The sequence below is a fragment of the Pinus tabuliformis genome, chromosome 3_2 (genome assembly GCF_031772625.1).
Source record: "Pinus tabuliformis cultivar Carrire ecotype Pingquan chromosome 3_2, CPIR1, whole genome shotgun sequence".
NCBI lineage: Eukaryota > Viridiplantae > Streptophyta > Pinopsida > Pinales > Pinaceae > Pinus > Pinus tabuliformis.
The window spans coordinates 1,027,084,695-1,027,228,873 of record NC_142302.1 but is presented as its reverse complement, the minus strand read 5'-3'; the positions used below and the strand labels follow the sequence as shown (position 1 = coordinate 1,027,228,873).

The 144,179-nt window shown below is 38.8% G+C and overlaps 1 pseudogene; it reads left to right on the top strand.

Annotated features, from left to right (window-relative positions):
• Positions 1-76,437: 76,437 nt before the first annotated feature.
• On the top strand, positions 76,438-77,376 carry LOC149184086 (ribosomal RNA small subunit methyltransferase pseudogene; annotated as a pseudogene).
• The last annotated feature ends 66,803 nt before the right edge of the window (positions 77,377-144,179 follow it).

The following is a 144,179-nucleotide window of genomic DNA, read 5'->3' as shown; positions in this document are numbered from 1 at the left end:
TCCCTCTGCCACTGACAAGTGCTTCCTCTCTGACCTCTGACCTGCTGCAACACTCCATGCATCTCGCACTGTTGGACACCTCTCTGTGCCATCCTGCACTGGTGCAACACTCCTGTGCCTCTCGCATTGCTGCATCTTGTTAGCTCTACAAAGTCTTGGGACTCCTACACCGTAGCTCTCTCTGCCGCTCCATCTCTATCCATCTCTACCCAATCAGCCAGTGCTGCTACTCCTCATCGGGGCTCCCGCAGGAAAGTCGAATCAAAGAGGTTGGGTACCTCAAGGATCCTACCCCTATTCCAGCCTTCTTGGGACGATCACTCCACATCGCCCCACCTCCCACCTGGAGGTATGGCTGCATGTGATCCCTTTGCCCACTTGGCTTGAAATTTCCCCCTACTGGAGGTCTCTGGATGAATGGATGTCTCCACTCGATCTCCTCTTAGCTTCTCTAGTTGTGGCTGCTCCACAACCTCTTGAAGTTGCTTCACCAACTGTGGTTCCTCCACAATTTCCTGAGACTTCTTCTGGAACTGCATGTTGAGAGGTAGAGTACTCTCCCTCTCAACCACCAAGTATCCAACAGTTTCCTTACTCCTGAAGGCTTTGCATGCATCTTGAAACTCAAGAGCATATAGGTTCCTGACTCGTGAACCGATCTGCTTCACCTGTCTCGTGGTGATGTGTCTAAGGAAAACCTTTCCCTTACTAAGACTACATCATAGACTCTGTCTTCCAGCAGCGCGATCGACACCAAGTTTTTCTTCAGTCCTGGTACATACTTGACATCTGTCAAGGTAATGCGAGCTCCATGCTCCCTCTGAAAAAAAACCGTGCCGACACCTGAGACACTATAATTTTCATCATTACCCATCTCTATGAGTATCTGGAGATCCTTCTCCTCCAAGGTACTGAACAAACTCTTATCGTTTTGGTCATGTGGAAAGAAGCTCCACTATCAAGAAACCAACCACATCCCACCATGGATGAAACCATGCATGCAATGAGAGTGAAATCCAACTCGAACTGTGAGGCAAGTGCCTCACCTTCTAATCCTTCCAAGGATCCATTCTTGGATTTCTTCAGTGGACAATTTGTAGCAAAATGGCCCACCTCATGAAAATGAAAGCATCGCACTTTCGATTTGTCAAACTTCTTCCCACCATGGGAAGAACTCGAATTGGAATGAGAATCCTTCTCCTTCCGTTTCTTTGCCTTGCTCGCTAAGGCGCAGTTTTCTTCATCCTCCATGGATGAAGAACCATCTTTGGTGCTTCTCCTTATCTCCTCCTGCATCGGATCTGACCAAAGTCATTCCCAATTTGGCAGTTTCTCTCTTCCATTAACTGAGTCTTGGTAGCTATGCCAGCTCTTAGGAAGACCGAGGATAGCAAGACTCACCATTTCATCATCGGCTGTCGTGACCCCTACACTTCCAAGTTCATCCCTATAGGTGGTGAGCTTGGTCAGATACATAGAGATCGTATCACCCTTTTCACACTTGATTTTTCGAAGCTTGTCTTTCAGCACCAACTTCCTCTGATCTCTGCTATTCTGATATATATCTTTCAATGTTTTCCACATCGAAAATGGTGTCTCCTTCCCATGGAGGTTCGAGACAATGTGGTCTCGAACTCCCTCCAGGAGGATTCTCCTTTCTCTAGCCACACATTTCTTCCATTCTGCCAATTCTTGGGCACTAGTTTCTACAAGCTTGGGGACTTCTTAATCAATGAAGTCCTTCAGCTCGTTGTCCTCTAATACCGCTTCCATGAGATCCTTCCAGGCTATATAATTTGAGCTGCCATCAAGGGCATACTCAAGTCTCAAACCGTTTGTTGGGTCCCTATAATACTAGTGATTACCCCATTACTATTGTAGTTATACCCCTTATTTATATTGTTGTGCCCCTATTACCCCCATATTTTTATTTCTGTGCCCCATAGAATCCCTCTATTGTTATTTTTGTGGCTTTATATTATTATTGTTAGGTCGGCTGGATTATATTGTGACTCCCTAGACTCCTATATATAGAAAGGAGGTTTTGTCATTTGTATCATCCAAGAATTGTTCATTTATGTAACGTAAAGGAGGTTTCCCCCTAGAAGAGGCTGAATTCTAAGGCGTTGATCTATCTTTTCTATCTTTTCTTGAGCTGGTTTCATAACATTTGGTATCAGAGCTTTGGATTCTAGGGTTTCACTGCTCCAAACAGGTCATCGTGGAATTTTCGCTATAACTTTTTTTTTGTGACGTTTCAGAAGTCGCAAAAAAAACCCATTTGAGAATAAATCTCGCTGAACCTTGGGTCTAAATTTCAGAGCTTTTCGCGTGATATTTGCGGAGATATGATCTGAGGAAGTTGGCCTTTTTGCAGACTCCTGAATTACATTCAAAACAGGTGACCTGGGGAAACTCGTCATAACTTTCTCTCTGGGGTTCGAATTGAAATTCCGTAAGAAGGTACAGAAAGAGGATGGACTGTAGTTTCTTGTGTGTGTGTTTTAGATTCAAAGGTTGAAACAGTGACTCGTGGCACGTCGTACAATTTCGCTCTACTGAACCAGTCTAAAAAAAAGTCACTGTGGGAGATTTCACATAACTCTTCCTTGGAGAATCCAATTTGGCTCAGACTTGTGGCATTGGAAAGAGGACGCAGAATGCTACTACAGGTAGCAATTTTAGAATTGGATGATCTGAAATTACAGAGATACATCAGATTCAATATCAGGCTTCTATAAAGTGAAAAAAGGTGTGTAGTTTTTTTTAAATTTTTGTGTAAGCTTGGTTTAACGGAATTCAAAGGGCATAGTAAAGCATTATTATCGGTAACTGATGCCCCGAGGAAAGAAAATGCAAACACCTAGTAAGGAACCTGAAAGCTCTAGCATGACTCATGAAGAAGAGGAAGAAATGCTACATGATATATCAAAATTACAAGAACAAGTGCAACAAATGTCAAGCTCACAAAAGCTAAAAGAAGCTAAGATAAGTGGCGTGGAATCTAAGATAAATGGCGTGGAATCTAAGATAAATGGCATGGAATCTAAGATAAAGGGAATGGAAGCTAAGATGGATGATTCGAAGACAGATTTGAAGAGAGACATGGCAGATTTGAAGATAGATATGAAGACAGACATGGAAGAATTGAAGAAGTTGCTACAAGAAAGGGTCACTAATGGTGAAAAGGTAGTAAAGGAAACTCATGATGAGAACAAAATAAATGTTAATCATGATTCCATAGATGCTAATGTTGGATCGAAGAATCACCATATTCCAAAAATCGATATGAGGAAGTTTGATGGCAAGGATCCCGCCACATGGATATTACAGATGGAGCAATTCTTCGATCTCAATAATGTGCAAAACGCACAAAAGGTACGTATGGAAACTGTTTATTTGGAACCAAATCAGTTTGTATGGTATCAATGGCTTTGCTCTCGTAAACAATTTATCACTTGGGCAATTTTTACGGAAGAATTGATAGCACATTATGAAGATACAAAAAGCAACACTTTTTTTAGCCAATTGATAAGTCTCAAACAAAAGGGTTCAGTAATGGAGCACATTGAGGAGTTCCAAAAATTGAACATAAGGGTAAAAGATATTCCAGAGGAGCATAGGATTGATGTGTTCATAGGGTCTTTAAAGGATAATATCCAACATGATGTTTGCCTTTGGGAACCTGATTCATTAGAGAAGGCATTCAGGTTAGCAAGAAAAATGGAAAGCAAAATTATGGCAACCAGGAAGCATACCACTCACAACTATAAAGACGGAAGTGTTGTTGCCCCTAGTCTTCCACAACCTATAAGGTTGACACCACAACAATTGGAAGAAAAAAGAGCAAAAGGGCTTTGTTACAGTTGTGATAGCAAATACACAAAAGGTCATAAGTGTGCTGAGAAGAAATTATTCTACATAGATTGTGAAGAGGAAGAAGAAAAGGAGCAAGAAAGGTCAAAAGAAGAAGATATACTTCAGGAACAAAGCCTAGATGAAGAACAAATAAATCCGACCATATCTTGTAATGCATTGGCGGGAATTACCACTCCTCAAACCATCAAGATAGAAGGACAAATCAAGAAGAAAAAGGTAATAGTGTTGATTGATTCAGGAAGCACCCACAATTTTATTCATTGTAGGGTAGCAAAAGAATTGAATTGCTTCCTATATCCAGCACCAGAGTGTCAAGTGATGATTGCAAATGGAGGAACAATAAATTGCTCTGGAAAGTGCCATAATATCAAGCTATCCATGGGAGAATATGTATTGACTAGCCCAATGCTTTCCATTCCAATGGGAGGTGCTGATGTTGTACTAGGAGTCCAATGGCTACAATCCTTGGGTACAATAGCTTTTAATTTTCAAGAACTTTTCATCAAATTTTCTACGGAAGGAAAGGAAGTTGAATTAAGGGGTATTGCAGGGAAACCAGGAAAGATAATCAGCTCTAATGGTATGACAAAGCTTCTAAAAAAGGAGCAAAGAGGTGTAATTGCACAATTATGTTCGCTAGATGTTTCCACATTGGAATCATCTATTTCTCCAGATCTCCAAAAAGTCCTGGACAATCATTCCAAGGTATTTGAGACTCCCAAAGGTCTCCCACCTATGCGTGATCATGATCATGCTATTCATCTGATTCCAGGAAGTGTTCCTCCAAACATCAGGCCGTACAGATATCCCTATGTCCAAAAAAGTGAAATTGAACGTATGGTTGCAGAAATGCTAGAGGCTGGTATAATTCAACCGAGTCAAAGTTCTTTCTCAGCTCCAGTAGTATTGGTGCACAAGAAGGATGGATCATGGCGCATGTGTCCGAATTATAGGGAGCTCAACAAGCTCACTATTAAAGATAAGTTCCCCATTCCTGTTATTGATGAATTACTGGATGAATTGCATGGATCAATTTACTTCACCAAGTTGGATCTTCGTTCGGGATATCATCAAATCAGAATGAAGATTGAAGACATTCCGAAAACGGCATTTAGAACTCATGAGGGTCATTATGAATTTTTGGTCATGCCTTTTGGCCTTACCAATGCACCTTCAACATTTCAAGGTTTGATGAATTCAATTTTCAAACCATTCCTTAGAAAATTTGTGTTAGTATTTTTTGATGATATACTAATCTACAGCAAGTCTTGGAAGGATCATGTTGAACATGTTGACAGGGTGCTACAACTATTGGAGGAGAAACAATTATATGCAAAAAGATCCAAATGTTTCTTTGGAGTCCAGGAGGTGGAATATTTGGGTCATATTGTATCTCATGAAGGAGTTAAGGTAGACCCTAGCAAAATTAAAGCCATTAAGGAATGGAAAATCCCCACATCCATAAAGCATCTGCGAGGATTTCTTGGGTTGACAGGGTATTATCGCAAGTTTGTTAAGAATTATGGGAGAATAGCAGCACCTCTAACAACATTATTGAAGAAAGATTCATTTTCATGGACTCCGGAAGCAACAAAGGCCTTTGAACATCTTAAAGAGGCAATGTGCCAAGCACCGGTCTTAGCTACACCGAACTTCACAAAAACCTTTATTGTGGAATGTGATGCTTCAGGAAATGGAATTGGTGCTGTTCTAATGCAAGATGAAAGACCCATTGCTTTTGAAAGTCGTCCAATCAAGGGAAAGTTTTTAAGCAAAGCTATTTATGAGAAGGAAATGTTGGCAATACTCCATGCACTTAAGAAATGGCGACCCTACCTAATGGGAAGACACTTCAAGGTAAAAACGGATCATGATAGCCTTAAATACTTTTTAGAACAAAGATTATCCTCTGAAGAGCAACAAAAGTGGGTCACAAAGATGTTGGGTTATGACTTTGAAATCATCTACAAAAAAGGGAAGCAAAATGTGGTGGCAGATGCACTCTCAAGAAAGGATGAGGATGTGGAAGCATTGTTGTGTGCCATTTCTATTATCCAACCAGATTGGATAAACGAAGCAAGGGAGGAATGGAAGAATGACGAAGAAGTGTGGGCACTTATTCGAAAGCTACAACAAGATTCCAGTACTTCTGATACATTTAGCTGGAAAAATGATTCGTTATGGTACAAAGATCGCTTATACCTCTGTAAGAATTCCCAGCTAAAACAAAAGATTCTTATGGAATTGCACACTTCTCCCTTAGGAGGGCACTCAGGATTTTTAAAAACTTACCACAGGGTTAAGAAGGAATTTTTTTGGGATGGCCTTAAATCAGATATTCAAAAGTTTGTGGCGGAATGTTTGGTTTGCCAGCAAAATAAAGTTGAAACAATTAAGACACCGGGTCTATTACAACCTTTATCCATTCCAAGCCAACGTTGGGAGGAGGTTTCAATGGATTTTATCACAGGTTTACCCAAGTCTGAGGGAAAGAGTGTCATCATGGTGGTAGTTGACAGACTTACCAAGTATGCACACTTTTGTGCATTATCACATCCATTTAAAGCCAGTACAGTTTCTACTGCATTTATGGAAACAATTCAAAAGCTACATGGAAACCCAAAGATTATTGTAAGTGACAGAGATCCCATTTTCACTGGAAATTTTTGGACAGAATTATTTTCTTGTCTTGGTACTCAGTTAGCTCATAGCTCATCTTATCATCCTCAATCTGATGGGCAAACTGAGATAGTAAACAAATGTTTGGAAGGATATCTTCGTTGCTTTGTATCTGATAAACAGACACAATGGGTCAAATGGTTGCCTCTGGCTGAATGGTGGTATAACACTTCCTTCCATACAGCAACAAAAATGACCCCATTTATGGCACTTTATGGGTATCAACCACCATCCATCACATCATATTTAAGAGAAAATTCTAAGGTTCAGGCAGTGGAACATCACATCGAACATCAACAACAAGTCCTCCAACTCTTAAAGGATAACCTCGTGTTGGCACAAAATAGAATGAAACAACAGGCAGATCAACATCGCAGTGAAAGAAGTTTTGATGTAGGTGATTGGGTATTCCTACGGCTACAACCATATAAGCAAATGTCCCTAAAGCAAGCTAAGAAGGATAATAAATTATCACCAAAGTATTATGGTCCGTACAAGGTGTTGCAAAAGATTGGTACTATGGCATACAAATTGGAGCTTCCTGCAGCTTCTCGATTGCACCCAGTTTTCCATGTTTCATGTTTAAAGAAGGTTATAGGTGACAAGCTCCCAATTCAAACAATATTTCCAGAACTTGACGAGGAAGGAAAAATTATATTGGAACCGGAAGCAGTCACAGAAACAAGAACTCGACAACTACGAAATCGATCAATTTCAGAGTATCTTATCAAGTGGAAGAACTTATCCGCTGAAGATTCCACATGGGAGGATGAGAATTTTATGCAGAAGTATCCAGAACTACTCAAGCGTTGAGGACAACACTTTTTTGAAGGAGAGGGGCATGTTGGGTCCCTATAATACTAGTGATTACCCCATTACTATTGTAGTTATACCCCTTATTTATATTGTTGTGCCCTTATTACCCCCATATTTTTATTTATGTGCCCCATAGAATCCCTCTATTGTTATTTTTGTGGCTTTATATTATTATTGTTAGGTCGGCTGGATTATATTGTGACTCCTTAGACTCCTATATATAGAAAGGAGGTTTTGTCATTTGTATCATCCAAGAATTGTTCATTTATGTAATGTAAAGGAGGTTGCCCCCTCGAAGAGGCTGAATTCTAAGGCATTGATCTATCTTTTCTATCTTTTCTTGAGCTGGTTTCATAACACCGTTGACCGCCATTGATGAAATCTGAGATGTGATAAGAACTCAATATCTATATCAGGAACACTAAACTTTGTACTTCTCCCTTCTTTGTATACAGTTCTTCGCTTGATTCACCTTTGCTCTGATACCATGTAGAAATTTCACCTATAGATCAATTGATATATGCAACGTACTAAAGCATAAAACTAGATCTACTTCTACCATAAACTTTGCAGAAGCTTAATCACATATGAGCAGTATCAAACAAGAACAGATATAACTGAGAATGAGAAGCAATCACAAATAACACAGAAATATAATATGGGGAAAGCCTCAGCCTAAAACCCCACCCTCTGTATTATCATACAAGTGGAAAATAGTCACAGAATTACACAAAACCTTAGCTCGGAAGCTATCCAGCTCTCCGTATAATCCCTTTGCTGCTCATAGATAGTCAAAGGACTCTCACAAACCTTCTCCTTTTCCCTCCAAGCCTCCTATTTCCTTGCACAATTTTTCTTGGGGTCCAGTGCTTCCACACATGTGAATTCCCACCTCACAGTGCTCACTTGGCCCAGCAGTAACTGCGCAATCCTGAAGGAGATAAATCCTTCTGTATAGACGAGTTTCCTTTATAGGAAAAATCCATCCAACTGATAGTACATTGTCCCTCCTCTGATCTCAACTGGGTCTTTCTCTGAACTAACATGCATGAGTTATTTATGAGAGAATATTCAATTATCTGAAGTGCAACAGTTACATGCATGCAAACATTAACTAACTGAACTCACAATTAATTCTACAAGCTCTAAGAATTAATCTAACTGGACTTAACTCAGTTAACTGAGCTAATTAATTACAACTCATCCTTACCCTTTAATTAATGGATAAATCCCTTAATCAAAGGAATAACTGTTGCATGTCCTCACATAGACTTCATGTTTATTTTTCCTTAAATAATTAACTCAAGATGAATTAATTAATTAATTTACAAACAACTGGTAAGATCAAATTCGAATTTTTACTTCACTATTTTAGTTCAGGGACTAACTAAAATAGGAATCCATCCCGAACTGCTAAAAATAGCAATGTTATTTTTAGCACTTCCATTTTTCATTCCTTGTTGCTCAGTCCAGCACTAGTACCTGAACTGCTATTTATAGCAGTCCTATTTTTAGCACTTCTATTTTTAGCATTTCTTGTTGTCATTTTCAACATTCCCTGAGGAAATTACAGAGTTTCCATCTTAGAGGGAGGTATACTTTTTTATTGAGTTAGTACGAGGGGAAGTTCCAGCATCGAAAGAAACTTACAGGATGAGAACACCTAAGTTGGTTGAGTTAAAATTTCAGCTGAAGGAAATGTTGGACAAGGGATACATTAGGCCAAGTGTATCACCTTGGGGAGCACTGGTCTTGTTTGTGAGGAAGAAAGATGGTACCCTCAGATTATGCATTGATTACAGGAAGTTGAACAAAGTGACTATCAAGAACATATATCCTTTGTTGAGGATTAATAACTTGTTTGATCACCTAAAGGGAGAAACAATGTTCTCGTAGATTGATTTGAGATTCGGATACCATCAGGTACGTATCAAAGAGGAGGAAATTTAAAAGAGTATGTTTAGGATCAGGTATGTGCATCATGGGTTTGTTGTTGTTCCATTTGGCTTAACTAATCCTCTAGCTATATTCATGTGTTTGATGAATAGTGTGTTGTGTCCATATTTGGATAACTTTGTTATTGTTCATTGATGATATAATGGTATATTCTAAAAAAGAGGAAGAGCACGTCGAGCACTTAGCAATAGTATTGAGGTTGTTGGGAGAGCATTAGTGGCATGCTAAGCTCAGTAAGTGCAGTTTCTTTCAGACTGAGGTACACTACTTGGGGCATGTGGTCTCTAAGGAGGGCATTGCAGTAGATCCTGAGAAGACAAGGGCCATCATGGAGTGGGTAGCTCCTAAGAATGTGGATGAGGTGAGATATTTCGTGGGTCTACCAGGATATTATAAGAGGTTCATCAGGAACTTCTCACAGATTTCTTATTCCATTACATCATTGCAAAGGAAAGGTAAGAAGTTCAAATTGACAAAGGAGTGTGAAGCTAGCTTTGAGCAGCTTAAGCAGTTGTTGACGCATGCACCATTACTATAGATTGCAAATCTGGACAAAGAGTTTGTGGTATGTGTTACACAACATTTTTTCACTGTCCCTGTACTCCCCGTTCCTTGATCCTGGAGGACCTCTACAATGAACCCTACATGATTTCCCTTCATGAAGAAATTCCCATTGTGTCCCTCTTCATGAGTAGAACAATTCCCTTTTGCACCATTTCCCCAAAATCTTCTGTTTCTCCCAATTTACAAGACTGGTGCTAATGACCTTTGTCCTCCTCGCACCGATATGTAGGGATTAACACTTTCCCTAGCACCGACTGGAGCGACTAAGCTTTGTTTCAGTCACGCCGATCCTCTTATGGAAAGTTTTTTAAATAAGGAGCCAAAGCTTCTAGCTCTAGAAGCTTCGTAACAGATGTCTGGTAAATGGTTTGGCTGGATGGGGTCGAGGATGTCAGTTTAGGCTCCTTTCCCATATAAGGATGGAACTACCTCAAGAGATAAGACCTTCTCCCATGAGAAGAGGAATCATATCCCATTCATTCATGCTATATAAACCTCCATTTTTCCCAAGAACAGGCTAGTGTTAGAGTGTTAATATTGGTGTGCTAGTGCTAATTAAGTTTGGAGTGAACAAAAAGCTATTCATAGTTGTAGCTCTCAAGTTGTGTGAGGGAGAAGTGTGAATTTGGTTTAGTGTGAAGCCTAAAGGGAAGAGCATTAAAACTATCATTGTTGAGGCCATCATGGAATGGTAACAAAAGTGTGTGGGAACCTCGTTTTGTCGGAGAAGAACAACAACGTCAAGACAGTGGCTGTAATCTCTTGTGGAGTCAATATATGCAACTATCGATTGATTTCCTACATAATGTGTCATCTTACATGTTTATGGCTTAATGTTTCTTGATTTGTTAAGTAGGTTGAATTACAATTTGTCTATTATCACGTTTGTTGTTTGTTGATGTTTACCTGTTTCAGGTGTTCGAAGAAGGAAATGAGAGATAGTTGGAGTGAGTAAGAAAGGTCATCATCAAACGGGATAAGCGTACTAAGAGGTAGGCCCCCTTAATTGGTTCTAACCTAAGGAAATATTACATAGAATGTATCGGTTGTGGCTAGAACCATTATTAGGCTAGAGGAATTGTTTGTGTCCGCACTCATAATTTTACTTCACCAAAAATCGGCGACTCCGCTGGGGAGCCAATCCTTCTATTTGTTTGCTTGGAATTTCATGGTGTTGTGTGAACTTTTCTAGTTCCAATTTTCCCTTTGGTTCATTTTGTTTTCCTATGCTTACTGGTTTGAGTTTGAAATTCATAGTAGCAAATCTGGTCTCAACTTTTTTTTTTTTTTTTTTTTCTCTTGGCTTCCTCTCTCAGCGTGCTTAATTTGCTGACAGTCACACCGATCAGTGCGATATGCTGAGAAACAGTTGCGTCGACCCCCTTCTGGCACCTGTTGTCAGTTACATAGTCACGTCGATGCCTGTAAGTGATGATTAGGGTTTGCCCCAAATCTTGGTCAGTGTATTTTGCTCTCATGATTTCGACCCTGTAAGCCTTCTAGATCGTCTTCTCCCTTAATAGAAAGCTACTTTTCGTTTGGTTTGTTTCCTTGTTGGTTTGTCATCTTTCTGCTTGATTTCTTGGGTCATTGGATTGTTAGTGGCACTAGGGCATCTAGATTGTCATCCATTCAGCTGATTGTGAACTCAGCGAGTCGATTTGTTGGTGCATTTACTCCTTTCATTTCGTTTATGGTCCTTCTATGACTTTGATCTCCATTACACAATTTTGAAAATTTTTCATTTGTTTGTCTAAACGTTTCTTTTCCGCCATGGATCACATTGCTTGTCTTGTGTTTGGTAAAGTTGTTGTTTCATTAGTTTGAAATAGATTCTCTTTTCGTGTTTTTCATTTGCTTGGAGAGCTAATTATATCGAAAACTTTTCCATTGAAGTGTTTTATGAGAAAAATTCATTTCATCATTTCATGAAAAGTATAAAATTCTAGTTTGCTGCATAAGTATGCTACCATAGCTAGCGTCATTGAAGACTAGGATTGCATTGGCATTTGAAAAGAGAAAGAACTCTCTTTGCTTTTGAAATGACTGCTAGAACTGTACTTGTCGGGAAATTAGGAATTGGAATGTATTTTTCATTAGTTTATTTTCTCAAAAAGTGAAGTAGTGAAAAATCATTTTTCTTTCAGTTGCTTGGTTGTTTGCATTTGATTGTGTGTTTTCTACCCTCTCTAGTGTAAACAATTCATCGAATTGAAAGGGTCTTGTCTCATTTAGTTGCATTTAGGGTTTTTCGAGTCACATCACTAAGGCCTGAAAATTGAGACATAACTCAAGATAAACTTTAAAATGAACTCAATTAACCTAAGGCACATTTGAAATCTAACGATCACATCTAGAAGGTATAGGCTAGAGATGTGTTCTGGTGTCTTTAAACCTAGCAACTGTCATTAGCTTCGGCACTAGACAACGCTAGTACGGATTTGTGCTCCTCGTACCGTCGAGTATATAACGGGAGACCCCTCTAGGCTGCAATCCTTTATCCATAGGAAGCTGAGTCGACCGCCTTGCAAATGTGATACACTGAACACAGCATTCGGGGAGATTTCCTGCTCGTACTTCTCGGTTTGCCGGGAGGTATTCTGTAGTTCATGGTTGCTTGGTAATCCTTTTTACCTAGATCATCTAGAGTAGTCATTTGATATTTTTGAATCATTAAACTTAAAAGATCATTCGAGCACTTGTCCTTTCAAGCTCGTTTCCAATCGAAAGCGATAGAGTCATCTTTGTTTCTTTCTCGACTCTTAAAACATGAAAGAGCACTAGTCTATTTATGTGTCTTAATAAATTTATTGCCCATGATATTATATCATCTTGTTAGTATTTTCTGGACTTAACCGTGAGTTTCCCATAAAGAACATTTTAAAGCCTTGAACTTTATCTCTCTCTTTTCCTGTTAACTAAGACAAGGTCATCATGGTTGAACCATCTGGGTCACCTATTACCTCTTCCTCTCCTCCGTCTAAAAGATTGCCTGGGGAGCCTTTTCCTGAATTACTAGAGTCACTCGAGGACCAAGGCGTTGAACTTAGAATTGTTCTGAGCATTCAACCTTTGTCATCTCGTCCTCCACCTACTTCAGATACTATGTCAACTACTCATTCTGGCTCGGAATCTCTGGACAATCCCGTTAAAACTCCCGAGAGTTCACTGACCACTGACGTTCAACTTGGACTGGTTATCTATCCTCCAAATCCTTTGTTTGACCCTGTTGTGATATCACCGTAGCATCTGTACAGTCCGTACGATCAACCGGGTGTTCCTTTGGAATTATCCCCTCATACATCTTCGGTCGTTCACCGTCATTTGTTCCTAGCTATGGAACTCGAAGGCGATGCTCCAATCACCTCTCCGGATGAGTCAGAAGCTTCTATTCCACACACTGTCGAGGAGGAAGAACATCCCTTTCCTCCTGAATTTTTGTCCTATACAGGGAGAATTCTCGTCAGTGTGCATCGGGAGTTGCCGCCTAATTATGTATCCTTGGCACAATTGGTTTCAGGTACACCTAGTGCCTCATCACTTTACCATAACCTTGTTTGGGTGTCTGGTGCCATGCCTACTACAAGTTCGTTCATTGCAAACTCAACCTCCCAACAAGTCGTTACCTCAATCCCGGTGCAACCCACCATTCCAAACTCTCTTGTATCATCTTTCCCAGTTACCCGTCTGGTTTAGCCGACAGTCACGAAGAATGTCTCTGTCAGTTCTTCAATCCCTCCGGTAAGTGGCCAAGCTGTGCCACCACCTGGGGGGCAGAATCTAAGTGTTTCTATGGTGTCAGGTGCCACCAATGTGAGTACCTCATAGGCTCACATGGTTGGTATGAACCAGCCCTCTTCTGGCGTTATTCAAAACCCTGCTAGCCCTGCTGGATCGAGGAATGTCAAATACCAACAGGTTCAAAATCTCATTAGTTCGTCTGGGTCAAGAAATTTCCAGTATCAGTAGCCCTACAAGGCTTAGGTTCAATGCCAAACTCCTTACGTTTCATATGGTTCTCAAGGAATGGTCAATCTGCTTACATCCTTCAGTCTGGGCAGTACGTTCAGCCTAGCTCATCCACTTTTCAAGGTGGCTATGGCCAGATTCAGTTCAGAAATTTTCTAGGCACTGTGGAAGTACCCTTGCAACATCAAGGACAACCTCTGCAACCACAAGAGAAACCTTTGTTGTAGCAAGTGCCATCAACGCAACAGCAAGGGCAAATGATACCACAGCAAGGTCAAATGCAACAACCGCAGGGGCAACCCTCGCAACAGTTGCAGCAAAGCATGCAGCAGTAGATGCAGTATGCTCCACAAGCCTCCTAGCCTATGTCTTCATAGGGCCAACCTCTGCAGCCCGAGTGACAACTTTTGCAGCCGCAAGGCCAACCCTTGTAGCATCAGAACCAACCCGGGCAACAACAACCCTTATATACATATTAGCAGGGTCAACCCTTGCAAGGACAAGGCCAAGGTCAAGTCCTGCAGCAGCAGGCCCAAAATCCTAATGTCCTAGGTCAATAGGTCCAGAATCCTTTTGGCCAAGGGAAGTAGGTACAAAATCCTAATGTCCTAGGTCAACAGGTCTAGAATTCTTTTGGCCAAGGGTAGCAGGTAAAAAATCCCTATGTCCAAGGGCAACAAGTGTACAATCCTTATGCCCAAGGGCAGCAGGTCCAAAATCCTCTTGTTCAGGGGCAACAGGTTCACAACCCGTATGTTCAGGGACAATAGGTACAATACCCATATGTCCAAGGTCAACAGGCTCAACAGCCTCTTAACCCGTATGTTTCTTATCAACAACCTATGACTGGACAGTTCCAAGCTATTCAAGGTCAAAATCCTTCCTATGGCCAAGGTAACCCACAATGGGGGCAGAACCAAATGCCATATGGCCAAAATCCCCCACTATGGGGCCAAAATCCTTACCAGAATAGATGAGTTTCATTTATAGGAAAAATCCATCCAACTGATAGTACACTGTCCCTCCTCTGATCTCAACTGGGTCTTTCTCTGAACTGACATGCATGAGTTATTTATGAGAGAATATTCAGCTATCTAAAGTGCAGCAGTTACATGCATGAAAACATTAACTAACTAAACTCACAATTAATTCTACAAGCTATAAGAATTAATCTAACTGGACTTAACTTAGTTAACTGAGCTAACTAATTACAACTCATAATTACAACTCATCCTTATCCTTTAACTAATGGATAAATCCCTTACTCAAAGGAATAACTGTTGCATGTCCTCACATAGACTTCATGTTTATTTTTCCTTAACTAATTAACTCAAGATGAATTAATTAATTAATTTACAAACAGCTGGTAAGATCAAATTCGAATTTTACTTCACTATTTTAGTTCAGGGACTAACTAAAATAGGAATCCATCCTGAACTGCTAAAAATAGCAATGCTATTTTTAGCACTTCCATTTTTCATTCCTTGTTTCTCAGTCCATCACTGGTACCTGAACTGCTATTTATAGTAGTGCTATTTTTAGCACTTCTATTTTTAGCATTTCTTTTTGCCATTTTCAACATTCCCTGAGGAAATTATAGAGTTTCCACCTCAGAGGGAGGTAGAGTTTTTGATTGAGTTAGTACGAGGGGAAGTTCTAGCATCGAAAGAACCTTACAGGATGAGAACACCTAAGTTGGTTGAGTTAAAATTTCAGCTAAAGGAAATGTTGGACAAGGGATACATTAGGCCAAGTGTATCACCTTGGGGCGCACTGGTGTTGTTTGTGAGGAAGAAAGATGGTACCCTCAGATTATGCATTGATTACAAGGAGTTGAACAAAGTGACTATCAAGAACATATATCCTTTGCTGAGGATTAATGACTTGTTCGATCACGTGAAGGGAGAAATGGTGTTCTCGTAAATTGATTTGAGATTTGGATACCATCAGGTACTTATCAAAGAGGAGGAAATTTACAAGAGAATGTTTAGGATCAAGTATGTGCATCATGGGTTTGTTTTTGTTCCATTTGGCTTAACTAATCCTCTAGCTATATTCATGTGTTTGATGAATAGTGTGTTATGTCCATATTTGGATAACTTTGTTATTGTTCATTGATCATATAATGGTATATTCTAAAAATGGGGAAGAGCATGTCGAGCACTTAGCAATAGTATTGAGGTAGTTGGGAGAGAATTAGTTGTATGCTAAGCTTAGTAAGTGCAGTTTCATTCCTGAGGTACACTACTTGGGGCATGTGGTCTCTAAGGAGGGCATTGCAGCAGATCTTGAGAAGACAAGGGCCATCATGGAGTGGGTAGCTCCTAAGAATGTGGATGAGGTGAGATATTTCATGGGTCTAGTAGGCTATTATAAGAGGTTCATCTGGAACTTCTCACATATTTCTTATCCCATTACATCATTGCAAAGGAAAGGTAAGAAGTTCAAATGGACAAAGAAGTTCGAAGCTAGCTTTTAGTAGCTTAGCAGTTGTTGACGCATGCACCATTACTATAGATTGCAGACCTGGACAAAGAGTTTGTGGTATGTGTTACACAACATTTTGTCACTGTCCCTATACTCCCCATTCCTTGATCCTGGAGGACCTTTACAGTGAACCCTACATGATTTCCTTTCATGAAGAAACTCCCATTGTGTCCCTCTTCATGAGCAGAACAATTCCCTTTTGCACCATTTCGCCAAAATCTTCTGTTTCTCCCAGTTTACAAGACCGACGCTAATGACCTTTGTCCTCCTCGTGCCGATATGCAGGGATTAAAACTGTCCCTAGCACTGACTGGAGTGACTAAGCTTTGTTTCAGTCACGCTGATCCTCTTATGGAAAGTTTTTTAAATAAGGAGCCAAAGCTTCTAGCTCTAGAACCTTCGTAATGGAAGTCTGGTAAATGGTTTGGCTGGATGGGGTCAAGGATGTCAGTTTGGGATCCTTTCCCATATAAGGATGGAACTACCTCAAGAGATAAGACCTTCTCCCATGAGAAGAGGAACCATATCCCATCCATTCATGCTATATAAACATCCATTTTTCCCAAGCACAGGCTAGTGTTCGAGTGCTAATATTGGTGTGCTAGTGCTAATTAAGTTTGGAGTAAACAACAAGCTATTCATAGTTGTAGCTCTCTAGTTGTGTGAGGGAGAAGTGTGAATTTGGTTTACTGTGAAGCCTAAAGGGAAGAGCCTTAAAACTATCATTGTTGAGGCCATCATGGAATGGTAACGAAAGTGTGTGGGAACCTGGTTTTGTCGGAGAAGAACAACAACGTCAAGAAAGTGGCTGTAATCTCTTGTGGACTCAACATATATGCAACTATCGATTGATTTCCTACATAATGTGTCATCTTACATGTTTATGGTTTAATGTTTCTTGACTTGTTAAGTAGGTTGAATTACAATTTGTCTATTATCACATTTGTTGTTTGTTGTTGTTTACTTGTTTCAGGTGTTCGAAGAAGGAAATGAGAGATAGCTGGAGCGAGCAAACAAGGTCATCATCAAACGGGATAAGCGTACTAAGAGGTAGGCCCTCTTTATTGGTTCTAACCTAAGGAAATATTCCATAGAATGTATCGGTTGTGGCTAGAACCATTATCAGACTAGAGGAATTGTTTGTGTCTGCACTCATAATTTTACTTCACCACAAATTGGCGACTCCGCTGGGGAGCCAATCCTTCTATTTGTTTGCTTGGAATTTCATGGTGTTGTGTGAACTTTTCTAGTTCCACTTTTTCCCTTTGGTTCATTTTGTTTTCCTTTGCTTACTGGTTTGAGTTTGAAATTCATAGTAGCAAATCTGGTCTCAACTTTAATTTTTTTTTGTTTTTTCTCTTGGCTTCCTCACTCAGTTTGTGACAGTTGTGCCAATCAACGCGATATGCTAAGAAACAGTCGCGCCAACCCCCTTCTGGCGCTTGTTGTCAGTTACATAGTCACGTCGATGCCCATAAGTGATGATTAGGGTTTGCCCAAAATCTTGGTCAGTGTGTTTTGCTCTCATGATTTCGACCCTGTAAGCCTTTTAGATCGTCTTCTCCCTCACTAGAAAGCTGATTTTCGTTTGGTTTGTTTCCTTGTTGGTTTGTCATCTTTCTGCTTGATTTATTGGGTCATTGGATGGTTAGTGGCACTAGGGCATCTAGATTGTCATCCATTCCGCTGATTGTGAACTCAGCGAGTCGAGTTGTTGGTGCATTTACTCCTTTCATTTCGTTTATGGTCCTTCTATGAATTTGACCTCCATTACACAAGTTTGAAAAGTTTTCATTTGTTTGTCTAAACGTTTCTCTTCCGGCATGGATCACATTGATTGTCTTGTGTTCTGTAAAGTTGTTGTTTCATGAGTTTGAAAGAGATTCTATTTTCGTGTTTTCCATTTGATTGAAGAGCTAATTGTATCGAAAACCTTTCCATTGAAGTGTTTTATGAGAAAAATTCATTTCATCATTTCATGAAAAGTATAAAATTCTAGTTTGCTGCATAAGTATGCTACCATAGTTAGCGTCATTGAAGACTAGGATTGCATTGGCATTTGAAAAGAAAAAGAACTCTCTTTGCTTTTGAAAGGACTGTTAGAAATGTACTTGTCAGGAAATTAGGAATTGGAATGTATTTTTCATTAGTTTATTTTCTCAAAAAGTGAAGTAGTGAAAAATCATTTTGCTTTCAGTTGCTTGGTTGTTTGCATTTGATTGTGTGTTTTCTACCCTCTCTAGTGTAGACAATTCATCGAATTGAAAGGGTCTTGTCTCATTTAGTTGCATTTAGGGTTTTTCGAGTCACATCACTAAGGCCTGAAAACTGAGACATAACTCAAGATAAACTTTAAAATGAACTCAATTAACCTAAGGCGCATTTGAAATCTAACGATCACATCTAGAAGGTCTAGGCTAGAGATGTGTTCTGGTGTCTTTAAACCTAGCAACTGTCATTAGCTTCGGCACTAGATAGCGCTAGTACGGTTTTGTGCTCCCCGTACCATCGAGAATATAACGAGAGACCCCTCTAGGCTGCAATCCTTTATCCATAAGAAGCTGAGTCAGCTGCCTTACAAACGTGATACACTGAACACATCATTCAGGGAGATTGCCTACTCATACTTCTCGATTTGCCGGGAGGTATTCTGTAGTTCACAGTTGCTTGGTAGTCCTTTATACCTAGATTATCTAGAGTAGTAATTTGATATTTTTGACTCATTAAACTTAAAAGATCATTCGAGCACTTGTCCTTTCAAGCTCATTTCCAATCGAAAGAGATAGAGTCATCTTTGTTTCTTTCTCGACTCTTAAAACATGAAAGAGAACCAGTCTATTTATGCGTCTTAATAAATTGATTGCCCATGATATTATAACATCATGTTAGTATTTTCTAGACTAAATCATGAGTTTCCCATAAAGAACATTTTAAAGCCTTGAAGTTTATCTCTCTCTTTTCATGTTAACTAAGACAAGGTCATCATGGTTGAACCATCTGGTTCACCTAGTACTTCTTCCTCTCCTCCATCTAAAAGATTTCCTGAGGGGCCTTTCCTGAATTACCAGAGTCACTCGAGGACCAAGGTGTTGAACTCAGAATTGTTCTGAGCATTCAACCTTTGTCATCTCATCCTCCACCTACTTCAGATACTGTGTCACCTGCTAATTTTGGCTCGGAATCTCCGGACAATCCCATTCAAACTCCTGAGAGTCGCCGACCACTGAAGTTCAACTTGGACTGGTTATATATCCTCCAAATCCTTTGTTCGACCCTATTGTGATATCACCGCAGCATCTGTATAGTCCGTACGATCAACCGAGTGTTCCTTTGGAATTATCCCCTCGTACCTCTTCGGTCGTTTGCCGTCATTTGTTCCTAGCTATGGAACTCGAAGGCGATGCTCCAGTCACCTATCTGGATGAGTCAGAAGTTTCTACTCCACACACTATCAAGGAGGAAGAACATCCTTTTCCTCCTGAATGTTTGCCCTATACAGGGAGCATTCCCTTCAATGTGCATCAGGAGTTGCCGCCTAATTATGTATCCTTGGCACAATTGGTTTCAGGTACACCTAGTGCCTCATCACTTTGCCATAACCCTATTTGGGTGTCTGGTGCCATGCCTACTACATGTTTGTTCATTTTGAACTCGACCTCCCAACAAGCCATTACCTTGGTCCTGGTGCAACCCACCGTTCCGAGCTCTCTTGTATCATCTATCCCAGTTACCCGTCTGGTTCAGCCGACGGTCTCGAAGAATGTCTCTGTCAGTTCTTCAATCCCTTCGGTAAGTGGCCAAGCCGTGCCACCACCTAGGGGGAAGAATTTGAGTGTTTCTATGGTGTCGGGCACCACCAATGTGAGTAGCTCATAGGTTCACATGGTTGGTATGAAACATCCCTCTTCTGGCATTATTCAAAACCCTGTTGGTCCTGTTGGATCGAGCAATGTCAAATACCAACAGGTTCAAAATCTCATTGGTCTGTCTGGGTCAATCAATTTCCAGTATCAGTATCCCTACGAGGCTCATGTTCAATGCCAAACTCCTTACGTTCCATATGGTTCTCAAGGAATGGTCAATCCGCCTTACGTCCTTCAGTCTGGGCAGAATGTTCAGCCTGGCTCATCCACTTTTCAAGGTGGCTATGGCCAGATTCTTTTCAGAAATTTTCTGGGCACTGTTGAAGTACCCTTGCAATAGTGAGGACAACCTCTACAACCACAAGGGAAACCTTTGTTTTAGCAAGTGGCATCAATGCAACAACAAGGGCAAATGATACCACAGCAAGGTCAAATGCAACAACCGCAGGGGCAACCCTCGTAACAGTTGTAGCAAACCATGCAGAAACAGATGCAGTATGCTCGACAAGCCTCCCAGCCTATGTCTTCTCAGGGCCAACCTCTGCAGCCCCAGTGACAAATTTTGTAGCTACAAGGCCAACCCTTGCAGTAGCAGAACCAACCCTAGCAGCAACAACCCTTATATACATATCAGCAGGGTCAACCCTTGCAAGGACAAGGCCAAGGTCAAGTCTTGCAACAACAGGCCCAAAATCCTAATGTCCTAGGTCAACAGGTCCAGAATCCTTTTGGCCAAGGGAAGTAGGTACAAAATCCTAATGTCTTAGGTCAACAGGTCCAGAATTCATTTGGCCAAGGGAAGCAGGTATAGAATCCCTATGTCCAAGGGCAACAAGTGTACAATCCTTATTCCCAAGGGTAGTAGGTCCAAAATCCTCTTGTTCAGGGGCAACAGGTCCACAACCCGTATGTTCAAGGACAATAGGTACAATACCCATATGTCTAAGGTCAACATGCTCAACAACCTCTTAACCTGTATGTTTCTTATCAAAAACCTATGACTGGATAGTTCCAAGCTATTCAAGGTCAAAATCCTCCCTATGGACAAGGTAACCCACAATGGGGGCAGAACCAAATGCCATATGGCCAAAATCCCCCACTATGAGGCCAAAATCCTTACCAGCAAGGATGGGCTCCTCCGGTTGGACTCGCTTACCGACCTCCAATACCTTTTAATAATCAATTGTCGTTCTTGGCCACGCTAGAGTTGCTAGATGTGTCTCACCTTACGAATTATCCAATCCTTCATTCACCATACTGGCCTCCGGTTCCGTCCAAGATCACGAGCGATTGTACTAAGCTCGATGGGAAAGCAAAAGAATATCCTCAATCCCATGTGATGACATATCACCTCTGGTGCTCTTCGAATTCTTACGTTGGCGATTCTATTCGTCTCCATCTTTTCCAACGAACCCTCATAGGCGGTGTAGCCAAGTGGTACATTGAGCTTCCTCGAAGTACTTACCATGACTTCAACTCTTTAGCTATGGCTTTCCTCATGCATTTCCAGTTGTCGGTTCGCTATGAAATTGGAACCTATTTACTCACATCACTTAAGAAAGATATTGCGACGCACATCTCCGATCGTATCCATGAATGGGGACACTGACATCGCCTGATCAAATTTGAGATTGCTGATTAGTTGCTCACCGAATGGTTCACTAAGTCATTCGTGGCTCCAATTGCTCACAATATAGCTATGGGCAGATGCGTTACTGAAGAACAAGCCATTTCTCATGCCCAATACTTAGATATAGTTTACTCTTCATCTAGCACTTTGTATGAGTTATTACCCAATGCTCCGCGACCATCATCCGATCCCACGACATCGAAGTCACAGGCTACACCTCCTATTGATGGAGTCATTGGTTTAGTGTCCCAGACCACTACTAAATCTTCTTCCAAACAGAAGTCGATCTCAAACACTGCTTCCAATAGTTCCTCCCATAATCCACCTAGCCCTGGTAAAACCTTACAGGTCCACATTGTTCAGTCTACCACAACAAACAAATCCTCGAAAGGTAAGAAGAAAGGAAAAGGCAAGGGTAAAGTCGATGCCCCAAAACAGGGTCTTCCTAAGTCGTTTGCTGGTGATTCTTCACAACAGAAGCGTAAGTATCCATGCCTCATTTGCAAGGAGGATTACTATCCCAAGGATTGTCCCCGATGATCCGAAGTTAGTCGTCTTCTCAGAGGGACCCCAACTGTCCTGAAAGAGCCATTTCTGTCTCAACAGACCCAAATGGTAAACGACCCTCAATCATCCACTTCCTCAGGATCGCAAGTGTTCATGATGAGTATGCCTATTAATGTGGCTACTAGATCAAAAGATTACCAAACTCCTACTTCAAAAATCAGGAAAGAGAAAGAGGCCACCCCTTCTCCTTCTGCCTCGAGTTCTAGCCCTCTTCATATCGAGCGCCCTAACCCTGATTCCGCTATACGGCCACCCTCTCGAGGTGTGCTAAGGAAATCCTCGTACAATCCCAACGCTCGAGCTGCTCAACACTATAATATTGTTGAGTATTTGGCTCAGGTGCCATCAGCTATGTCAGCTCTCGAGGTGCTCCAAAGCTGCCCATCACAGCGAAAATATTTGTTGTCGGCTATTGGGGGTATTGATCCTATCGATTCCAATTTGATATGTTTTGATCTAGAGAACCATGTTCCACGCCTGCCTCATCAGATTGCCTTTCTCATTCAGGTAATCATCAATGAGAAGACCATCCACAGGATTGTCATCGATGAAGGTGCTTCCACCTGCATCATGTCAATCGCATGCTAGAAGGCCATTGGTTCTCCTGCTTTGAACCAATCCTCGAACACTTTGGAAGCTTTCGATGGGCACGATTCGCAGCCCTTCGGTGTCTTACCTAACCTTGCCTTACTTTGGAGGACAAGACAATACAAGTCAAGGTAAAGATTGTTGATGCTAATCTCAATAATAATCTTCTACTTGGATGGAGCTAGACCCATGCCATGCATGCTGTAGCCTCCTCCCTCTTTCGCATGATTCATTTTTCCCATCAAGGGAAGATTGTCACTGTCCACCAGCTGTCCTTCTTTGCCTCTTCCTCCTCGGATGGCAATGTTCCATATGTCAAGCACACCGGTGCTCCCTATGAGAGTGTGGGGCCAGGTCTTTTTAAACATTCTACCTTGATGGGAATTTTTCCGCTCCCACCTCCTCATGTTGCCTTTTTCAACATGATCTCAGTCAAATCTGACCCTTGGGTCATACCTTCACCAGATCTTGTTGATACTTGGGGCGAGGCTATACCACTTAGTCCTGCCGAAATCAATTACGTGGAGATTGTTTTGGCCTCAAGTTCTGCATCCTCTGATTCTCTTGTTTCGAAGACCTCTCTCGATACGTATTCTCAATCCCCATGGCTTAGCGCTTTGGAATCTCCTGATCCCTTAGCTGAGACTTTTCTTGCTAACAAAAGTATCATGGAAGTAATGTTTCTTGAGGAAACACCATGGAACAATACTCATCATCGTTCCTCGTTCTTGCCTCGCCCGGAGGTCATGTCTATATGTCTTGAGAGGTTCTCTTCTCCACTGCCTATTGACGTGTCAGTTTATCCTGACATGGTCAAGATATTTCCATTGAGGGCACCTTTCTCCCTTCATGGATTCAGGTTTTCTCTCCCTCCCCAAGTTTTCACTGATTGCCCATTATTGCAATGGGGTTGTCATCTGACTCGTAACCCTCCCTCACCCAGGGGGCATGGGGGCAAAGCCTTATATGAGTTCTACTCTATTATTTTTCCAAGCTGATTCTTACTCGTCATGTCAACAGTAAAACTCTGGTGTTCATTTGTGTTGATTGATTACTCGAGTCCCAGCATGGACTCTCTCAAAAAGTACTATGCTTAGGTCATCTTGCATGGTTACTTGTGTACATTAGTGTGTCATTCATTTTTGTGCAATATGGTTTGGTGTGTTAGCTTTCAAACAAATTTCCTGTTTACTATGTTTTTCCCTGCTTTGCAGATGTCTGCGACTCCCCACATCAGTTTCGCTGATGGTGCTTTCCATAGTACCCAGAACCTATCATCCGTGGCGTGGGATATTTATTACCCTCACGGTGAGTTGATTTATCTTAGAGGTATCTGTTTAGGTCGCACAACTAACAACATTGTTGAATACAGTGTGGTCATCGAACTGTTGTCAGAAGCCATTGCTCTTGACATTCGAGAGTTGGCTGTCAACCTAGATTCACAGCTTGTTGTCCTTCAACTCAGCTGTCAATATTATGTAAAAAACCCCCAGATATTGATAATGTATCTCCGTATTCGTCTACTGGAAGGGCGTTTTGGTTACATTACATATCATAATATTCCTCGACACATGAATAAATTGACAGATACATTAGCTATTTATGTGTTGGATAAACATTTACGAAACATGTGAAAAGATAAAACAAATCATTTGTACCATAGTAAGCAAGAAAATACAACACACACACACACACACACACACACACACACACACACACACACACACACATATATATATATATATATATATATATATATATATATGGTGATAATGTTTGATACTTCAAAACCCCAAAAAATAATGTGTCTAAAATAACATCGGCGGCTCATAGGCCTCATATCTTCGTGGCACGCAGGGCTCAAAAATGTAAAATGTTGGACCTAGGAACTAATCAGCATGGTGATTGTGGTATCATGACACAGGTCATGCAACACGAGTCAGCAATTGGCAGATCCAATCCACTACTCCCACCATGTGTCTCTAGTACTGGCGAGGAATGTCTCCCAACCGAGCATACTTTGGGATACCACAAGTCAACCCCTCAAGGTTCCTTGCGATCTCCTCCTCGTTATCACTCCCCTCCTTATAAGGAGTGAAAACATCAAACTGGTAGGCGACGCACCTGGATATTGGGGACATCCTAGCAGGACGCTCTGGTCCAACATCTGCATTGACAAAACGAAATGTTATAAACACATATATATCAAAAAAGAATTAAAAAATCACAAAATTAAAAAATTGATTTTTTACCTCCGTCTTCAAATCCCTCTCCATTTGGCAGCAGCATGTCTGGATCTCCATGAAAGTCAGTGCCACTGTATGGCTAGTCCTCCACGATGATCAATTGTCCATGTAGCCATGAAAAGAAGGCGGTATTGTACGACATGTGCTGGCCTCGAGTGATCCTAGGTGTCAAATGACTCCAGCGAGCCATCCACGAGTCACATGGCATCGGAGGATCTACCTCAGTCAACTGGTACTGGAACAGAGACACATATTCCAAGAAAAAGGTCACTAGTATGGATCCGAAGAAAAATTGCTTCAGATTCCCCGCCTTATCTTTTTCCAGCTAGCGTTTTATGTTGATCTTCATAGCTTCTGTCCAATTGAATATCGTCGGTGTTGTGCAGTCGATGACATATAGGAATTTCGACTTGTTAGTCTCATGTAGTTCCTGGGACCCCGACACTCTATTGATAGTCAACAGTAGCACTCTCAGTGTCAGATCTTGGATAGTGGCAATCTCAATCTTGGATTGAGGGCTTCAGGGCAATGTTCGGCAAGCATCATGGATATGCTTGACCCAATCGGTCATGGCCCATATAAGTTGACTGGTTCCCCTCTATGGGACAGTCGTATGATGAAGTATATGTTTTAAGTTTCTAACTCTAGCTCCTGGTCACCAATGATGAATATTTCCCGATTTATGTCCCAGAGACTAATCAGGTACCGAAGCAGCTCAAGTTGGGCCCGCATCCCTAGTATGAGAAAGAACTTGAGGAGCCCATAGTTCCTCAAAGTGTTCAGGTAATTTGGATCATTTAGTGCCTGAGTGTCCACATCTTCGCGCTCACGTTCCTTCCAGTCTACCATTTTCGATGATTCTTTCCTGTAAAAACCATATTTGAGTCAATAATCATTTTTGGCCCATAAAATTCGGATTTCAACGGTGGTTTTGAGGGGAAATTGATTTTTTCCCTATTCACAGTGCCAGCGTGCCTATTTTAAAAATAGTTGCACCAGCGATGCAATAATCCATTTAATTACCCTCGGCCGTCGTGATTCTGCGGCCGAAAGTTGTGTTGACCAAGGGCGAAATTTTTTTGACAAAACCTCCCTCAAAAATCCAAAAAATGGTTAAAAATAGGAATAAATGGTATGCAAAATGAAGCTTAGGGCTTTGGCTCTTACCTATAACTGACGGCTCAGCAAATGACCTCCCGGATCTCCTGAAATCTTCTTCGGAACAATTAGGGCAAAAGTGGCTGAAAAGTATTTCATAGCAAAGTATAATAGTAAATGGTAAAAACTATTTACTTTTCCTCCCTTTTATTCATTTTTTCATGCAATATTAAGTTTTCTAAATGTTTTGACCTATTTTGTCTCAAGAATTGGATAATGCACTTCACCTTTTTGCACAGCGACAGGTGATGGATGTTCGAAGATGATGGCGAGTCACGTTTCAAGCTATTTTCCGACCCTTTAAAAACGAAAATATAGCCGAGCCCTTTTCGTTTTGAACTCGTTAACGGATGCGAAGCATCGTGCGCCTAGTATAAGTTTACCCTTTTTTTGGGTTGGGATGCACTATTTATGAAAAAGGTACTCCTTGACTGAAATGGTCAAGCGGTTCTCTCAAGTATCATTTTCTACCTTTTCGGGCTTGAGAGACACAAATGTACGAAAAGGGACCATGTGGAGTTTTATTTTCCACGTTTTTTTCAAACTCTCTAAACATGAAAAAGGTACTGAGTTACGCCTTTGTCGGACTCGTTAAAATATTAAACGACATCGTATTCATCACCATGATGAACATGAGCTTCTGCTTCCTAGGGCTGGTTAAAATTACTAGGTTGGATTCGTCTGAAGGATGAACTTACAGTGTAAGCATATGCTATCCCCTTCAAGCTTGTGATTCAAAATAATTGGGGTACCGGCCAGAAATGGTGGGGGAAAATTTGGAAATCTAATCAGTTGTGTCAGAAGCGCACTCTTGAACATGACACTTTCTGCTTCGTGTCGGGATGGGATATCCTCCTTTTTATCGTTGACCTCCCTAGGTTGGGCCATTCATTTTTGCCTTCCATTTGATCTCTGAAACATCATCATGACCATCGATCCTATGGATCCAAAAGCTGCCAAACTTCCAGTTGTGTCGCTGATATGTTCAGGAGTTTTCCTTCTGTAGTTACACTTACCTCTGATCTCTGTATCATCCAAAATCATTTTGCATCCCTTTGTCTTGCGTTGATGATGTGGGATACATTATGGCCCTCCTTTGACATAGTTGCTTCCTCTCTACTTCAACTCATTATCTGGGAAGTTGACCGAGAGACTCCCTTCCAGTACCTTAGAGCTTGCATGCCCTAATGGCAAGTTCTTCACACTTGACGACAAGTTCACATCATTGGCTTTCGATCAAGTGATTTCACGGGTGTTCAACTTCAGTTCCTCTATTCACATTCCGTGGATTGTGCTGATAGTACCTTGAGGACCATTATCATTATTGGTGGTTTCTCTCGCGCTTGTTAACAGTTTACATCATTGACTGGTAATCAAGCGACTTTCTAGCATGTTCGATGTCAACACATCTATTCACATGTTAGAATTTGATCAGATCGTGTTGGAGCGCAAGACCCTGGGCTCAGATCACAAAAGTCTAGGTTGCGAAGTGATGTGACATGGTTATGTTGATATACATGTCTCTTTTAGATGGATGGCTGCGACCATACCATGAGTTATCATATGTGATCCTTCTCATTATTGGATGGCTATGACCATACCTTGGTTTCATTATGATCCTCTTTAACGGATGGTTGCACCCATGCCTGGATCCATTTACATGATCATTCTCTGGATGGCTGCGTCCATACCATGATTCATGTATCATTTGATAGAGTTTTCAGTTATGTATATGTATTTGTACTTGCTTGCAGATTTTCTGACGACAGACTCCGGTTCCCCTTACTGATTCATAAAGCATTTGATCCCTCAGTCTAGTTTAGCCTTCACACTTTAGGGGGCATCTATTACACAACATTTTTTCACTGTCCCTATACTCCCCATTCCTTGATCCTAGAGGACCTCTACAGTGAACCCTACATGCTTTCCCTTCATGAAGAAACTCCCATTGTGTCCCTCTTCATGAGCAGAACAATTCCCTTTTGCACCATTTCCCCAAAATCTTCTTTTTTTCCTAGTTTACAAGACCGACGCTAATGACTTTTGTCCTCCTCGTGCCGATATGCAAGGATTAACATTGTCCCTAGTGTGGACCAGAGTGACTAAGCTTTGTTTCAGTGGTGTTGATCCTCTTATGCAAAGTTTTTTACATAAGGAGCCAAAGCTTCCAACTCTAGAAGCTTCGTAACAGAAGTCTGGTAAATGGTTTGGCCGAATGGTGTCAAGGATGTCAGTTTGGGCTCCTTTCCCCTATAAGGTTGGAACTACCTCAAGAGATAAGACCTTCTCCCATGAGAAGAGGAACCATCTCCCATCCATTCATTCTATATAAACCTCCATTTTTCCCAAGCACAGGCTAGTGTTAGAGTGTTAATATTGGTGTGCTAGTGCTAATTAAGTTTGGAGTAAACAACAAGTTATTCATTGTTGTAGCTCTCTAGCTGTGTGAGGGAGAAGTGTGAATTTGGTTTAGTGTGAATCATAAAGGGAAGAGCCTTAAACTATCATTATTGAGGCCATCATGGAATGCTAACGAAAGTGTGTGGGAACCTGGTTTTGTCGGAGGAGAACAACAACGTCAAGACAATGGTTGTAATCTCTTCTTGATTCAATATATATGCAATTATCGATTGATTTCCTACATAATGTGTCATCTTACATGTTTATGGCTTAATGTTTTTTGACTTGTTAAGTAGTTTGAATTACAATTTTTCTATTATCACGTTTGTTGTTTGCTATTGTTTACTTGTTTCAGGTGTTCGAAGAAGGAAACGAGAGATAGCTGGAGCGAGCAAGCAAGGTCATCATCAAACAGGATAAGCGTACTAAGAGGTGGTCCCTCTTAATTGGTTCTAACCTAAGGAAATATTCCATAGAATGTATCGGTTATGGCTAGACCCATTATCGGGCTAGAGGAATTTTTTGTGTACACACTCATAATTTTAGTTCACCACAGTATGCATAGATGCTTGCAAGAGAGGGCTTGGTGGAGTCCTTATGCAGGATGGAAAGGTGGTATGTTAGGAGTTTTGGAAACTAAATGAGCACGAGCAGAACTACCTGACACATGATCTTGAGTTAGCAACGATTATACATGCACTGAAGATGTGGAGGCACTATCTTCTTGGCAAGAAGTTTATGCTTACGAGTGATCACATTGGGTTGAGGTATTTGTTTGAACAACCAAATCTAAATGCTAGGCAGGCTAGATGGTTGGCCACGATCAACGAGTTTGATTTCAAGATTGGGCACATCACTTGGCAGCTATGAGATCCTATGGGACAAACTTAGAGGATAACATCATGTAGGCAGGACAACAAGATATCAGGTATATGAATATTGTGCATAGGTTGGAGCATGTGATAGTACAAGTACATGTACAGGTCATGGTACAGGTACATGTATAGGTGCGGATATAGGTACATGTAGTGGTATAGGTACAGGTGCAGGTGCACAGGTTATGAATTATTGTCTTACAATAGATGGATTGGTTTTCGAGACAGGATATATGTACCGTATAGTAGTGAGCTCAAGAAGGTCATATTGAGGGAGTTTCATGCGAAACCATATTCAGGTCACCTAGGTTATCATAAGACACTGACAACAGTGAAGAGATATTACTATTGGTCGAATTTGAAGAGGGATTTAGCAAAGTTTGTGGTTATATGTATTGGTTGTCAGCAAGTGAAGGCAGAGTGTAAACATCTAGGTGGGCTAATACAGCCGATTGTGATTCCAGAATGGAAATGGGAGGTTATTTCCATGGACTTCATCACATGGTTTCTAAAGACAGTGAAGCAACATTATTCCATCATGGGCATTGTGGACATGTTAACAAAGGTTGCACACTTCATTCCGGTGAAGTCTACATTCTCAGCTAGTGATGTGGCATAAGTGTTCATTAGAGATGTGGTTAGACTACATGGTGTTTTAAAGAAGATTGTGTTAGACAGGAATGTTAAGTTCACTTCCAAGGTTTGGAAGGAGTTACTTGCAGGCTTGGGCATAGAGTTAGCCTTCAGCACAAATTTTCACTCACAGACAAATGGACAGGCAAAGAGGGTCAACATGATATTGGAGGACATGTTGAGGATGTATGTGATGCATCAGCAACAGAAGTGGGAAGAGTATATCCCTTTGGTAGAGTTCACATACAACAATGGTTATTAGGAGTCATTTAGGATGAGTCCTTTTGAGGCATTGTATGGGCGGAGTTGTAACACTCCCATTAGTTGGATTGATTCAGTGAGCATAGTATTGATTGGACCAAATACGTTGGAAGACATGGAACAAGAGATGCAGGTGATTGAGGAGACTCTCAAGGCAGGAAAGGATAGGTAAAAGAGTTATGTAGACAAGAACAGGTTGCTTAAGGAGTTCCAGATTGGGGAATAGGTGTACTTGTACATCAAAACAAAGAAGAGCTCCTTGAAGATAGGATCATGTGCCAAGATGGCACCATGATTTTGCGAACCCTTCAGTATCATTGAGAGGATTGGGCTAGTAGCCTATTGACTTGAACTGCCTCTGACAATGAAATTCCACAATGTTTTCCATGTTTCTTTGCTTAAGACGTATGCTAAGGATGCTAATAATGTAATTAACTGGACTGTATTACAGGTGGAATCAAATGGAGAATTCTAGCCAGATCCTTAGTGTATATTACAGAATAAGGTGCTCATGCTCCGGAACTGAGCAATTGAGCAAGTTAAAGTGCAATGGCAGCACTTTGGGCCCGATTAAGATACATGGGAGATGGTGGATCAGATGTGGGCCATGTATCCTTCCTTGTTTTTTGGTTGAGGCAAAGCAACTTGACATGGTGGTTTGGTATTTGCTTATGGTGGTTTGGTATTTGATTATGGTGGTTTGGTATTTGCTTATGGTGGTTTGGTATATGCTTTATGGTGGTTCGATATATGCTTTATGATGGTTTGATATATGCTATATGATGTTTTGATATGTGCTTAGATATGATGACTAGTATATGTTTGATATATGTTTTGGTATATGATTTGGCATATGTTTTGGTATCTAGATTTATGGTGATGTTTCTATATGTACTTTGGAATTGAAGCAATAAAGGCAAAGAAGGCAAGAGGAAGAAAAGATCAAGTAGGGAAAGACAGGATCAAGCAGCTACAACAGGTTTCATTGCAGGAATCGACTTACATGTGTATTTTCCTTGCTAGATTTGGAATGCATGGGATTGCGTTCTGGGTGTGATAGTACTTTCAGCCTAGCCTTGCCATTTCCTGATAGATTTGATGAGATGGGTTCTCTCATTCGGTTTATGTGGGATGGCCAAATTGGATTTGAAGCTGATAGGGGTGGATCTCTGAATTGAAAAACACATGGTGTAGTGGTCCCTGTACTAGATCGAGGATGTACGAAGCCACTAACCTAGTAACCCTTGAACTGGACAGTGGGTTGCGATAAACCCAGATTGTGTGGCTTGGTGGGTCTAGGAATCCTTTCTGTGGATGGTGGGATATATGGTAAAGCCAAGAGGTGTATTTTCTCTCTGTTGGGCCTAGTAATTCTGGGATGGAATGCACAGTAAATCATGGAGAGTATGTCTCGGTGTAGGGACTAGTGATCGATGGATCGGACTGTGGATGCACGATAAAACCTGAGAGACTAGGAGGCACTCAAATTTCTCACGGTGTAGGTGGAGAACTCTGGTGGAATCCACATTGATTGGTGTTTTTGATGTGTTTTATGAGTCCCACATTCATTCTTGGACTATGGCATGGGGGTGATTGGCTAAGGAGACACTTGGCTGAAAAAATCTATGGTCAGGTGGAACATGGTAATCCCATCACTGGTTGGTTCATTGCATTGATTAATAAGAAATTCATTCCATTGATTTTCATGTGTAAATTTACTGGTGTATATATGGATTTTGATGGCTGATATGTTTATTGTATATTTTTGTCGCTATTATGCTAGTTACATGTACATTTTATGGCATCAACTATGTTTGTCTCTTCGCATATTTTTACTTGTATATGAATGGATAATGTGTCTATGGCCTAATAGATGAATATGCAACAAATGATTTGAGGAAACAATGACTCATAGTGATTTTCAAATAAGTATGGGATCCCTACACTTAATTATGTTGTTTACACATGTAGGTTACATGTTGGCAATATGTTCAATGAAATGCCTATCATGGATAGTAAGGTCTTGTTGAGTTTATTTCTTTTGCTTCATTGTTTCCTTGTACCTTTCTTGATTTCAAGCTTTCATTCCATTATGGGCAATGGCCTAGGCTTTAGGCCTGAAAAAGTGGCTTAAATCTCGGGGTCCCTAGCACAAAACTGGCAAGTTTGGTCCACATTCGCTGGAATGTAGGCCTATGAGAGCGAAATTATATCTCTAGTCGCTCCCTTTCGATAGCATGAGAGCGACTATGGCCTCAGAGGTGCAGGACAATAGTGGGATCCAGGGACAAGTTGTCTGAGTGGCTGACTTATCTCCTGAGGGTTATATTTATGGTGTTGGATGACTGTGTGGGATGTTTCGTCGATTCCACTTCCTTGAGGTCACATAGGAGGTCGAATCTGATCATAATAGCCCCTCCTCTCATGCTTACCCCTGTTGGCATGGTTACCTGGGTGGATGTGGGAGGAGGGTGTCACAATAAAATGCTATATGATTTAGCACATGTAAACATGTTATAGTGTTATATATCTAGGTAATATGAAAAATCATAAGCACTTGACAAACATGCCATAAAATTGGTAGAAATTGAAACTAGGTTTTCTACCCAAAAAATTCTAGAGCAACAATATTCCACTTGCCTTTTGGTAAGTCTTTTAGATGCAATATGGTGTGTAATGTGCAATTGTATAGTCTATGTGATTGACTACACATTTCTTAGTTGGAGATATGTTGTAAAGTATGGAATTGCAAAATCTATGATTGGTTACACTATTGTTTTAGTTGGAATTTTTGTTGTTTTAGGTTGGTTTTTAAGTTTTATCTTATATTGGTGTCACACAATCTATACTTTGTTTAAAATATTTATGGTTTCATAGGTTGTGTTATTATTCCTAGCTTTATTACATTTAAGGTCAAATTATTACATTTAAACAAATGTTGAAACCTTTCTTTTTTTTATTTCCAAATTTGAGTATTGGAAATTAGGATCTTTGTAAATTTATAAAACTTTCAATATTTTTCTATTTTTGACATACTCAACATAGATTTCTAACATAATTATTTTTGGGTTTGATACAATTTTTGAGATTAAAACTGATTATTTACATTGTATCTACAAATAATTTTTTGTGATGCATTGGAAAAGTTGGTTAGTTGCACCACAATAAAGTTGGACTTAGAGGTACTTATATCTAATATTCGACTTCGAGGGATTCTTCACCAATTATGGCAATGAATTCCTTAAGTCTATGTGTGTGTACTAGTAAAAGTGATTTTTGGCTCCACTTGGGGGTTAGTAGTTATATGATATATTTCCTACTCTTTTAAATTGACAAGTTCTTCCTGACTTCTTTGTGTAGATGCTTTCATTTCTTCTTAATCATTTTTTTGTAAGTAAAGGCATTTTCATTATAGTAGAAATACAAAAGTACAATCATGGGAGCTGTAGAGCTTTTCATATGTTAGGCCAAATCATGGCTTGTGGAGCAAGAAAACATCAGACACAACTAGAATTGGGGAGGTTTCTGCTCCTAGTAGAGAAACTAGAAAACCTACATGCATTTAAAGTTCATCAAAATAAGCAAAAACATAGAAAATAGACTATGCCACCTTAAGAGGATGGTTATCAAGAAAAAGAGCCATGGGAGCATGAGAGGTGGCTGCACCACCAAGATAAACCAATAACGAGTACATGAGGAATGAATAATAAGCAATGAGAAAACGCGATGTTAGGTCCTTATAATACTAGTGTATCCCCAATATTGTTATTGTTGTGCCCTTACATTATTATTTTTATGTAGGCCCTTATTATATTTTGACCCCTTAAACTCCTATATATACCAAGGATGTCTTGTCATTTGAATCATCCAAGAATTGTTCATTTATGTGATTTAAAAGTAGGTTTCCCCCTTAAAGAGGCTTATTTTCAAGTCATTGATATATATTTTATTCTTTTTTCATGATCTTGTTACATAACATTTGGTATTAGAGCTTTGGATCCTAGGGTTTTGCTACTTTAAATAGGTCATCTTCTTATTTTTGATGTAATTTTTTTTCTTCAAGGCTTCAGAAGCTAAAAAAATTGCCACACGGAGAAAAAATCTTGGTGAACTTCCTATAAAAATATTACATCTTTTTTTGCTATATATTCAGAGATATTGTCCAAGGAATTTAGGATTTCGGCATGCTCTAGAATTCAATCTCAAACATGTGACCTAGGGAAAATCATCACAACTTTCTCTTCATTGATCTAATTTGAATTTTGTAAAAAATGACTAAAATTACATCAAGTTTCATTTGTTGGGTATGATTTTAAGGTCTAAAGGTGGAAATAGTGACAATATATACTTAACCACTCCATAATTAGGCCATCATGGGAGATTTGGTTTAACTTTCCCGTAAAGAATATAATTTCGGTTTAACTTGTAGGCTTGGAAAGAAGACAAAGAAAGATACCCCAAGACAAAGTTTCAAACACTGGGAGATCAAAATTACAAAGATACAACAATTTCAATATCAAACTCCAAAAAGAAAGAAAAAAAGATGTGTACTTTTTAAGTTTACATAACTTTTGTTTGGAAAAGCAGTTTAAAGTGATCCAAAGGACATAGTGAAACATAAATATCATTATTTTGTTCCAATATTCCTTACAACAATATATATATATATATATATATATATATATATATATATATATATATATATATATATATATATATATATATATATATATATATATATATAGACACACACACACACACACACACACTCATTAAGTCAATAAAAATCTCTACTTTGACTCATGAAGAAGAGGAAGAAATGCAACATGACATATCAAAATTACTAGACCAAGTGAAACAAATTTCACTCTCATAAAGACCAACAAAAAATGAATTGGATGCTTTGAAAGGATACATTATGAATGTCAAGATTGAAGGGTTGTAGGAAGGTTTGAAATTTTTTTGATAAGAAAGGCTTCCTAATGGTGAAAAGGTACGCCATGAAACCCATGATGAGAACAAAAGGAATGTGAATTGTGATTTTAGATACTCTAACTCGAGGTTGAAGACCAACCATATTCCAAAGATTTATATGAAGAATTTTTATGGAAAGGATCCCGTAACATGGATACTACAGATGGATTAGTTCCTTGATCTACAAGACGTGAAACACACACAAAAGTTAAACATTGCATCTTTATATTTATAACCCAATCAATTTGTATGGTATTGATGGTTTTTTCCTTATAAATAACTTGTCACATGGACAATTTTTATGGAGGAATTGATAGCACATTATGAAGATACAAAGAGAAATACGTAAATTAGTCAAATGATAAATTTGAAACAAAAGGATTCAGTTGGGCAGCACATTGAGGAAATTGAAAGATTGAATATCAATGTAATTGATATTCCATAGGGCCATTTGATTGATGTCTTCATAGGGAATTTAAAGGATAACATCCAACATGAAGTTCTCCTTTGGGAACTTAATTCATTGGAGAATGCATTTAGGGTGGAAATTTTATTTTTATATTTTATAATAAAATCAACATAATTTTAATGAGTTAGAAAATTAAAGTTTTAGAAATTGAAATGAAATCTAATTATAAACATAATATTTTTAACTTTAAATATAATGTTCTTATCTTCAATCAACCTATCTTTTCAACACATAAAATTATTATTAATAAATTTATAAAATATATATTTTCAATATTTTTTTTAATTGTAAAAGTATAATTTAACAAAATTATATTAAAAACTATTAGCATGTTTATGAAATTTTAAAGTATTATGTCATTTTATATACTTATAAATAATTTGTGATAATTAAACAAAGTTTTCCGGTAGAAATCACATGAGAGAATTTTTTGGTCTACGCCTTTCGAACCAACAAGTGTGATTCATCATCAGGACCAGATGATGATGAGCCACACTTGTTGGTTCGAAACGGGTCGGCCAAAAAATTCTCTCATGTGATTTCTACTGAAAGACTTTGTTTAATTCATTATGGATCATAGAAGCTTGAATACAAAAATTTGTGATAATGTTAAGAATTTGGGGAATTTTGAGGTTAAAAGTAAATCAATTTTAAAATAATCAATAAGATTAAATATTATGATATCATCTTAATAATAAGGGAAACTAAGAAAAACCATATAGAGGGATTAGTTAAAAATCTCATTAAAAAAAAAGTAATTTTCTTTATTTTAACTATTATTTTATTATTTATTTTAAAAAACTAATTTTAGATGTCAAAATTATCTTTTATATATATATATATATATATAAACAAAAATTTGCTTTTAAATGTCTAAACATTAAATAATTATCCCAATTTATCACAATTTGAAAAAACAATCATCATAATTAAAAAAATGGAAAAAATGAAATTTCTAAAATCAATGTAATATTTAAATTTAATTTATTAAATGATTTAGTTATTATGTTAAATCATATATATATATATATATATATATATATATATATATATATATATAATAAAAAAATCTTTTAAATATCCAAGCATTAAATAATTATCATAATTTGAAAAAACAATCATCATAATTAAAAAATAGGAAAAAATGAAATTTATAAAATCCACTTAGTATTTAAATTTATTTTATTAAATGATTTAGTGATTATATATATATATATATATATATATATATATATATATAAGTAAGTTTATAGAAATATTTTCGGAAAAAATCACATCATAAAATCTTTGTCGACGCGTTTCGAACCAACAAGTGTGGTTCATCATCAGGACAAGTTGAAAATCAGATCAAGGCTTCATGTTAAATAGGGATGGCAGATCTTCCAACGGTTAGGTTTGACTAGAAAAAACGGCTATATTGGACTCAATTGGACCCAGGTCATAATTGAACAGAAATGGTTAGATTGGTCAAAAACATTAATATTTTTTAAATAGGAAATTTATTACTACTATAACATTATAATATTTTAATAATAATAATATTTAAGACTATTATAATATTAACATTAATGATATTCCTTAATAACATTATTATAATTCAAGTTGCCTTTGTTATAACTTACTAAATGGGTTAATATCACCCATTATAAGATTATTATTTAGGTTTATAATTTATAAGGATAAAAATATTACCCTATTAGATAATGATAATAATTTAATAATATTTGATATTATTATATCCACTAGTTTCTAAAACCAATAATTATTAAATGGCATTAAAAAAAATAAAAATAAAAATAAATATTAATGTTTTTGACTAATCTAACCGTTTCTGTTCAATTATGACCTGGGTCCAATTGAGTCCAATATAGTCGTTTTTTCCAGTCAAACCTAACCGTTGGAAGATCTGCCATCCCTATTTAACATGAAGCCTTGATTTGATTTTCAACTTGTCCTGATGATGAACCACACTCGTTGGTTCGAAATGCGTCGACAAAGATTTTATGATGTGATTTTTTCCAAAAATATTTCTATAAACTTAGATTATGGATCACAAAAGCTTAAATTCAATTATATATCTATATATATATATATATATATATATATATATATATATATATATATATATATATATATATATATATATATATATATAATCAAAAATTTTCTTTTAAATGTCCAAACATTAAATAATTATCATAATTTGAGAAAACAATCATCATAATTAAAAAAAAATTGGAAAAAAATGAAATTTCTAAAATCAATGTAATATTTAAATTTACTTTATTCAATGATTTAGTTATTATGTTAAATCATTATATATACATATATATAATAAAAAATTCTTTTAAATGTCCAAACATTAAATAATTATCATAATTTGAAAAAACAATCATCATAATTACAAAAACAAAATGAACAAAATGGAAAAAAATGAAATTTCTAAAATCAATATAATATTTAAATTTAGTTTATTAAATGATTTAGTTATTATGTTAATTCAAGTAAAAAAACTAGTTTTTGGGGGTTGGGATTAACCTTTTTGGATAAGTGAAAAATTTACTTATAATGGATGTTATAATATGATTGTGAATTAATTTCTTTAAAATTGATTTCCATTCCCACTCTCTCTTTATCAAGTTTGAACCTAAAACTTAGGGGATGACTAAACCTCACTCAAATTAATTCGTTTACACTTCATAGCTTATTTTTTATTAATGTTAGGTCACTCATTTTTTTAATTTAATTTAAATATGCTAGATCTTAGACTTTTGTGATCTATATTGATAATGAGATTGTCTTAATCACATCATTAAGATTTGGTAGACGTTTAGAACCATCTAATGTGATTCATAACTTTTGTAGTGAGGATGAAACACATTAGATGGCACATTATATGGTTTGAAATGTCAACCAAATCTTAATGGACAATCTCATTATTAACTTAAATATTTTTTTCTCAAAAATAACTATTGGCTAAGAATATGTATTTTTTCTTTTCCAAGATTATAAGTTTAAATTTAGTATAGGGTAGAGTATATACACCTCCATAAACTTAAGATTCAAATAATTACATAAAAAAAGATGTTCACTATAACTTTAAAATTAGAATAATAATACTAGTAATATATAGTCCCAAGGGTTAGCTCAATTGGTTGAGTTTTCTAATGGGAGGTCATGGGTCAATTCTCCTCAACCCTCTTGAGCTAGGCTCCCAATAGGATCATAAAATTATAATAATAAAATTAAATAAATAAATAAATCATGTAAAAAATATTTTATATATTAAAGTAATTTATTATTATAAATAGGAAAAAACCTTATAATTATTGTAAAGCAATTAAACTAGTTATTATATAATTAATTAAGATTTATATAAATAATCAAAATTTAAATATTGTTGTCCCAAGGGGCAGCAATTGGTGATCGAAGTAATGTGAAATTTGTCAAAACTGAGAGATCCAAGGTTCAAATCCCCTTGTTTGTAATCTGGTTTATGGAGACAACACTTGGTGATCGAAGTAATGTGAAATCTGTCAAAACTAAGAGATCCAAGGTTCAAATCCCCTTGTTTGTAATCTGGTTTATGGAGAGGACAAGTCATAGACCCCTATAGGTTTACTAGTAGTTATGTGTCAACTATGTGTCAAACGGGCTGTTGGGTTCCTCTGGAATAAAAAAAATAATAATATTATTATTATTTTTAAATTATAAAACTAAAATGCAAAATATAATATGTTTGTGTGTGTGAAGGTTAGGTACTTTATATTACTTTCAAAAAGATGTACATATCAAATCTTCATTAGCTACTGGTTTGTAGCTTGAGAAACCAGACCACCTTTTTATCCAACCTATCCATTTTGTCTATCATTTCAATGATACACACAAAAATTTCTCGATGAGTATTCACAATCTGTAAGGACTCTACCATAATAATTTTGATGTGCCAATACAAGATGATAGTTTGCATGTATGAATATTGATGAGCCCAAGTGAAATTTCCTATTTCAAGGATCTAATTCTTGTTATCCTGATTAATCTATCTAAAATATATTTACGAGTATGATGAAATTAATTTTCTACCTCAAAGATAGTTTTGCAAACTTCCTTAGGGATAAATTCCATATATCTGACCATGGAACGATGTGTTGTAGCATGCACATGAGGTTGACTAGATGAGGTCAAAGGAGAGTTAGGGTTGGCAGGAGAAGTGAATCTTCCTTTTATGCACCCTCTACGGTGAGTAGAAATCCCCCACTAAGCCATGGAGAGGAAAGAGCATGAGAGGAGGATATTAGAAGAAGAACCATAGAGAGAGAAACATGAGCCAACATCTAGGGGAAAGAACCCAATAGAGATAGGGGAGGTCCTAAGGAATATACCAACCCACCACGAAAAATAAGAAACTTAGGAGAAATATCTAGGATATTTGCATAGACTCAGAGAAAACCCCAATAAACAAGAGGGATTGAGAGCAGCATAATAGACAACTTTGAGGAGGTTGAATCGAGAAAAAGAATTGAAAGACAACCCGAATAAAACAAATAGACCCAAAGAAGGAAGTAAAACTTAAAGGATGATGAAAAAAAGTTGCATGCAAATGAGAAAAATAAGGGAATTCACAGTTGAAAAGCTAGAAAACATTGAAAAAACTAATAAACCAAACCTGAGACCCAATCAGGGAGTAGTCTAGGATCCAAAGACCGTGAGGCTAAAGCTTTCTATCTTCCAACTGAGAGCCACCACCAAGCCTGAAAGTAGAGGAATTGTTATTGAGAGTCTTTAATCACTATTTGACCACCTCTCCCATCCATCCAGAGCTCCAAATAAAGGTAATGACCAGAAAGGAACCAAAAAACCTGCAGAGAAGTTTCGCTAAACAAACAAAAAATTGTATGAAGACAATATATCAACCTAGCATACACATGCATTCGACGAGCTGGAAGCCAAACTATATCCCAGTTGTGCCATCCTATGTCATGCTAAGCTACCATTACCCCAGTAGTTTCCATTATTAATCTTGAAGCTAGTTTGAAGGTGGAAAATAAGACTAAGTGTCCTTCCTAGGGATCCCATGCAACAATCTCCATCATTTCTATAGCCTCACATGATTCAACCACATCCAACCTCAATTGTTTGTGTACCTTCATGCATGAAAACCACCAAATGGGCATTGTATTGTCACCATGAATTATTTTATCTAAACACATGTCAAGACATGGGCACCCTCCATGGGAGAAAATGCAAAATATCATATTTAAATAAATTGAACTAATTAAAATAATGTACATTAGTTTTTAATTTATATATAAAAAAAGAAAATTATTACAATATTTAAAACTATCATCTATTTATTATTAATAACATTAGTAAATATTTACTATGATTTAAAAACCTTACACATAAAAAAGACATCATAAAAAATATCACAAATAACAAAAATCCACCTTAATTAAAATAATTTTTATATCAATTATCTCTCTCTTTTTATATATTCCATACAAAGAATATATATGTTTTGAGGGATTGTTGAGACAATTAGGCTTGAGGCCATTACAAGAAATACCCATTATGAACTCAACATGTCACATTCGAGAATCTAATTATCCCTGGTCATAAAAATGTTGTTATCCTTGGTCATGGATTCAATTTGGTATGGTCATCACCCTTGATGGTTTAGAGGCTTGAGGTTTCCGTGACCCATATATTTGTCCATGATATTTTTATGTAATCAAGTCTATTTGAACACATGATAACTCCATTGTAAGTTTCCTTACTTTTCTTATCCCACTATCAATAATGATAACAACTCTAATTACACTTATTGTTGATCTTAATCTTTTTTACTATTCCCTTCATTAGGGCCATTGAACATTCTAATCCCACCATCTGCATTACAACCCTTTCTACCATCATTGCTAGTAAATAGGGAGTTGAAATAGAGAAATAATAATTTCTATCCTACCATCTACACTCATACTTTTATATTTGCACTACTTATTCCTCAATAATGATGGTAATAAGAATAGCAATAACAGTAGAGATGGTAGGATCAAAAGGTTCAATCACCCCACGGATGGGAGCACCAACAAAAAATTTAGATCAATAATCATTATAATCAGTGTTGCTGTCGTTATTGACAATGTGAAAGGTGGAGTTAGGCAAACTTGTCAGACTTTGGAAGAACAAAGAAAAACATAAATTCTTCATGTTTTTTGGAGATGAAGCTAATGTTATATGAAAATAGGTTGATCAAACCATTTGTTGAATAGATAGAACTATCATGCAATAATTTCCTCAAGTTATCATATTATAAGGACATATCAATATTGATAATAATTCAATGTGACCAACTCACAAGACTTGCATATTTACATGGAAAACAATATTTCCAACACCATACGATATTTAATGCACTCTAAGAGCTTCAGGGGATAACCCTAGTTGTTCTCTTAGATGTCAAATACCCTCTCGCCAATAAAGAATTTCATACATACATGGACACACGTAAGATTACTACGACGCAACAACCCTAGGAATTTTGTGCCGCCTCTGCCTTGATCTCCACTGCCACCACCAAACCGTAGAAATGTTGGCAGATTCAATACAAGATATACAACGTAAGCATTTAATTGGCATACCCATTTTAATTTGAATTTTGAGTTTGAATTTAAAAACCCACCCTCAAAATTTTAATTTCTATAACCGTGACCGCCTGGAGGGTGCAATGAAAGGTTGCCAGTCCTGCTCTCTGGAGGGTGCAATGAAGGCTGCAATAAAAGGCAATCTAGTGGTGGTGATGGTGATCATGGTGGACATGCACCTTCAAAATACACGCTCAACTTTTTCATTCGTACCAGAAAACATGCATGCATCATTTGTAACATCAACTTTGTGAAGTCCAGCCTTGACAACCAAGCCTTGTTGGAGTCACCCCCATCTTGTTCTTGAAAAAAATTAAGATTTCCAAATAGATTGGCACCTCAAAAAGACATGCTCAACCATTTAATTCCTACCAAAAAGTGTGTGTGCATCATTTGTTCATCAACTCTATGAGCCTAGCCTCAAAAACCAAGCCTTGTTAGACCCACACCAACACATTTTTCTTCAGAAAATATTGAGATTTCCAAATAGATTGGCACCTCCTTGGCCTCCGTGCTTCAATATCCTTCACCCCCCTCTTTTGTTCAAGCATGGAGAAACTTTGAAGGTCATAAAGCTCCTTCCCACTACTCCACATAAAATTCCTCTAGGTAGGACATAACCCATGGAGTTCCATCATAAAAAAGACAACTTAGGAAGGACTTTTGACTCTTGATCTTGGTTAAGATCATGCCAAGTATGCCATTATTTATGTTCATGGTTCTACAAAGAACTCCAATATAAAAGTTACTTTTTTGGTCAATCTTTTACCAACAACCATAGTTGAGAGGAGAAGAGACAAGAGTAATAAATGTGCCTTGCTATGAGAATTCAATCAACAATTGTAACCTTCCTGGTAAGCGAAAGATCAAGATTACTCCATGCTTGAGATTTTCTTTCAAACTTGACCATTATCCTCTTGGATTGACTAGTAATAGAGAGCTTCATATCAAAGGGAATGCCCAAATATTATATGATATCCCTAGGTTTTATAAATGTTGTTGTAGAAAAATAGGGTTTGAAAGTATGACATTCAGGCTTATTCTTCTTGAGGCTCACAAAAACAAATTTTCCACTAATATTCGATAGAACAAGCCATACCACATGTTAAGTATGAAGTTCCATTCAATCCTATCACAAGCCTTTTCAAAATTAATTTTTAGTAAAAGAGCAATTTGGCTAGTCACTTGAGCTAATTCAGTTATAAGATCATATGGAATTAATCTTCCTTTAAGCATTTCAATTTACTCCTTTCTAATTATCATGGAAACCAACAACCTAGGATTTTGTAGGAGACATCAAGGAGAGTAACAAAATGATTCTTTGTTATTTCAAGAGGAAAGTTTTCTTGAAGAAGGACATGAAGATGAAGGAACTAGAAGTGATTTTGAAATCACTGAAGATAAAAAGGATGATTTAGAGCATGGTTTTGTATCTTCATAGGATATATCTGAACCATCATATGAATCAACACTAGACTCAGTTAAATCTAGTAATATCAAGGAGATTGCCAACAATGTCATAGTATTGTCTGGATCTACAATGATTGGGGCAGATGAGAGGATGCTTTTGGAAATTCCAGCAATGATGGTCCAGCCATTGAGATTAGTGAAGGGAAGATTTCAGGTGAGTTTTTTTCCATTCAAGTTCTCTGTAAGGAACCTCTTGATAAATTGCTTCCATGTGCACCTTGTTGATTCTTTGTTCTGTCTACAATGCCTTCTGATTTGGAAGAGTATTTATGTTATTATTTATTTCTTTGGTTGTTCAACAAAAGTTTTGTATGTAGTATTTAGGATTGTTTTTTCTATATATGTGCTTGCTAATCTAACTAGTTTTATGTTTTTGTGCTTAGAATTTTGGTTAAAACTTTGCAATTTTTAGCTAGTCTTCCTAGATTGTAATTCTTGTAAAATGGATCTTAATTTCATTGAAGGTATGACTTGAGACAATAAATGTTAGATTTTGTTATGTAGCTCTCATCTAACTTAGTAGACATCATATTCCTACATATGGAAACAACTGGCATGCATTTTTCCCACACTAGATTCTTATGCAGTGCTTGAGACATTGTTTCTTTGTTTTGGAGTTGATTTTTTTAGAAAAATAAAGGTTTATATTTGAAAATATGCTACTATAAGAAGCTCCACACTTGATACATGGAGCATATGTTGTTAGTGGAGATATGATAGCAAGTGCATTGTAGAGATATCACTATACAAATGAACACATCTACACCAGGGATTATAACACATCCACACCAGGGATTATAAATCATCGGTTCTTATACAAATGTATTTTAGGAAGAGCTTGATGATATTGTCACTACTGTTAGGTGTGCCTGAATGCCCCTCTACATGATAATAGGAAACCAGGAAACCTCTTTTGGAGCATACGTTTTATATTCAGGGCCATAATGGGGGAGCATTCCTAGCTGTTGAAACATATCTAAAGATGGCATCGACTATACAAGGGAAAACTCTTTGTTTTTTATGTTATGTATATGGCATATGTAGATATTGAAAGGCAGAAAAAACACTTGTGCTGCATATTGGTGCCTTTGAGCAGGGTCATATACGAGAGTTGGGTGTGTTCAACCTTAACATAGTTTAATTGTAAGGTTTCCTAGAGCCTGAAAGTGAGATGCAAATAGTTTAAGTTGGGTTTTCTTTTGGCACTAAGTGTGATCCATTGAGGCCATTTTTATTCAATTGATTTTCATGACTTTAAAGGATTGAAATGAGAATCATTTTGAAGTAGATCAGGTTTGGGCTATATATGATGATGATGATGGAATGCTGCGCTTTTATGCTCGTATTAAGAATGCTATTTCACGAAGCAAGTTCAAGATGAAGATTGTTTGGCTTGAGGCCATCACCAATGAAGAGAAAATTGTCACTAACTGGCTAGATGATGGATTTTAGTAGGGTTGTGGGCATTTTAAGCATGGAAAATATGCCAACGACAACGTGCTAAAAGGGTGATGTTTGGGCCCTGTACAAAGAGTGGAATTCTGCTTGGAACGAAGACACTCCTCTAGAAGTTAAATGTAAGTATGAAATGGTAGAAATTGCAAATGACTTGTGGAAGAGATTGGAGTGAGTGTGGTTCCTGTTGTCATGATTGATGGTTTTAAGTCTATGTATCAGAAGAAGTAGGAGGTTAACTTGGTTCCTAGGAAGGAGCTTCTTAGATTTTCTCATTAGGTTCCAACAAAGAGACTAGACTTGTTCAATCATCTTATGTGAGCCCCTTGATGCTTTACATGCCATAAAAAGGCAAACAAATGTCTAAGGATTGTGCTTGTTATCATTCCATCATATGTTTACTGCTCTTATTTACCTAATATGATTATTATAAGTGTCTTTCCTGTTAGGCTAGGTTTGTAAATCCAAATCAAATTGTGTTTTGCATTAAGGGAGAATATGAATATATACAAGGAGAGGGAGACTATTGGGTTTCATCTCCCAAAGTCTCTTCGTCTTCTAACTTCATTTATTTTTTGCTATTTACAATATTTACATAAGTTTTCCTAATCCCAAACATTAGGTGTCAACATCCCCCCCCCTTATTTGAAGGGATGTTGGTGAGTCCAAGCATCATTCTGAATCTTTCAAACTTTTCCCTTTCGAGCGCTTTGGTGAAGATTTCTGAAATGTTCTCATTTGTGGAACAATATCATAGGTGGATTTTTTTGGCCTCAATATGATGTCGAACCAGATGGTATTTTGTATTGATGTGCTTCGTTCGATCATGGAACTCTGGGTTCTTGTCCAACTTTATTGCAGAGGTGTTGTCAATCAAAAGAGGAGTTGAATGTTCATTTTTAACAACTCGTATTCTAATGCATACCAATCCAACACATTTCAACACAAGGTTTGCATGCATAAAATCAACGTTGTTGCAGGAAAGCATACACCATTAAAATAACCAGTCACAATTTGTAGGAATTCTAGGCACAATTCAACGGTCCAAATGATCACACAAGGAATATACACCAGGGGCACAGGCTTGGAATAAGCACATAGCTATATAGAGCGTGGAGGGATAAAATATGGAAGGAAATAATGGTAGGGAATATGGCAGTGAATAGGAGTTACAGGAGTAGAGAGATGAATTGGGACCTATTTCTCTGATACCATGTTAGGCCAGGTTTGTAACTCTGAATCAAATTTTGTTTTGCATTAAAAGAGAATATGAGTATATACAAAGAGAGGGAGACTATTGGGTTTCATCTCCCAATGTATTTTCGTCTTCTATCTTCCTTTATTTTTGGCTATTTAGAATATTTACATAAGTTTTCCTAATCCCAAAGATTGGGTGTCAACATTTCCAATATGAAGTCTTTCTATTTATTTTCTTGTTGCATGAGCACACCCGTAATCCATAAGGGCTTCACTTTATTAATTATCACATTCATTCATTAAGGGGGTTTTAAAATTGTGAAAATTAGAGCCAATATATTATAGATATTGGGGTTGGGGATTTTGGGTAGAGGGTTATAGGTTTGGGAGGTATTAAAATGAGTATGTGGTAAAACTAGGGGATATCTACTAAAAGAGGCATGGAGTAGTATTGACTATTTATTAATAAAAACAAAAGGGTAATATAAATTGTGAACACACTGATGGTTGTTTATCTCACCACTGGAAAGGATGTTATGAGTTCAAACAACCATATGAGCCAGTTGCCATCCATGTTGGATCCATTATTTCTCATTGATCAGACTGAGGTCATATTTTTCATGCATAAACAATATGTCCTTGGTCATATTCCAAATTCTCAAAAATTCTATGTGATTTTCCTCATTAGGTCCAATTGACTTCATAAAATTTGGAAATGGGACACATGTAAAATCTAGAATTGCACATGTTACATTGTTCATTAGTTGGCATGCAACTTGGATAGATTAAGTAATTTGATAAGGAGGATAGATTAAGATTGTCACGACCCCAATTCGTTTTTCCTGATTGGAGTAACTTGCGGCACTGGTTAAACATTTACACTTATCTTTTTCCATTATGTTTTCTGGACTACACCTACATTCAACTTCATTAATTTCTTTACAACAGTTATGTGTGGAATTCATAAATTTAAATAGCTACAATAGTATGAAAGAGACAATAATTCAACACTTTAATACTTTATCAAATCATATATAAATTTCTGGTTTACAATGTTACATCATAGGGAGGCAAAATAGCCTCAACCCATTTTTACAGTTTTCTGCACGGGTCGGCTTGCCCATCGGGTCTACACGCCCAACCGCGTTACACGACTCGATCATAGTTGCCTGACCGTTCACCAGAACCGCTGCCTGTTCTACTGTCTCGACTGTCGGGTCGTAGCGCTCTACCACGCTTACCCGCTGCACCTAACCTCATCCTGAACTCTGCACGGTATGCTGTAATGTCGCGAGTCTATGGTAAGCCTATCCTACGGTCACCACCTGACTCGACCCGAACCCTGCTGCGTTAACTATCCAACCTTCCCTACGGGCTCATCCGTTTCTCCTCTGCTGAGTTCCCTTCTTGCGGTTATTTTTTGGTCCAAAATTCCATCTCTTGCCCAACGACTATGATGGATGGTTCAATGATGATCCCTCTCCACTTCAGTGTTCATAATATATATGGTTACCTTTATGTTGTAATTCGATGGTTCATGTCGCTTGGGGTGTCAGCCCAACAAGTCGACCTGCTCGCCAATCTTGACACACCCATAACATGTGTGTCGGCGCAACCTCCAGCTTGACCTCCACATTGAATAAACTCACCATAGTTTCCTTCTCCAACACTTAGTCGATTTTCCACTTTGCCTCTGTTGCTCGATTCGTACGTCCAAGTGTGCACTCCTCGTTGCACTTGCCAAATGCGTTCGCTAAGTTGCATTCACCTGTCGTGTTGACCCACCATGGGCACGCGCCCACCCGATCGCTTGCTATACGGCTCACGCAGGTATGTCTGCCCATTACGATCGCGGGTCGCACCCGCCCATCGCAAATGGGTGACTCGGTCATGCTTGACTTCCACTTTCAGTTAAGTGCACCCGTGTTGGGTGCTCGACTAACCCAAGGGCAGTGATGCTGACTCGGGGTCTTGACATCCTCCCCCACCATGAGTCATTTCCATCCTCAGCAATCCTACCAACCACATCAGCTCATCATCATACTCAGCAATCTCCTTCTTCCACCTCCACAACGAATCCTTCGTTTCCTAGCTACTCTCCTTTGGTGCATTCTTCCATCGAACAAAGAAATCCTGTCGTCCAGTACTCCCAACACTTGTCATCCTAAGATCCAAGATCTTATCCAAAATCAAGTGTGGCCTGTCCACAATCAAGGTTGGTCCTCTCGGTGGTGTTGTCCTCTCAAGATGATGTGCATCAAGTCTACATCTCTTGAGTTGACTCATATGGAACACAGGTTGTTTCGAATGCATGTGGTTTAGAAGTTCCAACTCATAAGCAACTTCCCCAACTCACTTCTTCACACAAAATGGCCCTTCATGCTTCCTCGTCAAAGATCTCGCAGTCCCCTTTGGTGGCTGAAATTGATCTTTAGTGATCCTCAGAAAAACCATATCCCCAATATCAAAGTGTGCATCTTGTCTATCCTTATCTACCCATTTCTTCATTCTCCTTGCAGCATCATGCAAGTGCACCTGTGCTAACTCCAAAGACTCCTCCCATGCTGTCAAGAATCTCTTCACATCTAGACTCCTCATAAGCCCTCTCGGTAGCACATTGTATGGAGAACTTTTCACCTATCCATTGACCAACTCAAATGGACTATACCCGGTTGCGGAACTCTTCTGCATGTTGTAGCTAAACTGAGCCACATCTAAGAGTTCAGGCCTATTCTTCTGATCAACTGTCACAAAATGTCTCAAGTAATCCTCCACCAGTGCATTAATCTGTTCAATCTGCCCATCTTTCTGTGGATGGTAACTCTAACTCTGCAACAACTCAGTCTTGACCAACTTGAACAAAGTGGTCCAAAATCTGCCTGTAAATCGTGGATCTCGGTCAGACACAATACTCAATGGCATCCCCCAATACTTCACAACATGTTTGAATAATAGCTCAACAGTCTTCTTGGCCCCACATGGTACCTTCGTCAGAATGAAGACGACATACTTAGAGAAATGATCAACAATGACCATAACTCCATTATACCCTTGCACTTGTGGTAATTGTGTGATGAAGTCCATCGAAACACTGATCCATGGTCTCTCTGGAATCGGTAAAGGCTGCAAAAATCCTCCCTGTCTTTGGTTATCTGATTTTTTCTGCTAACAAATGATGCACGTATGCACATACTCCTCTACATCCTCCCTCATCTTCTCCCAAAAGTACCCTCTCTCCAATAATGCCAAAGAATGACGCTACCCTAGGTGGCCAGCCCATGGAGAATCATGGCACTCCTTCAAGAGGTGCCTCCTAAGTCCATATGACTTCGGAATGTAAAGTTGGTTCCCATAGAACAAGAGTCCATCTCGTAGGAAAAACTTCTGAGTCTTCCCCTCCTTCACCTACTTCAGGATGCTCTTCACCTGAATATTCGTCTCCACACTAGCTCAAAGTCTACTCTGCATCTCATTGGTCATTTGTACTCAAATCCTACTGTGCTCAGTCTGGTCCTCTCCCTCCTCAAGTGCAGCTAACTGACCCTTCCTGCTAAGGGCATCTGCCAATGCATTGAGTCTCCACGGTTTATACTCAATAGTCATGTCGAAATTTGCTAAGAAGTCCTGCCAACGAGCCTGCTTCGCTGACAACTTTGGTTGGGATGAAAAATAACTCATTGTAACGTTGTATGTCTTGACAAAAAAAGGCTTCCCAATCAAGTAATGCCTCCATACCTACAAACAGTGGATGATCGTAGTCATCTCCTTCTCATGAACCGAATACCGTCGCTCTCTATCCTACAACTTCCGACTCTCATATGCCACTGGATGCCCATCCTACAAGAGAACTCATCCTATCGCAAAATATGAAGCATTAGTGTGCACCTCAAATGGTTTCTCAAAGTTAGGTAGCCTCAGTATTGGTGTTGTAACCATCCTCTTCTTCAAATCTTCAAATGTTGCTCGACACTTCTCTGTCCAATTCCATCGCTTATCCTTCTTCAAAAGGTTTGTCAGTGGTGCAGTCACCTTGGAGTACCCCTCTACAAACTTCCACTAGTAGTTGGTCATCCCCAAGAACACCCTCATATCATGGAAATTCTTCGGTTCAACCCAATCCTCAATCGCATTCACCCTGCTCAGCTCCATCCGTATGTGACCTTGACCCACAATGTGTCCAAGGAACGGAATCTCGGTCTGGGCAAACATACACTTCGACTTCTTCAAGTACAATTGATTCTTCTTTAGTGCCTCAAACACCAAAGCCAAGTGCTTCTTATGATCCTCCATGTTATCACTAAATATCACAATGTCGTCCAAGTATACTACCACGAACGAATCCAAATATGGACGCAAAACATCATTCATCAAAGTGAAAAACGTAGAAGGAGCATTGCACAACCTAGAAGGCATGACAAGGAACTCAAAACTCCCATACCTTGTCACAATCATGGTCTTCTTCTCATCCCCCTCTGCTATTGCACCTAATAATACCCATGCCTCAAGTCTAGCTTGGAAAACACTCAGGCTTTTGCAAGATTGTCGAAGCAATCCGCAACAAGTGGCAAAGGATATTTGTTCTTTATCGTCTGCTTGTTAAGAGCACGATAATCACAACACATCCACAACTCATTCATATCTTTCTTCCTCTGGAACAATACTGGAGCACCATATGGGGACCTTGAAGGTTGTATGAAACCTGCATCAGCCAAATCCTTCAACCGTCATTTCAACTCCTCCAACTCTGGTCTTGATAATCGATAAGGAGCTTTTGCCGGAGGTTGTTTCCCTACCTCTAGCTCAATGTTATGGTCCACTGCACGTCTTGGTGGAAGTACTTTTGGCAACTCATCAGGCATCAAATCTGCATATCTGTCCAATACATTGGAAATCTTGGCTGGAATAGGTGTCCCCACTCCATCATCATCCTCAACCTCCCTGATGACTGTCGCATATGTCTCAACATCTGAATCTCACATTTCCCTACTCATACTTAGTGCAGAAACATGTTGCACCTTCACTTTCCTCCTCTACTGGTGAGTAGGTAAAGTCCAAGTCTATGTGCCTCCAATCAACATGATCTCATCGCAAAAGGGGACAACAATTTCCTTATTGCCCTTAAAACAATGTAAACTTTGAAATGAGAACTATAAACTCAAAACGGGAACTCTGGTCAAAATACCCCAAAAAAACATCAAAAACAGTGCTCAAAACGAAAAGTGTGTATAATGGAACGATGTTTTTATTTTTTAGGCGTCAATTTTGAACATGTTTTAAAAATGGCAGTGACTACAAAATTTACTATGAAATTTTTGTGCAAAATATAGCTTCAAAATGAAAGTGATGACACTGGAACAATGATTTTTTTTTAGGGTCAATTTTCAAAATTTTTAAAAAATGCTAATAAAACCAAATTTTTATGTGTCAAACAAAGTTGTTTATGAGGGAAAAAACACACTAATGTTTTTGGTAGAATATCATTTTTCTTTCCTAAGTATAAATTTAACATGTTTTCAACCATAACATGCTAGATACAAAAAAAAATTGAAATTTTTTCAACTATAAAATTAAAAAACCATGACATTATGAACAAATTACATCACTAAATGCATTCAAAAGTCATTATTTGTATATTGAATAAAACATATATTATATCTCTCATTTAATATTGCATTGTAGATATTTTAAACAATAAAATTTATCATAATTAAGACATATAATCCAACAATATAAAAATTTCTCATAACTTCTCATTTAACACCATATGGAAAACATTAATTTTATTTGAAGATACGATGCATACATTAGTTATATAAACTGTCTTAAATAATTATTCAAAATCACTCATGTTTTCTGGCACACCATCAGAATTCACATCTTCAGATGAGTGACTGGATGCTGACGAAGATGTTCCATATTCTTCTCTTTCATCAACTAGTGCCCCATTTGAGTCCACATGGATGCCCAACATTTCAGGTTTCAAAATTCTTCTAGACCTACGACTGGTTTCAGGTGACTCCCATGTCAACACTGTTCCTTCTGGTAACAACCTTTTCAGAATCTCTATCGTCTTGAAGCGAAGAGTTCCTCTCTTTGTTAAATTTAAGTCATAAACAAGTATGTCTACATCCCCCAATTTTAATATGTCTGTGCAGTGGCGATTTACATTTGTACCCTTTATTTTTCTTTTTCCGCCATTTTTTTTGTCAACTACCATCTCTGGCTTATACACAACATTGAATGGGTGTGTATTTGTAGCATACCAATGTACTTCAACACTTGTAACATCCTCATTTTCTGTAAAGACCTTTATAACTTTAGCAACCCAAAATGGATAGCCATTGGGATCTCCATCTGCTAGCACTACAATCATGCAACCCTCCTTAATATCCTGTACTGAACCCCTATAAAGGACTTCCATGGCTTCACGTTGTGCACGAGATCTTCTGGAACCAATATACATCTCTCTTTCTGCTGCCTGTGAAGAATTAATAATACCTTGAGATTGTTGTTGTTCAACAATGTTTACTTCCTCATGTTCATTCGACACATTTTGTGGCCAAATAAATGGATTTTGCAAAGGTATATCTTCATTTGTTGTTGTCGAAATGATATCACTTTGATTATTGAAAAATGACTCCCACCAAACTGAATCAGCAATTTCAAAGTACTCATATGTATATCTAATACATTTTTTTATTTCTTCCAGGCAATCAGAATAATTTATAGCCCTGTTTTTTCTGCGTGCATTCTGAACTTCACCAACTGATTGTAATAACAATATTTTTGATGCAAATATTGGATGATCTGGAATGAACTTCAAAAATTGCAAACCTGATGACGATGCCCATTCTGTAGTAGTTGAATACTTCTTGCCCCATATTAGTGTTTTCCCATCAATTTTTTTGATATGAAATTGATGTTGGAAGCTAATGTCATTAAGTTGTTCAATGCATTTCCCCTCACCATATGATCCCAGAATAAACCTTCGCATGTCAACAGTTTCTTCCAAAACATCAAAAGCAGGTTCTGGCATGTATGATTTCTTAATACATTCAATTAGTGATGGCAAGCTCCCAACTTCCTTCCTCCTCAATGTGACTGAAAAACGACTGAACATCTGATCAATATGGTCATGAGTGTGCCCAACAAGAAGGAAACCAACCTTTACCTTTTGAAAAATTCTCAATTCAACAAGCATGTTTAGATATCCAGAAACAACCTGATTTTTGTTTTCACGGCAAGTGTTGTCCAATTGTAGATACAAAACTTCAGGAAGATTACCATACCAATGAGAAATCACATCATGAATTATGGTTATGGTCAGATTTGCATCATTATGAATATTTGGAGCTGTGAAGTACACCCTTGGCAACATTTTCCCATTGAATACCATACAACTGACCAAGTGAAATTGAACAAAGTTTTCCTCCTGTAAATTTTTGGGTGTGCGAACAAAATGTGGTAAAAGTGTTTTCTTCTGGTCCATACCATCAATTGTCAAACCCAAATATTTATTCAGATTATCATAACACTTCTTTCGATGCTTGTATAACTTCTTCCTTTCGTTTGTTTGTTGTTCGCGATGCTCTTGAAGTTGTTTGACAATTAAATCTACACAACATAAAAGAGATTCATTAAGAAATATGTTTTCATAGTTGATGACTATACAATTTTAAAAGTTAAAGTTATGAATGCTTACCTCTTTCTGAGCCTTCACATTTGTCCCTTTTTTATTTAAGATAAGCACATGTACTGCAAATCCCCATCCTTGTCTTCTTAGGAATACGGACATTGTTGAATTCTTTCTTCCATACCTTCACAAAATATTGATATGTAATAAACTGGCCATATCCCCCAGCACCTTCTGCATATTCTTTGTATAAGTTGTAGATTTCTCGTCTTGAAAAATTATCTGGAATATGTATCATACACTCTCCATGCTTTGAAAAGAAATCTTTCATCCATGACATTGCAGTATTTGATAATGGACCAAATTGTCTTTTATGACATACTTCTGAATAAAATGTGGGATCCTTTTCCAAATTTTCTTGAATTCTCGAGAGACGAAAATTCCCAATCGAATGAAACATTTTGAAACCTTTTCTACAGATAAAAAAAAGTCCCAATATGATAATCATAACTTGACAATGTAGATTGCATGCACCCAACTAAATATGAATTTTGCATGCTTTTATTCATTGACAAATATATCTTCCTGCTTTCTAATGAAAATTTGAAATCCATATGTTTCAAGCAATCTTTTTGGCAACATTCACTTGAAATGAGAGCACTGATAGAACTTCTTCTCGTCAGATATTCTGCTCTACCCCTTGTATAACTAGAACAACTTGCATTGATACGAAAAGGTCTGCTCCTACTCCTTGATACAATATTTCTTGGCAACATCTCCATCATTTGATCATCATTTGTATAAGGCTTTTCATCATCATTAAGAGGAATGTTATCCACACTATGATCAGCTCTGCTTTTCAAATATTGACTTGGAGGATATTCTTCATCTTCCGCTTCTTCAGTGCTACTGTCGTAGTCCTTAGAATTCGGACTGAATGGAAAATCTGACTCGATGTTTAATGGATATTCTTCCTCATATGCATTGCCAGTGCTACTCTCATAGTCCATAGAATTAGGACTACGTTGAAAATGTGACTATTTACTTATTGAAGATGCTACATCCCGTCCTTTGTCACTGCTACCTTTATACTCATTAGAATTAGGACTAAGTGCGTCATCCTGTCCTTCATCACTGCTGCTCTCATAGTCCTTAGAATTAGGACTAAGAGGACACAATGACACTGCATTCTTTTGAAATTCATCATCACGCTCTTCATAACTATTGCTATCATAGTCCACAGAATTAGGACTAAGTGGACACTATGGTACTCCAATATTTTTAAATTCATCATCCCACTCTTCATCACTGCTGCTCTCATAGTCCTTAGAATTAGGACTACCTGGACACCATGACACTCCATACTTTTGAAAATCAACATCATGCTTTTCATCACTACTGCTCTCATAGTCCTTAGAATTAGGACTAAGTGGACACTTTGACACTCCATACTTTTGAAAATCAACATCATGCTTTTCATCACTGCTGCTCTCATAGTCTTCAAAATTAGGACTAAGTGGACACCGTGACACTCCATTCTTTTGAAATTTGCCATCATGTGCTTCAAAACTACTGCTCTCATAGTCCTCAGAACTAGGACTAAGTGGACACTGTGACACTCCATCCTTTTGAACTTCACCATCATGCTCTTCAAAACTGTTGCTCTCATAGTCCTCAGAATTAGGACTAAGTGGACACCGTGACACTCCCTTCTTTTGAACTTCACCATCATGCTCTTCAAAACTGTTGCTCTCATAGTCCTCAGAATTAGGACTAAGTGGACACCGTGACACTCCATTCTTTTGAACTTCACCATCATGCTCTTCAAAACTGTTGCTCTCATAGTCCTCAGAATTAGGACTAAGTGGACACCGTGACCCTCCATTCTTTTGAACTTCACCATCATGCTCTTCAAAACTGCTGCTCTCATAGTCCTCAGAATTAGGACTAAGTGGACATCGTGGCACTCCATTCTTTTGAACTTCGCCATCATGATCTTCATCACTGTGGCTTTCATAGTCCTTAGAAGTAGGACTAAGTGGAATCTGTGCCTCTTTATTTATTTGAAATTCTCCATCCCCTCTTTCATCAGTGCTGCTCTCATAGTCCTTAGAATCAGGACTAAGTGGAAGAATTGACTTTCTATTCATAGTGGAAGAATTCCCGCTATATTCATCAATATGAATAGAGTTGTTACGCGATGAAGAAGTTGATGGTGTATAAATCGAAACTTCACTATCAGAACAATCCATCCCTTTCAAATAGAAGATGTTGAATGATACAAATGGAGAGTCTCCTAAAGATATTATATATCTTAAAGAATGAAATTTTCCCTCCAAAAAATTTCGCGAAAATATTTCCCTCCAAAAAGTTTCGCAAAAATATTTCCCTCCAAAAAGTCTGTTAAATTTATTTACCTTCATTATTTTGTTCTACAATTTATTGAAAAATGTAAACTAATTTTCTTTATGAAATCATAATTAAAATTGTACACTACAACTTCTAAATTAATTATTTTAATAGTTAAACCATATAATATTTGCTTTCCAATACTACAATATTCATTTTATAATATTTTAAAACAAATTATCCCACATTCAACCCGTTGTAAAACAAATCTATAATATTCACTTTATAATATTGTAAAACAAATTATTCCATATTAACCATACAGTAAAACATCTCTAACTTAACTTATATATTAAAATTTCATTATCACTATTACTCACATCACATCTAGGCTTTCTGAAAATCGTTGAAAGACTCGTGAATTTGTGGAGCAGCTACATCGCTATCAACAACATATTCAACGAAGAATTCTTGCAATTAAAAGGCAAGTTAAATTTTTTTCCTTGAAAACTTGTATATTAAATTAGTTTAATGAAAAATATTTTTTTTTTTAAATTAATAATTTTCCTGACCTAAAATAACAATTACATCCATCGCGAGCATGGTGGGCCCGGTCAACCTCATTTGTTTAATACCCGTGGGTGTGCCCCACCGCCCTCACCCACCCGCTCGCCCCACCAGGCGCCCTCACCCACCCGCCCCACCCCTCTGGGCGCCCTACCTACCCCCCCCTCACCCCCCCGCCTGGCCCGGGCGCCCTCACCCGCCCGCCCCACCCCTCCGGGCACCCTACCTACCCCCCCCCTCACCCGCCCGCCCAGCCCGGGCCCTCACCCGCCACCCCTCTGCCTGCCCTCGCCCTCGCCCGCCCGCCTCGCCTGCCCTCGCCCCGCCACCTGGGCCGCCCGTGCCCCCGCCCGGCAGGCACAGGACGATTCCCGGAATCGCCCTGCGCCTGCCGGGCGGGGGCGCGGGCGGCCCGGGTGGTGCTAGCATGAGCCCTGCATGAGGGGTTCGTGTAGGCGCCACCCAGGCCGCCCGCACCCCCACCCGGCAGGCGCAGGGCAATTCCCGGAATTGCCTTGTGCCTACTGGGCGGGGGCGCGGGCGGCCCGAGTGGCGCCTGCACGAGGGCAGAGGGAGGGTGGGTGGGCGCCCGGGCGGAGGGGGGTTCAGGTGAGGCGGGCGGGTGGGTGAGGGCGCTAGGCCGGGGGCTAGGTGAGGGCGCCCGGAGGGGCGGGGCAGGCGAGGGTGCCCGGAGGGGTGGCGGGTGAGGGCGCCCGGGGCCGAGCGAGCGGGCGGGTTGGGGGAGAGGTAGGGAGGGTGCCCAGAGGGGTGGGGCGAGCGGGTGAGTGCGTCGAGAGGGGTGAGGACACCGGGAGGGGTGAGGGCGCCGAGAGGCTTGGGGCGGATGGGTGAGGGGGGGGGTGGGGGGTTAGGGAGGGCGCCGGGAGGGGTGGGGCGGGCGGGGGAGGGCGCCGGGAGGGGTGCGGTGGGAGGGCGGGTGAAGGCACCCGGCGGGGCAGCGGGTGAGGGCGCTGTGGGGCGTGCGGGCGGGTGAGGGCACCGGGAGGGGTGCGGCGGGCAGGCGGGTGAGGGCGCCCGGCGGGGGCGTGGGTGAGGGTGCCAGGCGGGGTGGGGCAGGCGGGCGGGTGGGTGAGTGCGCCTGGGCCGGCCGGGCGGGTGGGTTGGGGGGGGGGAGTAGGGAGGGTTGGGGCGGGCGGGTGAGGGCACCCGGGCCGGGGAGGGTTGTGGGGGTTGGGCTGGGGCGGTGGGGCGAGTGAGGGCGCCCGGGCCACCGGGGGGGGTTTGGGATGCTTTGGGGGGTGGGTGGGTGAGGGCGCCTGTGCCGTGCGGGGAGGGTTGGGTGAGGGCGGCCGAGCAAATGTTTTATTCGTGATTTACTTTTTTTACAGTAGAATGTTAATGCATGTCCTTTTGGAATATGAGGGGCGGTGGGTGGGGCGATTGTTGATTAAAATTTATGATATATTTTCGTTGTTACTTTAAGTTAATATGTTTTTATTATTTATTGATTTATGTGTTTCTATTTTTCAGGAAAATGGCATCAAAGAGAATTTCAGTGAATCTTTCTGGACCAAAGACTCATAAAGGTGCATCTAAAAGAAACATTGGTGAACGAACTCCACCTGAGCTCGTGACTACAAATCTTTCAAGTGCCTCAAGTGATAAGAAGATGATTTCAGACTGAAAGAATTCGAAAGAAGTGAAATTTCTGTCAAGAATGTGGTATGTGAAAGAAAGAGAAAGCACAAATGTGAATATATATCTCTATATCGATATACCGAATGATAATGGAATTTTTGAGGTGATGGGAAGAGTCGTAGATATGTGTTCGGTACCGGACACTGAAGTTGTTTACGTACTTACAGAAGCTCCCAAGTCACATGAAAGGGTTAAATACCAACTATCATATTCATTGTATGACATGAGACAGGTATCTACAAAGTTGTGTAGTCAAATCGTAAATGAGATGACAGAAAACATCGTAAGTATTGTTATTTATATTTGTATTTTGCTTTTTTGAAAGTGTCTAGCTATAGTTTTTAACCTTGTTTTTTATTGACATATGATATTTTATTTGGCAGAATTTCGTTGAAAGTTGTTCAATTAGGTTGGGAGGCATTCATTTCGTTGAGAATGATATCATGAAAGTTGTCAGCAGCTTTTACTCAGTGTTAGAAGAATATATGGAAAATAGGCAAAATGAAGTAATTGATAATGCTACAAAACTACATCCAAAGAATCATAAAAAAAGGTCTCTGGTGGATAAATCTAGCAAGGGTAAACAGGTTACTTTTGAGAACGATGAAGTTGAAATTGAAAATGAAACATATGTTGTCATTACTGAAGATGACATTGGAACTGAGAAGACCCATTAAAATCCAAAAGTAACAATGCCCAAGAATAACTCTGTTGGGAATGTTATGACCAAGAAAATTAAAGTTGATTATTTTGAAGCAGTCATTACCAACAATCAAGAACCTAGTGAAACTTCAAAAGAAAGCAGAGAAATCATTACACCAGGAGCTGATTTAGAAGATGGCATTATCAAAACAAAACAAAATGTCATTCGAGAGAATTTGACAAAGAGAAACTTAATTGATGGTGGTCGCACATTTCAGCTTAATGTCAGACAAACCTATAAAGCAATTGAAGGACAATGTCAATATCAAGTTAGAAAGCCACATCATTTGCATGTTCACAACTTGAAGACATTGATGAGGTACAATCCATATGCTCATGTGGTTAGTTATGTGCTTCTTGTTGATCCACTTCAAGTTCCCAATAAAGAAGCATTTGATAATTCAAAATGTTTTGAATACAATTATTATGTGCTTGGGGGGAACCATTCTATAGAAGCTCAAAGAAAATTGATGGAGGAATATCCTAATAACCCACGTTTTGAAACAATGAAATGTATCATTTACGCTGGTTTATCTGATACATAAGCAAAGTTAGTGGCATGGGATCATAATTCAGATAATGAATATAGGATGTCTATGACTTTCATCCAAAGGGTTAGATTTATTCATAGTGAATTTGAAGAAAAATGTGGTGGGGATAGGACAAATGTTACTGCAAATTTCCGAAATGAATGTTGTATGGAAATAGGATATCAAATTGAAGAGAAAACCAATTCAAAAGGTGGAAAAGGCAGCAAACATAGTGATTTATTCAAAGGTGTTGATAACATTTTCCAATTGGAATTTAGAACTGGAGATGTTTGGAGGTTGATTGATGAGATTTTTAGCATGTGGGAAGACATTGCCATTAAAAACCAGAAGGTCAAAAAGTCTAAGCCATTGATATGTGGCAACAGTAAATTAGCTCCTGAAATGAAGCATCTTCCAGACGATATGACTATCACACCTTGGAGGGCGATGCAAGGAGTGAAAGATGAAAAAATTGTCAAAACAATATTATCTCGTGTGAGCTCAGGGGAATTAGCATTGGAGGAAATGTCTGAAGAATTTCAAAAGTAAGTTTGTTGAAATATTTTTATTTATTTCTAGATTATAATTATATTTTAAATAAAACATGTTGTTCTTGGTAGTATTTGTTATACATATCATTATATTAACTTTTTGTTACTTTATCTATGTAGTCACAAAGTTTACATGAAAATTCAAGAACAAATGGTTAGATTGTTGAATGAAGATAGTTGGGATGATGTTGTACGCAACTATCCAGATTCAAGTTCTACATCAACATTAAAATCTTTTTATCTTGCATTTAAAAAGGTATCTTGATTTATATATTCATTTTTATTCACCTGCATACTATTTTTAATTTATAACTTACACATATATTTGTTTATTTTATAAAAGATGAGGAAGGATGATAATGGAGTGCCAGATAGTTTCAAAACCTTTATTGAAAAAATAAAGATGGAAAGACTGAGGAAGCAACGTATTAAGGATATTCAACTTGATCCAACTCTTAATCATTTCATTTGGAATGGGCTAGACACTATTCAATATCAAGTAATACAAGGCGACTGTGAAGACATTGCTAAACTCATACCTAAAAGGGATTATGCCCTAGTCATTGCAGATATTCCCCACGGTTTCAATATTCCAAACATTGACTATGATAGTGACCCTTATACTTATCAAGCTTTTAGTAAAGTGGTTGCGGGATTTGTAGAAGTCACGTCATCACCATTATGGAGATTTGTGACATTTCATTCAGACACACAATTGGCAATGATATTGTCAAGCTTCAAAGGGAAAACAAATTCAAGGATGCAGCTTACATGGTAAGACGTTTAAAATGTATATTTGAATAATGTTGAAAAATTTATTTATGTACAAGTTAATTGAACTTTTACTATTTCATGTTACAGGGAAAAGTCAAATCTTCTTCACAATGAAGATCAAAAATTTATAAATGATTGTGAGTTCATTCATATTGATAGTTGGGCAAAAGATGATAGCCATATGTCTATGATTTTTAATCGGGTAGACAGAAAGAGTCATAGCCAAACACTGAGTTATGATGCTGTTGTGAGAAAACTAACATATGAAGACAAAGAAGCAAAATGAGAGATAGTTAACATTTATCAAAAACCAAAATTATTGATTAACTATCTTATAGACATCTGTTCAAATGAAGGAGATTGGGTTTTGGATTTATTTTCTGGCTTAGGTAAGTTTTATTATATGGAATTGAATTTCAATATGTTATTTTTTTAATTAATATGTCATTGTACTAATTTAGTTCATTATTTCTTTTGTGCTTGATAATTAGGTACAACACTAGCATGTTGTCTTCAAAAAGGAAGAAATTGCATTGCAATTGAAAAAGATCCAGTACAGTGCAATTTCATTCAGCAAAAAATTAATGCTCTTCAATTTCTTCCAGATGCAATGCAAGAAATTGGGTTGAAGAAAGGGGACTTTAGTGAATCACGTGTGGCAAAAAAGGCAAAGGAACCCCAACCACCATTACATGGAATGTTTGGAAACACATACATTGGGAGACTCGCAGACATCAAAGACCCATTAGAAGAGGAAAATGAGCAAAATGAAACAGAAAATATTGTGGAAGAAGACAATCATGAAACTATAGAGGACGAAGAGTTTGGATTACATGACATTGTTGATTAAATTTAAGTTATGCTTGTAAATCAAGCTTTGCAATGTTTTGACTTTGACATTTTATGAGAAGAATAAACACTCAATTAGGGTTGTTATACGTTCAATATTGGTAATATGTGATTTTTGCATTGATTTTTAAGTTAATCATTATTTTTTGAAAAAAAAAAGTGATTTTTATTATTTTTTTGACATGAAATTCATAGAAAAAGCTATTATTTAACCATTTTTAGTTAAAATTATCATATAAAAATTGTGATTTTGACATGTCAATTCTAGCAAAAAATTATCAAAACGTGTAGTTTTTTAGTTATATTTATGTTAAAAATGGTTATTTTTATGTCCATTGTTAAAAAATATTGTTTTTTAAAAACAATTATTTCATGTGGATTGAAAAATTAATTAAGGCTGTATAAATATGTAGAATATTGAAAAGTCTAAATATCGACCTTCTAATTTAAAAATGCAAAACAATAAAAACCTCACAAAAAAAAATTTAAAATTAAAATAAAAAAACAAGAAAATGTGAAGAAAACGACCACTTCAAAAATTATCAAATTTACAAAATAATTGTTTACATTTTATACATTAAAAAATTTAAAGCCAAAAAATAGGGCTTTTAAAAAAGGAGTGTGATGCAGAATGCTCACTTTTTTAAATTAGCATGAAAATCACTACCATTCTAAAACGTGATGCACATAAAAAAAATTAAAGTGCCAAAAACTATGCTCTAAAAAAAACATGTGTGTTCTGCATCACCCCTTTTCAAAATCAGGTCACGTTTTTGATATCTCTACGAAACGGGTAACAACATCAGTTCCTGTTTCAAAGTTTACATTGTTTTAAGAAAATATTGCCCTAATATCATGTCAAAGTCATTCATCTCCATTACCGTGAAGTCCAAACAACCCTACCAATCTCCAATTCAAATTGAAACTTCATCTACCAATCCCGACACTTTATCCTTCGAGTTCACTGCCTTGACCTCCACATTGGTTGGATTCGACAATCTGCAGTCCAACTTCCTTCACTAACCTTGTCGTCATAAAGTTATGTGTGGCACCCGTGTCCACTAAGGCTTGGATGGTTCTTCCATGAATCTCCAAGTCAAGAAACCCCAAACCATGCAACTAACTTTTATTTTTCTCCAATATTTCGGCCTGGATACATCTCTAGTCTCTGAATTTTTTTTTTGTACTGGCCCTGATACCATCTATCACGACCCCAATTCATTTTTCCCAATTGGAGTAACGTGCGGCACCGGCTAAAAATTGAAACTTATCTTTTTCCATTATGTTTTCCAGACTACGCCTACATTCAACTTCATTAATTTCTTTACAACAGTTATGTGTAGAATTCATAACTTTAAACAACTACAACAATATGCAAGAGACATTAATTCAACACTTTAATACTTTATCAAATCCTATTGAAATTTCTAGTTTACAATGTTATATCACGGGAGGCAAAATAGCCTTGACCCGTTTTTACATTTTTCTGCACGGGTTGGCCTACCCTTCAGGTCTACATGCCCAAGTGCGCTGCACGACCCGACCACAGTCGTCCGACCATTCACTCACATTGCTGCCCATTCTATTGTCCGGTTTCCGGGTCGCAGTGCTCTGCCACGCCTACCCACTGCACTTAACCTCCGCCCGAACTCTTCACTATGTACTGTAATGTTGTAGGTTTGCGGTCTGCACGCCCTGCAGTTACCACCCGACCCGACCTGAACCCTGCTGCATTAATTGTCCAGCTCGCTTGACGGGCTCATCTGTTTCACCTCTGCCAAGTTCCCTTCTTGTGCTTATTTTTCAGTCAGAACTTCCATCTCTTGACCAACGACTATGACAGATAGTTCGAAGATGATCCCTCTCCACTTGGGCATTCATAATATATATGGTTGCCTTTGTGTTGTAATTTGATGGGTCATGTCACTTGGGGCTTCGACCGACCAAGCCGACCCGCCTTTCAACCATGACACAGCCATAACATGTGCATTGGCCCAACCTCTAGCTCGACCTCCACATCATATAAACTAGCCACAATTGCCCTCTCCAACAATTAACTGATTTTCCACTTCTCCTCTATCGCTCGGTTTGTACGTCCAAGTGTGCACTCCTCGTTGCACTTTCCAAACACATTCGCTAAATCACCTTCGACCATTGTGTTGACTTGCCTCGAGCATGGGCCCTCCTCGTTGCTAGGGCGCGATCGCCCGTTAGGACCGCCTGTCGCACCCAGGTCGTGTCTGCCCATCGCACGATCGCTCGTTGCACATGAGTCACCCGGTCACGCTCGACTTCCACTTTTGGTTAAGTGCACCCATGTTGGGTGCCCGGCTCACCCAAGGGCAGTGATGCCAAATCAGTGTCCTAATAGAGATAGTAATGAAGCTAGAGAGAGAGAGACAGAGAGAGAGAGATGGGGGGAGAGAGAGGGAGAGGGAAGAAGGGAGAGAGAGAGGAAGGAAGAGATAGAGAGGAAGGGAGAGAGAGAAGGAGAGAGAGAGAAAAGAACAAAGGCATAGAGAGATAACGGTGGAGAGAGAGAGGGAGTGACAAGGGATATATGAAGAGAGAGTGAGGGAGAGAGGAGAGGATGGAAGAGAGAGAAGAGGAGAGGAGAGAGATATGGAGAGAAGGGGAAGAGAGAGAGAGGGAGACATAGAGATGGAAGGGAGAGAGAGAAGGAGAGAGGGAGGGAGATAGTGATAGAGTTGAAGGGAAGAGAGAGAGCGAGAGAGATGGGGGGAGAGACAGAGTGAGGTGGGAGAGAAATGGAGAGAGAGAGGACTCAAGAGAGAGAGGGAGAGAAGGGGAAGAGAAAGAGAGGGAGAGGGAGAGGGAGGGAGAGAGAGATGGATAGATATGGAGAGTGAGTGTGTATGTTTGGGGGGTGAGATAAAGAGAGTGAATAAGAAAGAGACACATAGATACAAATATAGATATTTATAGTATTATATAACCAGCCTAGATCCATCTTAACCCCGAATCTATCAAGCACTTAGAGAGATCAAATCTCTTGAGGTGCAAACTTTTCCTCAAATTTTACACTAAAAAATAGGTTTTCACCTCAAGAGATTTGATCCCTCTCGACGTTTGATAAATCTGGGATTAAAATGGATCTAAGCTGATATAAAACAAATTATACCAACAACTTTAAATAATTTCTTAAAAAATGTATTTAAACAAATATTATATTTATTTATTTAATTAACTATATATATATATATATATATATATATATATATATATTAAATTTCACAATTTATCTATAAGATCACTATCAAATTTACATTTTTCTTGAGTTAATTGGATATCATGTTTGACATTGAGATCCCTATCAATGATACGTTTTCTAATTTTAATTGGATGTCATGCTTTACATTCCAGCTGTATACATATTTGTCAAATAATTATATAAATAAGATACGTCATGTATGACGTCAAATTCGAGACCTACTCCTCTTTCAGCCAATGTTTTTCCTTTGTCATGTAAGACATGAACTTTCAAATCTACTGCCTCCTTTAACAAAATGTTATAACTTCGTGATGGGATTGGAAGAATACTTCTTCCTATTTTGCGTGGCAATCAAATCCACATTTTCGTTTGTCATTTTATCGCCGCTTCCGATTTTGGCTGTGATCAAATCCATAAGCATCCTAGGGGCTTCATGTCATGAGCTATTGTCATATCTATCCCTATCCTGATCATATCGAGATCAGTTGGAGGGATCAGGTCATTAACTAGAGATTAGACTTCTGGGGGATTCCCGTTTAGGTGTGCAACCTGTAAAAGAACTGGACATTTGGTCAAAAAATGCCCTAGTGCTAAATTATATGATCAAAGGAGGCACAACAAAAAATCCTTCCTTAGCGGCAGTCAATCATCTATCCCTATAGTCTAGTTAATTTGTAAGTAATAAAATATTATATTCATTTAATATTAATTTATAATTTTATTTTTAAATACGACTAAATTATAATTAAATTTTATACATAGTTTAAAAGTAAAATGTCAATAGATACCGGATAATTTATAAGCATTAGATAACTATTATTAATAACTTTGACGATAATGTCAATATTTGATTAATACTTGTTACATAAAAAAATGCAATTTATAAAAGACGCATTGGCCAGTTCCTTTGAAAAGAAATACGAGAGCTATTAGGACACGCGTACCATTTCTTTGTTTTGGAGCATTAACAATTTAAGACTATGAGGGAAAAAAAATGCAATTTAGAAAAGAAGTGTTGATTTAATTCTAGATGTATCATAGTTAGAAATTAAAATTTTGAGGGCGGGTTTTCAAATTCAAACCCAAAATTCAAATTCAAAAGAGTATGCCCATTAATTGCGTACATTGCATATCTTGTATCGTATTTGTATCGTACTTTGGCTTTGAGAATAATATGTCAGCATACTAAAGCAAGTCAAAGAAGGAACTGAGCAAATTGTACAATTTGCCTCAGGTACATGGAACCTAGCAGAGAAAAACTACTCCACTATCGAAAAAGAGGTAAAAGCTGCCTGGAACTGTATAGACAAGTTTGATATGGAAAATATTTTTCAATCTGCATCTTCTAGAGAATTTAACTCTGTAGAATTAGAAATAGTTGAAAGTCAGCCTTCAGCTCGATGGGCTTTACCATCTATAAATCCATCCACTGTATATTCAGATCTGTTTGTCTTTCATCTTAAAGCAGTCACTAGAGTAATTGTAAAAGAATGTGTGTCTCAAATTCAAGAAAATGCCGAGTCTATTCAGACTATTTCTCTCTTAGACCCGAAGAAGCTTCAGGAAGAAGCTAGAAGACATGGCACCCAATATATGCACCTTGGTTGTATAAGAATCGACATAAGTGCCCTCACCCACAGAGGGTTAAATACATATGTGTTGACCACTATTAGGGATCTCACACATAACAAATATACATATTCATTAATCGGAGGCATTGTTGCTCCCTTGTCAAACGACCCTGTTTGGTTTGACTGTCATCCAAATTTTTTTGTCTATGTGTTCGATGAATGTATAAAGGATATCCTACAATTGCAAATCAAAACAACTGGTTTTGATATGAAGAGAAAAATAACAAATATTGCAATTCATACTAGAGGGTGTTTTAGACACACAAACACACTGTATTAAGCATTACTACATACTCCGAGCCAAGAATCCAAATCAAGCACTCTTGTAATTACTGATGCTCATAACTAAAAAATAGAACATCAGACAAGTAGATGGGAAGACCTGATTTTTCTTGAAAATTGGGTCATAGATCTCCCTCAGACGCCAAATATCTAAAATATTACGACTGCACAAATCCAAGAAGGTTCTTCTTCAACTACTCTGTCTTTTCCTCAAAGATCAATTATTGACCATCAAAAAATACAAAAATCTTTCCATTCCATTCAACCAAAGTCAAGTCTTGACCTTTTTCAACCTTCTACTTCTACAAATGTATATAATTCATATCCAAATTGTTTACATGCCACTTTATTTGAACTAGCACAAATTTTGCATTTCTCTGATCTCGAAGTTAAATGTCCTGGATGTTGTTCAGTAGTCTGCTTAAAAACACTTGTAGATTTAGTCCTCCATAAAAATCATAATCCAGCCATAGGAGAAGCTCCACCAACCACTATTGCTAATTCATGCCCAAATCCCAAATGTTCTGACATTCCTTTTCCTCGTGACACCATCATGATGATCCATGAACTTCCTTCTCTGGAAAACGAAGACCCAAGGCTTACTGAAATGTTCAGTAAAATGCATCCTCCAGGAATGCCTAGATATGGATTGGGATATATTGAACGACTTGACAATCTAATTCTGCAATCCAGATTTGAAAACCATATCCCTGAAGACTGCAAAAAACCTTCTATTCTAGAAATGTATAAGTTCTTCTCATTAATGGATGGATGTCCAAAATATAAAATTGACCCCGAATGGATGAAAAGAATGTTAAATTGGGATTTATACACTCATCCTGAATCAAAAGCATTTGATATGAGCACACCAGGTGCTGAGAAAAGAAATCTATCTTTACAATGGAAGCAGTATATGGAAGATACATATTCTTGGATTTCCTTTTATAGTTGGAAAGAAATGGAACAAGGGCAAGAAGTTCACATGGCAGATGCAATGGTATCTTTTGCACAAAAACATTCGCGGACCAGCCATGATGGCACCAAGATAGACACTACCACCACTTTTCCACCTTTCAAAGGAATATTGTTAGTTGAGTCTAGTAATGCAGCAAAAGTTATTCCTTTGGTCCCCACAGATGAATCCGCACTGGGCATTGATGAAAGAATACAAAAAGCCAGCGAGCAGATAAATTGGACAAATACTGCTCTTAAAGGGTTAGAAATGAATATGATCAAATCCCAGGACCATAAGGACTGTTTTGATTCCTTACATGTTGCTGTAAAGGATGTAAATAATAATCTGAACAATGTAAATTATTCTGTTTCTGCTTTGAAAGGATTCATTAGAGAATCTTCTGTTCGAATAGAAAGCATAGAAAAGAAAGTAGATTTTGAATTCAAAACTACTAACAGTCTTATGGGAGAATTGGCTGAGAAATTTGAAAACCTTTCCATAGCACCCAAAGATAAGTGCATTCCTTCTTCTATGATTTTTAGCCACCCTGTAAATATCCAACATGCTGTCAAGCAAGTAGAAAAATTTCCCTATTTATTCCCAAAGGAAAAGCCAGAACTGCATGAACAATCTCCCAGCAGTTCACCAAAAGTCTCCTACTCATTGTTTTCAGAAGCTTTCACTAAAAACGAATATCCTGAGTCTTCTGAAAAGCATTTACTTCCCATCTATGAGCCCCTCTCAAGCCAATTTTCCAGATATCCAACCCCTGACCTAGTTGGTAAGGGTAAACTTCCAGAAACTCACACCTTTCAAACTGGCTCTTACAAAGAATGGAACATTGACAATCTCAGCACTGGTCAAATCAGGAAAATGATTGATCAAATGTTTACTGAATATAAACTTATGTGTATGCAGGGAAAAACAGAAGTTGAAGCCTGTAAAACAATCATACAATGTTTTACCGGTACATTGCAAAGATGGTGGGATGTTGAATCATCTCCTGCACTTATTACAGAAATGGAAGCAAAAGTAGTTAAGGACGAAGAAGGTGATGTCATCTACAATGAAGATGGTACTCCACAAAGCAATATGATAGGAGCCCTCACCTCCTTTATTCTTGAGCATTGGTGTGGAGCTACAATTGAGATTGCTAACAAGCATGAGATGGTACTGATGAACCTCAAGTGTAAAAAAATTGCCAATATGAAGACTTTCATTGTGACTGGACACAACAAATTTATGAAGTAAAAGAAAGCCAAAATGTATTATGGAAACAGGTCTATCTTGCTGCTCTACCTTCTAAATTCGTTGAGTATTGTAGAAAGTCTGTGATAGGTTAACCCGATAATGCAATATAAATCAAAGTAGAATACTATAACCTACTTCTACTATCAATTTGTGGAAGCTTAAAGATCGAGCTGAACAATATAACCAGAAGAAGAAGAATCAATGGCATAATACACATGAAAATACTTTGGGGAATGTCTCAGAGAAAACCCCACACTATTGTATTATCATACATGGTGAAAATACATAGGAATTATACAAAGCCTTAGCTCTCACAGCTAGCCAGCTCTCAGTACAATCCTCACAAATGCTCACAGGCAATCTTGGTTTCTCTCCAGCCTTCCTCTCTGCCGTCCAAGCTCCTATTTCTTTGTGTTGTTCCTTGTGGATGATTAGCCTATTACCAAGTGGAAAAACAAGCCTTCAAAACTGCGCAATCCTCAAGGATGAATCCTTGACTGCATGCATGAGTTTTCTCCATGAGAAAACACATGAAACTAATAGTACACTGTCCTTGAACATTAATCTCAATTGGGTCTTTCTTAGAATAGACATGCATGAGTTTTTGATGAGGGAATCTTCAGTTAACTAGAGTAGCACTAGTTGAGTGCATTAATGCATCAACTGACTGTTAACTCACTATTGGTTCCTCAAACAGTTTGGAACTAATTTAACTGGACTTAACTCAGTAAACTGAATTAACTAAATACAACTCAAATATAACTCAATATTATCTCCTTAAGTTAAGGGATAACTCTTGCATGACTTCAGAAAGACTTCTAACTCGAATTTCTCCAACTAATTAATTTAAAATAAATTAATTAATTATTTCGAAGTAGCTGTTAAGACTAAATTCGCTTTAATTCACAATTTAATTCAAGGACAAACTAAATTGGAATATTATTGTTGCAATATTTCAACACTCCCTCTCAACAACAAAGGGATTATCTGCTACCCCGATTCTGTCTCTATGGAACTCGAATTTACACTTTGACAATGCCTTTGTCAAAATGTTAGTATCTTGCTCCTCTGTCGAAATATACTGCAACAACATGATCCTCATCGCTACACAGTCTCTGAGATGATGATACCGGATGTCGATGTGCTTGGACATATCATGAAATACTGGATTCTCAGAGAGTTTGATACAACTCTGATTATCACAATAGGTCACAGTTGGATCCATCCTCTAATAAAACAAACCAACTAAGATTTTCCGCATCCAGATGGCCTCACATGTTGCCTAACTTGCAGCCATGTATTTTTCCTCTGCCGAGTTGAGTGCAACCGACCTCTGTTTCCTGCTGTACCAAGAAAATACCACTGACCCAAGGTTGAAAATCCCTCCTGATGTGCTCTTCTGATCTGATGGACTCCCTGCCCAATCTGCATTAGTGAAGCCCTGTAGCTTCACTCCCTCTATCCGTCTATACCATAATCCATACTGAGATGTGCCTATGAGGTATCTCAATACATGCTTTTCCGCCTTCCAAAACATCTTGGTAGGCTGAACCATCACTTGACTCAGCTGGTTCACTGCATAGCACAAATCTGGTCGTGTGTTCATTAAGTACATCAGTGAACCCACAAGCTGCCTGTACACAGTAGCCTCTACCACTTCTCTTGAAGTAGCAACCTCCTTCCTCCAGTTACCTGCTAGAGGAGTCTGCATGGGTTTGCACTTCTCCATGTGGAATCTCCTGAGTATCTTGTTGGCATACTTACCCTGAGACACAAACAACTCCCCATCCTTTTGCAACACTTCCATGCCAAGGAAGTAATGCATGAGACCCATGTCTTTCATCTTGAATTCTCTTGCAAGGTCCTCCTTGCAAGACACGATCAACTGATCATCACCAATCAATATGAGATCATCAACATAAAGTACGATGATAAAAAGCTTACCTTTCACCAAAATGTGTTACAGGTTCGCATCTGCTTCACTCTTTGTGAAGCCCAACCCGGTGAAGTAGTTGTCTATCCTGGTGTACCAAGCACGAGGTGCTTGCTTCAGCCCGTACAATGTTCTCTTGAGTCGGCACACATGCGACTCACGATCGAAGGTCTCAAAACCTTTCGGTTGCTCTATGTACACCTCTTCCTCAATCTGGCCATTGAGGAATGCAGTCTTCACATCCATCTGATGGATCTTCCAACCCATCTATGTTGATAGTGCCAACATAGATCTGATAGATGAGTACCTTGCGACAGGAGCAAAAGTCTCATCATAGTCAATCCCCTCGACCTGTGAAAAGCCATGGGAAACAAATCTTGCCTTATGCTTCTCCACACTACCATTAGCAGCTTGCTTTACCTTGTAAAGCCAATGGGAACTCACAACTTGTTCTCTGGTCTTGGAACCACATCCCAAACACTGTTACGAACTATGGAGTCATACTCCTCCACCATAGCATCAACCCAAATCGGTTGTTGCACTGCTTCCTCAAAGGAAGATGGCTCGGTCTCAACACATTCCCCAGTAAGGGCCATGTATCTAGTTTACCTCTCAAGTGACCTCCTTTGTCTGCACTGAGAAGATGGTGCTTCCACATTCTCTCTTGCATCCTCCAACAATCTGTTAGCTTCTCTTGTGCGCTTCCGTCCATCTTTGGAAGACTCTGCTTGAGTGGATGTCTCCACTCTTGGAACCTCTGCATGTGGCTGCTCCACATTAGCCTGAGGCTCCTCCTCCTTAGGAACTAACAGTTCCTTCAGAGCCTGTAGTTGAAGCTCCCTCTCAAGGGAAACTCGCATGGAATTCTGCTCATTAAACTTGAGATCTCTGCGAACCACTTTCCTTCGACTGGTAGGCAAGTACACCCGATAGTTGTGAGGTGTATCAGTGTACCCCACAAATATCCCCAAATCTACTGTCCGCTCAAGCTTCTTCCGTGCATTCTTTGTCACATGACAATATACCGATGAGCCAAAGATCCTGAAGTGACCCACATCTGGTCTCTTACCAGAGAAAGCTTCCTTTGGTGTCTTCATCCCAAGTATGCGATGCTAGCTTCTATTTTGAAAATAGACCACTTTGTTGCATGCCTCAGCCCACAAGTGAAGTGGTAGGTCTTGGTCATGCAACATTGCCCATGCTACCCCTACAATAGTCCTATTCTTCCTCTCGGCCACCCCATTTTGCTATGGGTTATGAGGTGCCGTCAACTCTCGTTTAATTCCTTCCACTGCACAGAAGTCCTTAAACTCTTTAGAGGGATATTCTCCACCGTTGTCGCTTCTCAAGGCCTTGATCTTCTTCCCTGACTCTTTCTCGACCAATGCTTTGAACTCACAAAACCTTGTGAAAGTTTGGTCCTTCTTCTGCATGAAATAAATCCAGCATTTACGAGAATAGTCATCAATGAAAATCACATAATACCTTTGCTTCACTGTGGATGCCGTCGAGAATGGTCCACATAAATCAGTATGAACTCGCTCTAAGATAGCCTCTGCTCGACTGTCTCGATCATGAAAGGAAGACTTGGTGTACTTTCCCAAGGTACAACCTTTGCATGTGTTAACTTGCTCAAATTTACCTTTGGGAAGTCCTGTAGATATCTATTGCATTATCTTCAAAGCCCCATGATGCAAATGGCCCAACCGCCTATGCCACAACTCGCCAATGTCTTGGCTTTGCACCAATTCTGATTTCGTACTCAATACTGCACAATCATCTACCTCTAGTTTATAGAGATTCTTCACCCAGATCCCTATCCTCTTGGTTTGACCCATGCCTATGTGTCTTAGGAATGCCTTTCTTTTACTGAATACAACATCGTAGCCTTTGTCCTCCAACATCATGACCGATACCAAGTTCTTCTTCAATCCAGGCACATACATCACATCTGTCAAGGTTAGAGGAGCTTCATGCTCCCTCTGAAAAGCAACCATGCCCACTCCTAAAACACTATACCTTCCGTCATCACCCATCTCTATGCGCATCTTGAGGTCTTTCTCCTCCAAGGCACTGAATAAATTTTTATCACCTGTCATGTGGAATGAGGCTCCACTGTCAAGATACTAGACACAACCCATCATTGATGACACCATGCATGCATGAGGGTAAAGTCCATTTCGAACTAAGAGGCTAATGCCTCACCTTCCGATCCTTCTGAAGATCCCTTTTTGGACTTCTTTGATGGGCAATTAGTCGCATAATGTCCCATCTTGTGACAATTAAAGCATCTTGCTTTAGACATGTCACCCTTCTTCCCTCCATGAGAAGGATTCGATTTGAAATGGGAAACCTTCCCCTTCCCTTTCCTTTCCTTACCTGCTAAGCCTAGCTTTTCTTCATTATCATTCTTGGATGAAGAACCATCTCATGTGCTCCTCCTGATCTCCTCTGCATAAGATTTTACCACAGTCATTCCCAATTCGACAGTTTCTCCCTTCCATTCACATAGTCCTGGTAGCTATTCCAACTCTTTGGAAGGCCAAGGAGAGCGAGGCTCACCATATCATCATCGGTAGTAGTTATTCCCACACCGCCAAGCTCATCTCTGCAGGTGGTGAGCTTGTTCAGATATGTGGAAATAGTATCACCCTTCTCCATCTTAATTCTTCAAAGCTTATCCTTGAGCGCCAATTTTCTCTGGTCGCTACTGTTCTGGTAGAGGTCCTTTAATGTCTTCCACATTGAAAATGGAGTATCCTTCCCATGGAGACTCGAGACAATATGGTCTCAAACTCCCTCAAGGATGATCCATCTTTCCTTTGCCACACACTTCTTCCACTCAGCCAACTCTTGTGCATTAGTTGAAGCTAGCTTTGGGATTTCTTGATCAATGAATTCCTTCAACCCATTGTCTTCTAATACAACCTCCATTCTATCTTTCCATGCTGCGTAATTCGAGCTAGCTTCCAAGGCATACTCGAGTATCAAGACATAGAACGCCACTGGCCAACCTTGAATTATGATATGAATTCGATTTTCACCTGCAACCTCGAACTTCAAACTTCGAATTCTCTTCTCAGTATACTGTTCACAGCTCTGATACCATGTAGAAAATCTATGATAGGTTAACCCAATAATGCAATATAAATCAAAGCAGAATACTATAACCTACTTCTACTATCAATTTGCGGAAGCTTAAAGATCAAGCTGAACAATATAACTAGAAGAAGAAGAATCAATGGCACAATACACATGAAAATACTTTGGGGAAAGTCTCAGATAAAACCCCACACTATTGTATTATCATATATGGTGGAAATATATAGGAATTATACAAATCCCTAGCTCTCACAGCTAGCCAGCTCTCAGTACAATCCTCACAGATTCTCACATGCAATCTTGGCTTCTCTCCAACCTTCCTCTCTGCCCTCCAAGCTCCTATTTCCTTGTGTTGTTCCTTGTGGATGATTAGCCTATTACCAAGTGGAAAAACAAGCCTTCAAAACTGCGCAATCCTCAAGGATGAATCCTTGGCTACATGCATGAGTTTTCTCCATGAGAAAACACATGCAACTAATAGTACACTGTCCTTGAACATTAATCTCAACTGGGTCTTTCTCAGAATAGACATGCATGAGTTTCTGATGAGGGAATCTTTAGTTAACTGGAGTAGCACTAGTTGAGTGCATTAATGCATCAACTGACTGTTAACTCACTATTAGTTCCTCAAACAGTGTGGAACTAATTTAACTAGACTTAACTCAGTAAACTGAGTTAACTAATTACAACTCAAATATAACTCAATCTTATCTCCTTAATTTAAGGGATAACTCTTGCATGACTTCAGAAAGACTTCTAACTCGAATTTCTCCAACTAATTAATTTAAAATAAATTAATTAATTATTTCCAAGTAGCTCTTAAGACTAAATTCGATTTTAATTCACAATTTAATTCAAGGACAAATTAAATTGGAATATTCTTGTTGCCATATTTCAACAAGTATATCCAGAGGCAAGAAGTCTTCCATAATTCTTTTGAAGCATACACTTGGGGTGAAATTTATTGCAATGTCACCAAAGTACTGGTAGGACTTTGCACCAGCATGAGGGTGAACAAATCAATGCAAAAGATGTCAAGACTGCTAGACAACAAATCAATTTGCAGTAAGTATGGGATTGCAATTGATGATCTAATTGTTCAAAGAAGAAAGGGTAAGAAAAACAGCAAAAAGGCCCAGATGCAGCCTGTTATCACTGAAAATGCGGTTGCCAAAATTTTTTAGCCTAGCTTAAAGACAGGGTGTTTTCGCAGCGCCTGAATTCTTTTTTAGCAGTTTCGCAGCGCTACATGTTTAGGTGTTTTCGTAGCATGCTACGAAATTGGGGATTTGTTCGAGTTTTCAGTAGAGGTTAAAATCCTAGCAGGGCTGTTGATCCAAAATGGCCAATGGAAGGATTCATTGAGTTCAACCAAGTTATGTGTAAGGAATGGAAATGAGCTGCCCTTCTGTATCACTCATGTTCCAAGTTGGCGGTAATGCAACATGTCATAATATGGGTGCTTGCAAAGAGACGGTTGACAGTTGTATAAGCGAAAGTTGCGGTGGTTATGAGGTGGACATAATGCACTTTCAATAGGAACCGCAATTCCAGGTCGTTTGTCTAGCACCAACATAAGTGATAATACAAATGGCGCTGGAGGAAATAGGTTTGCCCATTTGGTTAATCTATATGCATCCACATAGTCGGTGTCTTGATGGATTGGATCCTCTTTGTGGCAGAGTCTAAAGATATTTTTGATCAGAAGGCAAGTGATAGAGATTGGATTGATGTGCAACTTCGGTGGGGAGATTATGATTCTCATGACCTTGAACGGGAGCGTATAGGAAAGGGCCTGCAACTTTATTCTTCGGAACCAACAGAACCGTATTTGTCATCTCAAAATTGTGTACAATAATAATGGGTATTTGTTACAGTCAATATGTTCAGTTGATGCAGAGTGTGATAAGGTATTGATTGTATTTCTATTCCGAACCGTGGGTATCAGAGAAAACGCAGAACTAGGTATCAGAGGTAGCCAAGAAGGTAATAGCAGTCGAGTTGGATCCTCGTATGGTGCTGGAATTGCAGCGCAGGGTACAAGGCACAAGCAGTGCCATTCGGCTGCAGGTCATTCAAGGAGATGTTCTCAAATGTGAACTGCCTTATTTCGATGTGTGTGTGTAGCAAATATTCCTTATCAGATATCTTCTCCGCTTACATTTAAATTGTTATCACACAGACCAATTTTAGATGTGCCGTTATCATGTTCCAAAGAGAGTTTGCTATGAGACTTGTTGCAAATCCAGGAGATAATTTGTATTGCCGGCTTTCAGTGAATACTCAATTGCTAGCTCATGTTTCACATCTCTTGAAAGTTGGCAAGAACAATTTCAGGCCTCCTCCAAAAGTTGACTCCTCGGTTGTACGTATTGAACCCTGTAATCCTCTTCCTCCAATTAGTTTCAAGGAATGGGATGGCATGGTTCGCCTCTGTTTTAATTGTAAAAATAAGACTTTAGGGGCGATCTTTAGGCAAAAGGCTATCTTATCACTACTGAAAAAGAACTTCAAGACATTTCAAGCATTGCAAGAAGCATGTCAGAAGACAAATGAGTCTGAGAACAATTCCAGAAGATATGGATATTCTCGATGAAAAATTGCTTGAGAATATTGATGATACAACTGTCAAAGGTTTGAATGGATACAGAGTTACCGCACTGATCCTTCAGCTAGTACCCAAGATTGAGAACTTCCGTTCCACCCTGAGATGTATCAAGTTTTGGGCAAAGAGGAGAGGAATATATTCACATACTTTCGGGTTTCTTGGAGGAATACACTGGGCTGTGCTTGTTGCACGGGTTTGCCAAATGTTTCCAAATGCCACCGTCAGTATGCTGGTTTCAAGATTCTTTTGGATATATGCACATTGGCAGTGGCCAACTCCAGTGACATTGGTGGAGACCCAGCCTGATTATTCTGATGGATCAGATAGACATCACCATATGCCAATTATCATACCAGTGTACCCCTATAGTCGCTGCAGTTACAATGTTACAAAAAGCACCGTACAAAAACTCAAGTCAGAATTTTCACGTGGCTGGGATGCAATAATGAAAATGGAGTTAAATTGGAGCACTTTGCCAAACAGTGGTTACTGGAATGTACTCTTTGAACGGTTTCCTTTCTGCTCTAGTTATGATTTTTTCATTCAAATCCATGTTACAGCTTCAGATGAAGATGATTTTCAGAGTTGGAGAGGGTGGTTTGAATCACGTTTCTGTCATCTTCTCTTGAAGTTTGAAAAGCTTCCAGCATACTGTGATCCAAATCCATACCCATATTTTGACAAGAATCTAAAGGAAGCCACCAACAGGGTAGTTTTTCCATAATGACCAATAGCAACAGCTGCAACCAGTGGGTTTGTCTATGATGGCAGTATCTTTCAAATGGTGAACCGTGAAGCCTAGCAAACAGCAGCTATTCAATTTTGTGAGGATTTTAGAGGAAGATAGTGTTTTTTAAATCACACAGCAGTTTCGTAGCGCGCTACGAAACTGCTGTAGGTGGTGTTTTTAACATAAACAGGCAGTTTGGTATACAAGCGGGAATTTTAAAAAGAGAGACACCTGTCCATCAATACAGCGTACAACTCATCCAGGATGTGGAAATCCGCTCTATTTTGGTTAATGAAAGGTTAAAAGCATACTCCTTTGGATTCGAATATGTTGAGGCAAACCAAAGACCGACAATCAGGAACAGTTTCCTATATTTCAGGGTGTGGGAGAACATGTTATATTAAAGGCCAACAAGCAACTACAGACACCTGTCACAGCCAAACTTAAAGAAGCCATTTGTCAGAGGATGAACCTGTTCTCTCATTTTCCTCGCAGGAGCACGAGTTTGATTGTAATAAATGCTATTTCCAGCATGATGTAGAAGTAGAGTTTTAATTGTTTTAGGATTCCAGCGCTGTCAATGAATAGTCAGCGGTAATTATTAGTTAGTTAAAGGTTAGTAGGTGTCATCATAGGTAGAATCGAGCTCCCCTCATGCTGGAGGAGGAAGCTCCAGGTAGTTAGAAGCATATTCCTATATATGGCTAGATCATCTATGTATTCAGGGTTGGATACTTTGATAAAGACAAGTCTGTTTTTGGTTTATGTTAAGCAGATTTCAGTAATACAAATCACTATGTTTTCTTCTCAGGATTCATGATATGTCTTATTGTTCAAGTGTGTGATGATGGTCTTTTCTTTTAAATGTTTTCTTACAGTTTGTAACAGCATAATCACTCAGAATTCATGTTCCATGCTCTGACTTCCTGTATGCTTTGCAAGTTGTGCTTATGTGAAGTATGTTTGAACAAGTTGATGTAAAGTGCCCTGACTTCTATGAAAGGATAGTTTTTTGGTTGCTGAGATGTGTGAGACTCCATAAGCCCAATGGGAATTGAGTTGATGTTTATCCAACCAGCTTATTTTCATGTGTTTGTTAAAGAGTTAGCCATCTTTCCTTGTTAGTGATCAACATTCATAATCTATGAGAGAGCCCTCTCAGACTAAGGAGGCTAAGCCTTAGTCCAAAGCTAGGTTTGAAATAGTTACACATTATCTTACTGATAGGCAGCCATCAGTACATGATTTTGTGATAACATTTTGGTGCGTCTGCCGGGAGCCTGAAGATTACTCATTCCCGAAATTATGAAGCTGAACTTCTGAAGGTAGCAGGAGCTCAGAAGGTTTTTTGAGGCTGCAAATCTACCTTGGCGACTCCATTATTGAAGAATTCTAAATTCATACATTCATGGTGATTCCACTGGAGTTATGAAGGACCCAGAAGCTACCATTCTTAGTTCAAGGTATGCATGCATAGATTTTTCAAGAATTCATGGTTTCCCCAATCATTTTCCCAAGGATGCATATTTTCTAAGGAATGGTCCCAAATTTAATGGAGAAGATTTGAGTTTAACTCTGAAGCATATCTCAGATTTCTGTCATTTTGTTGGGCTTCTTAGAGTTAAACATGAAGATGTTTGCATTATGTTATTTTATGATTCACTTCAAGGGAAATGCAAACAATGGATTGAAAGCTTTCCTGCCAAATCCATTAAGTCATTTCAAGACCTTTGGCTCATGTTTTTGGAGGAATGGATAGATAGGTCAGAGTTGGTGACAGACTCTCCTTCAGTTGAGGGTTTCAAACAATGGAATGATGATCATATTAATGAAGAAATAGGTGAGAATTTTTCTTTGTCCTTGTCCTCGTATCTAAAGTCCTTTGACTGCAAGGCAGAGGATAAGATGAGCTTTTTGGATGAATTTGCTGCGGACATTGAGAAAGAAATTGAAGGTTTAGAAGGTCAAATTCAGGCATATAGTTTCCATAATCATGATCATTATTTTCAGAAGCTTTCTATGACAAAACACAAGGAAAGAGTGCTGGTTCCTTTCTCTTTTACGCTTGAGGAAATGCACACTGCTGTTGAAGATCAGTTTGCACAGCCAGAAGGTTACAAGAAGAATCAAGCTGTTCATGTGTTCTGGGATCCTATAGCTGATTACATGGAAGAGTTTTACTCTCCAGTGCTTCAGTTTACTTATAAAGATCAGAGACAATTTCAGTGGCAGCGGTCATCACACTGTCAGATTGGCTCTGAACTCCAATGCGGTCAAAGAAATAAAATATCAGATAAAACAGAGGATTGGCTACATTGGAAATTTCATATTGATTGAGCAGAAAGAAATTGAAATTGTTAGGGTAGGTAGGTATAGGTAAATGCAAATAAGCTCAAGGTCAACTGAGCATTTTTCATTAGAAGTAGCTTTCCTTCTCCTACAGTCATGCTTGTCAAGCAAATTTCTGTTTGTCAAATAAATTCTATAAGGCACTGGAACTGCAGGTTCTTAGTGCACCACAAGGGCACACTATCCCAAGTGGAGCCACTGTTATCACTGAAAATGCTGTTGCCAAAATTTTTTAGCCTAGCTTAAAGACAGGGTGTTTTCGCAGCGCCTGAATTCTTTTTTAGCAGTTTCGCAGCGCTACATGTTTAGGTGTTTTCGTAGCATGCTACGAAATTGGGGATTTGTTCGAGTTTTCAGTAGAGGTTAAAATCCTAGCAGGGCTGTTGATCCAAAATGGCCAATGGAAGGATTCATTGAGTTCAACCAAGTTATGTGTAAGGAATGGAAATGAGCTGCCCTTCTGTATCACTCATGTTCCAAGTTGGCGGTAATGCAACATGTCATAATATGGGTGCTTGCAAAGAGACGGTTGACAGTTGTATAAGCGAAAGTTGCGGTGGTTATGAGGTGGACATAATGCACTTTCAATAGGAACCGCAATTCCAGGTCGTTTGTCTGGCACCAACATAAGTGATAATACAAATGGCGCTGGAGGAAATAGGTTTGCCCATTTGGTTAATCTATATGCATCCACATAGTCGGTGTCTTGATGGATTGGATCCTCTTTGTGGCAGAGTCTAAAGATATTTTTGATCAGAAGTCAAGTGATAGAGATTAAATTGATGTGCAACTTCGGTGGGGAGATTATGATTCTCATGACCTTGAATGGGAGCGTATAGGAAAGGGCCTGCAACTTTATTCTTCGGAACCAACAGAACCGTATTTGTCATCTCAAAATTGTGTACAATAATAATGGGTATTTGTTACAGTCAATATGTTCAGTTGATGCAGAGTGTGATAAGGTATTGATTGTATTTCTATTCCGAACCGTAGGTATCAGAGAAAACGCAGAACTAGGTATCAGAGGTAGCCAAGAAGGTAATAGCAGTCGAGTTGGATCCTCGTATGGTGCTGGAATTGCAGCGCAGGGTACAAGGCACAAGCAGTGCCATTCGGCTGCAAGTCATTCAAGGAGATGTTCTCAAATGTGAACTGCCTTATTTCGATGTGTGTGTGTAGCAAATATTTCTTATCAGATATCTTCTCCGCTTACATTTAAATTGTTATCACACAGACCAATTTTAGATGTACCGTTATCATGTTCCAAAGAGAGTTTGCTATGAGACTTGTTGCAAATCCAGGAGATAATTTGTATTGCCGGCTTTCAGTGAATACTCAATTGCTAGCTCGTGTTTCACATCTCTTGAAAGTTGGCAAGAACAATTTCAGGCCTCCTCCAAAAGTTGACTCCTCGGTTGTACGTATTGAACCCTGTAATCCTCTTCCTCCAATTAGTTTCAAGGAATGGGATGGCATGGTTCACCTCTGTTTTAATTGTAAAAATAAGACTTTAGGGGCGATCTTTAGGCAAAAGGCTATCTTATCACTACTGAAAAAGAACTTCAAGACATTTCAAGCATTGCAAGAAGCATGTCAGAAGACAAATGAGTCTGAGAACAATTCCAGAAGATATGGATATTCTCGATGAAAAATTGCTTGAGAATATTGATGATACAACTGTCAAAGGTTTGAATGGATACAGAGTTACCGCACGGATCCTTCAGCTAGTACCCAAGATTGAGAACTTCCGTTCCACCCTGAGATGTATCAATTTTTGGGCAAAGAGGAGAGGAATATATTCACATACTTTCGGGTTTCTTGGAGGAATACACTGGGCTGTGCTTGTTGCACGGGTTTGCCAAATGTTTCCAAATGCCACCGTCAGTATGCTGGTTTCAAGATTCTTTTGGATATATGCACATTGGCAGTGGCCAACTCCAGTGACATTGGTGGAGACCCAGCCTGATTATTCTGATGGATCAGATAGACATCACCATATGCCAATTATCATACCAGTGTACCCCTATAGTCGCTGCAGTTACAATGTTACAAAAAGCACCCTACAAAAACTCAAGTCAGAATTTTCACGTGGCTGGGATGCAATAATGAAAATGGAGTTAAATTGGAGCACTTTGCCAAACAGTGGTGACTGGAATGTACTCTTTGAACGGTTTCCTTTCTGCTCTAGTTATGATTTTTTCATTCAAATCCATGTTACAGCTTCAGATGAAGATGATTTTCAGAGTTGGAGAGGGTGGTTTGAATCACGTTTCTGTCATCTTCTCTTGAAGTTTGAAAAGCTTCCAGCATACTGTGATCCAAATCCATACCCATATTTTGACAAGAATCTAAAGGAAGCCACCAACAGGGTAGTTTTTCCATAATGACCAATAGCAACAGCTGCAACCAGTGGGTTTGTCTACGATGGCAGTATCTTTCAAATGGTGAACCGTGAAGCCTAGCAAACAACAGCTATTCAATTTTGTGAGGATTTTAGAGGAAGACAGTGTTTTTTAAATCACACAGCAGTTTCGTAGCGCGCTACGAAACTGCTGTAGGTGGTGTTTTTAACATAAACAGGCAGTTTGGTATACAAGCGGGAATTTTAAAAAGAGAGACACCTGTCCATCAATACAGCCTACAGCTCATCCAGGATGTGGCAATCCGCTCTATTTTGGTTAATGAAAGGTTAAAAGCATACTCCTTTGGATTCGAATATGTTGAGGCAAACCAAAGACCGACAATCAGGAACAGTTTCCTATATTTCAGGGTGTGGGAGAACATGTTATATTAAAGGCCAACAAGCAACTACAGACACCTGTCACAGCCAAACTTAAAGAAGCCATTTGTCAGAGGATGAACCTGTTCTCTCATTTTCCTCGCAGGAGCACGAGTTTGATTGTAATAAATGCTATTTCCAGCATGATGTAGAAGTAGAGTTTTAATTGTTTTATGATTCCAGTGCTGTCAATGAATAGTCAGCTATAATTATTAGTTAGTTAAAGGTTAGTAGGTGTCATCATAGGTAGAATCGAGCTCCCCTCATGCTGGAGGAGGAAGCTCCAGGTAGTTAGAAGCATATTCCTATATATGGCTAGATCATCTATGTATTCAGGGTTGGATACTTTGATAAAGACAAGTCTGTTTTTGGTTTATGTTAAGCAGATTTCAGTAATACAAATCACTGTGTTTTCTTCTCAGGATTCATGATATGTCTTATTGTTCAAGTGTGTGATGATGGTCTTTTCTTTTAAATGTTTTCTTACAGTTTTGTAACAGAATAATCACTCAAAATTCATGTTCCATGCTCTGACTTCCTGTATGCTTTGCAAGCTGTGCTTATGTGAAGTATGTTTGAACAAGTTGATGTAAAGTGCCCTGACTTCTATGAAAGGATAGTTTTTTGGTTGCTGAGATGTGTGAGACTCCATAAGCCCAATGGGAATTGATTTGATGTTTATCCAGCCAGCTTATTTTCATGTGTTTGTTAAAGAGTTAGCCATCTTTCCTTGTTAGTGATCAACATTCATAATCTGTGAGAGAGCCCTCTCAGACTAAGGAGGCTAAGCCTTAGTCCAAAGCTAGGTTTGAAATAGTTACACATTATCTTACTGATAGGCAGCCATCAGTACATGATTTTGTGATAACACAGCCTACAAAAAATTTAAAGGTCTGTGCTTATAGAACAAACCATCACAAGAAATGATCTTATAGATATGTCCCTAAAACTCATTATTATGAGCCAAAAGATATCCATCTTAAAAAACAAATACAGGATGGAATATTATGTTGGTTATGTGGCCAAAAGAGACATACAACAAATAAGTGTCCCAAAGGTAAAGAGTCTAAGATGAATAGAGTGTCTACAGATGCAGATTAGGGAGATAGCTCTTAGACTCAAAACACACAAAGCTAGAAATTTCTCTAAGACTTAGAGGGTATTCGGCATCAAACTAAAGCAGGGGCTTCCTCCTCAGAGTTCTCGAAGCTTGCTGATTCAAAATCTCCTTTCTTCTGTTGTGATACATGAACCCGTACACGAACCTCTATGTCATCACGTATTAATGCTCTTCAACGACCTCCTTGCCTCAATGAGCGGACGTCCCTAGACACTCAACGAACCTCCGACGAACCTCTCCTCTCACAGAATATGAAGATTTTTACTCAGAAACAACTCAATACTCATAAAGAAAATGTATTACTCAGAGTTATGACATAGATGGGTATATCAAATTCAGTGTTAGGGTCCCACCCTAACCCCCTTATTTATGTAGTAGGATTGAGTCATAGTTATAGTTAAGTAAAGAGTCAATAAAGTCAATATTAATAATTGTAAGTCGTTAACCTGCATTTAATGACGGGACCATAGTTAGTTGCAAATGGGCCATGGTATTAATAAGAACCATGGTATTGCTCCATGGTATTGCATGTATGAGTCATTATATATAAAGGATAGAGACTCCCTACGAGGAGCATCGTGTCTTATTTTGTAATTGAGCTCTGCTCTATTGGAGGTTGCCCCCTCGAAGAGGCAAGTGAACATTACTTTTTGAATGATAAAATACTCGCTGTTATTTCTCATTATTCTATGTTCTGGGTATATTTCTGCGCATATTTGGTATTCTTGTATCGTCTTGTAGGTTAAGAGCATAACAAGTGGTATCAGAGCGCTTTCTAGGGCCGATGGGATCTCCATTTTTTAGCAAATGTTTTTTGGCTAGAGACATGTTCCGGCGTCTTTAAACCATGGGATCTGTCGTTGAGCACATAAACTTGCGGATTTGGGGAGGCATGCATGTAGGAAATACAAGAGGTGGTCACGCTTGTTGGACTCCCTTGTAACCCTTGTGGGTATCCCTTCGAGTAGTAGGGCATTAGACAGAACCGCGCACAGACTGTCTTCCAAGTACCCTTTGGTATATCAGAAGCCCCCTAGCTCCCTTGAAACCTCGCCATAGATAAAATGTCGGCCATCTTGCTGCTATAGTACACTGAGAACAAAACTCAGAGAGATTACTCACCCGTACGATAGGGTAGTTGGGTTGTACGTCTAAGGGTACGGTTGATCCTCCTTGGTTAGTGCCCTGAAAAATTGGGTCGAGTACTACTGTCAGACCCTTATGTATATTGCGATCTATAGCACCTGACACTCCTCGAGACCATAGTTCCCTTTTCTATCTCTAGATCACATATAATCTCTGCCAGATCAGATCTCGTAAGTGGGGTTTGCAGCAGCAGCAGAAATCAGTCCCGCAGCTCAGATTTAACAGAACAACCATTCAGATCTATTAGATCCATCAGATCCGTAGCAGCGATCTGTTCCGCCACTCAGATTTATCCGATCAGCCATTCAGATATCTCCGATCCACCAGAGCCGCCATGCAGATCTGATTAGTTGTGTGGGTTCCTATACCGGGTCGTGATTTTCACAGGACTTTTGGCAACATTGACATTTTGGGGATTCGGCTATTGTAGTATTCCTAAGCAAGGAGTAAAACTCTGTTAGGAGTTTTAAGAAAAAAAAAAAAGTCTGAGACCCCCCGGGGCACTTATTGGTGATCTAGCCCATAAGAATCAGGACGACGAGCTGAGCAAGGTGGTACCATTCAATTGTTAGTGCAAAAAAATTTTTGGGCGGTCCCAAATTTCAAGTACATCGGATCGGTGCATGGTAGAAACTAGAGCTCAAGCTATGGCCAATGAGAAGATCGACAAACTTGAACAATCCTTGAAAGACCTCCAAGATCAGCTGACGACACTAACTAACACACTCTCAAAGGGCAAGGCAGAAGCCCGCGAGGAGGCGTATATTGGCAATGAACACAGTGAGGGTGAGTCTAGCCACTCTCTTCACCTCTGGGGCACCCACCAACAATCCTGTCTGTGACCACCCAAGTTGGATATGCATAAATTTGATGGTTCTCACTCGGCAGCATGGGTAGCACAAATGGAGCAGTATTTCAATCTGAATTACATCTTAGATAATGAGACTCAACTTATGGTGGGGAGCATGTACTTGGACAATGAAAGATGGCAATGGTGGCAATGGCATCAACGTTGCAATGGAAGGTTCTTGACTTGGGACACCTTCAAAAAATCTCTTATAGAGCGCTTTGATCATGACTCTGCTTTTTTGGGTCGTCTCACTAAGCTCCGACAGACTGGCATAGTGGATGAATATATTACAGCCTTTGAAGCCTTAGCTTTCCGCACTATGGGTCTCCAAGATGCATTCTACACGGAATGTTTTATCATTGGTCTTAAAGAGGCCATACAAGCTCACGTCCAACTACACCACCCTCCCACATGGTCAGAGGCTTGCAGGGTAGCTCGTAAAGTTGAACGTGCATTAGCGGCCTAGTCCAATCGCCCAAATTTCACCGCCAAGGGTCGCCCCCCATAGGCTCACAGCACTACTCAAACACTTAAGGTTCAAAAGGTGTCACCTGCAGAAATGGCAGAAAGAAGAAAGCAGGGATTATGTTACTACTGTGATGAAAAATACTCCCCAGGTCATAAATGCAAGGAGCCCAAATTCTTTCAAATTTATGCTACTGATTACAGTTCATCGGAGGAAGCCCCACCACTTGAGGAACCTGAGGAGGAAGAAGAGGACAAACAGAAGTACAATGTCCCTGATGAACCAGTTATTTCGATGCATGCTTTGGTAGGGATTTCTTCACCTCAAACTCTCAAAATCAGAGGTTTTATTAAGCACCGTCCAGTAGTAGTCTTGATTGATAGTGGAAGTACACATAATTTTATCCATCAAAGAGTCGCGGAAGTAGTGCATTGTTTTGTACGAGCAGTTTCTAACTTCCAAGTCCAAATTGCAGATGGCGGAACAATGAAATGTGAAGGTCGCTGTGAAAATGTCAAACTTAAAATGGGTGATTATCAGTTGAAGACCCACATGTTTTCCATACACATGGGAGGGTGCGACATTGTCCTCGGTGTTGAATGGCTTCGCACACTTGGGCCAATCACAATGGATTTCCAGAAGTTATATATGAGCTTTAAGTAGAACAACTCCACACATACCCTCCGCGGACTCCAGGCGTGAGCTCCCTCTATCATCAGCTCACATAGGATGGAAAATTGTTAAAAAAGGGCCATCATTGAGTTATAGCTCAATTTAATGCCATCCAGGCCGTCGAATCCAATTCTCATCCGATTCATCCTGAGATGCAACAAATTTTAAATAACCATCTGCCAGTCTTTGACAAGCCTCATGAGCTTCCACACTCAAGAGGGGAACATGATCATAGCATCACTTTGGTCCCAGGGGCTCAACCACCAAATATGTGCCCATATAGATATCCATTTGCCCAAAAGAATGAAATAGACAAAATAATCAAGGAACTTTTGGAATCAGGAGTCATTCGTCCTAGCATTAGTCCTTATTCATCACCGGTGGTCATGGTGCTCAAGAAAGATGGGGAATGGCGTATGTGTCTAGACTTCAGGGCCCTCAATAAGTTGACAGTCAAAGATAAATTTCCCATATCGGTTGTTGATGATTTGCTGGATGAACTAAATGGGGCTCAATTCTTCACTAAGCTAGATCTTCGCTCAAGCTACCACCAAATTCGCATGAAAGAAGTCGACATTGCAAAGACTGCTTTCAGAACTCATGAAGGCCATTATGAGTTCCTGGTCATGCCATTCGGTCTTTGTAATGCCCCATCTAATTTTCAGAGCCTTATGAACCACCTCCTCAAACCATATCTCAGAAAATTTGTCCTTGTTTTTTTCGATGACATCCTCATCTACAGTTGCCCTTGGGCTGCACATCTTCAGCGTGTAGATCTGCTCTTGCAACTGCTCCGCAAGCATAAATTATTTGTTAAGATGTCCAAGTGTTCTTTTGGCATGGAAGAAGTTGAGTATTTGGGCCACATTGTGGGGTGTGAAAGTGTCAGGGTGGACCCCAAAAAGATCCAGGCAATGCAAGATTGGCCTCAACCTAAGACCTTGAAGATCCTGAGAGGATTTTTGGGTCTCACGGGCTACTATTGCAAATTTTTCTGCAATTATGGTTGCATTGCGAAACCCCTCACTCAAATCCTCAAGAAAAATCCATTCTTCTGGAATGATGAAATGCAACAGGCCTTTACAGCTCTAAAAAATGCCATGTGTTCCACTCCAGTCTTAGCACTACTCGACTTCACCAAATCTTTTGTCATTGAATGTGATGCTTCGGGTACGGATATTGGGGCGGTCTTAATGCAGGAAGGTCGACCCTTGGCCTTCACAAGCCAACAACTAAGTGGAAAGAATCTGGGACAATCTACCTATGAGAAGGAAATGATGGCCATCTTACATGCAGTAGATACCTGGCGACCTTACTTATTGGGGCGACGTTTCCAAATCTGCACAGACCATCACAATCTTAAATATTTTTTGGAGCAACACCTATCCTCACCACAACAAAATAAATGGCTTGCCAAAATGCTGGGATATGATTATGAGATGATTTACAAGAAAGGGCGCAAAAATATTGTAGCAGATGCATTATCTCACCAATTTGAGGAGGAAAGTACCCTGCTCGTAATTTCCCTTCCCATTCCAGAATGGATTGAAGAGGTTCGCAGGGAATGGTTTTCACATCCCTGGCTCTCCCAACTCATTACTTAATTGCAGGCGGATCCAAATTCCACCAAGGGCTACTCGTGGCAGGATGAGATTCTTTGCTACAAGGACAAAGTCGTAATATCACCGACATCCACCCTCAAAAGCCACATTTTGGCGGATTTGCACTTATCCCCCACTGCAGGACATTCACGCTTTCAGAAGACGTATGCTCGCACTAGAAGATCATTTTTTTGGACAGGCATGAAAAAGGACATTCTTACTTTTGTAGCAGAATGCAATGTCTGTCAGCGCCACAAAGGGGAGACAGTCAAAGCACCAGGCACATTACAACCATTGCCCATCCCGACATCAATATGGATGGAGGTTTCTATGGATTTCATTACAGGTCTTCCAAAGTTAGGAAACAAGTCAGTCATCATGGTGGTTGTTGACTGACTTTCTAAGTATGCTCATTTTTGCGCCCTACCCCACCCTTTTACACTGACTTTGGTCGCTCAATCTTTCGTGGATCAGATCTTCAAATTGCATGGCATGCCCACTTCAGGCTACAAGGTACCCAACTAAAACTCAGTACTTCCTATCATCCACAAATGTATGGTCAAACTGAAGCAGTCAACAAATGTCTGGAAACCTACCTTAGGTGTTTCACTTTAGAAAAGCAACATCTTTGGGTACAATGGTTACCTCTAGCTGAATGGTGGTATAACACCAACTATCATGCCACCACCAAAGTGACTCCCTATGAAGAATTTTATGGTCAACTCCCTCCTTCCCCTACTTCTTATATCAAGGGGTGCTCAAAGGTACAAGCAGTGGATCAACTCCTACAGAACCGCACAACCATGCTCTCCCATCTTGAGAGAATCTGCATCAAGCTCAAAACCGCATGAAGCAACAGGTAGATCAACATCGCATAGAACGCCAATTTCAAGAAGGGGATCAGGTATTTTTGAGGCTGCAACCATATAAGCAAACATCACTCAAAGACAAGGGTTGTCAGAAACTATCTCCAAAATTCTACGGATCGTATCGAGTACTTCAGCGCATTGGAGAAGTGGCCTACAAGCTAGCTTTGCCAACCACTGCAAAAATCCATCCAGTTTTCCATGTCTCATGCCTAAAGAAAGTGATTTGGAACTATTGCAGAATTCAAACTATTCTACCTGAATTGGATGAAGAAGGGTCAATCTTGCTCCAACCTGAACAGGTCCTTGACACACAAGAACGGCACCTGCGTGGCCGCGTGATCAAGGAAGTCCTCGTCAAGTGCAAAGACACCTCTCCGGAAGATGCAACCTGGGAACAAGCCACTATTCTTCAGCAGTTTCCACAGCTTTAGCCTTGAGGACAAGGCTATTCTTGAGGCGGAGGGCATGTTAGGGTCCCACCCTAACCCCCTTATTTATGTAGTAGGATCGAGTCATAGTTATAGTTAAGTAAAGAGTCAATAAAGCCCATATTAATAATTGTAAGTGGTTAACCTGCATTTAATGACGGGACCACAGTTAGTTGCAAATGGGCCATGGTATTAGATAGATGGTATTAATAAGAGCCATGGTATTGCTCCATGGTATTGTATGTATGAGTCATATATAAAGGATAGAGACTCCCTGCGAGGAGCATCGTGTCTTATTTTGTAATTGACTTCTGCTCTATTGGAGGTTGCCCCCTCAAAGAGGCAAGTGAACATTACTTTCTGAATGATAAAATACTCGCTATTATTTCTGACTGTTCTATGTTCTGGGTATATTTCTGCGCATATTTGGTATTCTTGTATCATCTTGCAGGTTAGGAGCATAACATGCAGAAATATTTATTTCTATTGATTTTAGAAGATGGTTACAATTTTGAAAATCTTCAATTTTTTCAATCCAGAGATTGACTGTGGGGGCATTTACCAATTATATCATCTGTTAAGTAGAAATTTTTGTAGATGAGATTTATGGGCTTCCTGGCTCAACACAGACTTTGTCTTTGAAGAAGATATAAAAATTTAAAGACTCTACCTATAGAGTTCAGCCACTTCAGGTTCTCACCAAGGTTTTTAGGCCTTGATGCACAGGCTTCCAAACTCGACTCTAAAGAGATCTTGCTCTGTGATGAAAGAAGATCGAATAGAGTGTTTGTAGATGCAGAGCAGGGAGATAGCTCTCAGACTCAAAACACACAAAGCTAGAAATTTCTCTAAGACTTAGACTCAACTCTCTCTAAACTCAGATGCCCAAATGAGCCTTACTCCTCTCCTTATATAGGATGAGAAGGGGACAACTTTCCGACAACCCGTGTTTTGTACAATGATTCCGAGATGTGGATCAAATCACACCAAAAGTCGGAGAAGTGCTCTGAGTCTTAGAATAGTACAGGACAACTATACAAAGTGGATATTTAAGGGAATCCCACAAAACTATAATTTCTTTATACAGATATGGGAGATTTTTGTCGGGAATCTCAAGAAAAAACCCAGTCTCTGTCATAGTCAAGAGACAAGACTTTATTGTACATTATGGATGCTTTATATCATGAGCCCATGTGAACCCGTGAATATTTAATCATGTCCCGCGTTTGTACCATGGAATCTTCCAAGTGCTGGATGATCATATACTCCTCAGGTGTCCCAAGACTTTGAGTAAATTCTTCTAACAATCATTGGTTTGCCCAAGACAATCTGATGCTTGATTTTGGTTAACACAATCCACTGGAAGTGTCCACTCATAAAGGTCTTCAATATCCAGTCATCTGAGTATGAATTTAGGCCTGTTATGGTTTTACAAGGATAATGGAAACAATCATGAGAATTTTGAGCACATGTCATGCAATCTCTTTGAGTATAATTTTCAAAATATCTGGGATCCATAGTAGTCTTGTTGACTCCGAACCACATCCACCAAGTTTTCAGCCATTCTGGTCGCCATAAAAGTTGATTTACAAATGTTGGCCCAAATTTTAAAATGGTGTAGTGGATTTCTGTTTTCTCATCTTGGCATAAAAGCTCCCACCATAGATTAATGTAGCCTTTGAAATTGTAGATGGTGTCTGGAAATAATATTTCTGGATCTTTCTGTGGCCACATGTATTTTGAGAAATGGTTTGGGTCTCGTGTCCTGTTTATAGTGTAATTTTTATGATAGACCTTTGTCCTATCACTTCCTTTGGTCCAAATTACACTTATATCTTTGAAGCTTTCATATAAAGCTTCTTCTGCAAGATTAGCTACTAATATTGATCTTTTGTAGATCATGTCATGAATCCACTTGCTGGATTTTGGATAGATCTTCCTTTCGGGCACTAGATGCTGTAAGTCTGTGTGGGGCTACAGGTTGGCATCCATGACCTTGGTGTTTCTGAGTTGCCATGTTGGCTTCCATTGTTCTGTGTATACTGGCCAAGGAGTGTCATCTGAAATATTTCGGAGTTCTTCTTGCTGAGTGTTTGGATTCCATTCAGTTACTATAACCATCAAATGGTCATTCTGTTCCAGATATTCTCTGCTTAGGAAGTCAGGCAAGCAATTTTGTTCTCCTTTGATATGCTCAACTTCAAAATCAAAGTTAGCAAATAGTGTCTGCCATCTGGAAAACTTGGCTTCTCCGGGATTTTTTATTTCTTTAGTTAGAACCTTTTTCAAGGTTGAAGCATCAGTTCTAAGCAAAAAAAAATTATGTACAAGGTGTATATCAAACTTGTCTATACAGTTCCAGGCAACTTTTACCTCTTTTTCGATAGTGGAGTAGTTTTGCTCTGCTGGGTTCCATGTACCTGAGGCAAATTGTACAATTTTCTTGGTCCCTTCTTTGACTTGCTTTAGTATTCCTCCCCATCCAAGGTTGCTAGCATCACTCTCAACAATTTTGGGGAGATCTTCATCTGCTAGATAGAGGATTGGCAATGTATGGACTTTGCTTTTGATTTTCTGGACAACTTTAGTGTGATCATCTGTCCATGGTGAAGGCTCTTTTTTCAATCTTTGGTTAAGAATCTTGTGGTCCGCTGCACACCCTTTATAAAAATTACTAACATAATTCAAGCAACTGAGGAACCTTTGTAGTTGTGTTTTGTCTGTGATTACATTTGGAAACTTATTAGCAAATTCTAGAGCATGCTTCTGCAAAGTTATCTGGCCATCTTCTATCGTATGTCCCAGAAATTTGATTTTGGTCTAGAACAATTCCATCTTTTTTTTGCTTAAAACTAAACCACTTCTTTTTACAACTTGAGAAAAAGTGTGGATATGTCTGAAATGTTCATCTATGGTGTTGGAGAAAATTAACACGTCATCTATATACACGATTAGCCATTCAAAGTAGGGCTTAAAAATTTGATCCATACACTTCTGGAACTTAGATGGAGCATGCTTTAGTCCAAAAGGAATTACATTCCATTCATAGTGCCCTGCTGGAATGCTGAAAGCAGTTTTGAATATGTCTTCTTCTTTGATAGCAACTTGCCAAAAACCAGACTTCATGTCGAATTTTGAGAATACTTTGGCTCCTGCAATTTTTGCAATTAAGCTTCCTTTATGTGGAATAGGATAGGTATCATCTGCTAAAACAGAGTTTAGAGGTTTATAATTTATAACAAGTCTGGGCACTCCCCTGATCTGTTCTGAATGCTTATTTACATAAAATCCATAGCAGTTCCACAGACTGCTGGATTCTCTGATGAGTCCTTTTTGCAGAAGACCAGAGATTTTTTTTTGGTAGAGATTTCTATAGTCTCTGTTCATGGGAATTTCCCTACTCTTACAAGGTTTTCCTTCATATTTATCTTTGAAAGGCAATTCTACTGTGTGTTGTTTTCTGTGCCAAAAAGCCTTTGGGCTTTCTAAACAGTTTGTAGGTACTTTCTTAGTTCCGCCATTTTTTTGTATGAGTGTGTGTATTAAAGGCCAAGAGGGTATCTAGCATGTGGTAGAACGACAAGGGCTGTCCAGTGATACTCTTAAAGGTGCATTAAATATCGTATAGACTTGGAAATAAGGCTCACGAGTCGCCACATATAAGGGGACAGTAAATATTGGTTGCCCAAATTGGAGTCATCACCCAGGCATGGTCCTGACTTTATTTCAATGATTTAGAAAATGACGTGCAAAAGAGTGGAGCGAATCAGAGGGGACAAAAGTGATTGATGTCATCACCCACGTGTGGTCGTGAATTTATTTTAGTGGCAGAGAAAATTACGTGCAAAAGAGTGGAGCCAATCAGAGGCGAAGAAAGTGGTAGAAATTGAGGTCATCACCCACACGTAGTCCGGAGTCCAGACTTTATTTCAGTGATAGAGAAATTGACGCGCAAAAGAGTGGAGCCAATCAGATGGGAAGAAAGTGATGGAAATTGAAATCATCACCCACGCGTGGGGCAACCAATATTTCCTATGCTATTTGGTATTTAATGCTTCCAAGGTAGTACCATACAATACATATTCCAAGCCAACCAAGAAATCCAACTTCCCCTTTTCCGGTTCTGGTCACTTCGTCTGTTGGATGTATGCATGCATGGGTCCATTTCGTACTCCTAGATGGCAGATAATGATGAAAGGGCATGATTAATGCGATGGGAGAGTTTGGTTTAGTTTCAAATTCAAAATTTGAATGTTATTCATAACCATCTCCCGCTTCCCATTTGGTGAACCTATGGACGATGTTTCAAAAGTAACGATCATGGGTATTACAGGTCACTGCTTTTCAGGGAGGTGGATTTTGCATCGGAGCCAATTTTCGGAGTTGTCTATAATGCGATCTTTTGGAGATTCTGGTGACGGAATCCGATGGAAGAAATTGAGGTTAAATCTTGATTTGTTGCAGTTAAAATGGTTTTTTAACTACATATTTGGATTCAGGACCCTGGAAAACCCCTGGGATGCTTTGATTGTGCAGAAACTAGCTATCAAACTTGCGATTCCAATAAATTGCTACCGGATTTTGACCGGAAAAACCCACCGAAAAAGCTTCCAAAAAGTCGCATTATAGACAACTGCCCAATTTTCATCACATCATTGCGAACGGGAATTCCTTTTCACATTTCATGAGCAGTTGGGCAGAGTGTAGCAGAGAAATTTCCATTTCCAAGAGTCCACACCACATGAGAACAGTCTTTCAGCGGGAAAATGGAGATCGCACAATACCCAGCCTTTATTTGAGGGCTGAAGAAGTTGTCATTGATTTCATTAGAGAGGCGCAAATTTTCAGGTTTGTCCCAGATAATTCGCAGCCCTTAAAATATTCAGAAATCAATGCAAGCGCTGGTGATCACTTAGTGGAAAACATTGACATCAGTATTGTCCAGAATTCTGTCGAAGATTAAACAAATATGGAAATATCAACATTTCATTTCAACGAAAAATTAATTTGTAGCAGTTTTCGCGCAGTTTTGGAGATGCATAATGAAATCTCGACAAGTTCCAGAGAATGAGCTCGTTTATTTTAGAGTGCCTATTAACTTCAGAGGGTGGGTAAAACCGCCATTGCCTCCAACGTATTTTGGGAACTGCGTATGCAGCGGTATTGTCGGGACTACGACGAAGCAGTTATTGGCATAGGATATCATCTTTGTTGCGAATCTCATCCAAGAGCTCATCTCTTCCTGTGCCGCAGAGGTGCACATCAATAATTTTGTAGACTTCGTCGAATCTCGTCTTAGCAGTGGAAACATAGACCCAATTCTTGGAAATTTATGTAATGATTACATTGTAATGACATTCATGTCTCCGAAATTTCGTGTTTACGAGATATACCATGGATGGGGAAGGCCACGTGTACAGGCTACTTCCTTGAAAGAAATTGGAAGGATGAAGTTGTTCCCCGGAAGAGAAGGAGGAAAGAGTATTGATGTGTCCACAAAACTCCCTCGCCATCAGATGGAAACTCTGAAACAGATACTCATGGTCATCCCCGCGATTGATTTATGATGCTTTGTTCTTTATTACTGTGCACCTCTTCTTTTTCGCTGCACATATGCCATGTTTGTGACTAGTTGATTTGTCATGTGAATAAACAAGAATTTAGGTTGAAGGGAATTGCATCCTGAAATCGGAATTCGACACGTCTTTGCAATGGAATCTAAGGATTCTGGATTGAAATAATATTTATACATATTAACTTGCTTTTAGTTAACGTATCTTTCCTTTTAGCTTTACAAATTTGTTCTATGCTTCGTTCTTTATTTAGATTTTCCAAGAAGTTGATATCATAATTATAAGATATAATTCAATCTCACATACAAGACAATTTGGTGGGAGTTATTTTTTCTTTAGTTTGGTTAAAGTTGGAATTGGGTTATTATCATCAAATTGAGCTTTGGAACAATTTTTGAGGTTGAAATGACCATGGATAAGTGAAACACTAAAGGAATTTGTTCTAGCATGTATATCTAGATTACACACGCATAACGTTTTAAGAGCAAGGTCATACTTGATGACTATATGAGGGTGCAAAGGGTCGATAAATATTGTTGTGTAAAAAATAAAATTTCATAAAAAAAAAAAAATTAATTTATATTATTATTGAATTTATTATATCATGAAGGTCTCTATGAATTTAATTGAGGTTTTATGTCAAGAATTTTTTCTTATATTTAAAGTAGACTTCATATAAATATGTTTGGACATATATATATGAACATACAAAACAATCAAGGAAAACATAAAAGGACCTAAATAAGATACTTAATCAATAAAGCTCCAAGGGATAGCCCAGTTTTTCGAGTTCCCATTGCTAAGTACCTTGCTTATCATGAGGTCACGGGGTGAAATCTCCTCGACGCCCTTGGGGTTAGGCCTTTCTAGTTTGGCCGATGGGTAGATCCTTTCGAGTTGATCTACCTGGATTTTCCCGTGGATGTAGTGGTCACTTAGTGTCCGTGAACCAACCTTAAAGAAAACATACTTAATCAATATTATAGTTCCATAATAGCTACATATGATTTATCTAGATAAAACAAGTTGATGCAACCATTGGACCAATGATGGAAGATGGAAGTGAATGACTCATATAAGGGAAACCCGAGATTATTATATTTTGTAGTTACATATGTCAAATAATTATATATTGATAAAATATTCACTAAATAATTATACATTTTAGTATCGTGACCCATGCTATTGGGATATTAGGAGATAGGGTCTCCCGTGTCATGAGATCTATCAAGTGATGTAGCTGCTAGTAATTTTTCCTCACGCCCTTCAACTCTCTATCATCTATTTCTCCTTAGCACGCTTCATGACATCTAAAATGTTTTTCATCAACCCACTGGAACTAATTCCTAACATTTGAAATTACCTTCATCTCTATTATAGGACATATCAGAATGTTAGCTCACTGGAATATCACAGATCCATGCACCTCAAAAATTTCTCTGGTACATTTCTATCCTAGTATAGATAGAATGTCAATTGATAGATACTCTTTTATATTAGTTAACATTACCAAATATTGAATTTTGGCATATTAAAAATTTAGAGGTTAAACACATTCATGAAACACATTACAAATTTTCTAATATGAGTTGTCTCAGTAGGCAGACAATTTCAAATCCTGATAGAAAGAAAATATTCCCTTTAACTAAATTTTGTTCCAAGGGATACCAGGATATCGAGTGTCGAGAGATCAGGGTATGAATTATCAGGGATTTCTTAATGCACTACTCTTAACAGAGTCTCATCCCGATCTAATATGTGGAACCTTGCTAATGGAACCTTGAAATATGGGGATTTCAAGAGATTGAGATATCAGGTGATGGGGTGTTCAAGTATCGATTGATCGGGGCTTCAAAGTTTCAAGAGACTAGGAAAAACAACTTTGAATTAAAATAACTGATGTGTTTCTATCCTAAATCTAGCAAAAACGTTATGCAATACACCTACTACTTGTCAATTAACATTTTGGGAGTTGGGTATTGAGTTATTAGATTTTAAAATTTAAACACTAAACACAATTCAAATGACCCAACCCTATATTTGATCTTATGTGTAGAACCTTGCAACATTGGAAACCTTTGTCTAATCAATGACCTATGCTAAATTTCTCCTTCTACTTAGTTTCTTAAATTGACCTCAATATTACACAATAATGCATAAATTACTTACAATTCGATCTACAGAGAAATAAATACACATGTGACCATGAGTTGGGACATAGTCCAATCTTGTAATATCAAAGCATGTGAAGAACAAAAGATCTCACTCAAAATTATACTATGTATTAACTCAAATAATAACACATCAATCAAAGTGGGGCATACATTACTCAAAGGCATAAATACACTACACCATTACATATGTACATAGAATTTCTCTGTAATATTTGTCTACCATTAATATTTACTCCTCGTCCTTTTTGAAATTAAATTCACTAGTTTACCTTGACCACTCTCTTGGCCTAATTCAACATAGTTTAGGCCTTTGTTTGTCCTAGCCACACTATTAAATTAGCAACCAGGGCCAAAATCCATGTGGGTCAGCTTATTTATGACAACTGATATTTTTATTGGATCCCTCTCGTAGAGAGGTGTAGGATTGATCCAAAGATCATTCGATTCCGATAAGTATTTATGGAGATATGAATTTAGATTATGGAATTATCATCTAGCCAACCAGCATCTTGAGTAGGCTCAGAAGCCCAATAGACGTGTCTAATCATCACCTACATGTTAGTATAAATAGAACAGGATTTGAAGTCATTTGGAACTCACCTCAAGTGATCTCCTCTCCACGTCTTGGGTTTTTGGAGAAGGAGATACACTAATAGATAAGGCAGTCATGATGATGCCGTAATGGATAACGCAGTGATGATACCCTAATAGATAACGCAGTCGTGATGATGCCTTAATGGATAACGCAGTGATGATACCCTAATAGATAATGCAGTCATGAAACAAAAGGTAGCCGCAGTAACATGGTGAAGCCATAGTTGAAAGAAACGCTGTTCAAATGAAGAATCTTACCACGTTGTCCCTACACGCTGAGCAAACAATCCATACGATGTGATGAAGGCATATCCACGCAACAGATGGTGACTATATCCACGTAGGCACATGAGGATATCCACGCTGCAGATAAGAATGATCCACGGAGGTAATATGGAATGCTGCCATATATCACGCAGTCACTATATCTTAGTGCGTTGGTCATATAACGCATGGAAAATGCTCATATGCTGTCCAGAGACTCCTTCCACACAGCAATAGATACATATACGCAGGAAATATATATAACTCAGGCATATATGTATTCAATGCAGTTACGCAGGCAATATATATAACTCAGGCATATATATATTCAACACAGTCACTCAGACATATATGTATTCAATGCAGTCACTCAGGCAATATATATAACTCAGGCATATATGTGTTCGATGCAGTCACTCAGGAAATATATATAACTCAGGCATATATATATTCAACGCAGTCACTCAGGCAATATATATATATATATATATATATATATATATATATATATATATATATATATATATATATATATATATATATATATATATATATATATATATATATATATATATATACTCAGTCAATATATATACACGCACAGCTTCATTCAGGCAATATATATATACGCAGTAATGAAAACGGATTACTGTAGATGACAACATGATTGTGTAGTTTGAGACTGCATGGAGGATTTCAGAACTATAGCCTAGCTGCTTTGCTAGGCTGCAAGCCATAGCAAGTAGCTAAGGCTGATGACAGTGTTATAGTGTTGTAGCATGATGATGCACAGGCAGCATGATGACGATGATTCATACTAGCAGGGGCAGCATATGCACAGGCAGCATGATGACGATGATTCATACTAGCAGGGGCAGCATAATGACGATGATGCACAGGCAGCATGATGACGATGATGCATGAACAACATGATGTATGGGCAGCATAGTATGATGTAGCATGATGGTGCTACACGGTAAGGTGCAACAAATGGACAAGGTGCAGCACTATGATAGGTGAAGAAGTCACCTTAGAGAATCAGTTGAAGCAATATGTCTTCAACTGATCTCTGTAGATATCATAAGTCAAAGTATTGAATTCTATTGTAAATGTACTCTCTCTCTCTTTCTCTGCTGAACTTTAAAGAACATAAAAGAAGAATTGATCAAGGTTTTCCCCACACATTGTGGGGTTTGTCCCTGGCTAGTGCCACATCTTGTGTCCTCTTGCCGTGGCATGTCTTCTGCGATTTATATTTATGTTCTATCTGCAATTTATCTTAATACTGATGTGATTGCTAACTGTGAAAATTTAAATAAATTGCTCTAGCATAGAACATACCATAACTTAACATGGTATCAGAGCTGAGGTGAAGACAATTCCCAAGCAAGAGTGAAAGAGCAATCACCAAAGACAGTTGGGACAAGACAGAAGGATCAATGGGTTCCTCATAATTCACCTAGAGTGAAGTCGAAGCAGAGAATGTTATCAGAATGACGCAGCGGCCCTTATATGAAGGAGTGTCCAAATGGTAGAGATGTAGGTCATCAAGGACACGGCCGACCCTTCAAGGAAGCAAGGAACCCCAGGAATGGAAGTCGAAGGTTTTAAGGTGGCATTCGTCGATGGAAAGGTACATGTTTGAAAATAGAATTTTCAAAGATGCTTTTGAGTTCAGGGTTGTATTAAGTTACAGGAAGTCCACTGGAGATCATGTCCATTGACACATAGCACCGAAGGTCTGTGAGTCAGATGGTGACAGGGAAGCCTGAATTCAAAAGGAGCATGAAAGTACATGTCTGAGATGTACCAAAAGAAAAATCTTAAAAGGGGACCATTCCCCTCATGTAGTTAGTCCACAGGTTTGAAACAACCCGTGGAGCTTGAGATTCATAAATGGGAATCTCATGTATATAGGTGGAAGAAAGCCCTCTATGGCTTGAAGAAAAACACCCTGGGCGTAGTATGAGAGGACTGATAGCTGTTTGATGAAGCTGAGATTCACTAAGGAGTGAAACCGATCCAAACCATTATCCGAAGGTTGTGGATGATAGACCTCTCATACCGGCACCTTATGCAGACGAACTATTTCTAACAGTTGCAAACCCTCTCATTTGTAGAAGTAAGAGGGAGTTGGGTTCCAGACATATGTTTTGCAGTTAGCATGGGGAGCTCATATTTGGTTGAACCTCACTGGATTGGTGCCAAGAATCTTCTGAGATGTCTTAAGGGCACAATCTCTCATGGATTGAGATACACTGCCAGAAATATGAAACTACATGATTACTCGAATGCTGATTGGGCAGGCAGTGTGGAGGATCAATGGAGCACTTCTTAGTGTTGTTCCTCTTTGGATTCTGCTTCTATGTAGGAAGCAAAAGTCGGCTGTAATAAGCACCGCTGAGACCAGATACATATCTACGAGTATGATCTCGTATGAAGCTGCCTGGTTGGGGAAGCTCTTCGGTGAGCTATTTGTACACATGATGAATACCACTGAGATTCTCTGTAACAACCAGAGGTGGGATTCGATTGTTCAGGAATCCCATATTTGACGATTGCTCCAACAGATAGACATCAGATACTACCTTATCTAGTATATTGTAAGTCGATGAGAAAGGAAGCTCCATCGCACTGAGATGATGTACAGGTCGCTAAAGCCCCGGGGGAAAGATCAAATCTGTGATTTTCCCGAACGACTTGGAGTCGTCAAGAGACCCTTGTACAAGGGTCCTACAGATTGCATACATTGAGCTCTGGGAGCTCTGGGGGCTTCCGGTTCTTACTGGAGCAATGCACGACCACAGGGTGACTCACCCTCCCCTGGTGGTGCGCATTGGGACAAGATGATTTGCTCTCTTGTGGGACAAGATGATTCGCTCTCTTGTGGAACAGGATGATTCGCTCTCCTGTGTAGCAGGATGATTAGTTCTCCTGTGAGGCCTGGATTGATGTGTTCTCCATGGCAATTGTAGCTGGATTGATGTGTTCTCCTATGAGGCCTGGATTGATGTGTTCTCCATGGTGATCATAGCAGGATTGATGTGTTCTCCTGTGAGGACGGGATTGATTAAGTTCTCCTGTCGGGGTATCCTACCCATGCAGTCTGGGACTCATGGGAAGTACCTCTCATCTGATCAATGAGCAGGGAAATGAAGTTAGGGACCATAGTAGTATTGATGGATGCATCTCTGTATCTACCATACTCCCTACGCTATGATGACCTCCATTGATATGGGATCAATGATATTGGTCTGGGACCAGTGGTAGGAGTGGTACCCATTATGACACTGACTTTGGGTCGGTTGAGACTGGTCTGGGACTAGTGGTACACACTCTGAGACTGACTTCGAGTCAATGGAGAATGGTATGAGACATTCTCGATCAATTCTTCTTCTTCATAGTTCAGCAAAGCCAGAGCCAGTAGAGCTGAACAAAGCAGAGCAGATACAGTAGAGCTGAGTAGAGCAGAGCAGAGCCAGTAGAGCTGAACAGAGCTAGCAAAGTAGAGCAGAGCCAGCAGAGCTGAGCAGAGTAGAGCAGAGACAGCAGAGCTGAGCAGAGCAGAGTAGAGCCAGCAGAGCTGAACAGAGCCAGCAGAGCTGAGCAGAGTTGAGCAGAGTAGAGCAGATCCAACAGAGCTGAGCAGAGCAGAGCTGAGCTGAGCAGAGCTGAGCCAACAGAGCTGAACAGAGCCAGCAGAGCTGGGCAGAGTAGTGCAGGGCACTGATGGTAGAGATAGTACAGTCAGACTTATGGATCAACAGATGGAGTTCTTCCTAGTTGAGAGGGAGTGTTAAATTGGAAACTAGGGCCAAACTCCATGTGGGTTAGCTTATTTATGACAGTTGATATTTTTATTGGATCCCTCTAGTCGAGAGGTGTAGGATTGATCCAAACATCATCCGATTCCGATAAGTATTTATGGAGATATGAATTTATTTAGATTATGGAATTATCATCTAGTTGACCAACATCTTGAGTAGGCTCAGAAGCCCAATAGACGTGTCTAATCATCACCTACATGTTAGTATAATAGAAGAGGATTTGAAGTCATTTAAAACTCACCTCAAGTGATCTCCTCTCCACGTCTTGGGTTTTTGGAGAAGGAGATACACTAATAGATAACGCAGTTGTGATGATGCCCTAATGGATAATGCAGTGATGATACCCTAATTGATAACGCAGTCGTGATGATGCCCTAATGGATAACGCAGTGATGATACCCTAATAGATAATGCAGTCATGAAACAAAAGGTAGCCACAGTAACATGGTGAAGCCACAGTTGAAAGAAACACTGTTCAAATGAAGAATCTTACCACGTTGTCCCTACACACTGAGTAGACAATCCATACGATGTGATGAAGGCATATCCATGAAGCAAATGGTGACCATATCCATACAGGCACATGAGGATGATCCACGTAGTTAATATGGAATGCTACCATATATCACGAAGTCACTATATCTTAGTGCGCTGGTCATATAACGCATGGAAAACACTCATACGCTATCCAGAGACTCCTTCCACGCAGCAATAGATACATATACGCAGGCAATATATATAACTCAGGCATATATATATTCAATGCAGTCACTCAGGAAATATATATAACTCAGGCATATATGTATTCAACGCAGTTACGCAGGAAATATATATAACTCAAGCATATATATATTCAACGCAGTCACTCAGGCAATATATATAACTCAGGTATATATGTATTCAACGCAGTCACTCAGGCAATATATATAACTCAGGCATATAAATATTCAACGCAGTCACTCAGGCAATATATATATACACGCAGTCAATATATATACACGCACAGCTTCATTCAGGAAATATATATATATATACGCAGTAATGAAAACAGATTACTATAGATGACAACATGATTGTGTAGTTTGAGACTGCATGGAGGATTTTGGAACTATAGCCTAGCTGCTTTGCCAGGCTGCAAGCCATAGCAAGCAGCTAAGGCTGATGACAGTTTTATAGTGTTGCAACATGATGATGCACATGCAGCATGATGATGATGATTCATACTAGCAGGGGCAGCATATGCACAGGCAGCATGATGGTGCTACACGGTAAGGTGCAGCGAATGGATAAGGTGCAGCACTATGATAGGTGAAGAAGTCACCTTATAGAATCAGTTGAAGCAATAGGTCTTCAACTAATATTTGTAGATATCATAAGTCAAAGTATTGACTTCTATTGTAAATTTCCTCTCTCTCTCTCTTTCTCTACTGAACTTTGAAGAGAATAAAAGAAGAATTGATCAAGGGTTTCCCCACACATTGTGGGGTTTGTCCCTGGCTAGCGCCACATCTTGTGTCCTCTTGTCTTGGCATGTCTTCTGCGATTTATATTTATTTTCTATCTGCAATTTATCTTAATACTGATGTGATTGCTAACTGTGAAAATTTAAATAAATTTCTCTAGCATAGAACATACCATAACTTAACACACACACTTCAATCCATTCTGATGTCTTACACAAATAATTAGAATATGAAGCTTCCATATTATAACAAATCTAACAAATCGATAAGCTCTACAACTAATTATTGTAATAACTCTTAACTCTAACCTCTTATGGATCAAATTTATCTTCTAAATGTTATTTATACTCATACAAGGATCGCATCTTCTTACAAAGACTTCACCTCATCATGATGAAAGGGCATGATTAATGTTATGGGAGGGTTTGGTTTAGTTTCAAATTCAAAATTTTAATGTTATTCATCACCATCTTCCGCTTCCCATTTGGTCAAAATATCTTTGTTCGCCATAAGGAATGCCTGAAGAACCATGCGGCTTGCATCAGGGACAACACAAATGATGGTTGCAACAAATTCATGGCCAGCAGTGACTAAAGCACTCTGGAATCCCTCAGGTGTACTCCCAATGCCTGCCACTGTAATTTCCACAAGGGAGACAACAGAAACGGAGGAGCTGACCCTCGGTGCTTCCTACTATTATGGCTGCTACGTAGCAACTACAATGGCTCCTCCAAGAGGCCTGGCGGTGGGATTCACCTCTCGGTGCCTGCTCTCCATGTGCCCCTGGTGTTGCCCTCCATTCCATTCCGTATCCTGCGCTCCCATCCGTGGATGATCATGGCGATCTTTGACGTTGGCGGTCAGAACCACGACCACATGATGAGCGGTGTCGGTGTTCATGCCATGTACATGGCTGGCCACTCAAACCTAGATGCAGCAAAATGCTGAGGCGCAACAAGATATACTGCAGCTATTCTACTCATGGCGGGAGTAACTTCTATGATGGCAGTTGTGAATCATATGTGTGGATACACAGTCCCACTCATTCTGCAATACATCAGCATACTGTAGCACTGCGTACTGTTGTCTATGCCAGAACACAGTCCTAGCAAAACCATGTCTGCACTTCTTTGTAATTACAGGCAAAGCATTGCAGCCCAAAATGCCTACCCGCTTAGAGATAATGCTCATCAAACAATCGATCTAACAACAAAATTCCAGATCATAGAAAACAGAGCAGAATCGCTGGACTGAGAACTTCATTTTTCCAAATTTGTGATCCCAAGGAACGATTCATGATTACAATTTAGATGATTGAAATAATTTTGTAACATACTATTAGAACTCGTGTATTTTAGAATAATATAATATGTTACTGTACAAATATTCATAGGAATATAAGTCCATTTTTGTTGAGCAACTTATTTTTGTTGATATTGTTATCACTCAGGTTGTCCCTAAAGCTCCTTAAAGGGATACGGCCGAGGTAACCACAAACCAATCTTTGGGCTGCAGGTCCTAGCCTACCTGCAGTCATAGAGGGCTCTCTCTTTATGATTTAGCTTTTTTGAAGATGATCTTAGGCTAGCTATTGAGTTCAAAGGATTTTGTTTATGTTTGGTGGGAAGGAGGATGCTTTCAAGCAGAGAGGCAAAGCATAGTGTGGTAAGTTTCAAACCATTGGGTGTGGAGTCATGGAGTAAGACTGCTGGTGCATTTTCTTGGTGACAAGAGGAATGAGGAGCAAGGTAGCTGCTCATGAAACAACATTTAAGCTTAAAGGTATGGAATAAGAGCTAAGGAAAAGAGAGGCAATTAAGAGTCTCTTAATCAGATTAGCAAAAAGAAGATGAATAAACCTTATCTAGGAGCAACTAAGAATTCTTAGATAACATTCATTCATATGTGAAATAGAGCAAACATGAGCCATAAAAGGAAATCATATTTATGCCTAAATCAAGAGGAAAACATTTAGAAGCCACAGAAATTGAGCACATAGTGCATTTAAGCAAATTGTAAACTAATCTTTTGTTCTGCGACCTGAGCATATATGAAATGAAAATGACAGAGATAAGGAACACTTATTGATTCATATCACAGCACATGAATTCCACATTCACTTCTTCAGAACCAGTAACAACACATCAGACATTCCATTATCCAAGCTTTGAGCAGTCTTCGATTATAGAAAATAACAGGTATACAATGCGAGTCTCTCTTGGAGTACATTAACCAACCGACCCTTAAAACAGTGCAGAGGGTGGTATATATAGGAAAATATCCCAAAATATTTATTACAGCAGATCTTAAACAGATCTGAGGGAAATGAGTGCTTTCTAATCTAAGTTATCCTGAAATAAATGCATAATGATCTATCTAAGTGCTGCGCTGGGCAGCTGCCTCAAAATGAGTTGAAATCTGTCCTTATGGCTCTGTGCTGTTCATTTAGCCATAACTGTGCTTTGGGCTCTGATCCACTGATCTTATGTGGCTTTAAATGCTTTAATCACTGATCTGAGAGCCTTAAATGGCTTAGAGCTGTTTTGTTGACTTTTCTTGGGAGCTCCTTAATGTTTTCCTGCTTCAGGCCGCTGATATATCTTCACTGATACACTTTGCCGCTTCCTGATACTCTTTGCCAAGAATCTGGGCTTTATCTTTCCTCTGATACTCTTTTCCGCTTCAATCGGGCCACTTTTCTCTGCCCTGATATACTTGAAACTGTCAAATCGCCTCTTTCTGTCCTTTCAAGGCAAAAATAACTGTTGCTGATGTCCTCCGTGGCCTTTGGAATGCTATCGGCGCATGGCCGATCAAAATAATGCTAGACCTGAAGAAAACCACCAAACAGAGGAGGATTTAATGCTGCTGACTGTGCCGAGGCCGAGACTGGCTTTCTGGAGCAAAACAGGGCTTTGGAGCGATCCAAAATGGCTTGGGAATGCATGATTTCCCTTTATACCTGGGCGGGCACGGGCGCCGCACACAAACATTAAAATGGCCCTTTGTTATAATCAGGCACAATGCCTTAAGTCACGAAATTATTTGAAAAACGGCCCTTTTGCAATAACACAAAAATGTGTTTTAAAAACATGAATTTTATCAAGATTGGGCGCTGGCGGAACACTATAGCGGGGATAAAATCTGGGCTGTTGGATCCGGCGCGGGCCGATCCAACGGCTGGCGCTAAATCGCATCGGGGCGGACCACTGATCCCAAACATAATACCCCCGATAAGGCAGCGGACCCGAAATGCCTTTGTGCCCACTTTTTATTTATATCGGGTCCGAACCATCGGAACCCAACATATCGGCGGATTTCCATTGAAAACGGGTCCAACGGACCCGAAATGCTTCCAAAACTGCGCTTTATAATATATCGGCTCCGCCATATCGGAGCCCTCCCTTTCGCTGTGACGGGCCCCTTTCGGACCCGAAATGGCTTTGAACTGTGCTTTATATTATATCGGGTCCGCCATATCGGAGCCGAATACAATGGGTGATCGCCGATATAACACGGGCCGTTGATCTCTGGGTCCAAAATGGATGGATGAGATTTAATCGGCATTTTGCTATCGGTGGGGACACGGGGTTTGCCACATAAAACGCCGAAACCCTATCGGACCCGAAATGTTTGTTGGTGATTTCTTTATTGGAGATCGGGTCCGGGGCTTTCGGCAATGCATCAATATATGGGTGATTCGCCCGACCTCCGACAGCGATATCGCGTCGGAGGAAGGGCATATGCCATCGGAACAAGCCACTTTCGCTTATAATATGCCACTGCCCCCTCCCGATAGCGATATCGCATCGGAGGGGAAACAAAAGATAATTTATCACATCGGAGCATGCATTTTAATAAAATGCAAAGGTATATGACTTCGGAGGGGTGATTAATGTGCTTTGAAAGGATTTCTAGGGCATCGGAAGGAGTCCGATGGCCCGAAGAAGGAGGATTTTCCAAATTTTTGAAGGTTTAACATGGTTTTTGCATGGTTTGGGCACTCTTATGCCTTGGAAGGAGTCCAAAAGCGTTTAGGAGGAAACTGATATGGCACTGAGAGGGGTTTTGTGGCCCAAAGGTGTTTTATGCCTTAGAAAGGTAAAACAAGGCCAAAGGGGTGATTTTTTACACATGTGAAGGATAATTATGCAAAGGAATGAGTCCTTATGCACTTGGGAGATAGTTAGGAGGGATGAAGGGTTCTATGCATCGGAAAGGGTCCAAAAATGCATGAGAAGATGGTTTGAGGGGAGAAATGAGGATTCTTGCTGAGTTTCAGGTAAACTTAGCAATTTCCAAGGATGTATATGGTTATTTTTCAACCAGGGGGAGGGATAAGTATATAGGGGAGTTATATACATAGTTTTAGTAGGGGAAGGGGAACATAGATAGGGAGCTACATAGTAAAGTTAATAGTTAACATGAAAAATGATCAGAGAGTGCTAAGTATGATGTCTTAGGCTATCAATGGGGGAGAATGACTCATGGAAGAAGTGTGTAAATTCCTTGAGTGAAGCAGATCTTCACCAAGGTAAATGATATGGAGAATGATGAAACTAAGAGATACCAAGCAGATCTTGACCTCTTTTAGGGAAGTTAGTGAGTGATTTGGGGAAAAAGGAAGAAAGGGAAGTTAGACATGCCTCGCTTGAAGTCCTCCTACTGAAAAACTGCCTTCAACTTGTGATATGATGGATTGACAATATGAAATGGATCACAAGCCATGATTCTGCAACCACAAAGCTACCTACCCGACCTACTCACCTAGCATTTTCTCTTCTTTTTGGTTTGGGTGCACTTGAACTAGCATACCCAACTTTTCATTCTTTTCTTCTTGTTGTGCTCCTATCTACTTCTACACTTATTTCAGCCAGGGGCTCAGATTAAGCTGTTGAGCACCCTTGTTTCTCTACCTAACTACAAATCTGCCAAGATTAAGCTGTTTGGACAGATGTTCATTCTCTATATTCTACAACATGAAATTGAAACCCAGGGAAGCCAAGATTAAGCTATTTGGCCTTCCCATACTTGAAAACTGATCAAAAATGGATTACTCATCAAAACTGGAACAAAGCAGTGTCATTAAAACTAGCACACCTTCATGGATACTTCTCTGGCCATTTGTAGCAAATATGGAGCATTGCAGCATGCATAGTATGACATATTTGGCATGTAAAAATGTCGATCATGAAAGATGATTAACCTGCTGCAGCAGGAGGCTAACAGTGGCTCCACTTGGGGATGGCTTTTCCATGTGACAAGCCAAGAACAGCAGGTCAAAATGCCTTGATCCTCTGTAGTTGTTGTTTAATTGAAAATTTCTTCTTTGCTAACTGCTAAATGACTGGAACTTTAACTTCTGAATGCAGCACTCCTCCTTAACTGAAACACTGTGAAAAATAAAGCATCGCCTGCTTTCTTCCGCGTGCTTGATATTGCATACACCTTTGCTTGAGAACTGCCTTGTGAAATAAACACAAAAAGGGAAACGAAACTGGAGCTCTTCTTTTAATTTTATCTTTGAACAGGCTATAGATGTAGCGCTAAAAACAAACGTTCCTTTGGGTCTTTTCCTCGGGAGTGCGCTCTTTTCCCAAAATCAATGCAAAGAGAGGGCTTTGAAATGGGGAATTTGCATGGGCTACGCCTTCAAGCTTTGCTGCGCTGCTCTGCTGTGGTCAATGCTTATGGTAGATTTTTAAAACGGAGGACCTGCGCTGCTTTGCCTCCATAACTTCGCTTCTTGGTTCCAAGCAATCGGATTGCTTACACAAACATAAAAAGAAAACGCTTATATGTACACGCATTAATATACAAATATATACATCAGAACCCTGTATCCCTTAGATCACTGGAACGAGGTAATGCTTCAGCATGCGGCCATTCACAGGGCCCTCTTCAACTGTGCAGGCATCTAGAGTTTTGAGAAAATATGTATTATTGCCTTGAATAGCACTGATGACGAATGGGCCTTTCCATAGAAAGTCAAACTTGGCATGCTTTCCCTTGTCTTCTCGTCTTGAGTCCCACCTTAACACTTTATCGCCAATAAAGAAATCCTCAGCCTTAGTCCTCTTGTCAAATGCCTTTTTTAGCCTTTCTTGTAGCATTTGAGCTCTGTCATACACCTGCTCTCTAGTTTAGTGCAGATGAATGGTCTGATTGATCCTTCGTTGAATATCATTTGGTTCAGCTTGAACCTCTTGCAACAGCTTGATAACAGGAATGCCTAAAGAAGATGGAAATCTGGCCTCCATGCCATATACTAGCTCATAAGGGCTCATCCCAATGGATCTCTTTGTTGAAAGTCTGTCTGCCCATAGGGCATTGGTGAGCTTTTTATGCCAGTTCTTCTTGTTTTCTTCTAAGGTCTTCTTGATAATACTGATCAGGCTCTTGTTAGATGACTAGGCTAAGCCATTACCTTGAGAGTAATAGGCTGTGGAATGGCCTAAAGTGATATGGAATTTATGGCAAAAATTGATCATCTTTTTGGATTTGAAAGCGACGGCATTATCAGTAATGATCTTCTCAGGGCAGCCAAATCTGGAAAGGATATTGGTTTCAAGGAATTGGATAATAGTGGAGTCATTGGCCTGCCTGCATGGGATGGCCTCAACCCACTTGGTAAAGTAATCTGTGGCTGTTAGAATCCACTTGTGCTGGCCTGAGGAAGAGGGATGGATTTCTCCAATGAAGTCAAGACCCCATTGTTGAAAAGGCTTCTCGGTTGAGATGGGTTTCAGAGGCAAGGGGAGCAACTTTCTCTTGCCTTCAAAAATTTGGCAATTGTGGCATGAGGTGGCAAACTTCTTTACATCTGCAAACAAAGTGGGCCAATAGAAACCAGCCCTTAAAATTTTATCAGCAGTGGACTTCCAATATAGATGTCCTCCACAGTCCCCTGCATGGAATTCTTTCATGACATTGTTAGTTTCATTCACAATCAAGCAATTAAGCAATATACCTTCATGATTTTTCCAAAATAAAGCACCATCTAGGACACAAAACTTCAAAGCCTTCATTCTTAAGAATCTCTTCTTGGTCCTGGACAATCCTGGGGGAGCACACAGGTTTAACAATACAAAGCAAATATCAGCATACCATGGGGATTGCAAAAAGGTTTCACTGATCTGTGGAGTCACCAGCTCCTGTTCATTGTCCAGTTGGTTGATGTCTAAGGCTTGAAAGTTTTTTTCGGACATCAGTTTGGCTAAACCTTGTCCCTTTATCAACTTGGTTGGTTTTATCTCTATGTCATACTCAAGAATGCTAGCAATCCACTTGCCTCTTTTGCCTTCTAACCCCTCTTGGGTTAATATGTCTTTTACAATAGCATTTGGCACATAAGCAATCACATGTGAATATAAAATATAAATTCGGAATTCCTTGATTACTTTAACAAGGGCATAGGCTTGCTTCTCCATGATTGGGTATTTCAGGGGTGCATCTCTTAAGGCTCGGCTGAAAAAAGCAATTGGCTTTTCAGCTCCTTGTTCATCCTTTTGCAAAAGGACAGCAGCTATAGTATTATCAGATGCGAATGAAAATATGATAAAGTCCTTATCAAATTTAGGACTTGTGAGGACTGGGGCTTGAGTTAAGGCTGATTTGATGCCCTCAAATGCTTGCTTGGCCTCTAGAGACCACTTTACCTTGGCGTCTTTCTTGAGCATGTTGTTTAGCATTCTTATTAGCTCAGCCAAGTTTGGGATAAATCTCCTTAGGAAATTGATTTTCCCAAGGAATGCTTGTAATTCTTTTATATTTCTAGGATATGGGATTTGCAATATGGCTTGGATCCTTTCCGGATCAATCCTAATACCATCCTTTGAGATGATATGTCCAAGTAATTTGCCTTCTTCAAGGCCAAAGAGAGACTTCTTGGGATTCAAGGAAATGCCATATTTCCTACATGTCATGAAAATTTGCCTAAGGTGCTTGAGGTGCTCTTCATCAGATTTGGAAAATGGGGTGAGATCATCGAGATAGACAACTAGGAAATCATGTATTTCTTTAGCAAATGCAATATCCATTGCTCGTTGAAATGTAGCACCAGCGTTTTTAAGTCCGAATGGCATTTTTACATACTTAAATGTTCCCCACGGTGTGGTAAAGGCTGTCTTGTCTTGGTCATCCGGGTGAACAAGTATTTGGTTAAAACCTGAGAAGCCATCTAGTAAAGAGATTCTAGATGACCCCACCATCGTTTGCAAAATGTGGTCCATTTTGGGCAAAGGATAGTGGTCCTTTAGGGAGACTTGATTTAGATTTCTGAGATCTACACAAAGTTTGATCTCATTTGTTTTCTTTCTTGTGGGAACTAAGTTTGACACCCATTCGGAAAACCTAATGGGTGCAATGATTCCTGCCTCAAACATCCTCTTTACCTCCTTCTCAACCAAGGAAAGGAGCATGGGGTTAATTCTTCTAAGTTTTTGTTTGAAAGGCTTCTGATTTGGTTTCAAGGGAATGATGTGTTGGATTACTGAGGTGTCATAGGACTTCAAGTCCTCATAACTCCAAGCAAAGACATCTTGGAATTCTTTGAACAAATCCACATACTTTGGTTTTTTATCAGGAGGCAGGGACTTACACAGTTTGATCATTTTGGGCTTCTCTGCTGTCCCAATGTTGTATTCTTCTATGGCAGTGTTTACAGGCTGCATTTTTGGCTTTTTGGGGACATCATTGGCATCAAACATGTCTTCTAATGGAGTGAGGCCAGCAGGCAGAAAGTTATCTTTTAGATCAATGATCTCGGCCTCTGTTTTGGCTATTTCCTCCAAATGCATTTGTTTCAATTCCTCTATGTTTTCTTCATCAAAGATGGTTGGCTGTAGCATTTTTCTAGCTGTTACAGTTTGCTGGATTTGGTTCATCGCTTGCAGTTGTGGGTCCTCCATGGTATCCTCATCAATGTTTAGGCCTGCAAATTCATGTTGTAAGGTAAGAAAATTGTTTATTTGAGCATCATCCTCAAACACTTGCGAATCTTTGATATTGTTAGGGACAACAGGCCTGTGCTTTATTTCAGCAGTGAAATGGTGATTTGGCTCAAAGGGAAGCTTGCATGTACTAGCGAAAGTTGCTAGGCTGTGAGCATGAATGTTATGATTTCTTGAAATCTTGGCAAGCTTGGATTCAGTGAATGTATCAAGTATTGCAGTGGCAGAAATCCTATAAGCTCTTAACCTTCTATCATTGGTGACAAAGTTGCCTTTCATTTGTTGGATTACTAGGTCTGAGTCACCTAGAATGGAAACTTTGGCAGCTCCTAAAGCTTTGAGCAGCTTAAGGCCTAAGAGGAGTGCCTCATACTCAGCCATGTTGTTGGTGAATTTGAAATTCAGTCTATAAGCATGACCCTCTGCATGGTTGTTATGTGTATTGTGAATCCATATTCTTGCCTCTGCTCCTAACTTGTTAATAGAGCCATCAAACTCTAAATACCATGTGATTTCTTGCTTGTGGTTAGTATTAAGAGTTTCAGTTATTTTAGGATTGGGCAGATTTGAAAATTCTGTTTGGGGAGGTTCTTCTTGTATGCTGGTTTCATTTGCTGTTGTGACGATTTGTTGAGTATGTGCAACCGATTCTTGATTGATATGTGCTTGCTGCTCAAAAGCCAAAGGCTTGTTATCAGTTAGAGGGCAGCTATCATCATTAAACAAAATAAAAGAATCCGTGTCGGAATGGATTGAATAAATGGGAAAATTTTCAGGCTTTCTCTCACTACTTACCACATATTTCATGAGCGTTTATCTGTATAGTCTCTTTGGTTGCCCAAAGACTGAGATGTTGGCGTAGGAGAGATCTAATTGTAGGGAACCTTGGAGCTTTTCTCCCCATGATCTTGAGAGGAGCATACCGTACTTTGGTGGGATGTCAGCAACTACAACATCCATGAGGATGGTCTTGTTGGGAAATTGGACTAAGGAGACACATAAGTCTTTGATTAAGCCTAAACACTTGACCTGACTTGAGTCAAAGGAGAATAGTTCTTTGTAGGGTCTTGTAATGTCAAGGTTCAGCTTTTCCATAACAGCTTTGGGCATAAGATTGTGTGAGGCACCTGAGTCAAACATAGCATTGTGCAAGACTTTATCATGTATGTGCAAACTGACATAAAAGGGTAGAACAGATCCATATGTTGATTTTCCATTAACTTCTGGACCAAACAGCAGTTCAGGGGTATCATCTAAAACATTTACATCATCCTTGACCTCTGGCATTTGAAGTGATCTTTGAATTTGTTGCCTATACATATCATGTTTGGCAAGTTCAGAGAGGGGGATGGATATCTTAAGTTTTCCAATCTCTGCCTCTAAATTAAATGGATTTTCCAATGGAGTCTTGGTGTTGATGATGGCAATTTTTTCTTTTTCATTTGAATTATCAGCGATTTGCTCTTGTTTATCAACGTTATGGGAATTGATTGCTTGCGGTTTTACAGTTTTAAGAGGGCTTTTCGGAACGCTGTTCAAGTTCTCTTTCGTGGAAGAAGGTGGCAGAGGCTGATCAATAGAAGGCTGTATGTCTGTTATGTCCTCTATAGTCACTTGGTGAGGGTTTGGGATAGTTATATCAGCTGTTTCTGTTATAATAGCCTTGCCTCTAATCTGGTTGGGCTGTTTTCCCTCCTTTGGTTTAACTTTTTCGGGCACATCTATGGTTCTTGTCCTCAGCTTATACTGTTTGTGGACTTCATAAACAGCTGAATCATAACCTTATTTAAAGTCAAAAGACTCGTCAGACTTAGTCTGAAATTGATTTATCTCATGGTCATCTTGATCTTGTTGGGTTAGAAAAATGTGTTGCTCACCCTTCAAATCTATTAAGTTCATGTGAGTGTCTTCTATGGGTTCATTAGAGGTGGATGCCTCTGCGTAGTTTTCTTGAAACGGAGGTCTTATATCATGGTCTGGGCTAGACCTACCAGCGTTTGGATTTTGATTTTTTCTGAAATTGGGGTTCCTGACAGTGTTAGCTTGCTGCCCGTCCCATGATGACTTCCTCTCAACACTCTCAACTCTGTCTCCCAGCCTGTGCATGCCATTGATAATAGCATCTAGCTTTTGATCTAAGGCTGAGGGCTCTTCCTTGAAGGTGGTTCTTCTCTCAGTTTTGGCTCTGTTTCTTTTGGCAATTAAATTTTCCTCCACAGTGACAGCCACATTTTGCATGTCTGCAAGGCTGTTAGGGGCTCTTTCTTTTAACTGGTAGGCCATATCTGGGTCGAATCCATCAGGGAATTTATACAAGGCAAGGTCAAGTGGGGGCCTTAAATTTTGTGGGATAGCATTATAAACGCTATTGAACCTTGCACAATAGTCCAAGACTGTTTCTTGTGGACCTCTTTTGATTGTATCATATTCAACTAGTATGTGCAAGGGGTCTTTCTTTTTCTCCCATCTGTTGATAAATGATTGGTATAAGGCTTGTGGGTCTGTTATGGAATTAGCTGCGAGTGCTCTAAACCAAGTCCTGACATCGCCTGTCAAACTTTGGACAAAAATCTTCATTCTCACACCATCATCGTCAATCTCATAGCTTTCAAAGTAATCCTGCATTTTCTTTGTATGCTGAAGGGTTGTGCAGGCACTTGTGCCATCAAAATATGTGATTTTAGTTTGGTAATCCTGAGGCATAGCCCCAGGATTAGCAGGTAATTGCAAAGGTGCATATCTGTTAGCCATATTCACAGGGATAAGAGGGACAATAGGAACAACAGGAACAACTGGGACAACTGGGATAATAGGAGTAGTAGTGGTAGTATGTGCAGTGAATGGAGGTGTGGAAGGAGTGGATGAAGAACAAGGGGAAATAGGGGTTGAACGAAATAAAACTTTGACAGGGGTTGGGCCACAGTTTGGCTGAACTATCACAGGAGTAGAATTAGCAAAATCATCCTTTAGCTATAATTTCCCGAGGCTTCTTTGGATCAAATTCGGATTTTCAAGAGCAGCTGTAGGATTTGGGTCTGGATTTGACCTTGTATAACGTGAATTCTTCCTCGGAGCCAGCTTCTGGCTTGTTTTTTGGGAATTTTTCTAGAAAATTTTGAGCTAGAAGGAAACCTTTGAGGGCCTGGTTCTATCTCAGTGGAGCTTTGCCAATTGATTTGTAGAATTTCTGAGGAGGTGTCCCCAGTGGAGTCGCCATTATGTTATCACTCAGGTTGTCCCTAAAGCTCCTTAAAGGGATACGGCCGAGGTAACCACAAACCAATCTTTGGGCTGCAGGTCCTAGCCTACCTGCAGTCAGAGAGGGCTCTCTCTTTATGATTTAGCTTTGTTGAAGATGATATTAGGCTAGCTATTGAGTTCAAAGGGTTTTGTTTATGTTTGGTGGGAAGGAGGATGCTTTCAAGCAGAGAGGCAAAGCATAGTGTGGTAAGTTTCAAACCATTGGGTGTGGAGTCATGGAGTAAGACTGCTGGTGCGTTTTCTTGGTGACAAGAGGAATGAGGAGCAAGGTAGCTGCTCATGAAACAACATTTAAGCTTAAAGGTATGGAATAAGAGCTAAGGAAAAGAGAGGCAATTAAGAGTCTCTTAATCAGATTAGCAGAAAGAAGATGAATAAACCTTATCTAGGAGCAACTAAGAATTCTTAGATAACATTCATTCATATGTGAAATAGAGCAAACATGAGCCATAAAAGGAAATCATATTTATGCCTAAATCAAGAGGAAAACATTTAGAAGCCACAGTAACTGAGCACATAGTGCATTTAAGTAAATTGTAAACTAATCTTTTGTTCTGTGACCTGAGCATATATGAAATGAAAATGACAGAGATAAGGAACACTTATTGGTTCATATCACAGCACATGAATTCCACATTCACTTCTTCAGAACCAGTAACAACACATCAGACAGTCCATTCTCCAAGCTTTGAGCAATCTTCGATTATAGAAAATAACAGGTATACAGTGCGAGTCTCTCTTGGAGTACATTAACCAACCGACCCTTAAAATAGTGCAGAGGGTGGTATATATAGGAAAATATCCCAAAATATTTATTACAACAAATCTTAAACAGATCTGAGGGAAATGAGTGCTTTCTAATCTAAGTTATCCTGAAATAAATGCATAATGATCTATCTAAGTGCTGCGCTGGGAAGCTGCCTCAAAATGAGTTGAAATCTGTCCTTATGGCTCTGTGCTGTTCATTTAGCCATAACTGTGCTTTGGGCTCTGATCCACTGATCTTATGTGGCTTTAAATGCTTTAATCACTGATCTGAGAGCCTTAAATGGCTTAGAGCTGTTTGTTGACTTTGCTTGGGAGCTCCTTAATGTTTTCCTGCTCCGGGCCGCTGATATATCTTCACTGATACACTTTGCCGCTTCCTGATACTCTTTGCCAAGAATCTGGGCTTTATCTTTCCTTTTATACTCTTTGTCACTTCAATCGGGCCACTTTTCTCTGCCCTGATATACTTGAAACTGTCAAATCGCCTCTTTCTATCATTTCAAGGCAAAAATAACTGCTGTTGATGTCCTCCGTGGCCTTTGGAATGCTATTGGCGCATGGCCGATCAAAATAATGCTAGACCTGAAGAAAACCACCAAACGGAGGAGGATTTAATGCTGCTGACTGTGCCGAGGCCGCGACTGGCTTTCTGGAGCAAAACAGGGCTTTGGAGCAATCCAAAATGGCTTGGGAATGCATGATTTCCCTTTATACCTGGGCGGGAACAGGCGCCGCACACAAACATTAAAATGGCCCTTTGTTATAATCAGGCGCAATGCCTTAAGTTGCGAAATTATTTGAAAAACGGCCCTTTTGCAATAACACAGAAATGTGTTTAAAAACATGAATTTTATCAAGATTGGGCGCTGGCGGAACACTGTAGCGCGGATAAAATCTGGGCCGTTGGATCCGGCGCGGGCCAATCCAACGGCTGGCGCTAAATCGCATCGGGGCGGACCATTGATCCCAAACATAATACCCCCGATAAGGCAGCGGACCCGAAATGCCTTTGTGACCACTTTTTATTTATATCGGGTCTGAACCATCGGAACCCAACATATCGGCGGATTTCCATTAAAAACGGGTCCAACGGACCCGAAATGCTTCCAAAACTACGCTTTATAATATATCGGCTCCGCCATATCGGAGCCCTCCCTTTCGCTGTGACGGGCCCCTTTCGGACCCGAAATGCTTCCAAAACTGCGCTTTATATTATATCGGGTCCGCCATATCGGAGCCGAATACAATGGGTGATCGCCGATATAACACGGGCCGTTGATCTCTGGGCCCAAAATGGATGGATGAGATTTAATCGGCGTTTCGCTATCGGCGGGGACACGGGGTTTGCCACATAAAACGCCGAAACCCTATCGGACCCGAAATGTTTGTTGGCGATTTCTTTATTGGAGATCGGGTCCGGGGCTTTCGGCAATGCATCAATATATGGGTGATTCGCCCAACCTCCGACAACGATATCGCGTCGGAGGAAGGGCATATGCCATCGGAACAAGCCACTTTCGCTTATAATATGCCACTGCCCCCTCTGGATAGAGATATCGCATCGGAGGGGAAACAAAAGATAATTTATCACATCGGAGCATGCATTTTAATAAAATGCAAAGGTATATGACTTCGGAGGGGTGATTAATGTGCTTTGAAAGGATTTCTAGGGCATCGGAAGGAGTCCGATGGCCCGAAGAAGGAGGATTTTCCAAATTTTTGAAGGTTTAACATGGTTTTTGCATGGTTTGGGCACTCTTATGCCTTGGAAGGAGTCCAAAGGCATTTAGGAGGAAACTGATGTGGCACTGAGAGGGGTTTTGTGGCCCAAAGGGGTTTTATGCCTTAGAAAGGTAAAACAAGGCCAAAGGGGTGATTTTTTACACATGTGAAGGATAATTATGCAAAGGAATGAGTCCTTATGCACTTGGGAGATAGTTAGGAGGGATGAAGGGTTCTATGCATCGGAAAGGGTCCAAAAATGCATGAGAAGATGGTTTGAGGGGAGAAATGAGGATTCTTGCTGAGTTTCAGGTAAACTTAGCAATTTCCAAGGATGTATATGGTTATTTTTCAACCAGGGGGAGGGATAAGTATATAGGGGAGTTATATACATAGTTTTAGTAGGGGAAGGGGAAAATAGATAGGGAGCTACATAGTAAAGTTAATAGTTAACATGACAAATGATCAGAGAGCGCTAAGTATGATGTCTTAGGCTATCAATGGGGGAGAATGACTCATGGAAGAAGTGTGTAAATTCCTTGAGTGAAGCAGATCTTCACTAAGGTAAATGATATGGAGAATGATGAAACTAAGAGATACCAAGGAGATCTTGACCTCTTTTAGGGAAGTTAGTGAGTGATTTGGGGAAAAAGGAAGAAAGGGAAGTTAGACATGCCTCGCTTGAAGTCCTCCTACTGAAAAACTGCCTTCAACTTGTGATATGATGGATTGACAATATGAAATGGATCACAAGCCATGATTCTGCAACCACAAAGCTACCTACCCGACCTACTCACCTAGCATTTTCTCTTCTTTTTGGTTTGGGTACACTTGAACTAGCATACCCAGCTTTTCATTCTTTTCTTCTTGCTATGCTCCTATCTACTTCTACACTTATTTCAACCAGGGGCTCATATTAAGCTGTTGAGCACCCTTGTTTCTCTACCTAACTACAAATCTGCCAAGATTAAGCTGTTTGGACAGATGTTCATTCTCTATATTCTACAACATGAAATTGAAACCCAGGGAAGCCAAGATTAAGCTGTTTGGCCTTCCCATACTTGAAAACTGATCAAAAATGGATTACTCATCAAAACTGGAACAAAGCAGTGTCATTAAAACTAGCACACCTTCATGGATACTTCTCTGGCCATCTGTAGCAAATATGGAGCATTGCAGCATGCATAGTATGACATATTTGGCATGTAAAAATGTCGATCATGAAAGATGATTAACCTGCTGCAGCAGGAGGCTAACATATATTATAAAAAGCAAAGCCGGCCAAGATTTCCCTCAACTCTTCTTGTCTCAACTGAGAAATCTATTTGAGTTGTTCATATCAGTGCCATTGAGATTTCTGGTTCTATCTCTGTCACATTCTATATTATGAGCACAAATTTGTTCAATAGGCATCTCATAAAAATAAATACTATACAAAATGACATCACAGTAATAGTTGCTTATATTTATATATTTAAATCCAAGACATACAAATGGTTGCAGATTGTCACAGTATATTTTAATCCATGATTGTGTTTTTTTATCACAGTATTAGTTGCATATAGTTATATATTTAAATCCAAGACATACAAATGGTTGCAGCTTGTCACGGTATATTTTAATTTATGATTGTTATTTTTGTTAAACAGTTTGGTATTTTTCTACAGGTTTGGTATGAACGTTGAGATTTTTTAGAATAGTAATTTGAGTATGGTAATATGTATAAAATTTAATAGAGATTTAGTAATTTGATTTTTTTTTTGTTAAGCATTGTAGGACTCTTATTTTGGATTTTACATGTCCATTATTTATCCAGCAATGGGGGAGGGTAGTACAAGATTCGAACCCAAGATCTCCGGTTCGGCGAGACTTCATTCAACAGACATCGCCACTTGAGCTACCCGAGACGAACAGTAATTTGAGATTTTTAATTTGTATAATAAGAATGATTTAAAGATTTTTCGATGGGTTTGAATTATTTATGTATTTGGAAACTTATTTTAAACAACAAGAAATTAAAATCTCATCTAAAATTGTATCATTTGATTTCTACCAAAAAAACCTAAAATATCTATTAGTAACATTAAGCCAATTAAAACATATGTTTTTAAACATCAAACTACAAATATTATTTAAGGTAAACACTGATTTTACGATTATTTTATACTTTCAAATATTTGTTTTGAGGCTTTTTTCCACTTCTAAATAAATACCTAGTTATCTTTATGTTTTTGATAGAGTGGTAATGGGAATTGTTTTCACTATCTTTATGTACTTAAATTAAATATAGTTTTGAGTTTCAATTGGAAGAGAACTTAATTCGAATTTTGTTGTCTAATTTCACAATAGACATGGTGGTTCATTCATTTGATCATTGACATTAGAAGTGTTAGATTGAGCCATGTTTTAACCATTACATTAGAAGTACTATATGGAGCCATGTTAATCATTATTGTTTATCATCTAGTTAATGATAACCATAGTGTTGTGGGAACAAAAATCATAGTAGTATCATGTTAGTTGACTTTATATGGATGGTAGTATTACTATGCTTGTGGTGAATTTATTGAGAGTTATTTAGTTGATGAACTCAACCTTGAGGTATTAGGAATGAACACATAATTGGAACCAAATCAAAGAATAAATGTTAGAAGAAACTAATCTTAGTTAGTAGATAAAATTTCAAAAAATCCAACTGAATTTTGATGAGTTGCACTATTTATTTTCATTGATTATAGAATTTGTCTATTGGTTTGTACATCAAGCATCAATGTTGATTTGGTTGGGAGTCCATATTAATACTATAGTCACAAAACTAAGAACTCGAAGAAAAACTAGACTACAAGTTTCTATATATGCTACGCCATGTCATTCATGCAAAGAGAATAGGAGCCTTGGAATCCATTATCAAGACAGATTTCTACATAATTCCTAAAATAGGCACAAAATTTAATTTTTGTAGAAGATCCAAGTTGGTGAGGTGTGAGGGCCATAAGTACCATATTCACAAGTCATACAAATCAAAGTATTTGAATATTTGACCTTGACAAAGCTATTAGTACTCAAGGAGAAAGAAAAGTCAATGTGGAAGAGAGAGGGATAGAAATATACAATGGCCATCAACGCAGAGATTAAAGAGGAGAATTGGCACTTGAAGGAGAAGGTACATATGTTTGAACAAAAGTTAGCATAGCTATAAAAGAAGTGAGACCCATGCAATTTTTTTTCTATTACTATAGAATAATTTTGTTGTATAACAATTCTCCCTCACCCCTATTCTAGTGGATTGGGACAAGAGTAGAGTCCATCTTATGAAATGTTGGGATGGGGTCCCTTGGGTCAGATTTGGGGTAAAAACCCAAGTTTTGATGTAAAGTTTCATAAAAAGATGTAAAGTCTCCACGAATTGTGGATGCAGAGCACATAGTTAGTTAGGAGTCAAAAAGGGTTTTTACCCTTGTTTATGTAAATTTGAGTTGCTTTTGAGATCTACCCATGGTCCGTGGACCATGGGATTATATAAATAGGTGTGTCTTAGAGAGTCTAAGGCAGATCTATGTCTTTGTCTATGGGTATGACGAATGGAGTCTTAGAGAGATAGCGCAGAGAAGTAAGTCTTAGAGGAGGAAAAGGCTATGCAACTGAGTGCACAGAGCCCTAGAGTAGTGTCTGTAGCTGAGTGCGCAGACCCTTGTAGCTAAGTGCACAGGGAAGTTTTTGAGTCTGTAACCTGATACTGAAGATCAATAAAGAATATTGTTGAAGAAATTCATGTGTTTTATCTGTTTACCTCTGTTTTTCATGTCTGCGATATATGTTGTTATGAAAGAATGTCTTTATGAATTAATAATATATTGATGCACGAATCTATTGGATGAATCTCTTTAATTGAACGCAATGCATGTTAAGTATTTATGCGAAGGTTATAATACTTTATGTTAAGTTTATTAAGAAATTAAGCAAATCTGTGTGGATTTTGATCTGAGGCTAGTCTATGATGCGCGTAAGTAGATAACCGATTAGTTAAAGGCGCACAGAAGCCGATCGTAGACCTTTGCAGAGGTTTATGGTCCATTTGAAGGAAATTACAATGCAAAGCCCTAAGGGCTTAGAGATCTGTGCGAAGGCATATCTAGGACATAAAAAGACATCACAATGATCTCTAGATGCAGAAACTTGGTTCCAGCATCCCCCCATACTGCTTCGGGTGAGACTTCAGTCCGTGCTAAGCGGGTTGATGCTGAAAGGACCAGAAGTGTAGGGTTTTGTTCGGCGCAACTAACTTTGAACCTAGGTTGGGACTCACTAAGCCAACATGCAACTAGGAGACAAAATTATTAAATTGGATAATGGGAAAGAGGTGAGACTTACTTAGATTATGGCTTAGTTATACCAAGAATTGGAAATGAAGGAGGATGCATTGGCCAAGATACATGTCATTTCCCAAGAGACCAAGCAAAGAAACCTTCCATCACTATTATAGAAGTTAGCACCTTGGCCAAGACACACATGGCAAGCTAAACTTCATAGACATTTCTTAAGAATACTGGTGCTCATCACTTAGTACACTGGTTAGTGAGGCTAACAGAAGGGGCAATTTGAAGGGTGTTGCAATGGCAGGCGATATTTTTTTGACTCTTCTACTAATTGTAGATGATGTACTCATTTTTATTGATGGTTCTCATAGGGATATTGTTGCATTTAAATAGGTGCTTAGTTTATTTTGCAAGGCCACAAGCATGGAGACTAATCATCACAAATCCACTATATCTGCAACAGGGTGTTCCAAGGATGAGATGACTTATGGTCTCGGCCAACTCCCCTTCCAATCAATAAATTTCGATGATGCGCTTAAGTATCTGGGTTTTCATCTGAACATAAATGATTACAGAAAAGCTGACTGGATGTGGTTACTAGTAAAAATTGAAAAAAGAATTCAAGTTTGGATTCACAGGTCATTATCTCGTGCATGAAGGTTAGTGCTTATAAAATCTGTTCATGAAGCCATCTCTTTTTTTGGATGGCTTTATCATGGATTCCCAAGGGTATTTTGAATCTTATCTAGAAAATTTTTATGGTTACTTATGGCGGGGATCGAAAGAAGAAAGAACTTTTGCATGGGTTAGATGGGATCATATCACTCTGCCCAAAAAATGGGGAGGATGGGGCATTGAAAATTTATCTTATTTTTTGCAATCCCTTGTAGCCAAAGTTGGATGGAGATTAATTACTACTGACATTCTTTGGATAATGATGGTAACAATGAAATATATTTTCCCACTCTCTGCAGAATATGGATCTCTTTGAAAAGAAAGGGAAGAGAAACTATATTGAAAATTTGGAAAGTTGTTTTAGACTCTTTCAATATCATTGGGTCTGGTCTTGCATGGAGAATTAGTTTGGGTGAGCGTGTGTGCATAGGGATCGACCCGTGGTCTAGGTGTGGTGATATGCACATTCTTCCTCTTGATTTAGTGACATTTTTGGAAGAGATTGGTAATAAAACTCTTAAACAAGTGGCAGATTCAGAAAATTCTTCCATTTGGGGTCAATGTTGGTTATCAACTCAAAATTTAAACTTACCAGCACGTTGGCATCAGGATTGGAATGAATACACAAATGCCTTATCAAATTAACATGTCAGAATTCAGGATAGGGAGGATGAATTGCTATGGATTCACTCAATAATGGGGATTTATACTCTAAAATAAGGTTACTTATATGCTTATGTGTCAAAGGAGTTATAGGATCTATTATGGTGGTGGAAGCTCATATGGAAATTGAAGATTCCATCAAAATCTAGATTATTATTATGGTGCTTACTCTCAAATAAAATTCCCATTGGAGATAATCTTAAAAGGAGATCATTTCAGGGTCCTTCATGGTGTGTATTATGTAACAAAGATGAGGAATTGGTTGATCACCTATTTATCTTGTTTCCTTTCACATGAACCTAAAATAGGATTTATCATACTATAAATATTCGTATTTGGTAGAAGGGTTAAAATTTTAATGAAGTGTTGAATAATTGGTGGAATGAGGCCAACCCTAAAAAACTATGGAACATTCATGTGCTCATTTGGTGGGGCATATAGATTGGGAGAAATAAGAAAATTTTTAAGAAATCAATTTCCTTCTAGAGCGGAAAGGGGTTCAGGTGTTCGTGATTTATGATCTCCTTCCCATAGAGGAACAATGCTCCAGTGCCTGTATTATTTCCATAGAATCCATTGATCAGTCTAATCCATGGGTTTACTTTGATGGATTTTCTCAAAATGACAGGTGTGGTGGTGGTGCAATAATTTACTTTAGCAACTCTCACTTCTTCAAATCGATGTCCTGATTGGGTTTGGGCACAAATAAGTTTGAAAAACTTTTCAGTCTTAAGTTACTTCTTCTCTTTGCATTAGAAAAAGATTGTCAATAGCTAAAGGTTTTCGGTGAGTCCAAAGTGGTTATTGATTGGTTCAACCAGATTTCTATTTGTCACACTCACACACTCAATAATTTATTGGATGAAATTATGATGTTAAAGGCACAATTTTATAATATTTCTTATCAACGGAATTACAGGGAAAGGAACACACTTTCTGATCATCTTTCCAAAGAAGGTGCACAACAGACACATGGGACTTGGCAGATAACTAAACACAATGGTTTGGAGAATTATGAATATTATTATCATCCTTTTATTGATCATCTACAAGAGAATGCAGACCTAGGCCTATAAATAATTATTATATAATAAGTTATGTATTTAAAAAAACATATATACTTCTTGAAGTACCATAAGAAAAGTTGGAGTAAGAAGCATGAGGTTCCTATGATGGAGTGGATGATGCAACATTTTGCAATGGCTGGTGTTTTTATCTAGCTAGTTGCCTATTTTTCTTGTGCAATTTTTTTCGTAGATTCTCGTTGTGTGGTTTCCACAACTCACTGATCAATGATGAACTCTTGTGATTCGGTGAGGAAATAACTCTCTTGAAGGGATGGTATTTCGTTCAAAAAATTATTCCTCATAGGAGAAGTTGAAGCCACAGTTTCATACAGTGCCTTGTTGAAATCCGAATTTGTTCTTCCAGTAGTTCAAGAAGCTCTTGCCTTTAATGTTCCTTTGGAATAGGAAGCCATTAGCTGTGTGTTATTTTTCTTTTAGATCAAGGTTTGTTCTGCATATTTAATGGGTTTTCGCCGCATTTGATTGATCTCCACAAGTGGATTTTTTATTCATGGAAACCTGTCTTAACTGATGAATTGAATATTTACCCTCTACCTTGGTTTTTTTTATTGTCATCTTTTATAATATTGAGAATACGAATATTATTTGAGAATTTGGAGCCCTGGTCTCTTACCTTTGATCTAATTATGATGTCAATCTCCACGACTCTAGTTTGGGTCAAGCTCCTGATCCCCCCCCTGCATCTTTGGAATCTCCCATCATTAACTTTTATTGGAAATGTAATTGGGAAGTTTTATTGTCGCAACTCATAAATTGAAAATTTCTCTAAGACCACTTATGCTCGAGTATGTGTGGAGATGGATTTTAATAAGGGTTTTCTTGCCAAGATGAATAGGTTTAAAATCTTAATTATGAAAAATGTTTCATTTTGATGTCGAGTGTGTTATGAAATAGGGCATGTAATAAAAAAATGCCCCCAGTATTTGCAGAATAATAGAGTCCAGAAAAATAACTGGACGATAAAATGGTGGGAATGAGTTTAGAGTGAACATTATACGATATAAAAGAAGAAGAGACTCAGGGAAAGAAATAACAAAAAGAAAAACTTGGAACAATTTATTTTCAAATAAAATTCACTAAGGGAAACAAAAATAAACTAAGAAGAAGTGCATTTCAATGAAGACCCTCTAGATTTAGTGACAACGAAATCCCATAGATAGAAAACCGTTGTGAACGTTGGATCCCCTTCTGAATCCTCAAGGAATAAAGATGGAAAAGAAATATCATGGGCATATGAGGCAGGTGAGGAAGAACTTAAAGACAACAATGCTCACTCACTGAAGAGTGGTTGACCAATCAGATTTAGCAGAAAGCACAGGTTGGACCCAAGTTGGGAAGAAGGGAAAAATGTTTCGTGAAGGAAAATAATAAGCTAGTCAAAATCAAATCAAAAGTAGTGAAAAATGGATTGTAAATGTACTTGGATCTTAGGAGCATTCTGGAAAATTTATAGGTGGAAAGGGAATTTTTTTTTGTATCATGTGGAACTCGCATGATGATTTGGATTGAGCTACGTGGGTTCCCGGAGTTCACATCTTTGAAATCAAAACTTACCTATATTCATCATTATGCCAATGAAACTATACCATTTTCTATGACAAAAAGACCATAGATGCATGGTTATATAACACAATACTCAATCTCAAACCCACAAGGAAAATTGGTAGCTTTGATGAAATGCGACAGTTCTGGGATGGATCCCAACTTTATTTTCTAGTAAAACTCTCATATCCATTTCATTTATTTATACCCTATCACAAATCCATTTCGTATGCTTGACCACATACTTATATTTTTATTTGTAAGGTCCTACTTAAGTCCAACTTGTCAAGTTGAAAGTTAAGGTTGATTTTTCCCCTTAAAAATACATTATGGTTAATGGTTTTGACCAAGATACTTGAAAACATTTCAAGAATGGTTTAGCATAATTTGTAAAACCTTTGAAGTTACATAAGTAGTGACCATATATAATTGCACCAAATATTGGCTAGTTTGGCATTATGAATCTAGTTAAATATGTTTGATCTTTTTAAAGTAATATCAAATGTATACAAATGTGATATTACTTAGTTGAAGTTTATTTTATGGTAAAGTCAAAATTAAAAAAAATACTAAAATAAAATACAAAACATATATCAACAAAAATAGTATAATTCTGAGTGAGATCCTTTGTTCTTCACATGCTTTGATATTACAAGATTGGACTATCTCCCAACTCATGGTCACATGTGTATTTATTTCTCTGTAGATCGAATTCTAAGTAATTTATGCATTATTGTGTAATATTGAGGTCGATTTAAGAAACTAAGTAGAAGGAGCATTCTAACATAGGTCATTGATTAGACAAAGGTTTCCAGTGTTGCAAGGTTCTACAGATAAGATCAAATATAGGGTTGGATCATTTGAATTGTGTTTAATGTTTAAATTTTAAAATTTGACAACTCAGCACCCAACTCCCAAAATGTTAATTGACAAGTAATAGGTGTATTGCATAACGTTTTTGCTAGATTCAGGATAGAAACACATCAGTTATTTTAATTCAAAGTTGTTTTTCCTAGTCTCTTGAAACTCTGAAGCCCCGATCAATCGATACTTGAACACCCCATCAGATATCTCAATCTCTTGAAATTCCCATATTTCAAGGTTCCATTAGCAAGGTTCCACATATTAGATTGGAATGAAACTCTGTTAAGAGTAGTGCATTAAGAAATCCCTGATAATTAATACCTTGATCTCTCGACACTTGATATCCCGGTATCCCTTGGAACAAAATTTAGTTAAAGGGAATCTTTTATTTCTACTAGGATTTGAAATTGTTTGCCTACTGAGACAACTCATATTAGAAAATTTGTAATGTGTTTCATGAATGTGTTTAACCTCTAAATTTTTAATATGCCAAAATTCAATATTTGGTAATGTTAACTAATATAAAAGAGTATCTATCAATTGGCATTCTATCTATACTAGGATAGAAATGTACTAGAGAAATTTTTGAGGTGCATGGATCTGTGATATTCCAATGAGCCAACATTCTGATATGTCCTATAATAGAGATGAAAGTAATTTCAAATGTTAGGAATTAGTTCCAATGGGTTGACGAAAAACATTTTAGATGTGATGAAGCATGCTAAGGAGAAATAGATGATAGATAGTTGAAGGGCATGAGGAAAAATTACTAGCAGCTACATCACTCGATAGATCTCATGACACGGGAGACTCGATCTCCTAATATCCCAATAGCATGGGTCACGATACTAAAATATATAATTATTTAGTGAATATTTTATCAATATATAATTATTTGACATATGTAACTACAAAATATAATAATCTTGGGTTTCTCTGATATCAGTCATTCACTTCCATCTTCCATCATTGGTCCAATGGTTGCATCAACTTGTTTTATCTAAATAAATCATATGTAGGTATTATGGAACTATAATATTGATTAAGTATGTTTTTTTAAGGGTGGTTCACGAACATTGAGTGACCACTACATCCACGGGAAAATCCAAGTAGATCAACTCGAAAGGATCTACCCATAGGCCAAACTAGCAAGGCATAACCCCAAGGGTGTCCGGGAGATTTGACCCCGTGATCTCATAATAAGCGAAGTACTTAGCAATGGGAACTTGAAAAACTGAGCTATCCCTTGGGGCTTTATTGATTAAGTATGTTATTTAAGTCCTTTTATGTTTTCCTTTATTGTTTTGTATATTCATATAAATATATCCAAACATATTTATAGAAAGTCTACTTTAATGTAAGAAAGAATTCTTAACGTAAAGCTTCTATTAAATTCATAGAGACCTTTATGATATATTCAATTCAATAACAATATAAATGACCTCGATTATTTATTTTTTTTGGAAATTTTACTTTTTACACAACAATATTTATTGAACCTTTGCACCTTCATATAGTCATCAAGTATGACCTTGCTCTTAAAACGTTATGCGTGTGTAATCTATATATATATGCAAGAACATATTCCTTTAGTGTTTCACTTATCCATGGTCATTTCAACCTCAAAAATTGTTCCAAAGCTCCATTTGATGATAATAATCCAATTGCAACTTAACCATCTAAAGAAAAAATAACTCCCACCACATCGTCTTGTATGTGAGATTGAATTATATCTAATAATTATGATATCAACTTCTTGGAAAATCTAAATAAAGAATGAAGCATAGAACAAATTATTAAAGCTAAAAGGAAATATACGTTAACGAAAAGCAAGTTAATATATATAAATATTATCTCAATCCAGAATCCTTAGATTCCATTGCAAAGATGTGTCGAATTCCGATTTCAGGATGCAATTCCCTTCAACCTAAATTCTTGTTTATTCACATGACAAATCAACTAGTCACAAACATGGCATATGTGCAGCGAGAAAAAAGAGGTGCACACTAATAAATAACAAAGCATCATCAATCAATTGCGGGGATGACCATGAGTATCTGTTTTGTTGGAAATTTCTGGTAATTTCAAACACAAATTAACTGAATACAGAGCAATGCTCTGTTTTTTCTGCCACAAGATCTTTTGCACAGGGAAGCCCAAAATTTTTTTTTTCTGAGCAAAGCAGAGTTTCTCAGCCAAAATAAACTTGTATTAATTCATAGAATGTCTGATACAAATTTCTTCCTCTTTCTCAGAGGGATCCAATAGAAACTTTCACAAAAAAAAATTACTCTGCCTCCTCCTGAGATTTTACACTGCTGTGTGTAAAAATCTCATTTACATTTACTGCTGTAAAAAGGGCTTTTACATTTACAACTGAAAAAAAAATCCTTACATATACTGTAAAAATTTCTTACATTTCATTTCAATCTCAAAAATAAAAACTCACACAGTCATTCTTCATTCGCTCTTGCTTCCCTTCGTTTGAGCAACCAACAACCATTACACTTCAAACTTTTTTTTTTATGTTTCGCACTGCTGTGCGTTATATGCCTTGCATCACACAATAGTCAACACATAAAGAAAATATATTACATATACATATGCGTTCCCCTTTTTTTCATTACAAATCTTCGACATTGCACTGCTGTGCAAAACCCCTGTTTTTCATTGCTCGCTGCTGCGAAAAACTCTCCTTCATCCCCGTGTTACAATACAAAACAGAAGGTCAACGCACACACACAACATATCGCATACATACCATATGGGTTAACAATAAAAAAATATTACATGCCGTAAAAACTTTAAATTCTTTACCTAAGACTATGATAGTTCATTAAAGTGCATTAAATAAAGCCGGCGGTAAAATAAAGAAAACGTTCTAACAGGTTGAAGGAGATCCATGTCCGTTGACCTGATCGGACGAATATCGCACGCCTAACACATACAAACCAAACGATGTTTAATGCCCGGGAGATTGGTGGTTTTCGGTTCGTACTGAGGACGCGTGGCAGAAGCGGATTGTGTCGGAGGCCTCCAGGGAAAAACAACCTTTGCCAAAAGGCAGTGCGATAAGGCTCAACGGTTTTCAGGAATGGTTTTATGGTCGCCGTTTTAATGTTGCTACACAGCAAGTTGAAATTAATATTTCAACACTCCCCTTTAATTTCAACTGCTTGGCATTTAGTCATACCCAAACACTTCCTCAAAAATTCAAAGCTTTTCTGGTCCAATGGCTTTGTCAGTATATCTGCAACCTGTTCCTGAGTCCTGCAATGTTGTAGAACAATTTCTCCATTGCTCACCAATTCCCTGATGTAATGAAATCTTGTGTCAATGTGTTTCGTTCTCTTATGAAACACTGAATTCTTGGATAATGCAATAGCTGAGCTATTGTCACAAAAAATCACCGTTGCTTTTGCCTGCTCTTGGCCTAAGCTCCTCAACATTCTTCTCATCCAAACTGCTTGACATGCTGCTGCTGTAGCTGCCACATATTCTGCCTCTGCTGTAGACAATGCTACAATGGACTGCTTCTTAGAAGCCCATGAAATGGCTCCTGAACCCATGTGAAAAACATAACCGGAAGTGCTTTTCCGGTCATCTACACTTCCATCCCAATCACTATCAGTGTATCCAACCAAATTTGAGCATTCTGAGATTGTATATAAAATGCCAAACCTTTTAGTATCTTTAACATACCTCAGAATTCTTTTTGCTACCTGCCAATGTGCTTCTTTTGGCCTCTCCATGAATCTGGAAATTAAACTAACAGCAAAGATTATGTCAGGCCTAGTTGCAATCAAATACATTAGGCTGCCAACTATACTCTTGTACAAACTAGGATCAAAGTCCTTGTTGTTGTCCTCTTTGCTAAGTTTTAATCCCATTATTGTGGGAGTGATTGCTGCCTTGCACTCTTGCATATGGAATCTTTCCAACACTTCATTTACATATTTTGCCTGTGAGATAAAAATTCCATTTTCATTTTGATCTACTTCTATTCCTAAGAAGTATCTCAGCAAACCCATGTCAGTCATTTCAAATTCTTCTTTCATGACTATTTTGAACTGTTCAATGAGGTAGTCATCATTACCTGTAAAAATCACATCATCAACATATAACACAACAATTAGCAATTTACCATCCTTTTCTTTGACGTAGACAGTGGGTTCTCCCTCACATTTGTCAAATCCATTCTCCAGTAGATAGGAATCTATCCTACTGTACCATGCTCTTGGCGCTTGCTTCAGCCCATAAAGAGCTTTCTTCAATCTGCACACTTTGTGCTCTTGGCCTTTCTTTTCATAGCCTAGAGGTTGTTCAATGTAAACCTCTTCCATTAACACTCCATTTAGGAATGCTGACTTCACGTCCATTTGGTAAACTTTCCACTTGTTTTGTGCTGCTATGGACAGCACTGCTATAATCGTTTCCATTCTTGCAACCGGTGCAAAAGTTTCCTCATAATCTCTCCCATACTGCTGCTTGTACCCTTTGACAACCAGCCTTGCCTTGTGTCTTTCTATCTTGCCTTCAGAATTGCACTTCGTCTTGTAGACCTATTTGACTCCAATGACTTCTTTACCTTTTGGTAGCTCAACCAAATCCCATGTCTTATTTCTTTCTATGGCATTGATCTCCTCATCCATAGCTTCTATCCATTTCCTATCCTTAATTGCATCTTTGAAATGAATAGGGTCATCAACATGACAATACAAAGCAAACAGGGAATTCATACCTTCATCATAAATGTCACTTAAATTTCTGAACTTCTTACCTCTTTCATTTGGTGTGCAAGTGCTTGAAGATGCACTTGAATTTCCTCCTTGTGGTGTGCTTGGAGAAGCACTTTCATTTATCCTCAAGGGTGTTCATTGCTGTCCTTGTGTTGGCGCTGCTGTTTGGGGATGTATTTCAGCCACCTCCTCATCATCTTCATCATGAGACAAATAGTTTTTAACATTCACTGTTTTCTCTATGCTTCCATCCCAAGCTTTCTCCTCAATGATCTGAACATCTCTGCTGACAAAAAACTTCTTAGTGGATGGGATATACAACCTGTAAGCTTTGGATTCCTCACTGTATCCAATGAAAATACATTTCTCCCCCTTGCTGTCCAACTTCCTCCTTAGCTGATCCGGAATGTGTGCATAGGCCACACATCCAAAAAATTTCATGTGGGTGACTCCTTGCCTTCTCCCACTCCATGCTTCTTCTGGCACTTTGTTCATCATTGCTTTTGTGGGACACCTATTCAAGATATATACTGCACAATGTACAGATTCAACCCAATAATCATTTGGCAAATGCTTTGCCTTCAACATGCTCCTTGCCATATCCATGATGGTCCTGTTCTTCCTTTCAGCAACTCCATTTTGCTGCTGGGTGTACCTAGCTGTAAACTGTTTGTGTATTCCATTTTCTCTACAAAACCGTAGGAATTCCTTGGAGATGTACTCACCTCCTCTGTCAGTTCTCAAAACTTTGATATGCAGCCCGCTTTGATTTTCTACAAGTGCCTTGAAATTTCGAAATTTTTCAAACACTTCACTTTTGTTCTTAAGGAAATAGACCCAAGTTTTTCTGGTGAAATCATCAATGAATGTTAGAAAATATTGGTTGCCTGCTAGTGATGGAGTTTGCATCGGTCCACATAAATCTGAGTGGACAATCTCTAAGGGTGCCTTTGCCCTTATGCTTTTCCCTGATGGAAAACTTTCTCTGTGTTGTTTTCCCAAGATACAACCTTCACAAAGGCTGTCCAGTTTCTCTATCAATGGTAATCCTCTTACCATTCCTTTTATGCTCAACAAGTTAAGACCTCCAAAGTTGAGATGTCCAAATCTCAAGTGCCACAACCAATTTTCATCCTTTGGTACACTTTGGAAAGCCTCTTGGGTAACTGCTGCAATTACTTCTTTGTTTTTCAAATCTGCCCTTATTCTGAGAGGGAACATCCTGTTCCTTGTCATCTTTACTTCAGCAATGCATCTTTTGCTGGGTGCTCTATCCATGATGGTGCATACATCATTCTCAAAGAAAACATTGTACCCCTTCTGAACAAGCTGTCCAATACTCAAGAGGTTACATCTCATTCCAGGGACATAGTAGACATCTGCTATGGTTTTCTTCTCACCTTTCTTTGTAAATATTTTTACTTCTCCTTTTCCCATAACAGAAATTTTTCTATCAGTCCCAAGTGTGACTTGTGATTTCACACTCTGATCTAAGTTTGAAAGCAGGGCTATGTTTCCTGTCATATGGTTACTACAGTCGGAATCTAAAAACCATATATCATCATTGTTTGTTTCAGCCATGTTACAAGCTAAAAACACATTATCTTGGCTGATATTTTCTCTAGTGATATTTGCATTTGGTCTATTACTCATATCATGCTGCTTTTTCCTTCATTCATTTGCATAATGCCCATATTTTTCACAGTAATAACATTGGACATTGGATTTTTCATACCTTTGTCCTTGAGCATGATGTTGTCCTCTTTGTTGACTGCTGCCTTGGCCTTGGTTCTGATTTGGATTGTTGCCTCTTCTTTGAGCATTTGCTGGACTGTTCCTTCCACCTCTGTTTTGGCTTCTACCTCTTCCTCTCTTGTTTCCACTGCCTTGACCTCTTCCTCTTCCAAATGACATCTGGGTCTTGAAGGCTTGCTCTAGAGATGAGTTTTCATTTCTACTCAACCTCTGCTCATGTGTTATCAGTGATTCATGTAGCTCATCAACTGAAAAGTTTGAGAGATCCTTTGTCTCTTCTATGGTGGTGACAATCACATGGAACCTTGAGGGTAGGACTCTCAATATTTTCTCCATAATCCTCCTTTCTTCAAGAGTCTCTCCATGAGTCCTTATCTGTGTGACCAGACCAATTACATGTGTGAAGAATGAGTCAATATTGTCTGACTCTTTCATGCACAGATTCTCAAAATATTTCCTCAGCAATTGTAGTTTTGCAGTCTTCACTTTCTCCATGCCTTGATAGGCTGTCTTGAGGGTTTTCCATGCTTCTTTGGATGTCTTAGCTGCTGCTATCCTTGGAAACACACTCTGGTCCACTGCTTGATACAAAAACACAAGGGCTTTTGAATCCTTCTTCCTATTTCTCTTCAACAGATCCTTCTCTCCCTGAGTTAAGCTGTTAAATTGATTTTCATCTGCTGGTTCTTCAAACCCATATTCAACAAGTTCCCATAGATCTTGTGAGACAAACAGGGCTCTCATGGTTATTGCCCAATAGTCATAGTTTTTCCCATTAAACTATGGGAGCTGAGTATTAAACATGCCCATGCTAATGCTTGTGCTAGCCATTCCTTGCATTCTCAGCTATGCCTCTAAATCCTTGACTGTATATTTAAAATACTGATTGTTTCTTCAGCAGTAACAAAAAAAACTTTGAGGAATACCTGGATTCTTTTGCCTGAGACTTCACTTTGCTGGAGAGGATTTACTGCTGCAACAAAAGGAACCTTCCTTCAGCTTCTTTATCACATTCAAAGAGCCTGGATCTGCTCTGATACCACTGTTGGAAATTTCTGGTAATTTCAAACACAAATTAACTGAATACAGAGCAATGCTCTGTTTTTTCTGCCACAGGATCTTTTGCACAGGGAAGCCCAAAAAAAAATTTCTGAGCAAAGCAGAGTTTCTCAGCCAAAATAAACTTGTATTAATTCATAAAATGCCTGATACAAATTTCTTCCTCTTTCTCAGAGGGATTCACCAAAAACTTTCACCAAAAAAAATTACTCTGCCTCCTCCTGAGATTTTACACTGCTGTGTGTAAAAATCTCATTTACATTTACTGCTGTAAAAAGGGCTTTTACATTTACAACTGAAAAAAAAAAATACTTACATATACTGTAAAAATTTCTTACATTTCATTTCAATCTCAAAAATAAAAACTCACACAGTCATTCTTCATTCGCTCTTGCTTCCCTTCATTTGAGCAACCAACAACCATTACACTTCAAACTGTTTTTTTTTTTTTTATGTTTCGCACTGCTGTGCATTATATGCCTTGCATCACACAATAGTCAACACATAAAGAAAATATATTACATATACATATGCATTTCCCTTTTTCTCATTACAAATCTTCGACATTGCACTGCTGTGCAAAATCCCTGTTTTTCATTGCTCGCTGCTACGAAAAACTCTCCTTCATCCCCATGTTATAATACAAAAAAAAGGTCAACGCACACACATAACATATCGCATACATACATATGGGTTAACAATAAAAAAATATTACATGCCGTAAAAACTTTAAATTCTTTACCTAAGACTATGACAGTTCATTAAAGTGCATTAAATAAAGCCGGCGGTAAAATAAAGAAAACGTTCTAACAGGTTGAAGGAAATCCATGTCTGTTGACCTGATCGGATGAATATTGCACGCCTAACACATACAAACCAAACGATGTTTAATGCCCGGGAGATTGGTGGTTTTCAGTTCGTACTGAGGACGCGTGACAGAAGCGGGTACTGAGGACGCGTGACAGAAGCGGATTGTGTCGGAGGCCTCCAGGGAAAAACAACCTTTGCCAAAAGGTGGTGCGATAAGGCTCAGCGGTTTTCGGGAATGGTTTTATGGTCGCTGTTTTAATGCTGTTGCACGGCAGGTTGAAATTAATATTTCAACGTGTTTCAGAGTTTCCATCTGATGGCGAGGGAGTTTTGTGGACACATCAATACTCTTTCCCCCTTCTCTTCTGGGGAACAACTTCATCCTTCCAATTTCTTTCAAGGAAGCAGCCTTTACACTTAGTGGCCTTCCCCATCCGTGGTCTATCTTGGAAACAGGAAATTTCGGAGACATGAATGTCATTACAATGTAATCATTACATAAATTTCCAGTAATTGGGTCTATGTTTCAGCTGCCAAGATGAGATTTGACGAAGTCTACAAAATTATTGATGTGCACCTCTGAAGCATAGGAAGAGACAAACTCTTGGATGAGAGCCGCAGCAAAGACGATATCCTGCTCCAATAACTGCTTCGCCGTAGTCCCGACAATACCGCTGCATACACAGTTCCCAAAATATGTTGGAGGCAATGGCGGTTTTACCCGCCCTCTGAAGTCAATAGGCACTCTAAAATAAACGAGCTCGTTCTCTGGAACTTGTCGAGCTTTCATTACGCATCTCCAAAACTGCGCGGAAACTGCTACAAATGAAGTTGAAGCACTTGATCGTTCCTTCAAACCTTGAATTAATTTTTCGCTGAAATGAAATGTTGATATTTCCAGATTTCTTTCATCTTCGACAAAATTCTGGACAATACTGATGTCAATGTTTTCCACTGAGTGATCACCAGCGCTTGCATTTATTTCTGAATATTTTAAGGGCAGCGAATTATCTGGGACAAACCTGAAAATTTGAGCCTCTCTAATCAAATCAGTGACAACTTCTTCAGTCCTCAAATAAACGTTGGGTATTGCGCGATCTCTATTGTCCCGTTGAAATACTGTTCTCATGTGGTGAGGACTCTTGGAAATGGAAATTTTTCTGCTACACTCTGCCCAACTGCTCATGAAATGAGAAAAGAAATTCCCTTCCTCAATGACCTGATGAAAATTGGCTCCGATGCAAAATCCGCCTCCCTGAAAAGCGGTGACCTGCAATACCCATGATCGTTACTTTTGAAACATCGTCCATAGGTTCACCAAATGGGAAGCGGGAGATGGTGATGAATAACATTCAAATTTTGAATTTGAAACTAAACCAAACCCTCCCATCTCATTAATCATGCCCTTTCATCATTATCAGCCATCCAGTAGTACGAAATGGACCCATGCATGCATACATCCAAGTTATGCAATAGACGAAGTGGCCAGAACCCGAAAAGGGAAGGGCAAAGCTTATTTCCAACTCTATAGATCCATGCCTTCTTAAAGACAGTTTTGGAGACTGGTTTTGACATCGGGTAATGTCCGTCACTCATATTTCAACGGGATGTTTGGGTCTGTTTTCTGGTATAGTCATGATACATATAATGATAGATAGGCATACCATGCATAATGCTATTAATCCACACCATAGCACGCCATGTTTTCAAATTAAGAGCCATTCGTCCACGCCATAGCACACCGTGTTTTCAAAATTAAGCACGGGACAGCGAAATTTTGAAATATAGCGCCCTGTTCGATCCACCAATTACTCAGAATCTACATCGTGCCTCAGAGAAGTCACTCTTATAGCACGCAATGTACAGGAAAAGGAGAAGAAGCGGTCGGCCATTGCCGTCCCTCTGTTTTACAATGTTAGTCCTTCTCAAGTTGCGCACCCGGCGGATCAATCTCATTGTGGTCCATTTGCTGAAGCATTCCAGGGGCATGAGAGTCGTGGGGAATATGGCCCGCAAGAAATCGATGAGTGGAAGGCTGCTCTCTTTGCACTGTCCAATCTCTCTAGGTGGTCACTGCAAGATGACACCAACGGGTTAGTAACTTACTCTTGCCTGCTCAGCTTTATTTTTGTTCTTAATTATTTTTATTAGTTTCTATATTTATATGCTTAATGTTTCTTCAGTTTTAGGTCTGTACATCAATTCTTAATATTCCTAGACTCTCTGTAAGTATGAAGAAGCGGTGGTGAAAAGTGTAGTTGAATACGTGGCTAAAGCATTGAAGAGATAGAGCAGGAGACATTCATTTTAATACTACTTGGCCATCTGCGTGCATATAAGGAGGGTGGATTTTCTGATGCGCGCGTGTTTTGTGTTCTCTTTTCTCTCAGTTCCTCAGCAATGTAAATAATGCTATATAGCTAGTAAAGTGATTCATAGTTCATGGGTATTAGGTCTATTGATCAGTATCCCATTTAATTGACGTTTTGTGTATGAGATCCGGATTCAAAATTCCTATATGGGGTTAGTCAGAGGATTCGACGGAGGAAATGACACGAGGAAACATGACATACAGAGAGGACAGTGCCCGAAATCTTTACGGACATGAATGTATTAAAGGAAGTTGAATGCGATTCGAGGGACGTGATAGAAAAATATGAGAGGAGACGCTTCCCGAGTTGTTAACAGACAAACGGCCTTCTCATGAGATGCGTGTGGCCCGAGATCTCTATTTTCTTGCGCTTCGAGTCTCCTCCTCATCAACCTTCTCCCCTCCTCTATAACTATAAAACAACTGTTATCTCTTCATTGAGGGTATCCAGCTATTCTCTTGCTGCGAATTTATGAAATTGTGTTTTAGTCATTTCAATTAAATTGGGAATGGCATCTGCAACAACACTGTTGGCTATTGCATACACCAACCGAGCTCTGTACACACAACAAGAAGTCTACAAGGGATCTAATACGAGTGAATCCATGAACAGCAGCGCCAACAAAGAGGATCAGCAGAAGAATATGAAGGAGAAGCAATTGTTTCGGGGATGCAAAGTTGGTTATGATGAGGATGATAATGTAACAGTTTCTTCTGACACAAAATATGTGAGATCTTGAGTTGTTGCACTATTGTCACCTTGTAGATCTTGAATTAATGCACCCTTTCAGTGTATGACTAGAGTTTTAGAATGGTTCAACAGGTTGTCAATGATCCTGTGGGTTTTGGGTTTCAGTTTTTAAGAGACTAGAGTTTTAGAATGGTTCAATAGGTTCTCAATGATCCTGTGGGTTTCAGTTTTAAAGAGAAAATACATATTAATGGGTTGAATCTATTTATTTTTCTTAATAATAGTTTTGTAGTGTGTGGGTTTATTGTTATTTTCTAGTTTTGTATTAATTGGTTGCATCTATTTACTTTTTCAATAATAGCTTTGTAGTGTGTCAGTTTGTTATTATTTTGTAATTTTATATCAATGGGTTGCATATATTTACTCTTCTCAATAATAGTTTTGTAGTGTGTGGGTTTGTTGTTATTTTCTTGTTCATTTAATCTGTTGTAGGTTTTTTTCAAGTTTATTGTAAATTCAAATTCGGATACATTTTACTAAATTTTAATAGTCTAATCGATTATAGCCATTTTTTTTTATAAAGAGAGATTTTATTAAGAGATGTTTACTCTTTTAGTAATTTCAATCATTAATTTGGATTATCTTGGGTGAGTGGGAGGAAGGAATAAAATCTTCCCAACCTAGATTCAATTCCTACAAGTGACATAATGTATATTAAGAGTATAGTCATTGAACAATCAATGATTGTGAAACTAATAATGACTTATTGGTTTTTTTATGGTTATGTTGATTGTGTCATTGATCAAATGATTATCTCAAAGATTAAACTATGCATATAAATTTATGGTTGAAAATAACTATTTAAAAGCTAATCTTTATTTCATAAATAAAAACTCTTATATACTAATTTAATATCTAACTTAATTATAATTTTAAAAATAAATTATAATTATGCACTAATTTAATATTTAACTTAACTATAATCTTAAAAATCAATTATTATTATTAAAAAAAATAATAATATAATTACTCTATACTTTTTAAATTATAATTATATATCAATTTAATATCTAACTTAATTATAATCTTAAATATATTTTATTATTATTAACCCAAACAAATAAATAAAATAAAATGGAATGAAAAAAATGAAAGAAAAAGGACTCAAGTTTTATGATTTTATTAAAAAAATAAAATAAAAAAATCATGAAAGCCAGGCCTATTCTATGACTGCAAGTCAAATGGTCTGTTCACATCAAATATTATATTTTAGGAACCTGTGGGAACTGTAAAACAAATATGAAAATATAATCTTCTTTTTAGAGTATGATGTCACTTGTACTCCATATCTTAGTTCTTTCCTCGCTTGGATTGAATTTGAAATCTTATTTGAAGTACGATAAGACTTTCCTTCTTATTTTGACTGCTTTGATAATAACTAAAGTTTTGAAAAAAATAATATTAATCTTAGAAGGTATGTATAAATGATATTTAAATTATTGCAATATATATTATTTTAACTCTAATATTAATATTTGGGAAGTATTATAATATTTTTTGAATTTAAAATTTAGTAATGATTAAATTAGCAATTACATTTAAAGGTATACCGAAGAAATAAAAGATTTGAGAAGATCATCTTACCATGAACATAGTCCAATGCTAAATGCATGCACATAAGGTTTGTCAAACTCTCCAATGTAAAAATCATTAGTTGTTTCTTTAAGTGGAGCTAAATTGCTTCTTGATAAGAATATGTAGATGATAGATATCTAAAGATGCTTATAGAATGAATTCATGTCTTAGAGAAATGTTTTTGAGATGGGCAAAGACTGTTCATCCTAACCAATTGCAGAGCCCCCTTTTCGTTTGCCTCCCTCCAATTAAAATATGACATGTGGGGCGGGTTAGCAATGTTCACAACATCTATGGTCACGATTATTTGATTCAAATAGAATTGAAGGCCAGGAATTTTGGATAGAAAGACTAATGAGTAGAATTAGGTTGTTGTTGGGACTGAGGAAGGTGTTTTCAGTATTTAGAAAGACGTTGTTGTCAGTTCCTTCGGTACAATCCAGTGTTGGAGCAAGAGGAATGGGAACGACAACAAAGGAGGTGGAATTGGAGAAGAGGGGCGCTCTTCCAGAAGTGGAAAGAGGGATACTCTTCCAGAAAAAGAAATCTAAATTCATCAATCGACCACACACATAAACCACATGATCAATGGTCAATAGCCCATGTGTAAGCACCCAATGACTCACATATTCCTTCCTCAACTAGGTGGCTATATAATGCATTCCTTAATGATTTTCTTGGTAAAGGTCCTCACAAATCTTTGTGGTTCTCTCTTTGAAACTTTGTTTTCTTTCGTTGCTCCCCAATCCTTTTTTATCTAGTGCAGTTGTTTTGTAGTGCGGAATTAACAGAGACTGGAACAATACATACAATTACAATCATGTGCGTTGAAGCCAGACAATATTATATAAGCTTGAACGAATTTATATGCATGGGATTTTCGGCTCTAATGACGATAATAACAATTTGTTGCTCCCCATGGACCCCCTCTCGATGGGAGCGGTGTTTGAGGGGAAGCCGGTGAGTGTGGCATAGCAGGGCATGCGTGCTCCTACTGCTAAGAGGTGATGGTTCAAACCTTCCATAGGTGTGATGCTTTTCTGTTAGGTCCCTATTCTACTAGTGTAACCTCTTATTTTTATTAGTACAATCCCCTTATTATATTGTTGTGCCTATGTAGTCCCCATATTGTAATTATTGTGCCCCATAGAAGCCCACTATTGTTATTATTGTGTCCTTACATTATTATTGTTATGTCGGATCTGATTATATTATGACCCCTTAGACTCCTATATATAGAAATGAGGTCTTGTCATTTATATCATCTAAGAATTGTTCATTTGTGTAATATAAAGGAGGTTGCCCCCTCAAAGAGGCTTATTTCTAAGGCGTTCATCTATCTTTTCTATCTTTTTGTGAGCTGGTTTCATAACATTTGGTATCGGAGCTTTGGATTCTAGGGTTTCACTACTTCAAACAGGTCATCGTGGCATTTTCGCTATAATATTTTTTTGTGACGTTTCAGAAGCTAAAAAAAAACCCATTTCAGACGAAATCGCGTTGAACCTCCGGTCCAAATTTTAGATTTTGTTTCCCTATATTTGCAGAGATATGCTTTGAGGAAGTTAGGGTTTTTGCAAGGTCCAAAATTGCATCTAAAACAGGTCATCGTGGAAGTTTCACTACAACTATTTCGCTACGAAGTTTCAGAAGAAAAAAAAAAAAAAACCCAATTGAGAAGAAATCGTCCTGAATCTCGGCTCTGAATTTCAGATCCTGTCTGACGATATTTTCGTAGATATAATTTGAGGAAGTTAGGGTTTTTACAAACCCCCGAATTACATTTCAAACAGGTCACCTTAGGAAAATCGTCATAACTTTCGCTATGAGCATCAAATTGAATATTCGTAAGAAGTTATAGAAGGAGGACAGGCTATAGTTTTCTTGGGTATCATTTTCATAACCTAAGGTTGAAACAGTAACCCGCGTCCCATTGTACAAGTTCGCTTTACTGAACCAGTCTATACTCAGGTCATCGTGGGAGATTTGACATAACTCTTCCTTGGAGAATCCAATCTTGATCAGACTTGTGGTGTTAGAAATACTACTCAGAGGGATACTGCAGAACGCAATTTCAAAACTTGGAGATCTAAAATTACCGAGTTACAGTCGTTTCAAGATCAAGTTCCTAAAATCAAGAAAAGGAAATATGAGGAAGTCTGATGGCAAGGATCCGGTAAATTGGATACTACAGATCGAGCAATATTTTGATCTACATGAGATTCAACTGTTACAAAAGGTACATATTGCATCTTTATATTTAGAACCAAATTAATTTTTATGGTATAAAGGGCTTTGTTTTTGTAAAGCACTTGTCACATTGAGGACTTTCAAAAATTAAATATAAGCCCAGTAAATGATATTCCAGAGAAGAAAAGGATTGATGTCTTCATAAGGACTTTAAAGGACAACATTCAACATGAGGTTCATCTTTGGGAACCTGATTCATTGGAGAAGACACTTAGGTTGGCAAGAAAAATTGAAAGCGAAATTATGGAAATAAGGAATCCCACCACTCAGGACTATAATTATGGAAGTGTTTTTTCTCCTAGCCTTCCACAACCTACAATGTTTACATGACAACAATTGGAAGAAACAAGAGAAAAAGGGCTTTCTTACAATTGTGATATCAAATACACTAAAGGTGATAAGTGTGATGAGAAGAAATTATTTTACATAGATTATGAAGAGGAGGAAGAAAAGGATCAAGAAACATCAAAAGAAGAGGATATACACCAGGAACCAACCCCAGAGAAAGAAGAAATGAATCCGACTATATCTTGTAAAGCATTGGAAAGAATTACCACTCCTCAAACTCTCAAGATAGAAGGACATATCAAGAAGAAAAAGGTTCAAGAAGTGAAATATCACATCAAGAAAGAAGAAATGAAACCAAGCATATCTTGTAATGCATTGGCCGAAATTACCACTCCTCAAACTATCAATATAGAAGGACATATCAAGAAGAAAAATGTT